This window comes from Marmota monax, unplaced genomic scaffold (assembly GCF_021218885.2).
Source record: "Marmota monax isolate L192 unplaced genomic scaffold, Marmota_monax_Labrador192_F-V1.1 WCK01_AAM20220418_F8-fsc00012, whole genome shotgun sequence".
Classification (NCBI taxonomy): Eukaryota; Metazoa; Chordata; class Mammalia; order Rodentia; family Sciuridae; genus Marmota; species Marmota monax.
Window position 1 is genome coordinate 2,880,689 of NW_026695227.1, and position 121,896 is coordinate 3,002,584.

Consider the following 121,896-nt stretch of genomic DNA (forward strand, 5'->3'; position numbering starts at 1 on the left):
CTTACAGGTGTGTGCCACCACACCTGGTACTAATGGGCTTTTTAAAAATTGTAAAGCATTCCGGATCTATTAGCTGTATGATTTTGGCCTGAAGCAAGCTTACGTTTCCTCATTTATTAAAATAATCATCATAATAAAATTATACACATACACATTCATATACCTTGCTGGGTTTTTGCATATTAAATCATGCAAAATTTACTGACTGCCCACTATGGTCCTGTCATAAGGACTTTAATAAACAAGATTTCTGGCCCAGTGCTGTGGTATATGCCTGTAATTTTACTACTTAGGAGGTTGAGAGAGGAAGATCTCAAGTTTGAGACCAATCTGGGAAACTTACTGAGACAGTGTTTCAAAACAAAATTTTAAAAAGGATTGGAATGTAGCTCAGTGATAGAGCATTTGCCTAACATGCACAAGGCTTGGATTTAATCCTCTTTCAAGAAACTTAATCTTATGGGAAAGACAAAATAATTAGTTGATCACGGTGGTGATGATTAATTACAAATTTACATAAGTGCCCTAAAGTAAAAGTCATATGAGATTATAAAACACTGATTTAAATTGTAGGGAGGGGAGTACTGTTGAGAGCCACAGCAATTGCAATGGTAACAACCTAAGACAGGAGGCTGACGCCTTGAGGTCAGATCATCCGATGATGGGTAAGGACCATATGTAGTATTGGACAACCTAAGACAGGCACGGTCCCTAAGCCACATGCTTGTTGTTTAATTAAACAGAAGGGGGGAGATGTTGACAGCCTCAGCCGAGTCAAAATGGCACCTCACATTTTGCCAGAAGGAATGGTTGAGAGGTGACCCAAGCGAGCCATTAAGATGATGATAATTAAGTTAAGCTGTGTATAATTGCTGTGACTGGATGATGCTGGATTGAAACAGGCTGTGTATTCAGTAGTAGATAGACCCCTGCTGTCCCGCAATAGGGCGGCTCCTGCTGCCTCGGCGCCCGCTACTTTTGAGTTCTCCCGGAGTTCCCCGTTGAGTTCCGGTTGAGCTCTCGTGGGAATTCCTGGAAAGTTCGTGTTGGTTGGTGAAGTTCTGGTGGAGGGAGTTCTTGTTGGTGTGTGGTGTTCCTGGAAGGGCCGTGTGGGTGGCGTTCCCGGGAGTTCACACAATAAAGGAGTTCCTGTTTGAATCTACAAGTGCCTCGTGGCGGCTTAGTCATTTTGTGCCCAGCCAGACTGCGGCAGAGTACCAAGTCAGAGAAGGTTTTACTGGGCTGAGATCTGAAATGTGAGAAGCAGCTAACTAACCAAGGGGAAGGGGCAGGGAGAAGGGAAGCATTTCAGACAGAAGGAACTGCAGTATTATAGGGCCTAGTAGTTTAATGAAGCTACCTATGAAAGCAGCCTATGAAAGGTGAGTGGAGTGACAGCCATATCATTCAGGTTGTTAGAGACCAAGATACGAAGTTTGATCTTTATCTTAAGAACAAGGGTAAGGGGGTTGAGGTTGTGACTCAGCAGTAGAGCACTCACCTAGCATGTGTGAGGTGCTGGGTTTGATCCTCAGCACCACATATAAATAAATAAAATAAAGGTATAAAAAAATCACATCAATCATAAAAAAAAAGAAAAGAACAAGAGTAAGTCTTGGTATTTTAAGCAGAGACCTGAGTAATCAGATTGTCATTTTAAAACATCATTTGGGCTGTAGTCTGAAATTATTGTTCGGAGAGAGGGACAGATGTTGGAAGAATGGATGCAAGAAAATGAGATAATATCCTGAAGATACCAACAAAGTTCCTAAAATATAATAAAGAACAGAAAATTAAGCTAATATTAAGTAAATATTTGCTATATGCAAGCTATTTCATATGCTGGAATGTTAAGTTGATAATATGTTCTTTCTATCATGCACCCTCAGCAAGTATTATATGAATCCAATTTTTAAATAAGGATCAAATGGCCAGCATACTCATCAATTAACTATTATAATATACTAAATTTTAATTTTTAAAAATTACTTATTTATTTTAGCACTGGGGATTAAACCTGGGGAACTTTATCACTGAGTTAGGTCTTCAGCTCCCCCTCTTTGTTTTTTACTTTGAGTAGGGGTCTTGCCAAGGTCTTGCCCAGGCTGGCCTTGAACTTGAAATCCTCCTGAGCCTCCAGAATTGCTGGGATTGCAGGTGTGTGCCTCCATGACTGGCTATTATAATATACTAAATATTGACATAACATAGGGAAGAGACAGGAGAAAAAGTTTTCTAGTTGGGGTTTTCTAAAGAAAATAATTATTAACTCACTTTATTTGAATGAGGTAATGGTTCAAAAATACTTTGTGAAATAGTGATATACTCATAATTTGTTAAACATGCTTTTAATTTAAGACAGAATAATTAAATAGAAAATTATAACTCAGGGCTCTGGAAGATGGTGGCGAATAGAGTGCATCACCCCCATGTACCGCGTCACTGTGCAGGTGAATAATGAGTTAGAACAACCAAAAGCTTTCTTGATAGGAATTTCCAGCAAAATTGGGGTGCACCGAAACCTAGAGGAAGGATTTCCATCACCGAGGACCGGTTACTGGGTCTCAACCGTGAGTGAACTGTGCGCCCGGAGATCCAAGCTGATTGATCCGCGGCCTGCCCCGTGGCTAGAGACGGAGGGGAGCCAAGAAGCGGCCAGCAATGCAGAGAAATTGCGCTGCGGATTCTGAGGAGTCCTGCCGGCTGTGCCCTCACTGAGCTCTGGGCTGAGTTTGGGGTTTGAGACGGGAAAGAAAGTGGTCCAGTTCTGTGCCCCACACAGGACAGTCCACCAAGAAGCCAGCGACCACCATCTTGGAGAGCTGACATCACCATCGACAGTTTCCGATAGATCGCCGCAATAGAACAGGTGTGTGTTATTCAGCCCATCTCCCATACAGCGGGGAATTCGCATAAAATCTCTCCCCGGCTTTCCGGGGGAGGGATTATCAGAGTGAGCGTGGATAGAGGCATGGGGAAAGGTAAAGGCACCTGACCTCCAACTCCCCCTCCCATCAGTGGCGAAAACGAAACCTGTCTTGCCAGCTCTGGGGGAGTGGCAAGTGGAAGGAATCAAACAATAAGGTGCCGGATCCCAATAGCTATGCTCCACACCCAGCAAACTGCAGGCCCACAGTATAGTTTGAACTGCCAAGAGGCATCACACTGGGGAAGGCCTGGCTAGCAGGAGAAGCCAGGGGAATAGAGGCCAGGAATAAACCTAAGCTAACAGGTTTTTGAGACACGGGGGGGGGGGGGGGGGGGGGGGGGGGAGCGGCCTCACACGGATTGTATCCTACAGCCAGAGGGCAAAATCTTGGCCCAGAAGGCACAGCACCACCTACTGGAAGCGAAGAAAATAGAAGCCTAACAGTGCCTTTTTTTTTCTTGTTTCAGTTTTTTTAATTCTTTAATTTTTTAATTTTAAATTTTTTATCTTTTAATTATCTTTTTTCAATTGTAATTTTTTTCAATTGTAATTTTTATTTTACTTCATTTTATTATTTTTTTTATCATTTCTTTTCATTTCGATTCTTTTCTCTTTCTTTCTTCTCTCCCTCTCTCTTTCTTGGTTTGTGTCCTTACCTTTTCCCCATCTTTCCTCTTAAGCATGAACACCCAGATTACATATAACTTACTAAATGCAAATAGATGAATACTACGAATAGGTCTATAGTCTTCCTAAGCCCTTAACTACCCCCACGTACTCCTGTCTATTCTCTTGTTAATATCTGCCTGCATTTGAGCAACCCCCCAAAGAAGCTAACATATACTAACCTCCATACCATCAAATCACCCGACCTTAACATAAAATCCTAAGTCCAAACCTCAATTTTCTACATGCCATAAAAATCTGAAGGCCTTTAATGAAACTAATGAATTTACCTTAAATCACAATTAAATCCAACGTCTCTAAACATTGTCTCCTAACACAAAGGAGAGATAGTGGAACTATAAAAACCAAAACAAATTTAAAGGAGAAAAAAGAAACACAGCAGTCAAACAGAGTTGGAAAGTAACTTGAGCACCATGAAAAAACAAGGGAAAAAAAGATTACAAACAATGCAGGACAACTTAAATACACAGGAGAACCTAGAGGCATCAGAAAAATGGACAGAGAAAGAACTCAAGGCATACCTAACTCAGATGGAACGGAATATTAGAGAAGACATTAGACAGCAAGTCCAAGCAATTAAAGTATATTTTGAAAATGAATTAAATAAACAAATTCAAATGGCAAAGAACGAGCTCTACCAGGAGATAGAGATTTAAAAAAAAATCAAACAGTAATCCTAGAAATGCAGGAAACCATAAACCAAATTAAAATCTCAAACAAAAATACTACAAATAGACTAGATCAAGTAGAAGTCAGAACATCAGATAATGAAGACAAAGTTTATCAACTTGAAAAGAATATAGTCAACACAGAAAGGATGCTTAAAACTCACGAGAAATCTATCCAAGAGATATGGGATGTCGTAAAAAAACCAAACTTGAGAGTCATTGGGATAGAAGAAGGTATAGAGGTTCAAACCAAAGGAATGGACAACCTATTGAATGAAACAATCCTAGAAAACTTCCCAGATATGAAAGATGGAATGGATTGCCAAATCCTGGAAGCCTACAGGACCCCAAACATTCAAAACCGTAATAGACCAACTCCAAGACACATAATTATGAAGATATCCAACATACAGAACAAGGAGAGAATATTAAAAGCTACGAGAGAAAGGAGGCAGATTACATTCAGGGGTAAACCAATTAGGTTAACAGCTGATTTTTCATCACAGACGTTGAAAGCGAGAAGATCCTGGAACAACGTATTTCAAACACTAAAAAATAATGGATTCCAACCAAGAATACTGTATCCAGAAAAATTAAGCTTCAGATTTGACAATGAAATTAAATTATTTCATGATAAACAAAAGTTAAAAGAATTCGCAGCCAGAAAACCAGCACTGCAAGGCATTTTGAGCAAAACACTATAAGAAGAGGAATTGAAAAACAACACCCAAAACTAACAGTGGGAGGTAACTCAGTAAGGGGAAGAAAAAAAAAAATAACCAAAAAGGAAAAACTAGCCATATTAAAATAAATAAATAAACAAGCAAGACGAGGAGTACAAACCATATATCACTAGTAACCTTAAACATTAATGGCTTAAATTCACCAGTCAAGAGACATAGGCTAGTAACCTGGATTAAAAAAAACAAATCCAACAATATGCTGCCTTCAGGAGACTCATATGATAGGAAAAGACATACATAGGCTGAAGGTGCAAGGTTGGGAAAGATCATACCACTCACATGGTTCTCGGAAGCAAGCAGGAGTGGCCATACTCATATCGAATAAAATCAACTTCAAACCTAAGTTAATCAAAAGGGATAAAGAAGGACACTATATACTGTTAAAAGGAACCATCCACCAACAAGACATAACAATTATCAATATGTATGCACCAAACAATGGTGCTGCAAAGTTCATAAAACAAACTCTCCTCAAGTTCAAGAGTCAAATAGACTACAACACAATAATTATCGGTGACTTCAACACACCGCTCTCTCCACTGGACAGATCCTCCAGACAAAAGCTGAATAAAGAAACTATAGAACTCAATAACACAATCAATAACCTAGACTTAACTGACATATATAGAATATATTAACCATCATCAAGTGGATACACATTCTTCTCAGCAGCACATGGATCCTTCTCAAAGATAGACCATATATTATGCCATAGGGCAACTCTTAGTAAATATAAAGGTGTGGAGATGTAGTAGAAGGCAAGAAATAATTAAAATCAGAGCAGAAATCAACGAAATTGAAACAAAAAAAACCATTGAAAAAATGGATAAAACTAAAAGTTGGTTCTTTGAAAAAAATAAATAAGATCGACAGACCCTTAGCCATGCTAACGAAGAGAAAAAGAGAGAGAGCTCAAATTACTAACATACGGGATGAAAAAGCCAATATCACAACGGACACTACAGAAATACAGAAGACAATTAGAAATTACTTTGAAACCCTATATTCCAATAAAATAGAAGATATCGAAGATATCGATAAATTTCTTAAGTCATAAGATTTGCCCAGATTGAGTCAGGAAGATACACACAATTTAAACAGACCAATAACAAAGGAGGAAATAGAAGAAGCAATCAAAAGACTACCAACCAAGAAAAGCCCTGGACCAGATGGATATACAACAGAGTTTTACAAAACCTTCAAAGAAGAATTAATACCAATATTTTTCAAATTATTTCAAGAAATAGAAAAAGAAGGAGCTCTTCCAAATTCATTCTATGAGGCCAACATCACCCTGATCCCGAAACCAGACAAAGATACTTCAAAGAAAGAAAACTACAGACCAATATCTCTAATGAACTTAGATGCAAAAATCCTCAATAAAATCCTGGCGAATCAAATACAAAAACATATCAAAAAAATTGTGCACCATGATCAAGTAGGATTCATCCCTGGGATACAAGGCTGGTTCAATATACGGAAATCAATAAATGTTATTCACCACATTAATAGACTTAACCATAAGAACCACATGATCATCTCGATAGATGCAGAAAAAGCATTCAACAAAGTTCAGCATCCCTTTATGTTCAAAACACTAGAAAAACTAGGGATAACAGGAACTTACCTCAACATTGTAAAAGCTATATATGCTAAGCCTCAGGCTAGCATCATTCTGAACGGAGAAAAACTGAAGGTATTCCCTCTAAAATCTGGAACAAGACAGGGATGCCCTCTCTCACCACTTCTATTCAATTTAGTCCTCGAAATACTAGCCAGAGCAATTAGACAGACAAAAGAAATTAAAGGCATAAAAATAGGAAAAGAAGAACTTAAATTATCACTATTTGCGGATGATATGATACTATATCTAACAGACCCAAAAGGGTCTACAAAGAAACTACTAGAGCTAATAAGTGAATTCAGCAAAGTGGCAGGATATAAAACCAACATGCATAAATCAAAGGCATTCCTGTATATCAGCTACAAATCTTTTGAAATGGAAATGAGGACAACCACCCCATTCACAATATCTTCAAAAAAAATAAAATACTTGGGAATCAACCTAACAAAAGAGGTGAAAGACTTATACAATGAAAACTACAGAATCCTAAAGAGAGAAATAGAAGAAGACCTTAGAAGATGGAAAAATATACCCTGTTCATGGATAGGAAGAACTAACATCATCAAAATGGCGATATTACCCAAAGTTCTCTATAGGTTTAATGCAATGCCAATCAAAATCCCAACAGCATTTCTTGTAGAAATAGATAAAGCAATCATGAAATTCATATGGAAAAACAAAAGACCCAGAAGGCAAAAGCAATTCTAAGCAGGAAGTGTGAATCAGGAGGTATAGCGATACCAGATTTCAAACTGTACCACAGAGCAATAGTAACAAAAACAGCATGGTACTGGTACCAAAACAGGCGGGTGGACCAATGGTACAGAATAGAGGACACAGAGACCAATCCACAAAATTACAACTTTCTTATATTTGATAAAGGGGCTAAAAGCATGCAATGGAGGAAAGATAGCATCTTCAACAAATGGTGCTTGGAAAACTGGAAATCCATATGCAACAAAATGAAACTGAATCCCTTTCTTTCACCATGCACAAAAGTTAACTCAAAATGGATCAAAGAGCTTGATATCAAATCAGATACTCTGCGCCTGATAGAAGAAAAAGTTGGCTCCAATCTACATATTGTGGTGTCAGGCTCCAAATTCCTTAATAGGACACCCATAGCACAAGAGTTAATAACTAGAATCAACAAATGGGACTTACTCAGACTAAAAAGTTTTTTTCTCAGCAAGAGAAACAATAAGAGAGGTAAATAGGGAGCCTACATCCTGGGAACAAATTTTTACTCCTCACACTTCAGATAGAGCCCTAATATCCAGAGTATACAAAGAACTAAAAAAATTAAACAATAAGATAACAAATAACCCAATCAACAAATGGGCCAAAGACCTGAACAGACATTTCTCAGAAGACGACATACAATCAATCAACAAATACATGAAAAAATGCTCACCATCTCTAGCAGTCAGAGAAATGCAAATCAAAACCACCCTAAGATACCATCTCACTCCAGTAAGATTAGCAGCCATTATGAAGTCAAACAACAACAAGTGCTGGCGAGGATGTGAGGGAAAGGGTACTCTTGTACATTGCTGGTGGGACTGCAAATTGGTGCAGCCAATTTGGAAAGCAGTATGGAGATTCCTGGGAAAGCTGGGAATGGAACCACCATTTGACCCAGCTATTGCCCTTCTCGGACTATTCCCTGAAGACCTGAAAAGAGCATACTACAGGGATACTGCCACATCGATGTTCATAGCAGCACAATTCACAATAGCAAGACTGTGGAACCAACCTAGATGCCCTTCAATAGATGAATGGATAAAAAAATGTGGCATTTATACACAATGGAGAATTATGCAGCACTAAAAAAAATGACAAAATCATGGAATTTGCACGAAATGGATGGCATTAGAGCAGATTATGCTTAGTGAAGCTAGCCAATCCCTAAAAAAACAAATGCCAAATGTCTTCTTTGATATAATGAGAGCAACTAAGAACAGAGCAGGGAGGAAGAGCAGGAGGAAAAGATTAACATTAAACAGAGACACGAGGTGGGAGGGCAAGGGAGAGAAAAGGGAAATTGCATGGAAATGGAAGGAGACCCTCATTGTTATACAAAATTACGTATAAGAGGTTGTGAGGGGGAAGGGGAAAAAAAAACAAGGGAAAGAATTAAATTACAACAGATGGGGTAGAGAGAGAAGATGGGAGGGGAGGGGAGGGAGGATAGTAGAGGATAGGAAAGGTAGCAGAATACAACAGTTACTAATATGGCATAATGTAAAAATGTGGATTTGTAATCGATGTGATTCTGCAATCTGTATTTGGGGTAAAAAAGGGAGTTCATAACCCACTTGAATCGAATGTATGAAATATGATATGTCAAGAGTTTTGTAATGTTTTGAATAACCAATTTAAAAAAAAGAAAATTATAACTCAGTTTTTTTAAAGGAAGTTAAATTGGCCAGCCAGAGTTGTCCCACATTGGACTAAAAAGCCAAGCCTTTATACTCCACCTTGATCAGAGGATAGGGGTTCCCCTCAGTGGAGTGTGACCCGGGTCACACATACAGCTGAAGTGGTTCTTGGAGACACTGCTGGCTGGGGACCTTTCGCTCAGAGCACTCCCAGGATTTGGAGCAATAAGTCCTTCAACAAAGAAGAGTCACTATGCTCCCTGTATTTCCACAAAATATGATATCCTTTTAGATTTCTTTGCTGTTGGCTCTTTCTGTTTGGAGAAAGCCATTAATAAAGAAATTAAAAGACAGGCACAGTGGGGCAACTCTGTAGTCCCCAAAACTCCAGAGGCTGAGGTGGGAGGATCCTAAATTTGAGATCAGCCTTAGCAACTTAGCAAGGCCCAGTCTCAAAGAACAAAAAATAAAATGAGATAGGGATGTAGCTCAGTGGTAAAATACCTCTGGGTTCAATTCTCAATACCAAAAATAAAATTAAATAAGTTTAAAGAAGAATGGGATGAGGATGTAACTCAGTGGTAGAGCATTTGCCTAGCATTTATTAAGCCTAGGTACAATTCCTGGCATCACAATAAATATAATAAAAAATACATATGTGTGTGTGTAATAATAAATTAAAGAAGACTTAAGGACAAATTCAAAAGAAAAAGATGACAGACTCAACAAGCTGAACGTCTACAGTGTTAGAAAAGATACAAATGTGTAAAATATACAGAGTCAAGGCAGATATATAAACATTGATAACAAAAAGTAGTATAATGATGTAAAGTGAATGGTACTGAGCACTATAAAAATGGAAAGAATTAGGGGAGGAATCATAAGGAGGGAGCAGAGAAACCAAAATAATGCTTTTCTGAAGCACTGGGAAAAGGTGAAAAAAAAAAAAGAACTTAGTGGTAAAATGCACGAAGTGTATTCTCTCTTATATCTAAATCCCTGGCATCAATCCCCTCTCTGAGGCTGTTCAAATAAATACTAGAAATAGGGACTCCTCGAAAATAACCTTTACATATACAGGATCTCAAAAAAGGCTTTCTCCAGTCAAAACACTTTTAGGTTCTATTTTCCTAAATCCACAGCAATAACATTATTCTATAGAGGCCATGCCACCAATTATTACTGCTGAAAGTGTATTAGAAAGAAAAGAATGAGGGTTATGAAGTTACAGAAACTTGGGATTAATCTTCATAGTTGGTCACTTGCTGAATAAATTATACACTCTATGTGCTATAAAATTGCAATCATTTTACCTATCTTGTATCCTAAATGTATTATAAAATACATAAAAATATTCAATATCTAAACATAGGAACTCAATAGAAATGTGTTCCCTTTCTTCCCCCCCTTTTTTTTTTTTTACAAATTATACCCACGATTCAGGAAGATATAGCCTATGACTAACTACAGTCTCCAAAGACCACAGTTTCCACAAATTAACCATTTGTATAGATTCTATTTTCACATACCCTGCTCATGCCAAGTACTGGATGCTGGAAATACAAAGTTAAATAACACACAATCCTGACCCAGAGAAGCTTACAGTTTGGTGGGACACAGGTTGGAAGGGACGGGGCTTAGGCACCAACCAGAACATCATTAGTTTAAACAGAGCATGGCTGGTGTTAGAAGTAAGCCCAGAGAGGGGTTCAGAAGAGGGAAGGCAGAGACTAGAGGCGCTGAAAAGCACTAGAGTGTCACTAGCTGGCCAGGCTGGAACTAGAAGAAAACACACAAATACAGAAATACCTTTGGGGGGGGGGGGGTCAGGGATGGCTCTGAGACCTCAGGTGTCAGCTCCCATGCGGAAGGCAAGGGGAGCAAGGGAGGCAAGAGGCAAGAGAGAGAGCACACCTGAACCCCCCCCCCCCCCCGTTTATTGGGGGAAAGCCATTCATAGAATATTCCACTCAAATAAGGCAAGGGATTGGGTTTCCAAGCGTGGAGTCTTGCTTGGTGATGCCTTGTGTTCAGCAGGTTGATTGACATCTTGGAAAGCCACACCCATCTCAGGTGCTGTGTTGGATCACAGGCAGAGCTAGAAAAAAGTCACACATATGTGGCACACCCAATCAGGCACCAATGTCAGGCCAGTCCCTTCTTACAGCTGAAATGCGCATATCTCACACACAGCCCATGGATGGCTCAAGACCCTAGAGAGCATTTAATTCATCACATCTTTTGGGTTTTATTTACTTATTATAATTATTAATATATTAATTGTTTAAATTAATAGGATTTACTGTGATATTTTCATTCATGCATGTATCATACATAAAAAAATACATCCATCCACACTTCTTCTACCCTCTTCCTATCTCTCCTATCTTCTCTCTCCCCTGATTCTGCGAATAGTCCTTCTTCTTCTTTTAGGCCATCTTTTTTTCTTTCTTTTTAGACTCCATATATATGAGGAAACATGAGGGCTGGGGATACAGCTCAGTTGGTAGAGTGCCTGCCTTGTGTGCACAAGGCCCTGGGTTCAATCCCCAGCACCACAAAAAAAAAAAAAAAGAAAAAGAAAAGAAATTTCACCTATAAGAGAAAAACATGTGATACTTGTCTTTCTGCATTTGACTTACTTTGTTTAACATGATGTCTTTCAGTTCCATCCATTTCTCTGCAAATGACAGGATTTCATTCTTCTTTATGGCTGAATAATACTCCATTGTGTATGTGTATGTGTGTGTGTTTGTGTGTGTGTGTGTGTGTGTGTATAAAACACTTTCTGTATTCAGTGGGAGAGTTTAATCATATGGTAATTCTATGTTTAAGGTTTTTGAAGACCATCTATGCCATTCTCCATAGTTACTGTACTAATTTACATTTCCACCAACAATGTGTAAGCGTTCCTTTTTTTCCTCACCAACATTTTTTTGTTTGTTTGGTCATAACCATTCTAACTGGGGTGAGGTGGAATCTCATTAAAGCTTTGATTTACATTTTCCTGTTGGATAAAGGTGTTGAGCATTTTTTCATATATTTTTGGCCATTTGTGTTTCTTTTCTTTTCTTTTTTTTTTTTTTTGAGAAGTGTTTGTTCAGATCATTTACCCATTTTTAAATTGGATTACTTATTTTTTGTCAAGTTCTTTCAGTTCTTTATATATTCTGGATATTAATGCTCTGTCAGATGAATATCTGGCAAAGATTTTCTCTCACTCTGTAGGTTGTATCTTCACTCTGTGGATTGCTTTCTTGGCTGTGAAGAAGCTTTTTAGTTTGATATAATCCCTTTGGTTAATTCCTGTTTATGTTTCCTGTGCTTTTGGAATCCTATCCAGGAACTTGTGGCAAAAGTGTTTCTCCTACATTTTCCTCTAGTAGTTTCTAAGTTTCAGGTCTTATATTAAGGCCTTTTATCCATTTTGTTTTGTACAGGATGAGAAATAGGAATCTAATTTCAATCTTCTGCATGTGGATAACCAGTATTCCCAGCGTCATTTATTGAAGAGGCTATAAATTTTTGGTGTGTTTGTCAAAAATCAGTTGGCTCAAGATGTGTGGATTTATTTCTGGATCCTCTACTCTGTGCCATTGTAATAATACAACTCTGTATTATGTCTTGAAATTGGGTATTGTTTGCTTGTTTGGTACTGGGAATTGAACCCATGGGCACTTAACCACAAAGCCACATTCTCAGCTCTTTTTTGTTTTTTATTTTGAGACAGGTTCTCATTAAGTTGCTTAGGGCCTCGCTAACTTTCTTGGACTGTCCTCAAACTTTCAATTCTCCTGCCTCAGCCTCCTGACTCACTGGGATAACAGGCCTGTGCCACTCTGCCCAGCCCAAATTAGGTATCATTATGCCTCCAACTATGCTTTCTTTACTCAGGATTGCTTTGGCTATTGGGATCTTTCGGCTTTCCATATGGATTTTAAGATTTTTTCCCCCTAGTTCTATGAAGAATGTCATTGGTATTTTGATGAGGATTGCATTGAATCTGTAGATTGCTTTGAGTAGTGTGGCCATTGTTAAGAATATTAATCGTCCCAATCCATGAACATTGGAAATCATTCCACATTTTATTGTCTTCACTTTCTTTCTTCAGTGTTTCATAATTTACATTGTAGTTAGGTTTATATATGATTGTGTGTGTATGTGTGTGTGTATCTTTTTCAGCAAATTTATTATTGGTGAATAGAAAAGCTACTGATTTTGTGTGTTGATTTTGTATCCTGATACATACTGAATTTAATAGTTCTAATAGTCTTTTGGTAGAGTCTTTAGGATATTCTATGTATACAATCATATCTACAAGCAGGGAAAATTTGACTTCCTCCTTTTCTATTTATATGCCCTCTATTTCTTTTCCTTGCCTAATTCTGGCTAAAATTCCTAGTACTACACTGAATCAAAGTGTGAGAGTTTGCTCCATGTTTTGACATAGAAAAGCTGATGAAAAATAAAGTTAAGTGATAATGCAAAGTAACACATTTATTTATTAGTAGAGTCTAATTGAAACCAAGGACACATAAGCCCCAACGAGTGCTCCCTTTTCTGTTTATACACACTTTCTCAAGAATTATGGGAGAAATTTTGACTTTTCTAAGTCAGATAATTTGTGTCTAAGGCCCTGTCATTGCAGGTGGTCAAAGTCTTTCCCTGAATTTAACCTCCTCAACACACTTGCTTTCATTCCCACTGTGGACAGCAGTCAATATACCAAAGTAAGAAAAGTCTTCCAACATTTGCACTAGAAAGAAAATACATATTGGAAGCCTTTATGCTTTTGGCATTGAATTCTCTATGCTGAAAAGAAATAAAATTATCAGGACTATAAGAATGAACTATAATTTTTCAAGCCTAAATTTTAAGGCTTCAGAAGACAGAGGCTTAAGGAAACTTTAAAGAAGACAAACAAGCATTCATGATCTTTTCCCTCTGCCTCCAATAAACTCTAAGTTATGGTAGTGATAAAATAGGTGTCTAGGTCATCAGCGGCAGTCACTATTAATGAGTATTTATATAAACCATGCCTCACCTCAACAAGACAGTGGCAAACCGTCTTCCTTTATAACAGTAGTTCAATATAGCATTCATGAATTGTCTAGTTAGCTTAGTGTTATATATTTCATATTTATTAAGACTAGTTTAGGAAGCACTGACAAATAGGTTCTGTATTAGCTTTCTATTATTATAGTAAAATACCTATGACAATTAACTTACAAAGAGGAAAAGTTTATTTTAGCTCATAGTTTGAAGGTTCTGGTCCATTGCTTTGAGCAGAACAAACCACATACCTCATGAGCCAGGAAGCAGAAAAAGAGGGAGGAAATGGGTAACACAATCCTTTTTGAGAGGATGCCCACAATGATCTAAGGATCTCTCTTTAGGCCCCACCTCTTAAGGTCCTGCCATCTTCAAATAGCACACTCCTGGAACCAACCGTTTAATATATTAACCTTTGAAGGACATCATCCAAACCATAGTATTCCACCCCTTGTCCCCAAAGATTCATGTCCATTTCACAAGGACAGATGTGTTAAGTCCATCTTCAAGAGTCCCAAAGTCTTAACTGTTCCAGTATTTCTCAAAAATTAAGTCCAAATTCTCCCCTGAGACTCAAGGCAAAATCACCTGTGAGCCTCTGTAAGATTTTAAAACAAATAGCAGGTGTGGTGACACATGCCTGTTATTCCAGCGACTTGGGAGGTTGAGGTAGGCGGGACACAAGTTGGAGGCGAGTCTTGGCAATTTAATGAAGCCCTAAGCAACTTAGCAAAACAATGTCTCCAAATAAAAAAGGGCTGGAGATGTTGTCCCGTGGTCAAGCACTCTTGGGTTGAATCCCTAGTATCAAAAAATTAAAATTAAAAAAATGATTGGCTCAAGGCAAGACCTATACACAGCAGGGCAAGCATTATATTCCAAAACTCCATGTCTGCATCTCGAATCCAGGGCACACTTTGGCAGAGTTTGGGCTCCCAAGGGTTTGGGCAGCCCTCTCCTAAGGCTTTGCTAATAGCAGCCCACATGGCCTCTCTTTGGGGCAGGTTTTGCACATGGCCTACAGCTTCCCTAGGAAGGTGTTGTACGCTACTGGCACTTCCATCTTCCTGGCATTTCCATTGTCACTTTAGTTTCACTCCCATGGCTGCACTACACATCACCCTGTCAAGGACAGCCTGAAGGATGCTCACCCCATAGCACTGTCTGGCTTTCTAGACTTTCCTTTGAAACCAACATGGAAACTGCCATGACCCCATAACACTTATTATTATTATTATTATTATTATTATTATTATTATTATTATTATTTGTTTGGTACTGGGGATTGAACCCCAGTAAGAATGGCTAGTAATAAAAAAGAAAGATAGCTGGTCACGGTGGTACACACCTATAATCCCAGTGACTCAGGAGGCTGAAAGAGGAGGATCAAAAGTTCAAAGCCAGCCACAGCAACTTAGTGAGACCCTGTCCCAAAATAAAAAAATAAAAGGGCTGGGATGTGGCTCAGTGGTTGAGGGCCCCTGGGTTCAATTCCTGGTACCCCTCTCCTTCAAAAGACTGAAGATAACAAGTGTGGAGGATATAGAGAAAGGGAAATCCTTGTACAATGTTGAGCAGGTTTTGCACAAGGCCTACATGTGCAAATATTATGTAAAGCTATTATGCAAAACAGTATGAAAGTTCCTTAAAAAATTAAAAATAGAGCTACCATATAATCCAGCAATCCCACTGCTAGGTATATATCCTGAGCAAATGAAATCAGTCTGTCCATCAAAGAGACATTGACACTCCCTTGTTTATTACAGAACTATTCACAACAATCAAGATATGGAAACAACCTAAGTACTAATCAACTGTCTCATGGATGAGGTGTACAGATACACCATGGAATCCTAGTCAGCCATAAAAAGAATGAAATCCCATCATTTGTGACAACATGGATGGATCTGGAGATCAGTGTTAAGTGAAGTAAGCCAGGCACAGAAAGACAAGTACCATGTGATCTCACATGTGGAATCTAAAAAAGTTGATCTCATAGAAGTTGAAAGTAGAATGGTGATGACTGAGGCTGGGAAGGGGAGAGAGGAGGAGCTTATTAATGGTACTAAGTTCTGGGGTACTTTTGCACAGTAATATGATTATAGATAATAATAATAATGTACTCTGTTTAAAAACTTTAGAAGAAAGAAATTTGAATAAATCACAATAAATAAATGATAAATATTGAGGAGATACACATGTTTAACTCAACTTAAACATCATACAATGTACACATGTATCAAAAAAACACATGGTACTCCACAATATGTACAGATTTAATGTTTTACATATTAATTATAAAATAAAATTTTAAATTTTTAAAATAATAAGTAATAAATTTTTAAATGTTCACTTCAGACAATATTTCTAGAAAAAAAGTATATTTCAATATAAATATTCCATGTTGGAGGACTTGTAAACCCTAAAGGAATAGCAATTATCCCAGTACTGGATTGTCTTTGTCCTCCATCACTCATTTTTTTCCCACTATTTTTATCTCTATCTCTTTTGTAAGTCATTGTTTAAGCAATAGTCAATTTTTACTCTATTTATGACAAGGCTATGTGTCAGGAGCTGCTCTGGACAGAAGCTATATACACACTGGTAAGTCCTGAGTAAAGGGGTGCTGAACAGTTATTGCACCCCGCAATACACTGGGCTTCACCTCCTCTTGGAGAAGGAAGGTGTGGCTCCAGGAGTGGGAGTCACCCGGTGGGGTTGAATTACACCCACCTGTTCCTTTGTAATCCTACCCCTTTGCCCTTTTTGGGATAGAATGTTCCATGAAAACTCCCCTTGTGAGTCCCCTGTACAAGAATAGAGAATTCCAGTGGCTCTCTCTTTTTCCACAAACCCCTAAGTTCACAGAGCTGTCCCTAGATTTTGAAAAGGTACTTCTGTGTTTGCGTGCTTTCCTCATTGTTTTCTCAAGTTATTGTAATAGTCAGATTTTGTGAACCCCGCATTAGGTCGCCAGCTCGGATAGATGACAATAGCTATGTGTTTGTTAGACCAGGATGCAAGAAAAGACCACTGACTCCAATTAAAATCAAATTAAAGCAAGCTTATTATTTCGACCAGCCGGGCTGCCTCTCCCTCCCAAAACGGCAGGAACAAGACAGCACCCCAGCTTTCCTGAAGCCCAGCTTTATAGCCCAGAAAGTTACACAAAGGGGGGGTTACAGATAACAGAACTCTGACAATCATCACACTAATGGTAGTTTACATTTTTTGCTGGCCCCAACATCAGAATTTACGAGGACCATTAGAGCCTCAGAGAGGTTCGTTGTCTGGCCAGGGAAGGCCAATATTTATGAGGTGTCACTAAGTTTCAGAGAGGGCTGCTATCTGGTCAGAGAGCCAGGCATGGGTGAGTTCAAGGCACGGGCAGGCATTCCAAGCAGGTTCAGAATTTGCAGTAATTTATAGTAAAGCCGAAATTATCTTTTCATGGTTTTGTGGGGAGATGCCCAATTTTAAGAAAAGATCAGGTTGGGTCTATCATGTTGTTAGGTCACTTTCTGTCCCTGTAATAAAATACCTAAGTCAATCAACTTAAAAAGGGAAAGGTTTATGTTGGCTTATGATTTCAGAAGTTTCAACTCATGGTCACTTGACTGTGTTGCCTTTGGGCCTCTGGTGAGGCAGAAGATCATGGCATAAGCATATGGTGGAGCAAAACTCTTCAATTCATGGAAGCTAGGAAGCAGAAGGAGGGAGGAAAAGGGCCAGGGACCTAGGATCCCCTTTAAAGACACACCCTACAATGACCTAACTTCCTTACACTAGGCCTCACTTCTTAAGGGTTCCACCACTTTCCAATAGCACCAGCATGAACTAGGGAACAGAGAGACGTGATTGATGGGAATATGAGGTTAAGAAAATAATTCCATAAAATGGGCCCACTTTGCTGACCCTCACATGATTTCTAAAAGCAATTTACCTGAAGCCCTGCCTGCCTTATATCCACAGGATATTTTACATTTCACAGAAAACTACCTGTTGCCTATAGGGGAAATGCAGGCCCAAAATGTCAATGATAACAAGAACACAAATTACCCTGAAGGGGAGACATTTTTGATCCTTACACAGACAATAACCTGAAACTCAGAGAGATAAGGATAACTCCCCCTATCCATAAAATCTGCAAGAACAGGTCCTAATTAGAACCAATTGGCATTGGCCAAAGTGATCTAGAGTTGTCATGTCAGTAGGGACTTGAAAGTCTGATATCATCCTGCTGTCAGTCAAAAGTCAAGAGGTGGACCCAGGAAGAACTCTCTGGAAACTTCCCTAAGATCCCCAATAACACTAGAGGGCAGGAGGCCTGTTGTCTCTCTCCTCTCTAAAAGGATACTCTCTGTCCTTTGAGAGTGTCAAAGGACACTTTCCAAAAAAAAAGAAGTTTCTTTTGGAAAGGGAGTTTTGCTCCCCATTCCCCTTCCCTATTCCTTTTTATAATAAACTCATGTCTGAGCAACATGTCTGAAATCTTTCTGGCCTGATCCCAAGAATCAGGGTGGAGGAGGTATTCATACTGACTCAGTATGGAGCACAAGCCCCATAACAACAAGAAGGATTTGGAAGAATGTTATCTTGAGTTGGGGGAGGGAGACTAACCACTTTCATCATCTAAAATCTTTAGGTGGGAATCAAAGCAGAACAACCTTGATTGTGAAGTAAAGGAAAGTATTCATAAAACATCTGCAGGAATCCATCAGTGCACTAGGCACACAACCCATCCTGTATACATTCTGCCTCCTTGTAGACTCAGTGCACACTCCATATTATCCTGGTCTGCTGCTGCTGAGGAACACGTGGGTAATGAAATGTCCAAACCCCCTTCCCTGAGTCCTCCAAGTTCTTTCTTTGGGATTGGTAAACTATATGCTAGAAATTGAACAGAGGGAGACCTATAGTAAATATACTCAAGCTGGTTGATTTAAGAAGTATTTAATAAAATAAAAGGCTCATTTACACATGTATGAGCAGAATGTAGGATAATCCCAGGGGACAGTGAAGTGCTCTAGGTTTCTTAACAATTTGGTACTGTACCACCCATAGCCCTTAAAGATATAGGGGGGAAGTGATTGCTACTTTTCTGAGATAGTGAGTTATTTTGGTAACGACCTTGATTGGAAGATCAGACTTTAAGTTGAGGAATGGTGTCCTGTGATCAAATAGGAAGGGAACTAGGGGAATAAGTACTCTAGCTCTACTCTTTTCTCCCTTTGATTTTCTTTGAATGCTTCTTATTGTCCTGATCCAATTTGAAGTGAATTGCCAATGCACTCCATGTGGGCTGACTTCTGTCTCCTAAAGCATAAAATAGAGTAGAAAAGAGTGGCTGTAGATTTAAAGGGGCAAAATGGAGATATTTAAATCTACCCATTTCACACTCTTAGTGGTTCTGTACCATTCCTTATTCAGCTGTAGGTGGGTAGAAAGGCACGCGCATAGTCAAGCGCTTTACCAAAATAGAAAAAAATATAGCCAGGCCTTTTTCAAGCTAAACAAACAAAAAAGAATAGAAAAGAAAACAAAAGTTTTTCATAGACATATATCACATTACTTTTGGAAACCACTATATAAAGACTTGTAAGCTTCTCTGATTGTTACAGTGCTTAATAGCATCCAGGAGATGGCAGCATTGCTAAGAAATCAAATGTTCAAAATATTTTTCACAATAATCACTGATAGATAATAAACTTCCTAAATGGAAATAACTTGGTCTTAAGTAACTAAATGAAATACAGAATTATTAAATTGTTTTCAAATAATAGTAGGGTCTATGAAGTGGTTACTCGAGAGTACATATATCCTAATATTTGCCTGATAATGTACTTAAATCAGAGACTTAACACCTATAAATATGTATAGTTATACAGCGTCTATGAAATTTGAATAAATCATAAAGTTTTAATATATTTTGTTATAGTTACATAACTATAAGATATAATCTATGAATTGTATTCAAAAGTAAGTTGAGTAGAGGCAACTATTCACAAACAAATACAAAAAAAAACATGTCTCAGATGCAGTTACTAATTAAAACCTGGATATCAGCTATGAGAAAAAAATCTATTTTTAAACTTATAAACTATCTAATTTCTAATTTCTAAACTAAACTTCTTAACTGTCTTTTTTTTTTCTTTTTTGGCAGTTCTGGAATTGAACCCAGTGCACCCTACCACTGAGCCACATCCCCAGCCCTTTTCATTTTGAGACAGGTCTTGATAAATTGCTGAGGCTGACCTTGAGCTTCCCATTCTCTTGCTTTAACCTTGGCCTGACGTTACAGGTGTGCACCACCATGCCCAACTTCTAAACTACTTTAATCATATCCAACATTAAAACTTATAAAAATTTTAAAGATGCACATAGATATTGTCAGTATTCTGCACCCAAATGTTAGCTAGGTACAGAGGGTAAAATGTTAACCAACAAAATAGCTGCCCCTCTAAGCTTTCAGGGAGTCAGACAAATCCAATGCATTAGAATACAATTGAATCTTATACTAATAAGGCAAGGTGTGGTGTAACTGGAAGAACCAGCTTGCCTAATGGCACCTTAGGAGTCACAGAAGGCTTCACCCAGGAAGATGGATTTAGTAGAGACTTTGAGAGATGAGCAGGTGTTTGCCAGGATAACCTCAGGAAAAAGGTCACTCAGTGAAAAAAGAAAAGAAGAGCAGGCAGAAAGTGAGGGCAGGCATGAAATAGCATACTCCATCCCAGTGGGTAACCACAGGCAGTTTTGACCCTCTGGGAGATTTTTGCAATGTCTGAAAACAGTTTTTGGTTGTCACAACGGGAGGAGTGATAATGGCAACTAGTGGGTGGAGGTCAGAGAAGCAGCTAACATTCTACAATGCAGACATCCTCCCACGACAAATAAATTATCTGACCCAAAATAGTGTCACTGTGAGAAAATGCTCTAACCACAAAGTGCATGTCTTAGAATGACAAGGCTACAGAGACAAACAGGAAAGAGACAAGAAATGAAGCAACAAAGAAAAAGAGGGACAAAAATTAGGGAAGCTTCACTGACTCCCCTTGCCCCACCCCACCCCCCCAAAAAAGAGGCGGGAATTTAGATTTTATTCTAAATATGAAAGAAAGCCTGAACATGGTCAGATTTTTCATAGTAGAAAAGTCTCTGTGGCTGCAGGAGAAGATGAATTGGAGATAGCCAGATTGAGAAATGACAAAGAAAATGGTGTTTTAACAATTTCATTTCTGTTTTTTTTTTATCAAGGGAAATATCTTCAGAATGAAAAAATAGAAGAAAAACTCGGTAAAAGGAAATTGAAACCCAAGATCAATGACAAGATTGTAAGAGTGCAAGTAGCTGATGTAGTGATTTAAATATTTGTGACAAAGATAAATTAGGATGCCATTTCTATAGTTCATTTCCTGAATCCCTCCCTCCCACTGGCCTGTGCTGTATCCCCTCCTTCTTGCTTGGACTGGTGCCTCATTTGGCTCCATACCGTGGTTCCCATTCTGTACTTATCCTATTAGACTGGCAACCCAGATTCAACTTGTTCTTCCAGTTTTGTGTTGAAAAACAACCACTAGCCCTTTGTGCCAATGAGGAGGTTTAGAGATGCCCCACCCCTTAGCCTCAAGCATAGTCATGCTAACCCCTTCAGGGTGGTGGGTAGAGGACTGGGGAGAGCTTGACAAATTACCTTCTAGGTCTTTTTGTAGAGGGAAGTTATATTTTTTCTTCTTAGTTTGGCTCTCCTTTCTTCTTTCTTTCCTACCTCTATCAGCTCCTCCACCATACACCCTTGTCAACAATCTAATATGACCTGTCAAATTTTCTCCATGCTTGCCAAGTGCAGGGGTGCTGTAATCCCAGCAGCTTGGGAGGCTGAGGCCAGAGGATGGCAAGTTCAAAGCCAGCCTCAGCAATTTAGCAAGGCCCTAAGCAGCTCAGCGAGACCCTGTCACTAAATAAAAATATAAAAAAGGGCTGGGGATGTGGCTCAGTGGTTAAACACCTGTAGGTTCAATCAATTTAATTTTTTAATTAATTAATTAATTTATTTATTTATCTTGCTTATTGTTATGATTTAGATATCAGATGTCTCCCAAAAACTTATGTGGTAGACAATGCAGGATACTTCAGAGGTGAAGTTATTGGATGATGAGAGCCTTAACCTATCAGTGCATCATTCCCTTGATAGGGACTTAATCACAGAGTAACTACAGGCAACTAGGGTATGCCTGGATAAGGTGGGTCTCTGGGGGCATGTCTTTGGAGTATATATTTGTCCTTGCTGAGCAGAGCTCTCTCTCTCTCTGCTTCCTGGTGCCATATCCACAGTTGCTTTCCTCTACCACACTCTACAGCCATGATGTTCTGCCACATCTTGGGCCCAGAGCAATGGAGCTGGCTATCTGTGGAATGAGACATCTGAAACTGTGAGTCTCAAAATAAAACTTTCCTTCTCTAAAATTGTTCTTGTCCAGTCTTTTGGTCACAGCAGCAAAAAAGCTGACTGAAACACTTATGTAGACTCTTTAAGTAAATAAGAGAACACTAAGCAATAAATAGGATGTGGCTCAGTGGTAGAGCACTTGCCTAGCATGTGTGAGACCCTGGGTTAGATCCCAAGCATCCAAAACAAAAACAAATAAACAAATAAAAACTAAGCAAAGTAAAAATGTAAGGATGATACAGTTTTATTCTTCATATTTTCATCATTTATATGTTTTTTATTCTTTATGCTTTATTCTTCTCCTCCCCTGCCCCATCTCCTTTGGCTACTCCCCACTAGCTAGACCTATTTGGAAACCTAGACAGCAAGGAACTTAGGGATGGAGTTCATATAGATGAGCCTCTGACTCTTAGGAAGCAAGAGGAGAGGACTTTGAATCTAGGGAGAAAAAAAAAATGAGCAAAACCTTTTTTCTAACCACTGTATCTGTGTTCCACCATAAAACTTAATAAAAAAAAAAATTACTGATATAATTGAAGCTCCCAACAGAATCTTCTCAGATCTCCTTTCACTCTCTCTAAAAACAAATATCTTGAAGTATGTGCTCTCTTTCTCAAGAGTATTTTCTATTTCTACTACCCACACATATCTAGAAATTTACAAGATGTATGTTTATAAACTTTATATAAATGGTTGTAAACAATATGAATTATTCCTCTACTTCCAGTTTTGCTTCTTTATATGAGATTTATCATGTTATTCCTATAGCTACAGACCCCTCATTTTCAATAGGGTATATTATCTCTATTATCTCTTTGTAAATATCACCACAGTAAGATCTAATTTGCCGCAGTCTGGCTGGGCAAATAATGGGGAAGGGGGGGGGGGTGACAAGCAACTTGTGAAGACTGATACAGCAGGAGTGGGAGCCGCTTTATTGCAGGACAGCAGAGGTATATATACTTACTAATTACACACAGCTTATCTTAATTAACATAAACTAGATATAGCAGTCAACCAATAAGGAATCATCATCTTAATGATTACACACAGTTTAACTTAATTGACATAATCTAGACACAGCAGTCAGTCATTAAGGAATCTCTATCATCTTAATGGCTCGCTGGCATTACTCCTCAAACCACTGCTCTTGGCAAAGTGCCAGGCACCATCTTGACTTGTTTACGGATCTTAACACTAATTGTTCACAAATTTTCACTATTATAAATGAGACTATAATGAACATTCTTACAAATATCTCCTTATGTATATGTTAAGAGTCCATCTATGGCTTAGGAGTAGAGTAGTAAGTAAGGACTCTTAGCCTGAGTCCTCTAGGGGAAAAAATACCCTGAGGCAAGGTTTATATGCTGACACATTAAGTTCAGGACAGCAAGCATAAGGAAAAAGGGAACTAAGGCAAGAAAATCTACAAAGAAATATAATGCACCACATTACCGTGATGGCCACTGAATCACAGCAAGCCACAAAATGATAGTGGGTCACTTGGAGACAGGTTCACACAATGTGTAAATAATTTACAAGAATGTTTTTAAAAGAAAGCACACTACAGCACAATCTACAGAATGCAAAAGGGAGAGTGTATTTCTGCCATTTCTCTACCTCTCTCTCTCTCTTTGCATATATCAGACTTCACCCCACAGAAGCTGAATACCTTTCCTACCCTTACATTTCAGAGTTGCATCAGTTGGCTTCTTAGTAACCATTCAGGGAAGCCAAATCTCATACACTCTGTACAGGATATGAGGGTGATCTGGCTGTGACATCTGTCACTCCACTGATAGCCAGGGTTGATTCAGCTAACCTGGCTGTCTTGGTGGGTGTCCAGTTCCTCCCTCACTGCTCCATGTGTGTCCTTCCTGAAGCTGGAAGCTGAGAGCTCAGTCAAAGAGGATGACCTTCCCCAAAAGAGGAGGACCCTACTTTGGTCAAGGGTATACGAGTAGCTGCATTCCCCTGGTAGAACCTCCAAACAAGTTCTCAAGGTCCATAAACGGTGATGACATGATTTCCAAGTCTGAGAGTGGAAAGAACATTTCATAAGAACAGGGCTTGACCTAGACAGTATGAGAGCTTTCAAAGTACTGCTTTCAATTCAGATTCCAGCCAGCTCAGGGAGCTTGGCAAAGTCACCAGCAAAGAGAGCAATATCAGTGCAAAGTAGGAAGTAGGCAGTGCCTTCAGGAAGGAGGTCACAAGAATCTGAGGAACTGGTTTGTACCCAATACAGTTTGCATATTTTCAGATTTACTGGGTGCTGCAAAACTGTTCTCCAAAATAATTATATTCTCACCAAAAAGCTAGAATTCCAGTTGTTCCATATTTTTTTCAAAACTAAATATTATTGTGCTAATGTAAATAATCTGATGGCTATGTAATGATATTTCATATTATCTTAATTTGCATTTAATTTATTATCAATGAGACTGAATTTTTTTTAAGAGAGAGAGAGAGAGAGAGAGAATCTTTTTTGTAGATGGACACAACACAATGCCTTTATTTTTATGTGGTGCTGAGAATCGGACCCAGGTCCCGCTCGTGCTAGGCAAGCACTCTACCGCTGAGCCACAATCCCAGACACCAGACTGAATATTTTTCATTGGGTGAATTATCTACTCAAATATTTTCCAGTCTTCTTTTAAATTATTTTTTTTTGCATACTGATTGGTAGATATTCTTTAAGTATCTAAATATAAAAATCCTCTAAATATAAAAATAATATAAATATTTTTCATTCTACAAACTTTTTCTTAGTATGTAGATTATATTTTACTTTGTATATAGTATCTTGATGAAGAGAAGTTAATTTAACACAACAAATGTATCCATTATTCCCTTTTATTTCATAGTCTTATTAGGAATAACAAATGAAATTTATCAATCACCTCTTCAAAATCTACTGATATTTTTTAAAACTTGTTAATATGTTATATTGATAGTTTTCCTGATATTGAACTATCCTTGAATTCTTACATTAAATCCTAATTATTTTCTATTTTTGATACCTAATTATTAACTACTGGATTCTATTTATTAATGTTTTATATAATTTCCACCTAAATTAATAAGTAATCATATTTCCTGGTTTGTTTTATATATGTCTTTATCTGGTGTTGGTATTAAAATCATCTGGATTCATAAAAATAGAGATTTCCAAATTTTACCTGTCTGAAACTTAACTGAATTTAACTGTATACAAACTACCTTCCTAGAATTATGTCCCTTTTCTGTAAATTTCCTTCCTCTCCCTTCATATTCCTCAGCTCTAAAAAATGCTCTGTCCAGGACATACTTTGGAGACATCTCTTCTTTGTGGCCCTAGTATAAAACATATCTACTAAGACCACATCCCTTCAACAGTAGCCTATGCAATTATACATGGCTGTTTGGCTTTCAAAAACAAACAAACAAACAAAAAAAGGCAGGATTTGTGGCATTTACTAGAAAGCCATCATAGCAAATTTTCAAGCTACCAATGTTATATCACTAAACATAGAATGGAGGAAAAACTCCCCCAGTTGACTCCAGCATACTACTGAATCAAGATTCTTCTTTCATATTTGTTAGAAATCTATGCCAGATTGGGAGGAATTCTTTTTTCTTTTTCTTTTCTTTCTTTCTTTTCTTTGCTTTTCTTTCTTAAGGAATTAAAGTGTTTAAGAAGATTGACTTGACCCTGAAGGTAATAGGAAAACCAGTACTGCTCTTAGACTATAGCAAATAGGGTTCCTCTCTGGAGCCCTGAGCCTCAGGGCCTTCCCTTTCCACACCCCATCTCAGTAATCCTTTCTCAAATTTCTCCAAGTTCCCATCCAGTTCTCAGGATCAGTCAATTGACAGGTCCATTTATTTTCTTCAGAGTACTTTTCAACATATTACCTATTATTTCTTTCCTCTGCTGCCCTCCTCCAACTGAGGTTGATCAGAGGTTGTGATATATATATTTTTTAAAAAATTTCATCTGTGGTTCATGGCTCTTAATTCCCTCTCCAAGGCAGGATATGAAACTAAAATTTCTCTTCCACAAAACATGTCATAGAAACTCTAATCTTTCCCTGCTTTTCTCTCTTGAGGCTGGCCACAATGAAATTCTTTGACTAACCCTTATCTGACAGTAGGTCAGACCCTCCTCATTCCTGAGGCTTCTTGCCTCATACCACAGAGGGAGGAATGCTACATAAACAGGCCAAGAATCCTGAAGCAGACGGCCTTGCTGTTTTCCCTGTTCAGTCTATTACCACTAGATCAGACCATTTTTGCCCAATAACATTTTGACAGTTTCCCATACTTAAATCATGCTTATGAAATGAAGCCTCCATAAACTCCAAAGGGCAGGGTCCAAAGAGATTCTAGACAGCTGAACACATGGAGGTTCCTGGAGGTTGACACACCCAGAAAGAGCATGGACACTCCATGCTCCTTCCCACATAGTTTGCCCTATACAACTCTTTTTCTGTGTCCTTTCTAACAATATTCTTTAGGGCTGAGAATGTAACCAATAGTAGAATGTTTGCCTAGCATGTGCGAGGCCTAGGGTTTTATCCCCAGTATGACAAAAAAGAAAAAAAAAAACAAAGTAACCATGTTTAAAAACAACAAGAAGATCCCTTATAACAAACCAATAAACAAAAGTTTGCCTGAGTTATGTAAGCCACTTAATTGAACCTGAGGAAGGAGTTGTGGGAATCCCAATTTATAGTCAGTGAGTCAAAAAGCAAAGGTAAAACAAGCTGTTTGCAATTGGCTTGCAATTGGGGGTAGTCTTGAAAACAAAGCCCTCAACCTGTGGGTTATGATACTGGCACATAGTGTCAGAACTGAATTGGATTAAAGGACACTGGGGTGACATCTGCCACAGAACTGATTGCTTGCTCAATGTGGAGGAAAGAGGACCCCCACACATATGATTTCAGTGTTGACTATTGTATGAGAGTATAGGAATACAGGCACTTTGTTTTTCCTGACCCATAAAGACATCCAGAGGAGTTCCTATACTCAGATTTATAGAATTATTCAGGGGTCTCATGACAATGGCCATGGTCAGCCCACTTCTGGTAAGGTGCCCAGTATTATTTTGTGGGATACAAGACTGAGCTGCCAGAATAAGGTATACATGATGATTTTGAATCAAATTATTTATATGGATAGGAGACTTTGCATTTTTAAAATGTGCCTTTTGCAATTAAACTAGGTATAAAGTCATAGTGTAGGAGCTAGCCTAGTAGTATAAAAGAAAGGAAAGAGAATGACTGAAATAAAATGTAGAGTTTAAAGATTGACAACAAATGAGTTTGAAAGCTGGAGTGTGGAGGGACCCTGACTAGTCATCTATGTAGAAGCAACATGAGACAGCTACACAGCAATAAGGAGCTTGTGGAGACAGGTTAAGGCTTAGCCTTACAGTACAAGCATACTTGAGAAGTGGGAAAAAGAGGAATTCAGAAAGGTTATGAAGAGTGGATAGTCAAAGATTAAGACTTGTTAAGGATATTGTTATGGTCTAGATCTTATATGTCCCCCCAAAAGCTCATGTAGCATTGAAGGAATGTTCAACAGTGAAATGATCAGATTATGAGAGCTGTAACCTAATCAATAGATTAATGCATTTGATGAATTAACAATTTGAATAGACTACTGGATGGTAACCGTAGTCAGACGGAGAAATAGGTCACTGGGGGTATGTACTGGACTATATTTATTCCTGGTCCCTTCTTTTCTCTCTCTGTTCCCTGCCTGCCATGAGCTGAGCTGCTTTCCTCCAAGCCCTTCCACCATGATGTTCTGCCTCACCTCAGGCCCAGAGCAATGGAGGGCGCTATGCTGTTGGCTGACCATGAACTGAACCTCTGAAACCATGAACTCAAAATAAACTTTTCATCTTCTAAGTTATTCTTGTCGATTATTTTGGTCTTATTGACTAAAACCTAACCAACACAGATATAGAGCAACCCTCATCAATGTCTATTTTATCTTGCTTTGTTTTAACCAAATTTTCTTCATGGTTTAAATAAAATTATACAGCATATAAATGGTAAATAATGATAAACTGTTTCTAGGAGCATTGTTTGCAAAATCTAAAATCTGGAAACAAAAAATAAAATAACATTTAAAAAATAAGAAAAAAATAAAAAGTAAAACCTGGAAACAGTGAAAAATATGAATTGTGGTTATAACGCAAAACCATATAGCAATTAATATAAAAGTATATATAATAAGATAATTCTCAGAACTATAATGCTTAGTAAAAAAAGTCAGACACAAGGAATAAAAATCACATAAAGTTCCAAAATAGGCCAAATTGATCTATAATGTTAATATACAAGCTAGTTGTTTACTATTGGTAAAGAAGTAGCAGTGACTAGGAGGGGTGCAAGAGAAACTGGATGTTAATGTCCTATTTCCTAACTTAGGGTAGTTAGAGGAGTGTGTTCCCTTGTGAAAATTCGTAAAATCATGTTTCTATATACTTAAAATGCATGGATTTAGGGGAGTATAAAAATTATACTTTAAAGTTTAATCCTAAATTTTATTTTATTTTTGGTGCTGGGAATAGAACTAAAGGCTTCTTATATGCTACACATGTACTATACCACTACACCTCTAGCCCTAAAATTGTGTTTTTAAATTTTATATATTTATTTACTTTGTTTGTTTTCCAGATTTGGAGATTGAATAGTAGAGAAAACCCTATTACTGAGTTGCATCCCCACCCCATTTTTATTTTTATTTTGAGATAGGATCTTGCCAAGTTGCCCAGACTGATCAACATATGCAGATAAAGTTTATTTTTTAATGTAAATGATACCACCAATTGTTGGGTATGGAGATGCATGACTGTAATTCCAGTGGCTCAGGAGGCCGAGGCAGGGGGATCACAAGTTTAAGGCCAGCCTCAACAACTTAGTGAGATCCTGTCTCAAAATGTAATAAAATTAAAAATGGTTGAGGATGTAGGTCAGTGTTAAATTACTTCTGGGTTCAATCCCAGTACCAAAAAAAACCAAAAAAACACCACCCCCACCAATTTTCTAGATGACAGGAAGTCCTATATTCTATAAGGTTTTTTCAAAGATGTGTAACCCCCCCCCATATAATTTATGGTCCTCAAAACCATTTAACTTCTCATGGTTTACCCTGGTGAAAAGAATACTATATCATATATATATATATATATATATATATATATATATATATATATCCTAAATCCTGGATTTTAATAAACATTTCCCTACTGCCATAAACTGTTTTAAAAAAAAAAAGTAAGCATCATGCAATAGGGAACATTTTTTGCAGAACAAAAAAATATATAGTAGCAAATATCCATAGAACCTAAAACCAGAAGCTGGAGCTGGGGAAAAAAAAAAAAAAAGTATATGTGCACACGTGCACACACACACACACACACACATTGACATTTACCTACAGAAATGAACACAGAGATTTTTCAGAAAAATAGAGAAATCATTTTAATAGACCATCTATGAATATAGGAGATAGCATTCTATTCAGGTGGCTATTTCTTTGTTTATAGAATTATATTTTTATGGCTGAAAACAGAGAACCATTTTAGAAAACAATCCTCTTTAAGTGGGGATCCTTTACAGTTAAGTCCAACTTTGTACTTCTTAGGTGGCAGCTGATGCATGATACCTCTAAGAGTCTAATTTATCTTTTTTAGTAGAGGAAGTTACTTCAATATACTTCTGTAGTTTAAAATTCACTACATGTTTTCTTTACTATCGCAAAGATTATAGAAAGAATCCTGAATTTTATAAACAATAGCAGCACCGTCATATAAAACAATGGATTAGTACGGTTCAAAATACTCAGCAACTCAGGATTCAATCACAGCATATTGAAATTCAAAGAAAATTCAGATATTATGGAGTGTTTTTGCTAGATTTTACCTGCCATCACCTGTTCCTCATTCTCTCCATAACAATTTGGAAAAATATCTTCTTCCCTACTCTCCCTTCCTGTGATATAAGTAGGGGCACTTCATCCCTGTCCTGGATCCAGGAGTGGGCACATGACCCTGGAATGGATACTCAACATATCCCATTGTTCCAAAATCGTACACATTTTCCACCCTACGCCATAGGAAGCAACTGCAGAGTTTTTTGCTAGAAGTGTTGAGAAAAATATGTTATCTTTCCCCTGGAGTTATTAAATAATAAAAATGTAATCTAGAGTTGTGAAGGGCCAGCACATGAAGGTCTGCTTGAGCATGGAACCAATTTGTTTGTTTGTTTTAGTACTAGGGATTGTACCAGTACTATAATACTGGGACACTACCACTGAGCTACATCCCCAGTCTTTTATTTTTAATTTTTATTTCTATTTTAAGATGGTCTCATTAAATTGCTGAGAGTCTTGATAAATTTGCTGAGCCTGGCCTTGAACTTGTGATCCTCCTGCCTCAGCCTCCCGAGTCTCTGGGTTTACAGGTGTCTGGCCTGAATCTAGCTGGACAGAGTCATTTTGGCTCTTAATTCAAGTGCACCTGAAGATAATGCTGTTACAGACTAAATTGTTCCTCTCACAAATTCATATGTTGAAGCCCTAGTCCCCATTGTGAGTGTATTTAGAGAAAGAGCCTTTAAAAAGATAGTTAAGGTTAAACCAGGCACCATGGGTCATGCCTATATTCTCAGCACTTCCAGAGATTGAGGCAGGAGGATTGCAAGTTCAAGCCCAAACTCAGCAATTTAGCAAGGTTAATGGTTAAGAGGCCCTGGGTTCAATCCCTTGTATCAAAAACAGAAAAGGGACTGGGGATATAGCTCAATTGGTAAAGTACTTGCTTCACATGCAAAAGGCCCTGGATTCAATCCCCAGCACAACAAAAAAAAAAAAAAAAGAAAGAAAGGAAGAAAGAAAGAAAGAAAGAAAGAAAAAAGAGAAAGTTAAATGAGGTCATAAGGATGGGGCCCTAATCCCATGTGACTGTTTTCATAAGAAAGTACACTAGGGATGCACATGCACAAAGAATATGTGAAGGTACAGAGAGAAGATGATCCTCTGTGAGCCAAGGAGAGAAGCCTCAGAGGAAACAAAAGTTGCTGACACCTTGATCTGCAGAATTGTAAGAAATAAATTTCTTTTATGTTACCAAGTCTGTGGTATTCTGTTATGTCAGCACTAGCAAGGTAAGACAAATGCCATCCCTGGACATCTTGGTTACAAGAGTCAATTTTTTTTCTTTTGGTAATGGGGATTGAACCCACTGAGCTACCCACTTGTTTTTATTTTTTATTTTGAAAGAGGATCTTTCTAAGTTGTGGCAGGTCTGGTTAACTTGCTGAGGCTGGCTTTGATCTTATGATTGTCCTGCCTCAACTTCCCAAGTGGGATTATAGGCATATGTCACCATACCCAGACGATTTATTACTTTTTGTTGTTGTTGTTGTTGTAGATGGACAAAATATCTTTATTTATTTATTTATTTTTATGTGGTGCTGAGGATTGAACCCAGGGTCTCACACCTACAAGGCAAATGCTCTACCACTGAGCTACAGCCCCAGCCCAATTTATTACTTTTGTATACCATAATTTGAGTTGGAATATTGACTCTCCTAAAACTGATATAAATGTCAGACTTGGTATCAGAACATAGTATTAAAAATAATGCATCCCAAATGTGGAAATGACTATGAGGTAAAAAAATTCCTCACAGTTAAGAAATAGTGAAAAATTCCCTTATTCCCTAAATAGAAATGATTATCAATTCCTCTTTTTCAGTAGAAAATACCTGGTTAAATTGTTGCCCATTTTATCCTAGGACTTTCCATATATCAAACATATAAGCCCCCCCCCCCCCAGGGTATAGCTCAGTAGTGGTAGAGCAATGCTTAGCCTACACAAGACCCTGGGTTTAATCTTCAACACCAAAAAATCAAAAACAAAAATGAAACAAACACACCAAGTCTAGATGTTTAGAGACTTAACACAAAATTCTTTATGTTGGAATGTCTACCTTTGGTTGGGCAGGGGGCAAGTTCCAACAAGAAAGAGGAAAACTTTGTTTGAAGCTGTTTGTCTAAAAACAGAAAGATAAAATATAACTTTGCCTGTGGTTATAATCTAAGATGGCTGAAAGTCAGTTTTGGCTTTCCAGAGTGTTCAAATTCTGCACCCTCCGCTAAAGGGAATGATAACAAAGTCAGAATACTGATACCACAGATCACTCCCAGTCACTTCCTGTTATTCATTCCTGGCTGACAAAGAGGGTAATTGTTCTAACTGCAAAGAGCCAGTCATTGGAATAGAGCCCAAAAAAATTCACACTAGCTCCCTACCTCTGATAAAGCCAGGGTAGAAGTCAATGAGCTACCAGGTGGTAGTTGGTCCTAGCAGTCAGCAAGGTTTGTTGTTGTTGTTTCTTCTTCTTCTACTTTTTTGTAGTGGGGATTGAACCCAAGGGTGCTTTACCACTTAGCTACATTTACCTCAGCCGTTTTTATTTTTTATTTTAAGACACAGTGTTGCTAAGTTGCTTAGTGTCTCACTAAATTGCCCAGGCTGGCCTTGAACTTGCCATCCTTGGATTACACACGTGTGCCACTGCACCCAGCTAAGGTCTGTTTCAAAGAGAAGGAGGGAAAATGAAAAAGAAAAAAAGAATTCTGATTTTGGTCACAACCTCAGGGGAAAAAATGCTAATATTACAGGTGAGCTGTATTACCATAGAAACCCTTAAGCCTAGCAAAGCCCTGTGATTATTCAACATCTTAGGCAATAAATACTCAATCCCCCAAATCTTCCAAAAGGAATTTGACTGCTAAAGCACAAAAAAAAAAAAAAAAGTAAAGAAAAAAGAAAAAGAAAAAGAAAGAAAGAAGAAAATTTACTCTTCCATAATATAGCAGGGAAGATTTTTTTTTTCAGATAGTAGAGCCCATGGAAATAAAACTAGCTGACCAAGGAACTCTTGCCAGGGTAAGGATTTCTGCTATTCTTTTCCTTCAGGGTGTTATACCATGGACCAATGAGCATTATATATGATCTCCTTTCCATTTCCTCATTTCCTCTCATAATTATGTGAGTGATGTGTCAGGATGATCAAATGTATTATTTAGCTTTAGGATCCAAAAATCACAAAGGGATGGATACCTCCAAGTCCAAATAAGAGGAATTTTTGTTGTTGTTGTTGTTGTTGTTACTAGTGATTGAACTCAAGGGCACTCAACCACTAAGCCACATCCCATTTTTGTATTTTATTTATTTTTTTAAATTTTTAGATGTTGATGGACCTTTACTTTATTCATTTATTTATATGTAGTGCTGAGAATTGAACCCAATGCCTCACACGTTCTAGGCAATCACTCTACCACTGAGCCAAAACCCCTGCCCCTTGTATTTTGAGACAGGGTCTCACTAAGTTGCTTAGTGCCTCTCTGCTGCTGAGGTTAGCTGTGAACTCATGATCATCCTGGCTCAGCCTCCCCAGTGGCAAGAGGAATTTATGGTACCTAGATACCATGAACTTTGAGTAACTGGAATGGCAATTATTCCTTGGAGATAATTTGCTTTTTATTTGCATGAATTTCGTATTAAATGTGGAAACTGCAATATGCATGATGGTGAGCACCCGAGGAGTTGATTGTTGTGTGTTTTTTTGCTTTTGTGCCTGTCAGGAAAGCATACCTCCACTCTGCCTTCAGGCAGAACCAAGAGTTCCATGATCTTGATTCCTAATAAAGTCACTGCAGTTGAAAACTCTAGCTGTACTTGAGGCAACTTTTACTCCTATATTTTTCAGTTATATTAATCAACATATGTTTTTTTCTTCTTTAAGTCACCTTGGGCAGTTTCTTTCTTTTCTTTCTTTTTTTTTTTTTGTCCGGCAGCACAGTGAGTGGCCTTCATTTTTTACCATTTGTAAAAAAAACTGACATTTAGACTTCAAAATTTATAATACAAAATTATGGGCAGCAGTTTAAAACATTTCAACAATGGTGAGATTCCACTTTGCTGACACAAGGCAATTATCCCATGTTCAAAAAGTAAGATTTGTCCCAAGACTGCCTATTAGTAGACATCTACTACCTTGCTCAGGGCCTGTTTGTGACTGTGTCTTCTTCCATCTCTTCTTCACCATCATCAGTGGGCCCTGATCTGCGCTCTCTTCCAGGTATCTGACCAGGCTGCAGCAACCCCTTCAGCCTCTCCACTTCAGCCAGAGTTGATGCATTTGTTATGGCATTCTTGATTGCTTCTACATCCCCTGGAGATGGCCCACCTTTCTTTTTGTCAGTTGGCAAACCAGTATCTGGATTAAAAATTTAGTTTTACTTTCTGAAAATCCAGCACTCTTGATTTGTGGGACTTTATAAATCACATACAGTCTATAATGCTTCTTATTTGTTACAGGATTTCTTAGAATGCTTAGATAAGTCAGTGATTTAAGAGATGTGAAAGGGTCCAGATCACCCAGTTCCACAAGACTATTGTTGGTGAGAATGAATTCTGACAGGGCAGAGCCTGATTAAGTCCTGTAATGCCAGATTCATGGGACCCCAATAGACCTCCAAGAGCCAAATCTGAAGCAATCACACAAGAGTCTTTATTGCAAGCTTGAGCCTGGACTCACAACTATTTCCAATGCAGAGGTCCCAGGGAGTGAGCCCCGGTCCTTTGTTCAGTGAGATTTTATAGGTTTTGGGGGGATACTCTATGCATCACAACAACACACAGCAAATCATTCCATACCACGGGAAAATCAAACAACAACTCTTAACATTGATTAGCACATTCACTGGTGGGAACAAGTTGGGTAGGGGTGATTGATTAGCACAAGAGGAGGATTCCTTTAAACTGATTGGTTTAGGCCATGAGGGGTGTACGTGCGGAACTACATGGTTTCCCAAAAACATGTTATCAACCACCATAAACTACTGGGGGGTCATCTGGCATCTCAGGTATTTTCCATGTCTCATGCTGATTGGTGGTTGCTAGGGGATTGCTATGGGTCTCCACCTAGCCTAACTGAGTCAGGGACACCTGGCGAGGTAGATCTCTCCTGTTATTTGCAGACAAACAACTCAGCAGGGTGGGTATGTGCTTAGGAGTGCTCTGTGGGTTTTTCCAAGGACAAGGGTCACACCCCCTTCCTTGGACAGGCTTTGAGGTAGAAACTGGTTTCTCAAAAACGGAATCACATCAGTTTCTCAGTCCCTCAACTATACGGCATATTCTGTTGTTCACTAATAATATCATCAGTCTTCTTAGCAAAGGAAAACCATACAACTTCCTGATCTCATTGTCAGAAGAATCAACAGCATCAAACTGGTCTAAGTTAGCACCTAGATTTTCAATGATTAGAATTTTATATCCCCAGAGGTCCAGCTCACGGTCCGTACAGCATTGATGGACTGCTCGATCAGCTCTGCCGTCAGCTTAGTTTGGGCAGTTTCTGATACTTGTAACTAAAAAAGGTGTTTCTTAGCACAGACAAAGCTTTCACCCAATGCTGTTGAGCCTGTTAGTATTTAGACTCAAGGTCTGTATGCCCGAGTTAAGATGGAACTCAGAGCTGACAGTTGAGGGACTAGCAGAGCATTGCTAAGAAAAACTATGAGGGAATAATCTAGATACGTGCATTATGACTTGCCATTATGTCTGGCATTGTTTATTGGTCTGTGAAGTTCCCAAGAATCAAGTACACCAAGAGTCTACTGAGCTCCTATGGAAGTTGTAAAGCCATTTATGTTTCAAGTTTGGAAATCCCTAAGATAATTCTCTAATCTTGATAATTTTGCTAACAGCAAGTAAGTTTCAAAATAGTACAATCCTTGAAGAAGAATCCTTCTTACTATCTTTCTCAGATGCAGGCAAAGAGAACACAGGAGGCAGAACATGAAACAGCAAGATTTGAAGAGCAAGAAAAACTAAAGAAGTTCTTACTATTCTTACCACGCATCTCCAGCAGTATTTGTTACATGCTATTATGTGCCCCCTGCCATCTTCCTACTTCTGGTAGGAAGTTTTTATTGTTGTGATTATATTTCCCCCTCTTCAGTGTATATTTGGTACCTTAAGGAGTTTAAGCTTATAATTAGCTAAAGGTTGTCAGACTAGATGAACTGGCCCTGAGGAATGCATATCAGTCAGAAATCCTACCCTAGAGCTGTTGACAATAACCAGTTATGGAGAAAAACTGTGCTCGAGTTGATCGTGATAGTCACATGATGATTGAAAAGGTTTTTTGAATTATAGAATAATACAGTTCAAGGAAGATGTATATATGTGTAGGCATGCATACACACATAAACATTTACTTCCCATTCACAGATTTTCTGGTCAGCTGCAGATTGGCAGGGTTGGGCTAGACTCTAAGCTTTAGGTTATCATTTGCTCCTTGCAGGACCCATGCTAAAGAAGTCATGGATCTCTGAAATAAGCCATTCTCATGACAAACTACAGAAGCTCAAGGGGTAAGCAGAAAAAAAAAAAAAAAGCAACAACTCTTAAAAGCCTCCACCTGTCCACCTATAACTGGCACAAAATCATTTGCACCCACATTCCATTGATCAACCATCCATGTCTAAAATCATTGGGTGAGAAAGAATACTGTGTCTGCAGAGAAGCCACACCATGGATGGAGAAGACAAAAAGATTGTAAACAAATGATACTTCCTAACATAATTTTAAGGTAACAAGAGTCATTTTTTTTTCTGCAGCAATTTTAAATAGTTTCTAACACTAAGTATTAGATAACCTCCATGCTATAGTGATTGAACCAGATAAGCCAAAAGAAGCAAAATCGTCAATGACTCATTTAATAAGATTCACAAAGTCATGAAGCTATGATTTCTGGCTTCATTCTTATCCAAAACCTAATTATAGATATTGTTATAAACATGCTGAAAGAGTAGAGATAACAATAACAAAAACAAAAAGTTTAGGTAGGTGCAAACACCTATAATCCCAGCGACTTGGGAGGCTGAGACAGGTGGATCATAAGTTCAAGGCCAACCTGAGAAACCTAATGAGACCATGTCTCCAGGAAAAAAGCCTCTAGGTTTAATCCCCAGTATCAAAAAAAAAAAGGAAGAGTTTTGATGATTTTATTTTTTGCTGTGCTGGGGATTGAACCTAGGAAGGAAGGGAGGGAAGGAAGGAAGGGTTTTATGATATTTATTTATTTATTGCAGTACTGGGATGGAACCCAGGGCCTCACACATGCCAGGGAGCCACATTCCCATCCCTTGATGGTTTATGATCCTTCATTCTATTGTACGTTAGGACAACTTCCTCTCCTGTACTTCTTGAAGTTTGGTTATGTAAACTAATAAAAATCCATTTTCTCTTAAGTTACTGTGACTTAAATTTGTGTTCCTTGCAGCTAGAGAATCTTAACTATCTAAAATGGCATGCTATTATTCCCATCGTAAGTTCAGAATCCTTGGCTGGCCACAAAACTTTCTTTTCAAAACTTATTCCAAGCTACTTTCTTTCTTTCTTACTAGCCTCCAGCCACACAGTCCTCTGCAGCTCCTTACTACCCAGCACCCTTCCTTGGTCCTGTACATGCTCATTCCTTCTCCTAAAATGGTGTCCTCAACTCCTGATAAGCCTTCAGATTTCAGCTTAAACATCACATTGTGGAAAAAGCTTCCCTGATCTCTCAATCCAAATACTATATTTCTCTTTTTATTTGTTTGATCGTTTTGCAGTGCTGGGAATCAAACCCAGGGCTTTCTACTATCTTACTATCTTTGTTTGTTTTTAGAGCACTCATATTATTTATAATATATATTTTATTACTTATCTTTTTTTAATACGTTTTTAGTTGTAGATGAGCACAATACCTTTATTTAATTTTATTTGGTGCTGAGGATTGAACCCAGTGTCTCACACATGCTAGGCAAATGCTCTACCACTGAGCAACAACCCCAGCCCCTATTACTTATCTTTTAATCAGCTTCCTCCCTTTCCAAACTGTCAACTCCATATTAATTTCGTTCATCACTATATACCCTGAATCAAGCACAGGCACATAATAGGGATGCAATTAACATTTCTTGTATAACTACCACACTTTTCTAGAGAGTAATTAACACTTGCTGCCCCCCTTTTCACAACTCTGACTGTATCAGGGAGAGTTCAAACAGGTAAGTAGAACCACTATGACATAGACATGTAGAAAGATCAAAGAATCACAGACAATAGATGAGGAGTAATGTGTGCATACACACAAAATATGGGATTTCTTGCAGGAATTTGATCTTGTGTAATTGTGAGATCTAGGTAAACAGTCTTTGTAGGCTGCTGTCTTCATCTGAAACTGATGCTTGACAACTGCAGGCCAGGCAACTGGAAAGAGAAGATGAATATAAAGTTGAGAAAACAAGTCCACACTGGCCTGTCCATTCTTGCTGCCTCTAATCTCAGAGATGTCCATGCAGGAAAAATGGCCTTCTTTATTACAAAGCTAAACACACAGCTGACCCAGGAGGGTCTGGTAGAAGGTGGAGCAGTTGCAGGCCTGGCTGATGCCACATGCTGTTAAAGTTTGCTTGCAGATATATCAGAGTCAACCTGCATAGCTACAAGAAGTACCTGCCCCCACCTTTTTTATTAGGGGGGATCCAGGGATTGAACTCAATGGGATCCAACCATTGAGTCACCCTATTTTGTATTTTATTTAGAGACAGGGTCTCACTGAATTGCTTAGCACCTCACTTTTGCTAAGGCTGGCTTTGAACTCATGATCCTTTTACCTCAGCCTCTGGGATTACAGGCATGAGCCATGCCCAGCCCCCACCTTCTAAGCATTAAAGGAGGAGGAGGAGGAGGAGGAGGAGGAGGAGGAGGAGGAGGAGGAGGAGGAGGAGGAGGAGAAAAATTGACTGCTATTTCATTTTGGCCCTCAGAATTTTCCATGATGTTATCTCACGACCCAGCTTTAATGAAAACATAGGGAAGGATGTTCTGAGAAATACGGTTCAGCCTAGGCAAAGCCACCAAACCCCTTCAGTCCAAAGTCACTTTGGCATGAAACAATTCACTGACAATCTTCTAACACTAGTTTCAGTGATCTTTTCAAGGTCCTCTTTGTCGTCAGCTTCTACCAGGCCGGACACTTGGGACCATCTTTCCCATTTTATTTGATTAAATCACCTTTCCCATTTTATTTGATTAAACCACACTTTCCTGACTTTGCCCTCTTTCACCCCATCCCACCCATCTTTTTGTGTCATTTGGGATATGGCTTTTTTTCCTTCCGATCCCTAAATGTAGATATTCACCAATGTTCTGTATTTTTCCCTTCTTCCTCTAAATTTGCATTCACCCTTTCATTTTTACACTGCTTTAAGCACAGTGTCTCTTGGTCTCTGGATACCTGCCTTGAGATCTTGGATAATACAGGCCTAGATCCATACCCCGGATGGCCACTTACTGCTTCATGACCTTCAACTCTCTGAGTTTCAGTTTCTCTGTTAGTAAAATAAGATAAACAATTCCTAGCTACAACACCAGGAAGGCATGGAGCACTCCTCTGGATCACAGCATCATTCATTAATGGTCCCTTGTGTTTCTTCCCTTTGCTTCCGCATTCTATTCTCCAAACATCTACTATAGTCGTCATCAGGCTAGATGTCACATTCCTGCCTAAAACTAGAGCGGCCAACTTATTCGTCTTTTAAAGCTTAAAGTTCCATCCCAGTGGTTCAGGAGGGTGAAGCAGGAGGTCTGCAAGTTTGAGGTCAGTATGGTCAATTTAGTGAACTCTATCTCAAAATAAAACATAAAAAAGGCTGAGGATGTGGTTCAATGGTAAAGTAACCTTGGGTTCAATCCCCAGTACTAAATAAACAAATGTAAAACCCTTCAAAGGGTTTGTCCTACCATAAATTTTACAGTGTTCATTAAGCCTCAAGGATGCACTGTAAGAGTGTGAAAGTGGCTTCTTTAAATAACATTTAATTCTACAAAATATGTAACTTTTTTTAATTAGTAAAATCCCAGGGATAGTGGGGCACAGTGGTGCAAGCCTGTACTCCCAGAAACTCAGGAGGCTGAGGTAGGAGGATCACAATTTCAACACCAGCTTCAGCAATTTAGAAAGGCCCTGAGCAATTTAGCAAGACCCTTTCTTAAAGTAAAAAAATAAAAAGGGCTGGAGATGTGGCTCAGTGGTTGAGCACCCTGGGATTCAAATCCCTGGTACCAAAGAAATTTAAAAATTAAATTAATAAATTCCAGGCTTAGGGCTGGTGTGGTGGCTAACTGGTAGTGTGATTGTTAGCATGCATGAGGCACTGGGTTTGATCCTCATCACCACATAGAAATAAAATAAAAATAGTGTGTCCACCTAAAACTAAAAAAATAAATATTAAAATAAGTAAATAAATAATTAAATTCCAGGCTTAGAATTTAATTCAAATTTAATTCAAATGCCACGGCACTGCCCCAAGAGGGTTCATGATCTAGTCCCCATGTCTCTCTGGCCTCATTTCCTCCCTCTTCCCTCTTTCTACTCTATACTCCATTCAGAGGGCTTCTAATATTTCCTAGCTACAACATTCTATTTCAAAATTCTGTGCCTTTAATACTGCATTCCGACCACCCATGTCCTTCTCCACTTCACTCATCATTAGCACAAACTCCAACTCCTCCTCCAATGCCCAATTCCACCAACACTTCAGCTAAATCTTCCTTAACTGTCTTTTGTCTTCTGCCTGTTTGGCTCTTTATCTGAGGTAATTACTACTTACATTGTGACATAATATAATTTGTACTTATCTCTGTTACAACCCTTAAAACAATGAGTTACACATTTGGGTCTCTTTCTGCCTCTCTTGGTAGCTTATAAATTCCTAAAAAGAAAATGTTTCTCCTCTGTACGGGCTCTCACAAGTGGCCTAAGCCTTAGTTTACCTATCTGTCAAGCTGTGTGTAATGATTATATTATACAGAAGATGCAAAAAAGAACAAACCCTGGCACACTGCACGTTGTACAAACTCAGTAAGTGATTCTTGTTTGTGGTACCAGGCTTTAAACCCAGGGGTGCTTAGCCACTGAGCCACATCCCCAGCCCTTTTTATTTTTTATTTGGGATACAGTCTCACTAAGTTGCTCAGGACCTTGCTAAGTTGCTGAGGTCTTGAACTTGAAATCCTCCTACCTCAGTCTCCTGAGTCACTGGGATTTCAGGCTTGCAACACTGCGCCCCACTAGACCCCACAAGGCTTAAGGCCTCGCTAAATTGCTGAGGCTGGCTTTGAACCTGCGATCCTCCTGCCTCAGCCTCTTGGGAAACTGGGATTACACACATGTTCCACCTCATCCAGCTGATTTTTTTTTTTTTTAAGTATTGTTAAAGCTGGGCACTTTGGTGCATGCCTGTAATCCAGCAACTTGGAAGGCTGAGGCAGGTGGATCACAAGTTTGAGGTCAGTCTGGGCATTTAGGAAGAACTGTCTCAAAAATGCAAATGGCTAGGGGTGTAATTCAGTGGTAGAGTGTCCCTGGGTTCAATCCCAGTACAGCAAAAGGAAGGAAGGAAGGAAGGAAGGAAAAAAAAAGGAAGGTTAAAATCAGGAACTTGAATTATAATGCATCAATCAGTCCAACCAGTAACCCCCTTTAATTCTTCAACGTCCACATCAAATCAAACTGCCAAGAGGAAGAATTTTTTTTAAAAAAGACTTAATGTACTCTTCTGTGATTAAACATACATACACACACACACACACACACACACACATTTCGAAGCTTATATTCTCTGTGTTTACACATAACATGCACACTGTGACCTTTTAGAACACTGCTGTTCCAAGACTGTAAAACCATGTAAAACTTCTGCAACTATAGACATTATTATGTAATGCTTCTCAGAATTTTTATTTTAAGCCAAACAAAATAAAGCAAACACCAGGATCTCTTGAGCTTTGTCATAGTACTTTTTCATGGCCCAGTCAAAATTCTTGGAGAAAAGATAACAGGAAAGGTAGTATTTTATTTAAAGCTAAAAAACTAGTCTAGAATGAGTTAACTAAATTATGAAAAGGCATATATTGAGTAATGGCACAATAAAGGCAGGAATTCAGGGTTTTCCTGTTTTCATTCATCTGGGAAAAGACCATGCAGCTAATGACAACCTAGCTCACCGCTCCCATCTCTGTATGTGCTTGGATTTTGACTAGGGTGACTACTGCAATAGTCCTACACTCCTAGTAAGGCAAGGGAAGAAAGAGCTAGAGCCAGAAACAAGGAAGGAGTCCAGAGGAAGACAGAAGGCTGGGGGGTGTGGCTCAGTGGTAGAGCACTTGCCTAACACGTAACGTTTTTAAAACACTGTTTTTAAAAGACAGAGAGAGAAATGTGTGCTAATTTCCCCCATGCTCACCTTGGCAGCAGCTAACACTTGTTCTCTTTCTCGTGTGATATGGCAGAATTGGGAAGAAAAATACTCACTGGGTGCAGTGGTGCATGCCTGTCATCCTACAGACTTGAGAGGCTAATGCAGGAGGATCACAAGTTCAAGGCCAGACTCAGCAATTTAATGACATCCTGTCTCAAAATTTAAAAATGAATAAATACAATGGGCTAGGGATGTAGCTCTCTGGTAAAGCGCTACTGGGTTCAATCCCTGGTATCGAACAAACAAACAAACAAACAAACAAAAAAGCACCTCTAGGAAATAGATGAAACACATTAATAAGGAAAACCATTATTCCCTCCTAGGTTACTTAAAAGAGCTAGAGTCTAATCTTATGCAGCTACACCGCACAAATGGCTCAAGTTCTTTGGACTTCTATTTCTTCATCTGAAAAAGCAGGAAGTTGGGTTGGTTTTAAATTTCTATGGATTTGTATTAAGATCTTTTGAAGAAATAATGACATTTTCATGGACATAAGGGAGGAAATAAAAAGAATGTTTTAAAACATTCATCATGCTGGTGGCGCAGTGGTGCATGCCTGTAATCCCAAGGGCTCAGGAGGCTAAGGCAGGAGGATCAGGTATTCAAAGCCAGCCTCAGCAACAGTGAGGCGCTTAGCAGTGATACCCTGTCTCTAAATTAAAAAACAAAACAAAACAAATAGGGCTGGGGATGTGGCTCAGTGGTCGAGTGCCCCTGAGTCCAATTCCCAGTACCCTCCCCCCCAAAAGAAACATTCATCATGTGCAAGACAAATAGCACAAGGGTTTTAAAAGGACAGACTCAAATGGCCTGTTTTTGTGTGTGTGTGTTCTGTCACCTACTAAGCTATGTGATCTTTGGCAAGTAACCTAACCTCTCTGTGTCCCCAGAAGTAAAATGGGAACAATGGTACCTTCCCTAAAGGGAAGCTGTGAGGATTAAATGAATTTATGTGTGTGTGTGTGTGTGTGCGCGTGCACGCACATACAAGGTTCTTTATACCTGCATGTATATCAAAATAGTAACTGGCACAAAGCACTGTTCTATAAATGCTACTACAAAGATTATCACAACTTGGTAAGATAGATCTCTCATTTAAAAAAAAAAAAAAAACTTTTTAAAAAATGGACCAGAAAAGCCAAGCTTCAAAGCTTTTAAGTTTTTCTAAACTCCATATTCAATATCTTAACAATTATCCTTTTCCAGTTAAAAAAGTGAAAGACACAGCATTTTGTAGGCAATTAAGAAAAATTTACCAGTTATACAACCATCAGTCAACCTGTATTCAGTAAATACAGAATAAAACCACAGCTGGGGTGGGAGTTGTGGCTCAATGGTAGAGAGCTTGCCTAGCATGTATGAAGCCCTGGGTTTGATCCCCTGCACCACATAAATAAATAAACAAACAAACAAACAAACAAATAAATAAATAAATGGAATTGTGTTCATCTGTAACAAAAGAAAAAAAAAATCTGGAAAGTTCTCCAACCCTGTACAGTTTTGGAAAGTGTAACAGTATCTAATCTGCCCACGTGAAGGAACGCCCAATGCCCAAAGCGATTACTCTCCTGTTAGGAAGTCCAGTGAATGCGTGAATGACATCTCTTATGAAAGTTCTCAAGAGATGCAAATCGCCTACTTGAAATTCTGGGGCATTTAAATCTTCCTGGAGAAATCTGTCTCTGGCCAGCAGGAGGAGACTTCTTTTAGGAGGAGGAATCCCTAAACCCTCTCTCCCAGTGGATAGGGAATGTTTTTAAAAAGGGTGTGAATGGGGAGAGCACCACATGGACAACTCCAGATTCAGGTATCAAAACCCTAGCCAAATCCCATCTCAGAGTCAAATCAAGTATTACAGAGGAGAAAATACAGACGGTAGGAATTATGGAATCATTTACTTTTTAAAGAACAACGTGAAAATCCATTCAGCAGCTTTCACATTACAGGAAGAGGAACCCTGAAATAAATTCAGTAGTTGCTGAGAGTTCACAAGAGAAAAAGAAAGCAGGCTGAGTCTTAAAAGAGCCACATGGAATAAAAGGAGAATCCAGAAAAGTAGTGAACTGGAGCCAGAAAAATGGTATTTGAATTCAACTCATCTCCTCAACGAATATTTATTTCTTGCTTTTTGTCAGGTAGTGTGTCAAGAGCTGGTTCTACAGTTTTGATCAAACAGACAAGACCTGAGGGGATTTAGAAAGCTAGCCGAAGGAGTCAGAAACTATACATTTATTTTTGGTGTTTTTGGTGTACAGTGTATATAATCGCATAGTGGTGCTATAACAGTTAAAGAAGGGTCTTTCAAGAAAGAGGATGTCAGGGTAGAAGGTGTCTGCTCTAACCTAAATTTGCAGGAAGGCTTCTCTAAGCAGGTAACACAAAAGGCAAATCTTGAGGGTGAGTAGGAGGAGCTGGGGGGAGGGGCACTTCAACCCGGGAAACAGAAAGTGTAAAGGTCCTGAAAGTAAGAGCCGATTTAACATTAGAAAGGCCAGCCTCAGCAACTTAGTGAGACCCGACTCTGTGATAGGGCCCCCGGGTTCAATTCCCAGCATGGGGTTGGGGGGAGGGGGCAGTGATGGGGCACCAGTCCCGGTTTCTTGACCTCCAACCCTCTTGGATTTCCTTTGATATTCAATATTTTGGAAATCTCTATTTTGCATATACTAAGTGCTTTCCCACGATAATTATTAATGAATCTAAACCTCATGAAAACAAATTCGCCTGATGGATTCACCTCTTTCTTACGTACATTTCGAATATCACCTTAGCCCAAACTGGACCAGTCTTTCTCAGAGTACTGACTCAATAGACAAAGTCGATCCCTCCCCTCCTGCATATAAAAATAGCTTTTCCGAATCTACTGCTGTAATTGGCCTTTTTCCAGGGCTTTATGCTCCGCTGAAACAAAACACTTAAATGAGCAATTTATCTCTAGTTTTTAACATAGGAGAAATGACGTTTTTGTCTGTTTTGAGAAGTGAATTTTAAATTGTTGACTTATAACTAATCCCATGTAACACCACAGAAGCAAAAACCACTTCTGATCCCCTTTCGGTGCCATGCATATGAGTAAGACAAATAAAATGCACATCGAACCAGGTGGGGAGAGTGACTTTGCAAACCAGCCTGGTTTTTGTGCTTCAACAGATAATGGAGACTGCTCAGAAGGCCTTCCGGCACCTTGACACGTTGCCTAATTTGGCCAGCAGAGGGAGACGGGTGAGTCCTCAAGCACCACATGGAGCCACACCCAGATTATGGTTGCTTATTATCCAAGTGTCTCTCCTCTCAATGTTCAAGAAACCCCACATGAGATCGTCTTCTCAAGAAGGGCAATTTTTTTTTTTTACTAAAGTAAAATTCACATAGATGAAAAATTACCATTTTAAAGTGAACAATTTAGTGGCATTTACCACTTTCATGTTATGCAACTGTCCATCTAGTTCCAGTCTAATAAATGCTTACATTTTATATAACGACGACTGACAAAATCGCATCCCTGTTCTACCCTCCTTATTTCCTCACATTCCCAGTTTCGTCTCCACCTGCATTATGTTGGGAATGGTCCCCACACATTCCCCAGCCAGCCCTCTTCACTATAAGATTCGATTCACAGAAACTGACTCAGTGTTAAAATGACATGTTCGAAAACCAAAAAATCTCAATTCTTTACTTCTTCCTCTAGGAACTGCACAGTCGCAATCGACAGACAGTATGGGTGACTGTTTTTAAAATTCTATACCTTATTACGTTGTCATTTCCCAGCAGTTAATAAATTATTTTAATTTAAATATAGTTACAAAGCGGAAATGAATAATGAACTGCACAATACCCCTTCAGTCTTTGATGGGAAATTTGAAGTTATTTCTAGGTTAGCATGAAAACCAAGATTTTAAGGCACCATGTCAACTGGTGAGATAACAACTAGGAGAAAAACAGAACCAAAGGGCTAATATAACAAAAGCAGAAAGTTTACAACCTAGATTTACTTTTTTAAAAAAATAAAGAATTTAATCTAATTCATGGGGTCTTGGCCCAGGAAAGGGTAAAAAATGCCAAACTGGAGAGGCAGGGGGAGGGGAGTAGCTGTTGGTGACTAGGAGAGCGGGAGGGAGGGAAACGAGCGGGAATGAGGCCGGTTCCGCCCTAACAAAGAGGCAGAAACTGTGTCTCAACAGCCACCAGATCCAGTTCAGGGCGGTTTGAGCCAGTTTCTGAGCTGGATTGAGAACAACAGCCTCGGCAGAGACTTCACTAGGGTGAAACATAAAATGCAAAATGGACTTAGTCGAAAGAACCGGATTTGGCCTGGACTCGCTGGAGCCTAAAGCTGTTTCCTGGAGTAGCAAAGTCAGATAAAATATGAGGCCTGGACCCGGAACAGTGACCTGTTAACGGAAGGAAAAATTACAGAGCACGGTCCCTGTGCCATAATCCAGTCCGCATTTTCCCCCTCACTGCTCTTCATTGTGGCTGGTAAGGGAAAAAGGGCCTCAGGGTATCAGTTTTCAGAGAAAGCTGGCTGCGGTGTTGGGGGAGGGGAGGATAATGTGTCCTGGGTAGTTTAATGTGTGTGCCTGGTAGGTGTGTGGGGGAATGTATCAGAGGGTCTGAAAGAGAGGGAAGAACACTTCACACCCTGTTCACACCACCTTTCCACACTTTTGCTGCATTGTTGCACCACAGCAAAATATGCTGCACTTACCGTGTGGTGGGAGCGCCCTACATACAATTAACACTTGTATAGCCAATGATAAGACCTCTTCCGCCCTGTGCACTAAATGACAATACATGTGCTGTAAACATGTTCATTTCCTCTGGGTCCAAAAATATATAGATTGTACATACCTTCTCAGAGAGGCAAGCAGCTAGGTAATTTGGGAATAATTCTGTCCTCGCATCCCCTCCCCCAGGTGCCAGAACCTCCAGATGTCAGATTTAGTCCCACCCTGAATGGCTTCTCTAATTGAATGGCTCCTAGTCTTAGCTGTGGTCCGCAGCTGTCTAGGGTGTCCACATCCTGCGGCCAAGTTCAGCTCAGCCTACCGACTAGTTACAACCCTTTTCTCTTTTGCACCCCGGAAAAAAACTGCAAAGGCTAGGTCTGCTGGGAGTAGGGGTGGGGTGAATTCCCTCTTAGTGTCCAAATGTGTTTAGAATCTTCCAGTCAGTCACCAGGTAAGTGCCTCCTAATTCCAGCTTTCTCAGATTTGGAAGCTAGCCCTGGTGCAGGGAGTGGGAAAGGGGGGCGGTGGAGCTTATAGATCTTACAAACAGTTCCTGTTACCAGCCCAGATTGTGTAGGTTTAAGAATACCCTGAGAGATTGGTAGAGGGGGAAGGGAGGCAGTCAAGCTGAAAGATGTCAAAAAACTCTATTTTACTCCTTAACCATAGATACATTGATGGACAATTGGAACCAACCCACTTTGCATTATTGCATTCGACATTCTAACATATAGGAAACTTGTTACTACTGGTGTGTTCTAATTAGGAAGCACTTCTACATTCATTTCATTAACTATTAGACCTGGGCTGCTATGGATTCTGCTACAAGATTTTTTTGTTGTGGTTGTTTTTTGTTTTACTTAGGGAGGACCTGTCTCCCCACATGAAGATGCAGTAAGCTACCGAGGAGATAATAACAACAGTCATAATATTGACAGCGCCTAAGCCAGACATTATATGAAATATTCACATCATAAATGATCTTAATTTAGTACTCCTCCTAAATCTGAGTTATTACTGGCCCCATTTTAGAGATGAGGAAAATGAAGCTTAGAAAAACAAGGTATTTTATTTACATTACACATCTGTAATGTGGCAGGCAAAGTTCATGGCTCCAGAATCTCTGCATTTAACTTGTTACTATGCCACCACCATCTCAGTGGCAAATGATTTACATACTCCTTTTCAGACCCTACTGTGTGTCAGCCTACTTTGGACTAAGGGGCATAACGTCATAGAAACAGGGGAGGAATTGATTCAGTGATGAAAAGATGATTCCTGCCTTCAACAAGCTTTCAATCTAATAGCTTTTTTTTCCAAGGACAAGCACTGTCTGACAAAGCCCCCCCCCCACACACACACACACACCCTGCCTCTGGGTTTTTGAGGCCATCTGGAAAACACAGTTTGGGATTCTCTTGCTGTGTGGGGAGGAACATATGAAATAGGGACTGATCTGGTACTAGCAGGCAGCACAGGCAGGCGAGTAAAAAGGGGCAGGGCGAGGCCTCTGGGGACACGTAGCCATGGCAACCTAGCCTGCTTTCCAGAACAATGTCTCTAACCAAGAAAACACTAGAGAGAGCTTTCCCTTTATAATCCCCAAGGCCTGTCGGCCAGAGATTGCACAAAGGGGATTCTTTCTCTATAGAGAAATGACACTTACAAGGCCCAGAAACAAAGGGAAACAATTGTTGTATAGGATCTGCCTTTGTATTTGACTGGAGGAAAATCAACAAAGCAACTTAGTTCCTTTTCCACTCTTCACAGGAAATGAACACTGCTTTGTTCTGAGAGCTTCCTTTTTTTTCTTTTTATATAATATTTGTTGTAATTTTTCTTTTATCCCATTTTACAGATGAGAAAGATTAATAAGCATGACTGGATCTGATGACTGTAAAACTATGATTTTTCAAAGCCCAGTGTCCCTTTTAGATTTTGTGCTTTTAGGTGGCCCTGCCTCTGCCGATTTTGTGATAATCCTACCAGATGATGTGAAGAACGTGTGTGTCCACGTGCTCGGGCGCAAGGAGCCACTGGCACTGCTGCTCGGGTCCACCAGTGCTCGGCTTGATGCCACTCGCCCCTCCCCCGCACCCCGCTGCAGCCAGGAGGAGGAGGAGGAAGAGGAATGCGGAAGGCATTCCAGCTCCGCCCCTGCAAGCCACCACTCCTGCCTCGGGTTTAGGAAACTCCTAAGTGGGCTGAAAGAAGACAGCCAGCTGGTGACTGTACTTCTCCAGATTTCCAAATGATGTGGTCTACAGCCGCACTACACCCTGCGCATTGATGGATGTTGGTAGCTGGGCTGAGCCGGGTTGTGACCTGGTTAAAGATGAGCACCGGGTCTGTCGAAACTCGCAAGGCCAGGAACAATAGCATAATAATAAACGATTTTCCGTAAACGCCTACCTATATAAATAATGTAATTTTTTAAACAGTTATATGGACCAGAAGGAGTGAAATAGCTCCTGATAGTAGAAGTCTTGCTCTACGGGTGCAGTGGCGCACGCTTTTAATTCCAGCCACTCAGGCTGAGGCTGAGCCACTGCAAATTCAAGGCCAGACAAGACAACTTAGACCCTATCTTAAAATTTTCAAAGGGGCTGGAGATGTAGTGCAGTGGTAGAATACTTAACGAGCACGTGGGAGGCCCTGAGTTCAAACCTAGGGCCTCAAATTTCTGCTGCTGGAGTACCCAGTCCATCATAAAATTGGCAATATCGAAATAATGATCGAGTCCTCATTCTTCAGTCCTTTTGTGCAGTAATGAATAAGGGAGGTAAATAGGTCACATTCTCCTATATGTGGATATAAAGAAATGCCTGAGGAGATTTAAACTACACTTTCCACTTCAATCCTAGAGATTTTGTTGCCACTTAGTGATAGTGTCTGGCCCAACAAAGATGAGAACCACTTCCAGAGTGCCCTTACTAGGAGTCATTTGGGGGCTGAGGGTGTAACTGGATGGTAGAGTGCTTGCCTAGTATTCACAAAGCCCTGGATTCTCTCTCCAGTATCTCTCATATCTCTTCATTCAATATTCATTTAAATGCTTCCTAACAATTAGGCACCATGGTACTATTTACTGTGCTAGCCCTGTGAATCTAAAAAATTACAAACAGCATGGAACTTCTTTTCAAAGAGCTTACAGACTCAGCCGAAAATCAGCGACTGAAAGTGTGATGTGACATATGCTTTATAAAGATAGAGGCAAAACTGAGCATGGTGGTGCATGCCTGTTATCTCAACCACCTGGGAGGCTGAGGCAGGATAATCGCAAATTCCGGGTCAGCTTCAGCAATTTAAGGAGACCCTAAGCAACCTTGTAAGACCCTGTCTCAAAATCAAAAGAAAAATGGCTAGGGATGTGGCTCAATGGTTAAGTGCTCCTGGTTCAATTCCTTGTACCAAAATGAAAAGAAAGGAAAGACAGGGGCAAGATGATGTGCTAGAAGAAGAGCGAAAGAATATGAAAACGGTAGACAGACTCCTCCAAAAGAACTGCAAAAAGAGATGGAGTTAGCTAGAATTATATCAGACCCAGGGATCATAAAAACTAGGTTTTCATCCCAGATTCAGCTTTCAGGCAGAAATAAAAGCATCCAAATGATAACAGAAAGCTAAGAGTTGAGGTCCCAAGGCTGGGTCTTTTCAGGACATGAAACAGGAGGATGACCATAGTCAGGAGAATTCATCTGTTTCTTTACCAGGAAGCTTCCAAGTGTCCTCATAGGATAATAACTAGTGCACAAACATGAAGAATCCTGAAAAAAATGTAAGCATTTGTCATGCAGATTTCTACACCCAAAGTACTTTAAAATTTCAATGTAATATTTGTAAATTTAGAATTATTAGCGTATTATTGGACCTAATATAAGAGTTGCAATTAGAAAAATGACATTGAGTCAATACTAATGTTTTCACTGAAGATTCCAAGTGTCCGTTATTGAGACCTGTTCACACATTTTAGGGTGTGGCCTAACAACAGCATTTAAAGTAGGGCCTATGCCCATGCTGTGGACCCTAACATCCTAACCATTTCAGGTTTTAAAGGACAAAGTCAAGGGCAGGCCGGGGGCGGGGAATATTCTTTAAGAGATCTGGGGAAATGTGAAAGGTGGATTGCAGAAAGTCTGTTATCACACTACCACGCCAAAAAATTTGCAGACAAATCTTTTCTTCTTGTATTGGTCTGTTTTGTGACACCTTGAAAAAACAAACTACAGCAGCCAAAAAAACAAAAAACAAACAAAAAAAAAAAACTGAGGCTGGGTGACATAAAGTAAAGAGGATTATTTGGTTCACGACACTGGGTGAATATAGGGTCTAAACAGCATAATATTAGTGACCTGGTAAGGGACCTCTGACTGTGTTACAACATGGCAGAAACCTGAAAGGGAATTTACTGTGTGACGTGTAGAAGGAAGAAAGTATGTGGGGTGGTCTCATTTTAATAAACCTCTTGCTCAACTAATTCATTCATGCAAGTCACAACCCACTCTTTGCGATCAACATTAACCATTCATGAAGGTGGAGTCCCTCTGACCTAATTAACTTCTACTAGGCCCATTCGAAGTTTCTACACATTGGAGACCAATTTCTAGCACATGAATATTTGGAGAACAAACTATATCCAAATAGGATAGGTCTTCAGTTTGGAGTCACGATGTACTATTGTATTGTCTAATCTCTGAAATTACACATTTGCTTTGGTCAATAAGAGAGGAGGTGATATGTACCACTTTCAGGAAAAACTGGGATCTAATAAACATATACTGCTCTCTTATACTATCATTGGAGAGCTCAAAGAAGCATGTTGAGTTGAGGTGTCTTTCACCCAGAGTCGTCTTGCCAAGGCACATTAGACATGTAGTATGAGAAAGAAACAAATTTTTCATGTGTTAAGTCATTGAAAATTGGTGGATATTTGTTCTCTGGTACAAACTAAGTTATCTTGATTAAGTCATCTTTTAATAACCATTCCCTACCCTAATTCCTTCCTATCAGAATTCCTTCCTATACACAGTCTTCTGCTTAAGAAACAACTCACAACAGCTGGGCATGGTGACACAGGCCCGTAATCCCAGTAATTCAGGACACCGAGGCAGGAGGATGGAAAGTTCCAGGCCAGTCTTGGCAGTTTAGTGAGACCTTATCTCAAAATTTAAAAAAGAAAGAAAGAAAATTAAGGACTGGAGTTGGAGCTCAGTGTCAGAGACCTCTGAATTCAATCACTAGTACCACCAAACCAAACAAAACTGACTCCAGCTCCAGTCCCTGGGTTTGGATCTTGTTAAGCATAAATCAACTGTGTTGATATTACTCTCTTAATGATATTTGTTTAGTAATTGGAATATGACCCAAATCTGCCCAGTGAAAAGTGAAAAAGGAAAAAAAATTTTCAACAGGAAGACTCAGAAAAGTTTCTCAAATGAAGAAGAAAAAGAGAAAAGATGAGAATATTTATTCTACTTTATGGAATAAAGTGTTGCCCAATTCTGTAATGAAAAATAAAACCAATTAAAATCTTTGAACTAAAAAAAAAAAAAAAAAGCTGGACACCAAGGCAGAACCCCAGCAGCACAGGAAGCTAGCCTCTGGGTTCAAATCCCTAGTACAAAAAAAAAGAAAAGAAAAGAAAGAAAGAAGAAGAGATTCACTTTTTTATTGTTGTTCAGAATGTGGTAAGGGCCCTTCCAGAACAATAGGCTCTCCTAGAGCAAACAAAGAGAAGGAGAGGTGGCATACTCAGTACCTATGTGTGCATGCACAACTTTGTTGCTACTCTATAATACAGAATACCCGATCAGAATGTACATACATATACCATATATACCATATAGGGGAAACAAAGGGGCTAACAAGTGGAAACTAACAGAGGATATATAAAGCAACCCCCTGCTGTGCTTAGGGTTCAGCCTTTGGAGGAAATCACCCAGCTGGGTCAGTGCTGGCATTAATTAACAGTGCTTCCTGGCTGAAAGCCTGAGTGTTTTATCTCTCTGTGCAAGAAGGCTGCAATATTTCTTGGGGACTTGTGTCCAGGATTTGGAGACCATGCAAGCGCCAGGATGCCAGGAGAGGTGATCTTCCCTAGAATGAGCAGACCAATTGATCTGCAGAGGATTAGCCCTCCTGGAGTGCTGGGGTCCGGAGCACAAAGGAACCCAGTGGAGCCATGGAATTAGCATAGGGACAGGTAGGAACTGCCCTCAGTGACAGAAGGGAAGCCTGATCACCTTCCAGATTTGTCTTAGTCTCAGTTGCATAAGACTAATCGGCAACTCAAGGAAACTGGGATGAGGGCTAGAGATGTTGTGTGAGAGTGAGTGAATGAGATGGACAAAGAAAGTTCTAACTCAACCAAGAACTAAAGTGAGTGTGGAGTCCTGCTCCATGGGTCCGTAGTGATCCTCATACAGCTTAGGGTAGCCCTCCTTGGAGGGGTCCTGACTCTGGGGTTTATACCATCCCATGAGTGCTAACAGACACCCAAAATATCTCTGTGAGGAGAGTGGCCAGAAGAAGCAATTGCTCACCACTTTCCCCTCTCTCTTTTTGTGTGTGTGTGATTGTCATCTTTTAGGCGGAGGAAATGGTTGGGAAACAGAACAAACCTAGCCCCCCCTCCCAAAGTGTATGACAAAAATTTTCAAAAAAAGAGATTCCAGAGACTATGGAGTCAAATTGACTCCCAGAAAACTCTGAACCTTCTGTGAAATAGATTGGCCTTCATTTGGAGTAGGTTGGCACTCTGAGGGGCTCACTAGAAAAGGAACTAGTAGTTATCAAGGTGTTTAGGGTCATCGTGGGGCCCAGGCCACCCTGACCAATTCCCCTACATTGACTGTTGGCAAGATATGGTCTTCTCTTGGCCACTTTGGCTGAAGGCTTGTCTGGAAGAGAACTGTAAAATTATAATGGCCTAAGTGACAAGTCCCTCAAAATGCTCACCAGAACCCAAGAAACCCATTCAATCTGGAGAGTCAGAGGAGATTCCTCTGCTTTGTGCACCACCGAATCCTCCACTGCCTCCTTACACTCCTCATAGCTACTGCAGCCAGAACCCCATCAGAGGCTTCTCACACCCTTGAAGCCACCCTCTGGTGAGGGCACCCAAAACACTCCTGAGCATACCCACCTATCTTAACCCTATATATTCTGGCTGAGAAGCGCCAGGAGGATCCTGCTGGCAGCCATCCTCCTAATGCTTGCTACAGTGCCCTACAGATGCCACTGAGAGAAACCTGGCAGGGGGGCATCTACTACAATCAAGATGGTCATGTGCAAGGGGGACAATGCACCTTCATATATCAACTTTTTACCACCACTGATCTCCCAAATGGAAAAACCACACCCCTCCTACACTGAGAAAATTCAGGCTATGATTGATTTAATGCAATCCATCATTCAGACCCACAAGCCCACTTGGACTGATTGCTGCCAGCTGCTCCTGACTCTATTAACACTGAAAAGTTACCCAGGCCATGAAGTGGTTGGAGCAATACACCCCAGCAGGAATCGTGAATGCCCAGGCCTACACTCAGAAAAAATTCCCTGAGGAAGATCCCTGATGGGACCCTAATGATGACTGGGGATTTCAGATGCTTGAACACTATCAAGAGACTCTTTTAGGTGGCAACAAGGAAGGAGGAAAGAAGGCCATGAACATGAACAAGATCTCAGAGATGCTCCAGGGATCTGAAGAGAGATCAAGTCAATTCTATGAGAAGCTATGCAAAACATTCTGTCATTGCACTCCCTTTGACCCAGAAGTAGCCAAGAATCATTGAATGGTTAACATAGCCTTTGTAGGTCAGGCCCAGAGAGATGTCCAGTGTAAACTACAGAAGTTAGAGGGCTTCACTGGAATGAATGCTAGCCAACTATTGGCGGTTGTGATGAAAGTATTTGTCAACCAAGACCAAGAGGACTGGCTGGCATGAGCAGAACAGAAAATAAAAAAGAAGATAGATATGGTTACTGCCCCCCTAGTGGAACTGTTGCGGTACTCAATGGAGGATTGAATTGGGCCAAAGCTGAGGCAAAAGAAAGAACTGCCAAGAAGGGCCACCTCACCCAGAGGTGAGATTAGGAAGTAACCAGTATGCTCATAGCTCTCAAGAATGTCACTGGAAAAACAAGTGCCCCCAACAGTCAGAGGATTATCACCCAGTGCCCAGATGAAGGGGAAGAGGCCAAGTGATTCATGGACGGTACTAACCAATGTGGCAATCACATGAAGCCCTGAGGATAATTTTGTTGGATTGGCTACCATGGGAAACTATCAGGAAGAGTAGCACAGACTGGGCTCCATTTTGTTAGGCCTCCATGAGCCTATGTGGTCTGAATGACCATGGCGGGCGGATCCATGGACTTCATGATTGTTACCAGGGCCGAACATTCCATGGTGCTCAACATGTGGGCCCTTTCTCACAGACACAAGCCATTATTGTGGGAGACACAAGTAGCTGAGTTCGTTGCCCCTTCTCACTGCCTCTATGATACATTTTAGGTGGCTATGAAATTATTCGTGAATTCCTATATGTGCCCGACTGCCCTGTGGTTTTAATAGGTAGGACCTATTGAGAAAACTTAAGGCTCAGATAACTGTCAACTCTTATGACTAGGCCATCCTGATCCAAGGAAAGTCAGATGTGAAAATCCTGACTCTCATGGTCCCCCAAGGAGAAGAGTAGCAGCTCTACAGTCTCACAGAAAGGCCACAACAGGGGATTGAGATGCCTGGGGTGTGGATTGATGACAGTTCTCCTGGGCTGGCCTGAAACATATCTCCAATAGTAGTAGGACTAAAGCCAGAGGCTGAGACTTCCCACCAAAAAACAATATTTCATTCCTCACAAGGCACAAATTGGGATCCAGAGGCACCTGGGAGAGATTTCTAAAGTACAGAATCCTCCAACCCTGCCAGTTGTCCTGGAACACATCTCTCCTGCCAGTCCAGAAGCCAGGATGAATAACTATCAGTCAGTCTAGGACCTATGAGCAGTAAACCAGGCAACCATTGCCCTACATCCAGTTGTCCCTAACCACTGTATTCTCCTGGGTCTCATCCCTGCTGAATCTGCCTTCTTCATATATCTGGACCTCAAGAATGACTTCTGTATCCACCCAGCCCCCCAACCAATCTTTGCCTTCCAGGGGAAAAATCCTTAGAATACAGACAAAGGCCAGCTGACAAGGACTAGACTGCCTCAAGAGTTTAAAAAATTTCCAACCACTTTTTGCACCATGTTAGCCTCTGATTTAAAGCCTTCTCAGTGGACAAACATAGCTATATGCTGCTCCAGTATGTGGATGATCTACTGCTGGCCAGATAGACACAGGAGGATTGTATGGGAGGGACACAACAGCTCCTCACTATTCTATGGAAAGCTAGCTACAAGGTTTCAAGGAAAAAGGACCAAATCTGTCAAGAGAAAGTCAAATACCTCAGTTTTTACCTATCTTAAGGACAATGTTATCTCAGTCTAAAAAGAAAACAGGCTATTTACTCAACCCTAGTTCCATCAATTAGGATTGACCCCAGGTTCAAGAGTTCCTTGGGTTGCAGGTTTCTGTAGAATCTAGATACCTAACTTCTCTATCTTGGCAAAACCCCTCTATGAGGCCATAAAGGGGGGAGTGTGAGAATATTTTTTTTATGGGAACAAGCACAACAAAAGGCATTTGAAGAGATTAAACAGGCCCTCACTGACGCACTCGTGTTGGGACTCCCAGACGTGTCCAGTCCTTTCTTCTTGTATGTACAGGAGCATATACTGGTGTTGCACTGGAGTTCCTGACCCAAATGCTGGGGTCATGGCATTGTGCAGTGGCATACCCCTCTAAACAATTTGGCCCTGTCATCTGAGGCTGGACCCCTGCCTTTGAGCACTCGCAGCCACAGCCCTCTTAGTGTCAAAGGCTGACACTCTAACCTAGGGACAAGAAATAATGGTCAGAGCATCACACTCAGTACTGACAGAAATGGAGTACAAGGGGCAGTATTGGCTGAGCAATGCACTGATGGTCAGATATCAGGGTATGCTGTACGAAACCCATATATCCACCTGGAAGTAGTGCAGACTTTAAATCCCACAGTGTAGATCATGACTACATTGAAGTCATGGACAACGTATTTTCCAGCTGACCAGACTTAACAGACCAGCTTCTCAAAGATTCTGATGCTGAGTATTCACCATTGGTAGCATTTGTAGAAGAGGAAGAACACCTTGCTGGGTACTTCTAAATCCAAAATTGAGGTGAAACCTCTGCCAAAAGTAACCTCAGCACAAAACACAGAACTCATCACGCTGCCCCAAGCCTTTCAACTGGCAGCAGGGATATGTGTCAATATATACATGGATCCTAAGTATGCTTTCACTACCCTCCAAGTACACTGAGCTTTGTAAAATGAAAAAGGCCTAATCAACTCAGGAGGAAAATACAGCAAAGAAATCCTTGAACTGTTGATGCTATATGGGCTCCTAAAAAGGTGGCAGTCATGCATTGTTGGAGACATCAAAGGGGGAATACCACAGTCACTGGGGAAACCGTAAAGCAGATTGAGAAGCAAAGCTTGCAGCTTCCAAGGGGACAACAGAACCAACGGCTCTGACTGCCGCCCTACTCCCCAGTTCACTGGCAGAATGGGACCCTAATTGCTCACAACATAAGAATACCTGATTTAAAACTGAAAATGGGAGCTACCTTCCAGGGGAAGGTGGAGATTTGAAGACGGTGGAATAGCAATTTCTGAGGCCCTAGCTCCAGCATTGGTCAAGCAATTCCACCAGAAGACCCACATTGACTGGACAGCTCTTGAAGCCAACTGGGCTGACATTTCTACATTCCCTGGCTCTCCTGCATAGCTTGAGCAGTGCAAAATGTTGAAGGAGTCACATTTGAAAATAAAGTTGTGGTATTCACTGAGCTTCTCTGGGTCTTGGGCTATAAATATTTGCTAGTCTTTGTGTGTACTTTCTCAGGCTGGGTAGAGGCCTTCCCTACTCACATAGAGAAGGCACATGAAGTGGCCCAATCTCTCCCAAAGGAAATCATTCCTTGATTTTGAATCCCAATCACCATGGGATCAAATAATGGGCTGGTGTTTATGGCTGAAATGGTGCAATTAGCGGCAAAGGGGTTGAAGATTACCTGGAAGTTACACACTGAATACCATTCTCAGAGTTCTAGGAAGGTGGAGGGAGTGAACTGAAAGCTACAGTTAATACTAAGGAAAGTATTTCAGGAAACTCAACTGCACTAGGACCAGGTGTTGCCAATTGCTTTGTTGAGGATTCTATCTAGCCCTACTAGACAGGGTTCTCCCCTTCTGAGATTCTTTGTGGACACCCTCCTCCCATTATAAGGGGTATACAAGGAGATCTAAAAGGCAACATTATTCTGAGGCAGCAGATGCAGGCTGTTGGCTCAACTCTGACCACTGTAAACCATTGGATTAGGGAACGACCACCTGTGATCCTGACCATAGATGTCCACCAGGGATTAAACTTAGGGGTACTCTACCACTGAACCACATCCCCAGCCCTTTTTGGTATTTTATTTAGAGAAAGGGTCTCACTGAGTTTCTTAGTGCCTTGCCGTTGCTGAGGCTGACTTTGAACTCGTGATTCTCCTGTCTCACCCTCATGAGCCGCTAGGATTACGGGCATGTGCCCAGCAGATGTCCACCCTTTAAGCCAGGAGATGCTCTATGGATAAAAGCAGGGAATGTCCAACCCCTAAAACTTCTTTGGAGGGGCCAATCACTGTCATTTTATCTACCCCTACCTCAGTGAAGGTGTCCAAGGTGGTCCCCTGGGTTCACCAGAGCAGAATAAAACTCTCATGACTTGGGAGTGCATTCTGATGTAGTGGCACCATACAAATTGAGAGAGACCCTTGAGGATGGCAGCCCTGCTTTACAGACCCTGGAAGCTGATTAAGCTACACATGGAAGAAGCTTGAGGAATTGACCACCTGTCAGGATAAATGGACTATTTTTATTTCCAATATTGGCCTCTTTACTGAAATGTTTTGGCAATGCCACCCCTTACCCATCTCTGTTGTGTGGCCTTAGCTTCAATTTTTGCAGTAGGATTAGTAGAGACTGCTTTGGCCAACTAGCGCAGGGTTGAAAAAGCTTTGATTAGTAGTCTTTTACATCCTATTGATAGGGTGTTTCATTGCTATTGGCTGTGTCTGATCTGATTCCCATTTGCAGACTTCAGTTCCTCATCCTGTAACCCATGCCTTCCTGTGATTCAATCATGCTGAGGCATGACCACAACCCTACTTTATCATACCCATTTCAAGGAACAATTTCAGGGATCTGTAAACATAATAAGACTACCTATTCTATCTGCCAGCAAGGGAACCAACACACATGTTTCAACCCACAGTACTCCCCAACAGATCCTAAGCAGTGATAATATAGGTCAAATAATTATTGACTCCAAGCAGCCAGTGTCAGTTCTCTTTGATATGTGTGAAGCCATAAATAAGTATTGGTCATGGTGACCTGCCCAAGGCTAGTGGAGGGCTATCTTGGGGATAGGAATACAGACTTTATGATAAATATATGAATGAGCAACTCTTACCTCAACCCAGATGCACCAATAACAATGGTAACTGCCCCTACTGGAGCTGTGTATAATGGTCCATCTGGCAAGGGAAGGATAAAACAACTCTTCTCCAAAAGGTTGTTGCCATCTCAAGCTATATGTCAGGGGCCCATAACCCTGATAATTTCACTATCCTTAACCTAGAAGACTTGAGATGGAAAAATGGTCACAAAATTGACATGGCTATATATGAATAGGGCACAGATCCCAGGCCCGATACACATTAAAAGGGTTAGAACTCCACTTGAGTCTTCCTACCACCAAGTTGTTCATTCCTTTTTTAAAGAGATAAAGACTGGTTTACCCATCTCCACCACACTCAGAAACCTGTTCCTAACCTTAGCAGAAACAATGCAATCTCTGAATGTCTCTTCTTCTTATGTGTGTGAAGGAACTAATACGGGGGATCAATGACCATGGAAAGCTAAAGAGCTAATGAGCCCTCTCTCTGTTCAACTACTGGTGTTTGGTTCCTCAAAAACTCAATTATTGAAAGATATTATTTTGCTCAAGAGGGAAAACATTTTAACATCTCAGTTGGGAATTTAACATGTCTGGGCCCAAAATTCTATAACTACCCAGAAAAATAGTGGTGGGGTCCTCAAATTACACAGAATTGTCCCTTGTCAAACTTCTTTAACCTAAAAAGGCCTGGAACATGCTGCCACAGAAATTGAATGTCAAGCCCCTGGTGGACTATACTGGATATGCAGAAGGGCCACCAATGCCAAACTCTGTACCTCTCTGAACAGATAATCCACTATTGTGGCCCTGCCACTCTGGCAGGTCCTATGGGTACCATACTGCCATTTATGTATTAAACTGTATTATAAGGCTACAGGCTGATGTTGAAATTATAATTAATGAAACTGCAAGAGCCTTCAATTTATTGACCAAACAAAGAACTGATTCTGGTCTAGATCTTGTGTACTGGGGATGATTCACCCCTCTCTTTTCCTCCTTCTATTAGCCACAAGGGAACAATTGGGAGTACCAGTGTATGAAGACTGATGAGCCCAAAGGAGTGGTGAGCACTGGCAATTGGTAACTAGAAAGATGACAAATGCCCCTCTGAACAGATAATTCACAATTATGGCCCTGCCACCAAGGCAAGTCCTATGGGAACTGTGTTCCCATCTATATATTAAACTGTTTTATCAGGTTACAGGCTGTTGTTGAAATTATAACTAATGAAACTGAAAGAGCCCTCAATTTACTGGCCAAACAAAGCATTAAAATTCACAATATTATCTATGAAAACTGTTTAGCCTTAGACTGTTGCTTGCTTCTGAAGGTGGAGTACGTGGGAAACTTAACCCAAGCAACTGTTGCTTGCAAACTTATGAAGGCAAGGTCATAGAGGAAATCATATATCTTGTGAGAAAGATTGCCTATGTACCAGTCCAGACCTGGAAAGTTTGGAACCCGAGGGAACTATATGGGAGGTGGGTTTTCAACTTTTGAGCGATTCAAAACTTTTAATGCTAGAGGTCTGCCTATTTCTACCATTCCTGCTACCTCTGGTTATAAGAGCTGTCTCCAGTCTCATGGAGGCTATGGCTGAAAGGAAAATGGCACATGTTATGATATTATGGAAATATGAGCCATTAAATCAAGATGATGCTCTTTGACCCTGAAAGGAGCTGTGCCTCAAAGGGGGGAAATGTGGTAAGTGCATTCCCAGATCAAAGGGCTCTCCCAGAACAAAGAGAAGACAACATGGCCCACGCAGTACCTATGTGTACATGCACAACTCTGTTGCAACCCTATAATATAGAATACCCAGTCAGATTGTATGTTACCAAATAGGGAGACAAAGGGCTAACATGTAAAGGGGAAACCAACAAAGGATATATATGTAAGACAAAGCTCTGCTGAGTCCCAGAGTTCAGCCTTTTGGTGTGAATCCCCTGGGAAGGTCAGTGCTGGCACAAATAAACACTGCTTCTTGGCTGAAAGCCTCAGTGTCCTGTCTCTCTGTGAGAGAATCCTGCAACATGTTGTCATACATAGGTATTGCATTAGTTATATATTGCTGTGTAGCAATTTACAACACGTATTTTATTATCTGACTGTTTCTGTGAGTTAGGAACTTAGGAGCAGTTTAGCCAGACAATTTGAGTCCAGAAACTCTTATTAAGTTCCTGTTAAGACATTGGCTATGCTACAGATATCTGAAGACAGATCTCCTTCCAAGGTGATGCACTTAAATGGCTATTGACAGAAGTGCTCAGTTCATTGCTGACTCCTGGCAGGAAAGCTCAGTTACTTGCCATAAGGACTTCTCCATAGGGTTACTTGAATGTTCTCGTAATAGGATAGCTGGCTTTACCTTAGAGTGAGTCATCTAAGAGAAAAAACAAGGAGGAAGCCATATGTATTTATTATTCTAATTTTAGGAGCAAGACACTATAATTTCTATTGCATTCTAGTCATCAAAAAGGAATTGCTAAGAATAGCCCACATTTAAGAGGAGGAAAATTAGGCTCTATGTTTGCAGGAAGAATATTAAAGAATTTGTGCACATAACTTAAATCACCACAAATGTGACTTGAGGAAATACTGTGGCCGTATTGAGATAATAAAATCTCAATATGAGATCCAGCCTCAGGGTAAACCCTCATACTGAGGAAAGAGGAATGGATACAGAAAGAACCTTGATAGCCAGTGGTGGTGGCTGTCACATGCCTACAATCCCAGTGGCTTAGGAGGCTGAGGCAGGAGGATCACAAGTTCAAAGCCAGCCTCAGCAAATTACTGAGGCACTAAGCCACTTAGTGAGCCCCTGTCTTAAAATTAAAAAAATAAAAATAAGGGCCTGGGGTTGTGGCTCAGTGGTAGAGTGTTTGCCTAGCATGCACAAGGCACTGGGTTCGATCCTCAGCACCACATAAATATAAAATAAAGATATCGTGTCCACCTAAAACTTAAGAATAAATATTATTAAAAAACAATAAAAATAAATATAAAAAGGGCTGACTGGGGATGGGATATTTCTCAGTGGTTAAATGCCCCTGTTTAATCTCTGGGAAGGAAGGAAGGAAGGAGAAAGAGAGAGAGAGAGAGAGAGAGAGAGAGAAAGGAAGGAAGGAAGGAAATGAAAGAAAGAACTTTGATGACATTATTGAACCTCTGATCTGACCATGTCTGGAACCTACTCTTTGCTACTAGTTATATGGGAGAAAATATTTTTTCTTTCCTTACCATTTCAATTGATTAGAAACATGGAATTTGTCAATAGTTACGGCAAAGGGTGATAGTCAACATATTTAATCACCTATATACCATAATTTAACCTGTGTATTGGTATATAACTTAAAAATTATTTAAATATAGTCTCCATTTCTAAATTATAAAATTTATATATTTATAAAATTATTTATTCAATTACATATGCACATATGTGTATATGTATATAAAACTACTTATTTTAATTTTTCTTCAAATTATTCTAATAATTTCCAAATAATTTGATTTTTTTAAGCCATGGTTTTACAGAAACAACTGCAGTAAACTCTTATGACAACACTTCAATTGACTTGATAATCATTAGATGGTTTATACTAAAGTTTTCAATTTGTCTTAATGATAGCACTGTTATTCATGGTGATGACTTCTCAACTTCCAATGAACTAAAAACAAAAACAGTTTCATTGAAAATTTTTCTGTTAGCTATTACAAAATTAGATTTTTATAGATGTAATTAATAATTAAATTAAGACAAAGGGAGCTGGGTGATGTGGTGCACAATCCCAGCAATTCAGGAGGCTGAGGCAGGAGGATCACAAGTTTGAGGCCAGCTTCAATAATTTAATGAGGAACTTAGTGACACCCTGTCTCAAAATAAAAATTTAAAAAAGGGCTGGGGATGTAGCTCAGTAGTAGAGCATCTGTGGATTAAACTTCCAATACCTCAAGAAAACAAAAACGTTTAGGGGCTGGGGATGTGGCTCAAGTGGTAGCGCGCTCGCCTGGCATGCGTGCGGCCCGGGTTCGATCCTCAGCACCACGTACAAACAAAGATGTTGTGTCAGCCGAGAACTAAAAAATAAATATTAAAAAATTCTCTCTCTCTCTCTCTCTCCCCCCACTCTCTCTTTAAAAAAAAAAAAAAAAAACGTTTAATTTTAATTTCAGGCAATCATGTAAGGATCACTCAGTAAGATCATAAGCAGAGAGTGGATGACCCTAGTTCCAAAGTCCTGGTGAACCCTAGATGTATGACATTGGAGTACATCACAGGCCTTCTCTTCCCCAATGGGGTTTGGATCCACTCTTAGGCAAGCAGGGGATAATGGAATAGATATTGAGAGTCAGAGCCCCACACCATGGACATCAACTAATCAAAAAGGACATTGGTCACAGTACTGGAACAGAGTCATTAACTCCTTAGTTGTTTGGATTTAGGAAGGTTTAGGAAGGTCTAGGAATGTGAATGGGTCAGAATAGTCAGGGCTACAAGGACAGTATAGGAGAGGGACTCATTGGCCTAGGGTGGTGCTTTTTTTTTTAAACAACAACAACAAAAAAATTTGGTACTGGGAATTGAACCCAAGAACACTCAACACTGAAACACATCTCCAGCCCTGTTTTATGTTTTATTTAAAGACAGGGTCTCGTTGAATTACTTAAGGCCTTGCTCAGTCTCTGAGGCTGGCTTTGAACTCACAATCCTCCTGCCTCAACCACCTGAGCGGCTGGGATTACAGGTGTGTGCCACCATGCCTGGCAGGGTGGTGCATTTTATTGATAAAAAAAAAATATTTAAAAATCAAAACCAGTGCTTCCACACCAGTGCACAAAAGAGTTTGATATAAAGAAAATTTGTTTTGTCTTCCTGGATAGATCTTTCTTTCTTTCTTTCTTTCTTTCTTTCTTTCTTTCTTTCTTTCTTTCTTTCTTTCTTTCTTTCTTTCTTTCTCTCTCCCTCTCTCTCTCTCTCTCTCTTTCTTTCTATCAGGGATTGAACCCAGGGGTGCTTAACCACTGAGTCACATCTCCAGTCTTTTTTTTATTTTTTATTTTGAGACAGGGTCTCACTAAGATGCTTAAGGCCTTGCTAATTTGCTGATTCTGGCTTTGAGCTTGAAATCCTCCTGCCTGAGCTTCTAGAGCCACTGGGATTACAGGAATGCATTACCACTCCAGCATTGATATAGATTTTAATTTTCTTTCCCCAACCCTTCACCTTATCTCAGGCTACTGATTGGGAAAAGCTGTATTAGGTGAGATATTCTGGATGATGTCCACATGGCCTTGTCTATGTTATTTTTCATTTCTTATTTTGTTTATTTATATATTAAAAATTTATAAACAAGAAGTACTAAAATATGAGGACAGTTATTCTTAAGTAGTTCAAAGTTATAGAGCCCTTTCTTGGAATATGGTTGCATATCTGCACTAAGGGAGAATAATCATCTATGCAAACTCATGCTATTTATCTAAAGCAAATATCTTTCCAGAAAAAGAAGACAGAAATGTGTTCCTTTATCTGCTAAGTAGAACAAAAGAAAGATGCCCTGAGATTTCACTATGGGTGGAATATTAATTGGATTCCACCATGAGAATATACAGTTAGGAAAAAAATTTTTTTTTCAACCAGAAGAGATTAAATAAAGAAATCAGTTAAGGTTATTGGAAGACTGGAGAAAAAGGGAAGGTTACTCAATAAATAATATCTACTGCCATTCCTAGATTAAAGAAGGGAAATCATTATATAGAGGCCAAGGGTATGTGGTCTAAGGCTTATGTTATTGGAATCCAGAAGCCTGCAAGTGCAGGCTGCTGCCAGAGTCACTGTAGCTTCCCAGGCCACAGATTTACTACTACTGTTGCCTCTGTTACCAACATTATTGGCATTTCCACTTTTTATCAGTGGTGCAGTCTTTGTTTAAAGTGATGGAAACAGCTACTGTTTCAAGTGCTCAAAACTGGAAAAAGAAAGTCATATCTTCACTCCCTCTTGCCTGTTTTTCTTCCTTTTGGGCTTTTGAGGCTAGCCTCAAATTTTTGATCCTCCTGCCTCAGCTTCCAGAGTTGATGAGATTATAGACTTGTGCCACCAGGCCAGCCAAACTCCTCCTGCTTTTAAATCTGCACCCATTGCAACATATCACCCAAATCAGCCAGGAAATGTAAGATATAGAATCCAAGCACCTTACAACATATAGCAAAGAACAGAGAATGAAAGTTGAAAACAACAACAAAAAAAGAAAGTTATATCTCATAACCCTGGGACAGTAGAGAAACTCCTTCACCTTTCTGAGGAAAGATCATTGTGGAGTCTCAATGGTAAACCTATAGACAGTCACTCAAGAGTCTCAGGCACTGAGGGATCAGAACTATGTGTGGGGGACAAGGAAACTTCAGACAAGTGAAGAGTTCCTCCTTCAGGCAAGGGATAAGGGACAAATCCTTAATCCTTTTTAAAGGATACAGGAAATATCTAATTTTTTTTTTGTGTGTGTGTTTGTGTGCAATTATCTATGATAGCAGGCAAAGGATATATGAAATCCTCTGCCCTGTTTCTCTTGATGCACTCACTAAAAATTCCATATCACCAAGATTAAAATAATCAAAGTGCAATCTTGTCTAGGAATGAAAAGCATCCAAATGTAATTTGGAACTCTAAAATAAGGTGTCATTTGTATAAGGACAATGTGGATGAAGAGAATAAGGTACTATCCCAAAATAGAAAGTTATGGGGATGGACAATCTGTGGAAATAAAGTAAGACAATCAAATGAAAACCAGCAAAGTGTATTTATTTAGAGTTTGCTATAGCAAGGGCGTCAACCACTGTTACTTGTCTTTGGACACAGCCTCAAAGTTGGGCAGAGAAGCAGGAAAGTTTTGTAGTAGAAAACAGGGAAGCCTTCAGATATGCCCTAATTAGAGGCTAGTGGTATGGGGCCGATATAGGCTGGTAAACTAGAAGCAAGATGTCCCATATTATTGGTTAGGGGCATAAACTTAGCTTTCTCTGGTTGATCCCAAGCTGGAAGCAAGGACAAAAATTGGGGAAGCTCTCAGTTATTAATCAAGTCCTGACCACTTGGGGCTTTATCACAGGGGACAACTGTTATTGTTTGGCTTCCTGGACTATCTCTAAAGATAGTCTGACTTCCCACAAATTTAACTTATAACAGACTGTCTTTCTGAGATGGTTATAAATAAATTTTATAAATAAATTAATGGTTGCTGCATATTGTCAGTGTAAGGGAGGAATAAAGAAATTTCTTTATCCCCTTATGCCATGTACTTGGGGCTTGCAAATTTTAAGCTGCCAGATGGTAGCCTGACATGGTGTTACATTCCTGTAATTGGTTGAGGCAGGAGGATCACAAGTTCAAGGTCAGCCTCAGCAACTTAGTGAGACCCTATCTCACAAAAAAAAAAAAAAAAAAAAAAAGGATTACGGATGTACCTCAGTGGGTAGAATGCCCATGGGTTCTATCTCCAGTACCATAGAAAAACACTTGGTAAATTATACATCATATGAGAAAACATACAATTTTATTTGATATTAATAATTTTACATAGCAGAAGGACTTCATAGAGAAGTAGAAATCTCAAAAATGAAGATAAAGTTAGGTATGGTTGCCGCAGTCTGGCTGGGCACAATCAGGAGCCACTTGTCAAAAGAAACTAACTTTATTTTTAGAACCACACACGACAAACAAAATAGTCTCTCAGGAAAAACCCTCAGAGCCTCAACTGCCACCACCGGCTTTCCACAAGCCTCTCTCTCCCACACAAGCTTCTCCCCACCTCCCACAATCCTCCTGCTCTTGAGGCCGATTGGCTGGGTCACGTGGGCGGAGCCAAAAAAGTCCCCCAATGAGCAGCTCCGTGGTCTGAAAGGGCAGGGAAACAGTCCAATGAGCATCACCGCAGAGGAGCCAATCAGCTAGATGTTGCTGGGGCCGAGGAGCCAATCAGCTAGATGTTGCTGGGGCCGCTGTGAGCCAATCATCAGCCAGCAGCTGGAAGTTTGCTGGCAGCTGGAAGTTTGCTGGGGCCCCTTTGGCTGTGGCTCTCAACATCTCCCCCTCTCTGTTTAAACAACAAGCATGTGGCTTAGGGACCGTGCCTGTTAGGCAGTCCAATTCAACATATGGTCCTTACCCGTCATCGGATGAACTGACCTCTAGGCGTCAGCCTCCTGTCTTAGGTTGGTACCACTGCAATTGGATCATACCCGTCACTGACTACCGGTCCAGCATACAGCCATACTTGTGGATAGGCCTTTGCACCTGTGGGGGGGTGAGGTTCTTTGCCTCACCTCTGTTGGCCCCCAAATTTTAGACCATCACTAGTAGAGGAGGATGCAAAATGCCATGACATTAAGCCAATTGAGGGCTCCTTTGAAAAATTGTACCACCGGTGACATCATCAGCAAAAATACCCCAACACTACCACAAGTCGCTGCACCAACAGACAGTTCACAATGCATACAGGTGAGCTCACAATGTGTCCAGGCAAGTTCTGCAAGCAGTTCAGTGATGGCTATTGTAGAAGCTGTAGATTGGTTTTATCTTTGACTTCACCAGCACTGGGATGAAGATAGGAATTCTGGCAATAATGGCTAAAGAAAAAATTATGTAACATTCCAGAAGGCACTAAAAGAAAACAATTTTCTTAACAATTTACATTGTCTTCACCGGCACTGGGATGAAGATAGGAATTCTGGCAATAATGGCCAAAGGGGCCCCAGCATATGGTGGCGCCTGTAATCTCTGGAAATTGAATCAGGAATATGGAAAGTTTGAGGCTAGTTTGGGCAATTTAGTGAGACCTTAAATAAAAAGGGCTAGGAACGCAGAGTTCTTGCCTGGCATGCATGAGACCCTGGGTTAGTTTCCAAGCACTGGGGTGGGGGGTTTGGGGAAAGGCAGTCAGACTCAGGGGCTTATACCATTTTAGCAAAGGGTGATAAATCATGAATAAATGACTAGACAAAAGAAAGGGGCTTGGCTTTTAAGGATTGTTTATTATGAAAAAATTACTAGGAAATATTGGAGAAACTAATGGAATATGAGGATATAAAAGTTATATTATAATGTTTGTTTGTGCAGACTCAACTTGGTATCAACTTCCTATTTCCAGTGGTAAGAATATTCTCTTTTCTGATACTAGGAAGGCACCTTTCTCATGGAAAATGTATTACGCAGAAAGAGGGAGGAGAGAGAACATTTGCTATTTCTCCATTGCCTTCAGTTCAAAATAATCAGTATGTTAAAACAGTATATTTGGGGGCAGCATGTTCTGATCCCTCTCATGGGTTCTATTTTTATTTACAATCTGGCCATTGTCCATTTGTATATTCAGTGTTTCAATTCTAAATTGCAGATGTAGACTTGAGATCATACTCCTCTTGCCTGCTACAGAATGAGGCAGTGGGAATTCACTTACTTCATGATATCAATGATTTATTTGAGCAATACTGAGGCCAGGTTGACTAATTAGAAGAGCAAAGCAATGTAAACAACTAATTTTCCCTGGAAAAATTAAGATAAATTTTATAATCCTGTAAGGGTATTTGAACTTCCTGAGTTCAAATACCCTTAGAATTTTATTACATTATTTATGTATTTTTTAATTTATTGGTAATGGGAATTGAATCCAAGAGCACTTTGCCATTGAACTAAGTCCCCAGACCTTTTTATTTTGTATTTTGAGACAGGTTCTCATTAAGTTGCTTAGGGCCTCACTAAGTTGCTGTGGCTGGCCTCAAACTTTGCAATCCTCCTACCTCAGCCTTCCAAGTAGCTGGGATTACAGACATGTGCCGCCATGCCCAACTCTAATGGACCGAATTTTAAACTTAATAATATGGAGAAATTTAGCCAATTATTTTGGGTCAGGACTGCTTTCCCAGTAACTGGGCTGTCTTAGGACAAATCCCAATCCTTGTACATGTTAGGCAAGTGCTGTACTACTGAGCCGCAACACAGTCCTTTTGTTGTTTTATTTTGAGACAGGATCTCCTTAAATTGCCCAGGCTGACTTCAGATTTATGATGCTTCTTGAGTAGCAGGGATTATAGTTGTGCACCACTATGCCTGGCTCAGGCCACATTTTTTCAGAAACACATTTTAGGCAAAAGATGTGACTGCACATAGTGTGATGAGATGATTCTCAGAAGCACTGATAAGGAAAGGGAAAGTAAATCAGGGTTACTTCCCTGACTTACTTCCCTTACTTGGGAAGCCTAGCCTAGTCACATTAATTAGCAAGTTACCACTGGGGCTACCTATCGAGGCTCAATCATATGCTGGGAATCATTTGAGTGTTGTCCTACTCAAGTAGGGAGAGGAAGCTGGAGTATTTATCCTCTAATTCCTATCAGTTATTAGTTTACTATTGCTCCCAGGAGTGTTACTCTTCAGTACTTTGGATTTGCTCTGTACCTAGGCTTAGAGAAAGCCCTCAGGCAGAGTCATGAGCTAGCAATAAGCATGCTGTCTGCATGAATGGAAAAAATGTTGCAGGGGTCAGAGCATGGTACTGATATCTTCCACACTGGCCAAGAAAATGAAAACTAGGACTCCCTATAAAGCACTAAGATCTAAGAGAATTCAAAAGTACATTACAACATCTATACATTATGCCTAAGTTTTTGTGTATCCTGTGGGTATGTTTTTGGTAAATCCCAAAAATGTTCCACAGGTCTGACTTCATTTTCATTTGCACTTCAATATCAGGCTCTGTCCTGTCCTTTTGTTCTTTTAGAATTGATTGTTGGCAACTTAGCTTGAAGCCTCTGCTTTCAGTAGGCAATATGCCGAGGGTGTGGCATTAATCTTTCCTCAGCTTTGAAATATTAAATAAAAGCAAAAAATGGACCTTAGTCCTTGCCTGGGAGTGGAGCTCTGCTTGACCAGTGGTGAAATGGAAAGAGATGAATACATAGTGAGTAAAACTGATCCTTTCCAAAGGTATTAAGTAAACCCTGATGATACATTAGCCATTAGCAGTCTTTTTTTTTTCTCTCCTCACAACATCATACATGTATTTTGTATACTGATGAGGGTCTCCTTCCATCTTCCGTGCAATTCCACTTCTCCCTCCTTTTCCCTCCCACCTCTCTTCCCTATTTAGTGGTAATCTTCTTCTCATGCTCTTCCTCCCTGATACATTAGCAGTCTTTTGTGTGTGTCGCTCTTGTTTTATTGCTGTCTGACCAATTAGCATGACTGGTTTTAAACAAACACACACACACACACACACACACACACAAACACACACACACTGAAGCAAGAGGGGATAGGGATCAGAGTAGAACTCCAGGACATAGGTGCTTGTATGTAAAGGTGCAGTGGTTAAGCTTTGGGGCATTGGCAGGAGGTAGATGATTATAATCTGACTTTACTGTACACTTGCTGCACAACAGTGAGAATATTGCTTCTCTAAACTCATTTCCACATTTGTAAAATGAACAAGATAACAGTGACACCTTCTCATGGTTCTTTGGATGATTTAACAGGATGATGTATTTGACTCTGTTGGCATAAAGTAATGGGCATATGTCATAAAATAAATCAGTCAGGGTTCAATGAGAGAATAAAGCCACTACAAGTGTTATTAACAAAGGGTTTTTATGGTGTAGGAGTACAGGGGACCTTGCTTCCATCCTCTGAGGGTTCAATAATTGAGTTTGCTGATATAAACTGACAAAAGACAGATTAACAAGAAGAAAGGCATATAAATTTGTTGTGTGTTCAGGGGCATCACAAGAACAAAAAGTAAGTACTCACACCCCAGTAAGATTAAAAATCTTATATATTTTTCATCATATGGGAGAAGGAAGTGAGGGCTGTAGGCACTTTTAGAGAAAGAGTAAATGATTTTTAGTGGAGAAGAATGAACTCAAAGAACAAATAATAGCTTAGGACAAAATTAACTGGGCTATGGGTGTGGGGTCAACTCTTGCCTTTTCTGAGAGTTAATCTCTTTGATGAGATTATAGGGAGGAGGTTTGAGATAATTACACTCCTCCAGGAGGAATTTCCTTTTTTCAGATAAGGGAACTTCAGAGAGAGCCTCCCCCTGTCCTTTTGGGGGAGAAAAATAGGTGAGACAAGAGGAGGGTAGTGGTGGGGAGAAGTCAGAGAGAAGTTGTTTTCAGACTGCTTTTCTTAGTTGGAAGTACTCAGCATCTCAAAGCACTTTATTTTGAGATACCATTTTCTGAGCCCAAACAATGGGAACAGAGCTTATGACTGAGGGAGGAGATCAGGAAGTAAAGATCCAAGAAGAAGTTGGAGAAATGACCATGAAGAAATTCTCTTGATGCCCTGGGGTGAGTGAACAAGTTGAAGCTTATAAAGAAATCTGAGAAGCCAAGAACATCCATCATCTAAAGTGAGACTGTGCATTGGGAGCTTGTGAAGCACTTGATGGGAAGTGATGCCTCTCCTATGGACATATCTGTGTCAATTGTTGTGTGTCTGGTATTGGGCCTGCAGCTGCTTTTGATCATCAGGGCTGGCAGTTAAGAACAACCTAGTGCAGAACAGAGGAGAACAGACAAATTGGACCTGCTTGGTATCTCATCATCTGACTTACCCCACATGACACAATGAAGACCTCTAGAGAGGCATGTTTCACTTCTGCTTGGCAAATTATAAACAAGCTCCTCTTGTGGTCAACTCGAACCTGGAGCCAAATGGGAAAGGGAATTCTGGAAAACACACTGCTTAGTTTAACATGTTGACAACGGAAAATCCAGTATACCCCAAATGATTCTGGCTTTAATTTCTGTCTCATGTAATAAAATCCTAGGAACCTAGCTCTTTAGATTTTTCTGCAGTGCTATCTTCAGTAGGCAGCTTTACTCTGTGACAGTGGTCCACTTCATGCTTTGAATATAGCCTTTGCTGCTCTGCCACTGCAACTTATTTTTAAAATGGACATGTTTCTGTCTCTTCCTCTTTCTCTGCTCCTCCCTAATCTCTTCCCCTCCCTAATCTCAGAGGTGAACAGGATTACCTTTCTTCCCTATCCTAGGCTGAGTTATCTGTCCCGGAGTACACACCCACATAGGAACAAAGTAATCTAGATTTTGGGGCTGGTACCAGAAAATCTCAGCAATGATTATCGCCCAAATTAGGAAGAAAATTACAACTCCGAACAGAGAACACATGGAATGTAGCCATTGAATCATCTCTTTAAAAACCCCCTCTTCCTGCTGATGGGCAGAATCACAGACATTGGGACAGGTGTCCCCTATGTTTCTCCTTCTCTTGCAAAGCAATAAACCTTCTTTTTTCTTTTTCTCAAAACTGTTTCCTTGTTATTAGATTGGCACCAGGACCAAGGGCCAAGGTTTCAACACCAACTCCAGAGTTTTAGATGTCTAATGAAGTTCCAAAAATGTTGTCCTCATTCCAGCCAGTGGGAAGGAAAAAGAGTTTGTCCATTCTTTTAAAATTTTTGCTGTGGTACTAGGGATGGAACCCAGGGCCTCACACACACTACTCAGTCATTTCTTATTTGTGCAGACTTGGAGATTGCTTTAAATGTTGAACAGGCACAGACTTTGTGAGCAATGTAATTCTGTCAAATAGGAATTCTTTTTTATTAATTTTCAGTTAAGTTCCTTTCTTTGTAATCACAGCCAAAGATCTTGTCTAGAAATAGTTTTGTTTTAAGGACTGAAAACTAGTCTTTGTTGGTTACAGTATTCATATCCATCCATTTCTTTTTCAATTTAATGGCAGCTATGCTGAAGTCATTTAAAACAGATTGAGTGGGAAAAAGTACACTTAATCTACTCCTTGCCATCAGATAAATGCTTTCTATGATGAGACACTAGTTTCATCTACCTAAAGGTGCAGGTTTTTTTTGTTTGTTTGTTTTTGTTTTTGGTGGTAGTGAAATTGAACCTAGGGCCTCACACATACTAGGCAAGCACTGTACCCCTGAGTTATACCCCAGTTCTTTTTATTTCATTTTTGATACAGGGTCTTGCTAAGTTTCCCAGACTGACCTCTATAAGGTTCTTGCTTAGCATCCAGACAGCCATCTTAAGTGACAGCCACCATTTTATGGAAATAGTTTCATTTTCCGGCCCAAGGGCCTTTCTGATAAAGGCTCACCACTCCCCCACACCAACCCAACCCTTAATCACCTGCATTAGGATCCGCCCAGATCTGATTCCTGAGCTTGTCGTATAAAAATCCCAGAATCCAATCTGTTTTGCCTTTCTCTCCTATAGAGAGATGGCCTTTATTTGTCAGCCCTGACACATAAACTCTCATGTGTATCTCTGCCTGGTCTCTGTTTTTTATTTCTCTGTGTTCTGGGGGCCCAATACTCCTTCTATGACCTCTGTTGTGGGGGTAGAGGGTAAACCTTACTAACACAGACACCTAGCCTTATTTGCACTTTTGGCTCTCTAATTTCTACCCACTCCTTTTTGGTCATTCCACAGGCCCTGTACCCCTTATGGGAAGGGACATTCTCACAAAGTTCGGGGCTAACGCTTTCCTTCTCTCTTCACATATGCTTCCATCCAGACTTGCCTGCTGCTCCCCTGATCCTCACCCTTACCTTAGGACCATCCCCTATTCTGTCTGCCAGTGCCTTCCCATTACCTCCTTCAGAGGTAGATCCTAGTCTGGGAAGTTTCAAGTCCTATGGCCTCACCATGAGCCCATTCACATCCGTCTCAAAAACCTCCTCCATTTTCTGGCCCAATCGCAATACCTGCTTTCCCTCCTTGCTGCTGCTGTCCCTCTCTTTTTGAAGAGCAGCTTTGATCATGTTCCCCCACCAGCTTTGCTGTCCCCTCTGGGGATTTGAGCTGCTTTGGGATCCTGGCCTGAGGGCCCAGGACAATTACCACATATCTTCCTGAGGGCCCAGGACAATTACCACATACATTCTTCCTTTCAACTAGCGCTCTTCTTCTTCATCCACACACCGGCCTCATTTGGGTAAGAGATTTTGCCCTTCCCTTCCCCTCTTCCCCACAAGTCTACTCCCTAGAGACTGGCAGTGACAAGTCTCCTCTCTAGAGATAAAAGTTAATTTAGATCTTGGCCCAGCGCCAAGATTCTTGACCTTCTCATCCCTTCCCCTTGGTGAGTTCACTCTCGAGTCTTGGTTCTCAGCTCCTCAGCAGAGCTTACAAAAGCCCGGGCCAGGTAACCAAGACTCTCTACAGGCAAAGCCCAGAACTAGGGAAGTAATGGGTGATGACTCCCTTTTCTCAGTCCCAGAAAGGCTTCAGCCCTGGGACCAGTGAATTGTGTGGTGATGACCCCTTTTCCCTCCTGTCCCCTCTCTGACTCTGGTTTAGCCTAGAACTGGGGACACCTGCCTTTAGCCACTCCATCACTCCAACTCGCCATGGGGAACTCCCAATCCAGAATCCCATCTGACTCACCTCTCGGCTGCCTCCTGGCCCACTTAGCCCCACTCCATTTGGCTCCTAATTAATTCAACTTTCCACTCAGTCATGGCCCTTCTCTGACTTGGACAATGGCCACCTAATGGCACTTTTGATCTCAATATTTAGATTCTCAATGGAATCTTCATAACTTTTGCAAGTGCTCAGGAAAATGGAAGGAAATCCCTTACATGCAGGTTTTTTTTCTTTTTCCACTCTAAGCCTTCCCTTTGCCCCTCTTGCTCCCCCAACCAACTTGTACTTGTCACCAAAGCTCTGGATTCCTCCAAAGACCTTACTTCTAGACAAACAAGGGACCCAGAACCCTCCTCCCTTCTTCTATTGGCATAGTACATTGTAAAGCCCTAGGCAGCAATCTCCCTGGCCAAGACCACACTGAAGCTAACATTGAAATACAAAGGACAGACTCAGCAGGGTTGATAAGAGGCCTAAGACTAAAAAAAGAGTGTCAATTTAACTTTTCCCTTGGCTGAAACACAGAAGAATGGCTTCAAAATTTTTTCTCTCATCTCCCTGATCTCATACACCCATTTCATCTTTATGTGGCTGAAAAGCAGGGATTTGCTCTAGGGGTCCTTGGACACATGCTGGGGCCAACCTTTGCCCCTGTGTGGCTTATCTATCGAAGGGTCTTGATCCTACTATTCTGGGATGGGCCCCTTGCTTACCAAAGTTGACCGCAGCCTCTCTACTCATTAACGAGTCAAAGAAACTCACCTTTGGGGCCCCACTAACCATCCTGGATTCCCATCACCTAAAGGAACTTCTCACCTATAAGGGCTTACATTCCTTATGCCTGGGTCACCTTTCATCTCTACAGGTTTCCCTGGTGGAAGATCTCAGTCTTACTTTCCACATGAGCTCACCTTTAAACCCTGCTACTCTCCTCCCCACTCCTCAGGACTCTTCCACCTCTTCTCTTACCCATTCATGCATCGAAATTCTAGAGGAGCTTCTTCTACATCCCTCCCACATACAGGAAGGCCCCTTGCTCCAGGCAACATACACATGGTTCACAGATGGCTCTCCTTTCTTCAGGCAGGGTATGTTATAGTCTCTCCAACCTTGGTTGTGGAAGTGGCTCCCTTCCCCAATAATACATCCAATCACAGGCTGACCTTGTTGCCCTCATCAGAGCCTTCACTTTGGCAAAGGGAGCCTCCCTTAATATCTACTATCCCTTGAATTACATTTAGATTGAACTAAACTCCTTCCTTTGGCTCTTTTTAGGTTATAGGCCCTTCCAAAGAAGCCACTCAACATCTCCCCTTTTGAGCTTCTGAATGGACGGCCTATCTCCCTGCTCAGCTCACCACCTTCTGATTCTCCACTACCCCTTGCTCCTCATCTTTTCTGGTCCCTTCTTGCATATATCAGAAACCTTCTTTAGCAATACAGTGATACTGGCAAAACCTAGTTCTGCCTCTTCCCCTTCTCCCACTCTGTCTCCTGGCAACCTGGTACTTTTTAACCCTCCCAACAGACCCCCTGCTCCTCTCAACTCTCCATAAAATGGACTCTATTGGGTCATTCTTACAACTCCTTTGGCAGCCCGCCTTGAGGGCATCCTATTGGGTTCATAACTCTCTGCCCTATTATACAGTGAGACCCACAGGCCCTCTCTAGCTGCATTTCTCCAAGGCCAGAGCCTCCAATCTTCCTTAGGTCTCTGAGGAGCACAAGGACACTGCAGAACCATGAGAACCATCCTTCCCTTTTTCATTTTTGCCCTCCTCCCTCATTCTGCACTCACCTCCCAGGGGTACTACTGCCAGGGATTATCATTCTGATTTCAAGGAAATTTATAGCAACTTGCTCAAGCCATATTAATTATGCAATCCCAGCTTGATTCCTTAGCTGCTGTGGCAGAATTGAAGGGGCCTTGATCTTCTTATGGAGAAAAAAGGCAGACTTTGTACCTATAGGAGGAATGCTATTTTTATGTCAATCAATCTGGTATAGTGAAGAACAAGGTAAAACAACTCCAACAGGACCTTGAATGTTGGAAACAACAGTTCTCCTCTGCTGAAGGAATACCAATCCCTCACCAAAACTGGGCCGCCAGGTACAACATTCCACCACCACTCAACCTCTGTTGTCAATGATTCAAACCCACCCCTTCCCAGCAGGAAGCAGTTATAGAAGATTGACCTATGTCCCTGTTCCCTAAGGGGCCCAATAAAAAACAAAAAAAAGGGGGGAATATAAGGTCCTTGTTTAGCATCTGAATGGCCATCTTAAGTGACAGTGTTTGGTGTGTGGGAGAACTTGCCTTTTGGTTTTATTTCCCCCATCAGGTTTCTCCCAGCTGAAGTTACATTTTCATCTCTCAGGAATAACGTCATGTAATCCCTTACCCATTCCCCTCCTCTCCAAAGGGTGCCAAAGTCAAAAGTTTTCTTGACCAATCCCGGGAGACACAGTGTCTGCTCGCCTGTTCCTGAGTCACCCTGCCAATGAGCACCCGCCACATCGCCAAAGCAACCCTTCTTCTTTTTTTTTTTTTAAGAGAGAGAATTTTTTAATATTTATTTTTTAGTTTTCAGTGGACACAACATCTTTCTTTGTATGTGGTGCTGAGGATCTAACCCAGCGCCACTCGCATGCCAGGCGAGCGCGCTACCGCTTCAGCCACATCCCCAGCCCAAAGCAACCCTTCTTAAGCCAAAGCTTGCAGGCTAACACTGCTGCCCTCTCTTCCTCTCCTTTTCTTCCCCCTTGGGCAGCCCCCCAATAAAATCTCTTGGTTGAATTTCTGTCTCGGGTGAGTCACTGGCCTTTCAACAGCCACCATTATAAGGAAAAAGTTTCCCTTTCCCGCCCAAGGGCCTTTCTGAGAAAGGCTCAGCACTCCCTCATACCAACCCAACCCTTAATCACCTGCATTAGGATCCGCCCAGATCTGATTCCTGAGCTTGCCCTATAAAAATCCCAGAACCCAAGCCTGTTTTGCCTCTCTCTCCTATAGAGAGATGGCCTTTATTTGTCAGCTCTGATACATAAACTCTCATGTGTATCTCTGCCTGGTCTCCATCTCTTGTTCTTCACTTTCCCGTCAATCTCAGACTTCGATCCACCTGCCTTAGACTCCTGAGAAGTTGGGATTATAGGCAGGCATTTACCAGGCCTGTTAAAGTTTGCAGATTTTTAGTTACTATTAACAACTGCTTGAGATTCGGTTAAAAAAGCAGTTGTCCTTTCATCTTGGCAAAGGTGCAAATTATCAATTTCAAGTGTAGGCCTTAAGTAGCTCTTTTAGCAAAGCTGCAATACCTTCCTCTCTGCTTCTGTGTTGCCTTTTTCTAGCTTGGAAGACCTTCTGAGAGTATTAATAAGAAGCCAATACATAATAAAAAAAAATCATTAATCTTTTCTATCATTTCCCCTAAAGCTACAACATCAATCAGCATGTGGTCTCCTTTTTAAGCTAAAGCAGAAAAATATTTGTCACCAAAGTTATAGTATTGTGATATTGAGCCTATACCACCTGCTGTCCAACTTCTAAGTCTAGTACCATATTTTAGTTTTTCATGAGGTATAGTCTCCTACTTCCGGGTACTTAATCCATAATTATTAGGACTTCATTTTATTTATTTATTTATTTTTTTTGTGACAGGGCCTGGAGTGTAGCTCAGCAGTAGAGTGTGTAGTAAGTACATTTGAGGCCCTGGCTTCAATTCCTAGCAAAACACACACATACACACACACACACAAAAAAAAAACACACAAGAAAGAAAAAAAGTAAAATAAAAAAAATAAGAAAAAAAATCAGTACAAAACACAGAAACCTAAAAACAAAAGCCCAGATATTAAAACAATATGGAAGGTTTTTGTTTTGTTTTTGTACCAGGGATTGAATCCAGGGGTGCTTATCCACTGTGCAACATCCCCAGCCCTTTTTATTTTATTTTTTATTTTGCAACAGGATGTCACTAAGTTACTTAGGGCCTCACTAAATTGCTCAAGCTATCTTTGAACTTTCAATCCTCCTGCTTCATCTGCCTGAGCCACTGGGATTATAAGCATATGCCACCATACCCTGCTGGAAGGGGTTGTTTTTGTTTTGTTTTGCTTTGTTATGTTTTGTATTTTCCCCTGGGATTGAACCCACAGGCACTTTGCCTCGCAGTTTTAGCCTCAACCTTTTTTGTTTTTTATTTTGAGACAGGATCTCAGATCCTCCTGCCTTAGCTTTCTAAGTAGCTGGGGTTACAGACTTGTGCCTCCACCCATACCAAGAATAATCTTTCACTTATGTTAACTTTGAAGTAGATAAAGCATGACCTGAAAATAGTTCTGCAGTCCTACTTTTCCTCTTGCTATTGGTTAGAAATTAGTTCCATGGCCACATGTTGCTGAAGGGGCTGCTTTTATGGGAATATAGTTTCATTGCCAAGCTAGTAAGAAGAAAGTGTAAATAAAAGACACCTCTCTTGGGCTGGGGATGTGGCTCAAGCGATGGCATACTCACCTGGCATGCAGGGGGGCGCTGGATTCGATCCTCAGCACCACATAAAAAAATAAAATAAAGACATTGTGTCCACCGAAAAATTTTTAAAAAAATTTAAAAATTCTCTCTCTCACACAAAAAAAAAAAAAAGAAAAAGAAAAAGATACCTCTCTCCCCACACTTTCCAGAAAAAAAAATAACAGTTTCAGTTGTGCCCCTATTTCTGTTTCAGAAATTTAGTCATGTGGCACACCTATCTATAAGTGTTAAAAATTAAGGGTTCATACTAGGAAGCCAAATGCCCAACTAAAAAGTGAGAGTTTTATTACTATTTTGTATGTAATGAGGATTGAATCCAGGAGTGCTTTAGCACTGAACTATATCCCAGCACTTTTTATTTTTTATTTTGAGACGGGGTTACTAAATTACTAAGGGCCCTCTCTATGTTGCTGAGGCTAGCCTCAAACTTGCAATCCTCCTGCCTCAGGCTCCTGAGCCATTGGGTTTACAGGCAGGCCTGTCCAGAAGGACTTGCAACTAATCGGGAGACAAGAACAGATATTTGTTAACACAAATTAGTCTTGGGTCTAGCAGGTGAAATCACATAGCAAAGAATCTATCATATTGTTAACAACTCAATAAATGTTAAATGTTGGGCTAAGGATGTAGCTCAGTGGCAGAGTGCTCTCCTGGCATGTGTGAGGCCCTTGATTCACTCTACAGTATTACAAAAATAAATAAATAAATAAATAAAGCTTCCTGTACTCAAACAACAATTTTGCTGAGAAAAAAATCAGGAAAACCATCCAAAAAAAAAAATACTGAAAGAAAGAAAGAAAGAATTGGAAGTTAATCTACCCAAGGAGGTGAAAGATCTCTACAGTAAAAATTATACAACACCGAGGAAAGAAACTGAAGACCTTAGAGGACAGAAAGACCTCCCGTGTTCTTGGATAGGCAGAATTAAGCTAAAATGGCCTTACTATGAAAATCAATATATAGATTCAATGCAATTCCCATCAAAATACTAATGATATTCTTCACAGAAGTAGAAGAATCAGAAACCCAGAAGAGCCAAAGCAATCCTGAGCAAGGAGAGCAATGCAGGAGGCATCAGAATACCTAAACTCAGATTTATACTACAAACCTACTGCAACAAAATCAGAATGATATTCACATCAAAACAGACATGAAGAGCAATGGGATAGAAGACACAGAGACAAACCTACATACTTATAGTCATATGGTATTTGACAAAGAGGCCAAAAATATATATTGAAGAAAAGATAGCTTTTTTAACCTATAGTGCTGGGAAAACTGATACCCATATATAGAAGAATGAAATTAGATCCCTATATCTAACCTTGCATAATAGTCAAGTCAAAGTGGATCATATGTTGGGCATGGTGGTACAATGCCTGTAATCCCGGTGACTCAGGAGGCTAAGGCAGGAGGATTGAAATTTTGAGGTCAGCCTCAACAATTTAGTAAGACCTTTCTCAAATAAAAAGGGATAAGAATACGGCTCAGTGGAAAAGCACCTCTGGGGCCTGGGACTGTGGCTCAGAGGTAGTGCACTCGCTTGGCATGTATGGGGCACTGGGTTTGATTCTCAGCACCATGTATAAATAAATAAAATAAAGATCTATCAACAACTAAGAAAAAAATTAAAAATAAAAAGGACTGGGAATGTAGCTCAGAGGTAAAGTGCTCCTGGGTTGAAACCCCAGTACCAAGAAAAAAAAAAAAAAAAAGCTGTACCAAACACTTAGGAATTAGACCATAAAATAGGGTCAATACTTTATCATGTTGGTGCAGGTACTGAGTTCCTTTACCAGATCCCTAAAGCTCAAGAAATAAAACCAAAAATTAATAAATGGGGTGCCATCAAATTAAAAAGTTGTATAGCAAAGGAAATAATTAAGAGTATGATGAGAGAGCTTATAGAATGGGAGAAAATATTTGCCAGCTACTCCTCTGACAGGGGATTAATATCCAGAATATATAAAGAACTCAAAAAACTTAATACCAAAAAACAAAATAACCCAATCAATAAATAGTCAAAAGAACTAAACAGACATTTCTCAAAAGAAGAAACACAAATGACCAACAAATAAATGAAAAAATGTTCAATATCTCTAGCAACCAAGGAAATGAAAGCCAAAACTACACTAAGATTTCATCTCACTCCAGTCAGTATGGAAATTATCAAGAATACAAATGATAATAAATGTTGATAGTGGCACATACTTGTAATCCTAGTGACTTGGGAGGCTGAGGTAGGAGGATCACAAGTTCAAAGCCAGCCTCAGCAATTATCATGTCCCTTAGTGAGACCCTATCTCAAAACATAAAAAAGACCTGGTGATGTGGCTCACTGTTTAAGTGCCCCTGGGTTCAATCCCTGGTACCATAAATAAATAATAATAAATGTTGATAAGGATGTGGGGGCAAAGGTACACTCATACATTGTTGGTGGGACTAGAAATTAGTACAACCACTCTGGAAAGCAGTTGGAGATTCTTCAAAAAACTAGAAATGTAACCCCATATAGCCAGCTATCCCACTTCTGGGTGTTTATACAAAAGAACAAAAATAGGCATAATATAATGACACATCATATCAATGTTTACAGCAGTACAATTCACAGTAGTCAAATTATGAAATGATCCTAGATGTCTGTCAATAGATAAATGGATTAAGAAAATGTGGCGTAAATACACACTGGAGTATTATTACTTGAGTCATAAGCAAGAATGAAATGGTTGTATGAACTATGATTGTAGCTCTGTTCGATCCTCAACACCATTTAAAAATAAATAATAAAAAAATAAAGGTATTGCATCCATCTAAAACTAAAATTTTGTTTAACAAAAATGAAATAATGGCATTTGTTGGTAACTGGATGGAAATGGAGAACATCGTGGTAAGTGAAATAAGTCAGACTCAGAAAGTGAAGTGTTGAATGTTTCTCTCATATGTGGAACCTATAGGAAAAAAGGCAGGGGAGGGTGACATCAGATATCATAAAGATATAGGGAATATCAGTAGAGTAGAAGAAAGAGATTGAAAGGGAGGGAGGAGGGATGGGAAAAGGGAAGAAATGCAGAATGAATTTAACAGTTTATAATTAAAATATATTAAAATATATTTACATATGTTATGCACATTATAAAAATACTACAGAGAATTTCATCTTTTTGCATATGTAGAAAGCACCAATCATAAATAAATGAGTGAAAAGGAAGATTAGTAGAGGAGAAGGAGAATAGCGGGAGGGAAGGGGAGGGAAATTGAAAATGGGGAGAAATGGGAACTGAATTGGAATAAATTCAATTCTGTGCATATGTGACTTTAGCAAAATGAACCCAACTGCTATATTTATAATGCTCTAACAACAAAAAATAAATAAAAAGATTATAAGAGCGGGGGAAAAAGTTAACTATTATTTATGTCAAAATGTGGCCCAGAGAAGACCCTACATAGTCATTTTCCTGTTGATTCACTCTAACTCAAATAAGTTTTCTTAAAAAGACTCTTATTTTAAAAACAGTTTGGGGTTCACAGCAAAATTGAGTGAAAAATACAAAGAGTTCCCACGTATCACTCGCCCTCGTGAACACATAGTCTCTCCACCTTTGGTGGATAACTTTTTATACTCACCACACAGAAGTGAAACCTAAACTCCTACTTCTTAATACTGCTTCACTGACTTCACTAGCACATACTCTGCTGATATTTTGAGTATGAAGCTACTTCATCATGACTTAAAGAAATCATAGGGTATAAACTATATTATTAAGAAAAAAACAGAGTGAATTTTTTTTTTTTTTTGCCGCTGGGATTACAGGTGTGCACCACTGCGCCCGGCGACCCTCCTGTTTTTTTTTTTTTAATGGGCTTATTGCTTATTTATTTATTTATTTATTTATTTATTTATTTATTTTATTTTTAATTTTTTTATTGTTGGTTGTTCAAAACATTACATAGTTCTTGATATATCATCTTTCACACTTTGCTTCAAGTGGGTTATGAACTCCCATTTTTAGCCCATACACAGATTGCAGAATCACATCAATTACACATCCATTGATTTACATATTGCCATACTAGTGACTGTCGTGTTCTGCTACCTTTCCTATCCTCTACTATCTCCCCTCCCCTCCCCTCTTCTCTCTCTACCCCCTCTACTGTCATTCATTTCTCCCCCTTGTATTATTTTTCACTTTCCCCTCATTTCCTCTTGTATCTTCTTTTGTATAACCCTGAGGGTCTCCTTCCATTTCCATGCAATTTCCCTTTTCTCTCCCTTTCCCTCCCACCTCTCATCTCTGTTTAATGTTAATCTTCTTCTCATGCTCTTCGTCCCTACTCTGTTCCTAGTTACTCTCCTTATAGCAAAGAAGACATTTGGCATTTGTTTTTTAGGGATTGGCTAGCTTCACTTAGCATAATCTGCTCTAATGCCATCCATTTCCCTGCAAATTCTATGATTTTGTCATTTTTTAATGCAGAGTAATACTCCATTGTGTATAAATGCCACATTTTTTTAATCCATTCGTCTCTTGAAGGGCATCTGGGTTGGTTCCACAGTCTTGCTATTGTGAATTGAGCTGCTATGAACATCGATGTAGCAGTGTCCCTGTAGCATGCTCTTTTTAGGTCTTTAGGGAATAGACCGAGAAGGGGAATAGCTGGGTCAAATGGTGGCTCCATTCCCAGCTTTCCAAGAAATCTCCATACTGCTTTCCAAATTGGCTGCACCAATTTGCAGTCCCACCAGCAATGTACAAGTGTACCCTTTTCCCCACATCCTCGCCAGCACTTGTTGTTGTTTGACTTCATAATGGCTGCCAATCTAACTGGAGTGAGATGGTATCTTAGGGTGGTTTTGATTTGCATTTCTCTGACTGCTAGAGATGGTGGGCATTTTTTCATGTACTTGTTGATTGATTGTATGTCCTCCTCTGAGAAGTGTCTGTTCAGGTCCTTGGCCCATTTGTTGATTGGGTTGTTTGTTATCTTATTGTCTAATTTTTGGAGTTCTTTGTATACTCTGGATATTAGGGCTCTATCTGAAGTGTGAGGAGTAAAGATTTGTTCCCAGGATGTAGGCTCTCTATTTACCTCTCTTATTGTTTCTTTAGCTGAGAAAAAACTTTTTAGTCTGAGTAAGTCCCATTTGTTGATTCTAGTTATTAACTTTTGTGCTATGGGTGTCCTATTGAGGAATTTGGAGCCTGACCCCACAGTATGTAGATCGTAGCCAACTTTTTCTTCTATCAGACGGCGTGTCTCTGATTTGATATCAAGCTCCTTGATCCATTTTGAATTAACTTTTGTGCATGGCGAGAGAAAGGGATTCAGTTTCATTTTGTTGCATATGGATTTCCAGTTTTCCCAGCACCATTTGTTGAAGATGCTATCCTTCCTCCATTGCATGCTTTTAGCCCCTTTATCAAATATAAGACAGTTGTAGTTTTGTGGATTGGTTTCTGTGTCCTCTATTCTGTACCATTGGTCCTCGTGCCTGTTTTGGTACCAGTACCATGCTGTTTTTGTTACTATTGCTCTGTAGTATAGTTTGAAGTCTAGTATCGCTATACCGCCTGATTCACACTTCCTGCTTAGCATTGTTTTTGCTATTCTGGGTCTTTTATTTTTCCATATGAATTTCATGATTGCTATCTCTATTTCTACAAGAAATGCCGTTGGGATTTTGATTGGCATTGCATTAAACCTATAGAGAACTTTTGGTAATATCGCCATTTTGATGATGTTAGTTCTGCCTATCTATGAACAGGGTATATTTTTCCATCTTCTAAGATCTTCTTCTATTTCTCTCTTTAGGGTTCTGTAGTTTTCATTGTATAAGTCTTTCACCTCTTTTGTTAGGTTGATTCCCAAGTATTTTATTTTTTTTGAGGATATTGTGAATGGAGTGGTTGTCCTCATTTCCATTTCAGAGGATTTGTCGCTGATATACAGGAATGCCTTTGATTTATGCGTGTTGATTTTATATCCTGCCACTTTGCTGAATTCATTTATTAGCTCTAATAGTTTCTTTGTAGACCCTTTTGGGTCTGCTAGGTATAGAATCATGTCAGCTGCAAATAGTGATAATTTAAGTTCTTCTTTTCCTATTTTTATGCCTTTAATTTCTTTCGTCTGTCTAATTGCTCTGGCCAGTGTTTCGAGAACTATGTTGAACAGAAGTGGTGAAAGAGGGCATCCCTGTCTTCTTCCAGATTTTAGAGGGAATGCCTTCAATTTTTCTCCATTCAGAATGATGCTAGCCTGAGGCTTAGCATAGATTGCTTTTACAGTATTGAGGTATGTTCCTGTTATCCCTAGTTTTTCTAGAGTTTTGAATATAAAGGGATGCTGTACTTTGTCGAATGCTTTTTCCGCATCTATCGAGATGATCATATGGTTCTTATTTTTAAGTCTATTGATGTGGTGAATAACATTTATTGATTTCCGTATATTGAACCAGCCTTGCACCCCAGGGATGAATCCTACTTGATCATGGTGCACAATTTTTTTGATATGTTTTTGTATCCGATTCGCCAGAATTTTATTGAGGATTTTTGCATCTAGGTTCATTAGAGATATTGGTCTGAAGTTTTCTTTCTTTGAAGTGTCTTTGTCTGGTTTAGGTATCAGGGTGATGTTGGCCTCGTAGAATGAATTTGGAAGTTCTCCCTCTTTTTCTATTTCCCGAAGTAGCTTGAAAAGTATTGGTATTAGTTCCTCTTTAAAGGTTTTGTAAAACTCTGCTGTATACCCATCTGGTCCTGGGCTTTTCTTAGTTGGTAGTCTTTTGATGGTTTCTTCTATTTCCTCGATTGATATTGGTCTGTTTAGGTTGTCTATATCCTCCTGACTCAATCTGGGCAGATCATATGCCTTAAGAAATTTATCTATGCCTTCACTATCTTCTAATTTATTGGAGTATAAGGATTCAAAATAATTTTTGATTATCTTCTGTATTTCTGAAGTGTCTGTTGTGATATTGCCTTTTTCATCCCGTATGCTAGTAATTTGAGTTCTCTCTCTTCTTCTCTTCGCTAGCATGGCTAAGGGTCTGTTGATTTTGTTTATTTTTTCAAAGAACCAACTTTTAGTTTTGTCAATTTTTTCAATTGTTTCTTTTGTTTCGATTTCATTAATTTCAGCTCTGATTTTGATTATTTCTTGCCTTCTACTTCTTTTGGTGTTGTTTTGCTCTTCTTTTTCAAGGATTTTGAGATGAAGTATGAGATCATTTATTTGTTGGTTTTTTCTTTTTTTAAGGAATGAACTCCAAGCAATGAATTTTCCTCTTAGAACTGCTTTCAATGTGTCCCATAGATTCCGATATGATGTGTCTGTGTTTTCATTAATCTCTAAGAATTTTTTAATTTCCTCCTTGATGTCTTCTATAACCCATTGATCATTCAGTAACCTATTGTTCATTCTCCACGTGATGTATGCTTTCTCCTTTCTTCTTTTATCATTGATTTTCAGTTTCATTCCATTATGATCAGATAAGATGCATGGTATTATCTCTACTCCTTTATATTGTCTAAGAGTTGCCCTGTGACATAATATATGATCTAATTTGAGAAGGATCCATGTGCTGCTGAGAAAAAAGTATAACTGCTTGATGTTGGGTGGTATATTCTATATATGTCAATTAAGTCTAGGTTATTAATTGTGTTATTGAGTTCTATAGTTTCCTTATTCAACTTTTGTTTGGAAGATCTGTCCAGTGGCGAGAGAGGTGTGTTGAAGTCTCCCATGTTTATTGTATGGTGGTCTATTAGAGTCTTGAACTTGAGAAGAGTTTGTTTGACGAACATAGCTGCACCATTGTTTGGGGCATATATATTTATGATTGTTATGTCTTGTTGGTGTATGGTTCCCTTAAGCAGTATGTAGTGTCCCTCTTTATCCCTTTTGATTAACTTTGGCTTGAAATCTATTTTATTTGATATGAGTATGGACACTCCTGCTTGTTTCCGAAGTCCATATGAGTGATATGATTTTTCCCAACCTTTCACCTTCAGCCTATGTATGTCTTTTCCTATCATATGCGTCTCCTGTAGGCAGCATATTGTTGGGTCTTGTTTTGTGATCCATTCTACTAGCCTGTGTCTCTTAATTGGTGAGTTTAAGCCATTAACATTTAGGGTTATTATTGAGATATGGGTTGTTGTTCCAGCCATATTTGTTTATTTATGTTACTAAACATGGTTTGTTTTCCTCTTTGATTATTCCCCCCCCCCTTTACTGTCCTACCTCCCACTGTTGGTTTTCATTGTTATTTTCCATTTCCTCTTCCTGTAATGTTTTGCCGAGGATGTTTTGAAGAAATGGTTTTCTAGCTGCATATTCTTTTAACTTTTGTTTGTCGTGGAAGGTTTTAATTTCATCTTCCATCCTGAAGCTTAATTTCGCTGGATACACAATTCTTGGTTGGAACCCATTTTCTTTCAGTGTTTGAAATATGTTATTCCAGGATCTTCTAGCTTTCAGAGTCTGTGTTGAAAGATCAGCTGTTATCCTGATTGGCTTACCCCTAAATGTAATCTGCTTCCTTTCTCTTGTAGCTTTTAAAATTCTCTCCTTATTCTGTATGTTGGACATCTTCATTATAATGTGTCTAGGTGTGGATCTCTTATAATTTTGCACATTCGGCGTCCTGTAGGCTTCTAGAATTTGGGATTCTGTCTCATTCTTCAAATCGGGGAAGTTTTCTCGTATTATTTCATTGAATAAATTGCTCATTCCTTTGGTATGGAGTTCTATACCTTCCTGTATCCCAATGACTCTTAAGTTTGGTCTCTTTATGTTATCCCATATTTCTTGGATGTTCTGCTCATGGTTTCTTAACAGTCTTGCTGAGCTGTCTATGTTCTTTTCCAGTTGAAATACTTTGTCTTCATTGTCTGATGTTCTATCTTCTAAGTGTTCTACTCTGCTGGTAGTATTCTCAATTGAATTTTTAAGTTGGTTTATTGCTTCCTGCATTTCTAGGATTTCTGTTTGTTTGTTTTTTATAACCTCTATCTCCCTGTATAGTTGATCTTTTGCTTCCTGGATTTGTTTGTGTAATTCCTTGTCGAAGTGATCTTTCATTGTCTGATTTTGCTGTCTAATGTCTTCCTTGATACTCCAGATCATCTGAAGCATATATATCCTGAATTCTTTATCTGACATTCCATCTGCTGCAGCTGTTACCTCTTCTAAAGTTGAGTTTACCTGCATTGCTTGTGGTCCTTTCTTTCCTTGTCTTTTCATACTGCTTGCGTTTCTTTCTTCTTGGTGAAACTGTTGTGTTTTTGAAAATTTTCCCCCCCTATATATTTATATTGCTCTTGTATAGTTGAAAAGTCTCCCTTGCAGGCGCGGGCAGGGGCTCTGCTCTGCCCCTCCTCCAATTGGTGTGAGGTGTCTACCACACCCGCAGACCCCTGCGCCTGATCCGCGGTTCTGTCGCAGGTCTGCCTACCTTGCAGGCGGGGGCGACGGCTCTGCCCTGCCCCTCCTACCACGCCCGCGGACCGCTGGGCCTGATCTGCAGGTTAGTCGCCGGTCTGCCCACCTTGTGGGCACAGGTGGCAGTTCCGCTCCGCCCCCACTCCAATTGGGGTCACGTGACCAGCACACAGGCGGGCCGCTGGGCCTGATCTGGGCACGGGCGAAGGCTCTGCTCTGCCCCTACTCCAGTTGGGGTGAAGTGTGTACCACGCTGGCAGGCCGCTGGGCCTGATCCGCCGGTCTGTCGCAGGTCTGCTTACCTTGCCAGCGCGGGCGGCGGCTCTGCCCTGCCCCTCCTACCACGCCCGCAGTCCGCTGGGCCTGATCTGCAGGTTGGTCGCAGGTCTGCCTACCTTGCGGGCGCAGGCGGCGGCCCCGCTCCACCCCTCTGGCTCCATGACAAAGCAAGAGAGACTCAGGTATCTGTGACTCACCCTCCCTACCAGTTGACCAACTGTTTCCGTCGCCGCTGGCACCGATGAAGTTCTCTCCTCGGCCGCTCTCAGATGACATCAGATCTCTGCCATGCTGGCATCCCCTGTTCTATGGCTGAATCCCATTTTTTTCTCTTCCAATAGGCGGAGCTGTGCCCTCCGAGCCGAGCTTCTGCCCTCTATGTGCTGACAGAAATCCCTGTAAGGTGGCTCCTGGGAGTCTCTCAATCCTGTTAGTCCAGAGCCCTTTCACTTATCCGGCCCCTCCCCCTGTTCCTCCTGCCAGCCAGCCAGCCAGGTCCTGTTCACCGGAGGCGGTTCCCCAAGGATCTGATTACACTTGCAGCCCCACCGCGTGTCCTATATCCTGAACGATGAACACCCTCTCTGTCATTCATCTAAGCCCCAGTGCTGTGGTGGGGTGATCTGGGAACCAACAGTTTAATTTTTCCGGACCCCTTTGGTGGGCACGCCCCCAGAAACTGGCGGCTAAGATCTTGGGTGTCGCCACTGGTGTTAAGGGGAGGTGGGGATCTGGAATCCCCTCTGCTTCCCTACAGACACGCCCCCGGAGAGATTCCCGAGGTTTCCTGGCTGCTTGTATCTGGAGGGTGTGGGAGTCACACACCTGCTAACGTGGATTCCGCTGGGAAGGAATTCCGTCGGCGGAACTCTGGTGATGTCACCTGTCTGCTATGGCGGGCCCCAGGCTCCTTGCCGGAGTGTCCGAAGGGAGGGGTGGGACTGGTCTGTCTCTGGTTGGTTTCAGCTCCCGGTTCGCTATTTCATGAAGGCTTGGCGAGAGACCTCTTCCTAGAGTCCCTGCACCGCTCCTGTTGCGCTGCGCCTCGGAGGCTATCCGCCCAGATGCGGGGGCTGCGTGCAGGCAGCCGACAGTCGCCGAGTCGCGCGGGCAGCGGCTGGCAGGTCTGGACCTCTGCGCTGCGTGGCGGAGATTCACTCGTCTAGGGCAAACTGTCACCTCCAAAGATCCTACCAATTCCCGGCCGGTCTCTCTTTAGTGGAATTTTGCTAGGAGTTTCTCAGCAGGTCGAATCTAAGCGTATCCATGCGTCTCTCTGACCCCGTTGTTGCGGAGGTACTGAAAGCGCTGCCTCCCCACTCTCCGCCATGTTGGATCCCAGAGTGAATTTTTAAGGAAGAAAAATCAATGTTCTCTGTGCTTTCTTAAGTTTGTATTGTTACCATATTTCATCAAAGTTAAATGATAAAAGCCAAGGTCAACAGTATATTTGTTAGACTTCCGAGGGTGTGTAGAGTGTGAATGAGTATGAATGTTGGTCCTCCATATCTGCAGGTTCCATATCTGAGACTTCAACCAACTCCAGATCAAACATATTTAAAATGTCAGAACATGTACACATATTTTTCTTGTCATTATCCCCTAAACAATTCAGAATAACAACTATTTACACAGCATCTACATTGTATTAAGTATTACGAACAATCTGGAGATTATTAAAGTATATGAGAATATACCTAGGTTATATCAAATACAAGGCCATGTTATATAAGGGACTTGAGCATCCTCAGATTTTGGTGTCCTTGTGGGGAGGGTGGCTGGAAACAATCCCCTGAGTATACCATGGAACAACTGTATGAGAGCTCTTTATCTATATTCTATATCATGATTATTTGGAAACCAAATAAAAGTTGACTTTGCTTTAACAACACAAAGAATGGCATTGGAGTCGGTCAATTATTTGCTAATGGTAAAACAAGATTTAATGACTCTTCACTGGGTTTAACCTCAGAGGTCAGACAAGTAGTATTTCAGGGGCCATGGAATGGTTATCCTACTCACTACTCCACCTGACATTTCTTTGAAAAGAAATAAACACTTCATTTCACAAAGATGTTAAAGAAAAACAGAAGCCCGGTGCAGTTGCGTACACTTGTGATCCCAGCTACTTGAAAAGCTGAGACAAGAGAATGCAAGTTCAAGGACAGCCTCAGCAATTTAGTATAAACTTGTCTCAAAATATAAAATGTGTCGCGACCCCTCGCCGGCAAGGGAAAACACGACACAGGATTCTTCTTTCAGCAGTTTATTCAGGCCTTGATTCAAGTATCATCTTCTAGTGACCCCCCGCCAAGCGCCCAAGCACAGCCTAATAAAGCCTCCCGCATACCAATCCCAAGCTGCCACGTGGATCTCTCTCATAGGGTGGGAAGGGATTGCGTGCCAATTCTCCATATAAGGAGTTGTTTATCACAGGCCACAGTGGAAGCTGGCGCCATCTTCTAATGGCGGCCACGGTCTATAAGAATGGCTTACCACAGTTCCCCCTTCTATTTTATAAAACAATGCAGGCGAAAGTAGAGGTCCTATCCCACTGTGCAGAAGTGGCTGCAGTGTATGGTTCAGTCCTAAGGAGGGCCCTTCCCTAGACCTGGTCCCATATCAGCCGATGCCTTTTTTCGTAGGGCGGGGCGTGGACGTCAAACCAGCATGCAATAGGACATGCTTTCCTTGAGGTCCATTGAGGGATCACTCAAGTGCAGTGCCTTGCCTCGCATCCTGCATCGTGACGACGGTGAGAAGTAGGATAACACAAGTAGCCTGGTAATGATGACAAAATTTAAGTTGGCAACACAATCCCTAAGCCCCAGAGGAAGGTAAAGAGTCTGTAGCCGAGAAGACCAATCCTGAAAACCATCTGCGTGCAATGGTAACAAGACCTGCAGAGTGCAAGGGCTATTCAGCACTGGGAGAGAATAAGGAAGAGGACATGCCAATCCCAGTGCAATGTGAAACTAACTTGGGGTGCAATGGCCATGCCCAGAAATCACTGTTTAAGATGTGTAAGCCAGATTTGTGGAGAAATGCCATTTTCTAAGGCCGCAAGAGCCTGTACGATCATAGTCTTCTCTTGCGCATGGCGAGTTTTAAGGAGACAGAGAAGCCACAAACAAAGTACAACACCGAAGCAACACATTGCCCCCAAAATGCCCACTCCCACCCATTCCTTAAAAAAGGAAAAGGCAGAGGATAGCCAACTGGTGAATTGACCCAAAGTCACTGGTTCAACACGGGTACTATTTAAAACAGCAATCTGAGTTAGTTGAGACTGGATCAAGTTTTCTGCTTCCATGGACCAGGTTCCGGATAGATACTCTCCGATGATGCGGGAGGCATTTCTGGAATCATTAAATCTGACAGAGGTTATACATAAATGTGCACGTTGATCAATACAACCCAAATGTACTAGGTCAGACAATTCCTCAACTTGAGCTTGAAGCAGATCTATCCTTTGATTAGCAGCCAGAATCCCAGATAAAATGTGTTGATTAATTCTACTTTGAGATTCAAGTATGGTGGATGTTTGTTGAATAACTTGATTAATAGTGGCAGCAGTTTGTACCTGGCTGGCCATGGCTACTCCAGCTGTAACTGCTGCAGCAGCAGACACCGCCACAGCTGTCACTATAGCTGCCGTAATTCCAAAATCTCTATGGGCTCTAATCAGTTCAACAATAGGAAAAGACTCTGGATCTGCAGTAACCGGGATCGGGACAAAGGTTGGAATTTTCATAATCACTGTCTTAGTCCAGGAGCCATTCCAACACTCAGACAAATAACAGGTAATATTAGAACAATTAAGCATCCCCTGTAATGTAACATTAGCCAAAAGAAACAGGAACGGAGATTGGAGACAGACTGCTGCGGAGGGTAATGTAGCATTAAACAATTGTGAATTGTGTGAAGTAATTTTAAGTCTCCTACCTCGCTCCGAGTCTTGGGTACTGCCAGAAACATTAAACAGCCAACTTTGGACTCCTAATATTTCCCTGGGGAAACACAAGCGCGGACTAGACTAGCCCAATCTGAGGGAGTCATGCAAAATCTAGTAAGTCCCTCCACCTGAGTGAGAGTGAAAGTGGCATCTATGCCATAAGTGCGGACAGATTCTGCCAAGGTTTTAATTATCTTAAAGTCTAAAGGCTCATGATATCTTCCCCTGTTATTGTCCTGAAATACAGGGTATGCAAGTCCCATATCTGTATTAACTGTCCTCCAAACTTGTGTATGAAAAGATCTCCCGGAACCTTGGCTCCCCCCCACATACGGAGGTGGGGCAATCGGCACCATATCTTCTTCTAGATATTCTACCTCCTCCTCCTCAGAGTTTTGTTGACCGATGTTAACTCCCTTCCCCTTCTTACAGTAGGCCTGTGTGCCCTGTGTCTCCTTTTTCTTCTTTTTCATTTTTATCTTATGTAGTTGTTGTAACAATATATCAAGGTCCTCAGAACTCTCTGAGTCGCTTGTGTTCTCAGGCGTTTTTAATTCGGTCAAGTCTGGGTAGAGCCTTCTCCTATTTTTATCTTCAGGCTCTTTTGCCTTCTCACTACTGTTACTTTTAATACTCTCTGCCACTTCACTACATGATCCTTCAGATTTTTCCTCATGCAGTTGCTCAAGAATAGCTTGACCCTCACTCACAGCTTCCTGGCATTTACCATCTGTTATACATCCTCTAACTAACTTTCAAAGTGGTATAACGCCACCCTCTAAGGTGCCTTGCTCACGAGAGAAATCTAGATCTTTCCCTAATTTGTCCCAGCTAGGAATCGTAAGACTCCCTGAAAAAGCAAACCAAGGAGCCGCTATATCAGCTTCTCTTAAAAACATCTGCAAAGTACTCTGCTTTATCTTAAGTCCTTTTGAATGTAACAACCCATCTAGGGCCAACAAAATTGGGCTTGAAGAAGCAACACCCATAATGTTTTTAGAGCTATAAAGAAAGTGAAAGTACAAAAGTCCCCGCTCTCTTCCTTTTACAGGGGAGCGTTCTGTTCTATGAATTCCCCGCTCTCTTCCTTTTATAGGGGAGCGTTCCGTTCTATGAATTCCCCGCTCTCTTCCTTTTACAGGGGAGCGTCCCTTTTTCCCGCTCTCTCTCTATTTACAGAGAGAGCACCCCGCTATTTGTTTGCGGATTCCCACTTTACCTGGGAACTTACCGGTGCACCACCCTGACTGCTGAAAGTTCTGGATCCTGGGTTCGAGGAATATAATTCCCCGTCCGGACCACCAATTGTCGCGACCCCTCACCGGCAAGGGAAAACACGACACAGGATTCTTCTTTCAGCAGTTTATTCAGGCCTTGATTCAAGTATCATCTTCTAGTGACCCCCCGCAGAGCGCCCAAGCACAGCCTAATAAAGCCTCCCGCATACCAATCCCAAGCTGCCACGTGGATCTCTCTCATAGGGTGGGAAGGGATTACGTGCCAATTCTCCATATAAGGAGTTGTTTATCACAGGCCACAGTGGAAGCCGGCGCCATCTTCTAATGGCGGCCACGGTCTATAAGAATGGCTTACCACAAAAATGGTTGGGATGTAGAGCACTGGTGAAGTACTCTGGGTTTAGTCCCCAGTACCAAAAAAAGAAAAAAAATATGAAAATAATAAGGAATATCAAGATATTAAGACATTTTCTTTTTCAGGTCTCCATCTCTCTCTCTTGAAGTAATCTTTTGCTACCTGTATTTGCTCTCATTGTTGGAGTGATCAATTTTTGCCTGTATTTGCTCATTTAGGTCATTCTTTAATTCACAGATCATTTTAATTATGAACCTTCTGAACTCCTTCTCTGACATTTCATCAACGTCCCTGTCCATAGGTTCTGTAATTATAGTGTCCTGGTTTGTTTGGGGCACTTTCCTCCCTTGTTCTTTCATGTTGTCTGTGTGTCTTCCTTTCTTACAGTGTGAATCGGAGATACTACAGTTTCTTCCCTGTATTCTTGTAGTACCCATGCAGATTGTCTGTACCTCACCTTGATGTTGGGCTTCCAGACCCTGCTGGTGTCCCTCAATGAATGCTACTGCATCCTGGGTCTCGGTCCTGCATAAGTTGGAGTGGGTGGATCTGGGCTGCTGGGCTTGACCTCCCCTGGTAGTCTGCTGGTCGGTCGGAAGGGGCGGTCCTGTACCAGAGGCTAGGCTCTGGCAGTGTCTGCCCTGCCAGGGGAGGGGGGTGAACCAAGCCTGCTGAGAGCCTGGATCCTGCTCGGGGCCAGTGTGGGTAGATCTGGGCCGCTGGGCTTGACCTCCTACGGTAGTCTGCTGGTCTCAAGCATTAAAACATTTTCTTGAGCTGGGCATAGTGGTGCACGCTGGGAGGCTAAGGCAGGAAGATTGCAAGATTGAGGCCAGCCTCAGCAACTTAGCAAGGCCCTAAGCAACTTAGTGAGACTCTGTCTCAAAGTAAAAACTAAAAAGGGGTGGGGATGTGGTTTGGTGGTAAAGCACCTCTGGGTTCACCTAAAAATAAATACATACATACATACATACATACATACATAGACCATTACAGACCAAACATTTAGAGCTTAGTGGAAAAGTTACTGCCAAACAGGGAGTTCATTTAAGCACTCCAAGTGGGCTCTTGGGAATGAGATTTTGGGGAGATAAAATTGGAGTCTTTAAATCAAAATATGATAAACTATGTTTTGTATTAAAGAAGCAAACTCTCTGAATGATGTCATTGGTTACTGATTGCTGGGTTTATCAACTGTGTAAGCATTAAGTTTATAAGAAGTGATCCACATGTGCATTTGGTGCTCAGCACAAGATGATGGCATCCAACTGTCTCTGCTGAGTATGTGAGGACTCTTTTAGAATTAGACTATCCAGATTTCATCTGACGTAAATCAGTATTATTTTGTTCAGTCTAGTCTGAATGAACAGCAGAAATATAGGTGATCAAGTTTGTTGAGACAAATGCAGTTAACTTTGGGTGTGGTAGAATAATATGAATAAGTTTCAGTCAATATGCAGGTTCTACCTCTGATAATAGATCCTGGTGTGTGTGTGTGTGTGTGTGTGTGTGTATTTTTTTTTTTTTTTGCACCGGGGATTTAACCCAGGGGTTCTTAATCACTGACCCACATTCCCAGCCATTTACACTTTTTATTTTGAGACTGGGTCTCAATAAGTTGCTTAGGGCCTTGCTGAAGCTGATTTGAACTTGTGATCCTCCTACTTCAGCCTCCTGAGTCTTTGAGATTACAGGTGTATGCCACCACACCTGTAAAAAGAGGAAAGAAAGACAAAAGAGAAAAAAGGAAAGAAAAGACAACACAATTTCTATACTTTAAAGTGAACCAATAACAATTGTAATTAAGTTTTGGCCTTGAATTACTAAATTTATGTCACTACAGAATCACACAAAACATGGTTTTTATGCTATTCAAATATCACATATTATCCCTAACAATACCAGAATAATGTCATTAAGTCATAGAAGAATAAGGACTTCTCTGACTCCAACCCAAAGAGTCTTCTTTGTCCTAATTGGAAATGATCTGATTAGGTACTTGAAACCCCAACTTCACCTCAATTTAGAAAGAATTTTTTTCTTCTTTTCTGCCCTTCCCTCCTTTCTTCTTTTCTTCCTGACTTTTAAATAAAATTTATAATTTCAAATTTCATCAGCACCGAGATTCTTCCTTTCTTTCCAAAAGGAGGTAACTAATTAACTTGATATTATGTTGGTCTTCATTTTGCAGAACAGATTTTGCAGGGTCATGGAAAAGTTCTAGTGGGTTCCAAAACATGTAAATTGCTTATTGTTGAAACAGGGGGATGATTCCACCTACCACCTTGGTGGAGAAATAAAATTAGAAGGAAAAAATTCTAAAATTATTTTATACTTGTAACTAATTTGGAAAGTAGCTTGCTGTGAAAATCCTATAGTTCCCACCACCACTTTTTTCTTTCTTTTCTTTCTTTTTTTTGGTCATGGTTTTTCACAGTGGTTTAGTTCCTGGTGATGATTAACATCAACAACAACAAAACAAAACAAAAAAAAAACCCCTCTTATTTTTTATTTTATTTATTTATTTTTTTGGTCCTAGGGATTGAGCCCAGGGGCGCTCAACCACTGCCATCCCCAGCCGTTTTTTATATTTTATTTTGAGACAGGGCCTCGATAAATTGCTAAGGCTGGCCTGGAACTTGCTATCCTCCTACTCAGTCTCCAGAGCCACTGGGATTATAGGCATGTGCCACCACACCTGGCACAAAAAAACTCTTAAAGAGGAACAAATAAAAATGCCTGTCATCATTGGTTTGTCTGTAAAGCCTGAAAGAAATGTGAGGGATGGAGCTGAAAGGGAGGAAAAAATTTTTTATCTCATCTCTTATTAGGCTTAGCTGTAACAACTCCTTGTAACAATAAAAAGATTAACGAAAGATAAACAGTTTATTAATATATGCAGGACACATCATGAGGGAGAAATTTCAATAGAATTAACTCAAAATGGTAGCTTAAAACTCAACTTACGTAGCATTTTCTACAAAGAACAATACATTTATAGAGAAATAACTGGATATGGGGAAGCAGGGTTTGCTTTCCAAGGGCAAGAAAGAATGAGAAGAATCTAATAGAATAAGTTTCATTTGTAGATTCCTCTGGGGCTGTCTCTAGACTAACAGAAATCTAAAGTTGTATCCAATCAAGGAGAATTTATATCCTGTCTTTGGCAGCAAAGTAGAAGGATAGAAAGAGCTTTTTCTCCATTTGCCTTTTCTTTTCTTTTTTTCTCTTTCTCCTTGTTCTTTTAAATGATACCACATGCATCTTACAGCTTCTGTGGGTAGTGTCTAGGCATCAGTTGGGTCTTCTACTTAAGATCCCATCAGGGAAAACAAGGTATGGGCTAGGTTATGAATGAATTCATCTGAGGCTCAAGTCTCCCTCCTGGCTTCCTGGTTGTTGGCGGGATTCAGTTCCTTATTACATTAGTCCATTTTCAGCTGCTATGACAAAATATCTGAGGAGTTCTGGAGTTACAAGAGCTCACATCTGGGGGTGGCCTTCTTGCTGGCAGTCTTGAGGGGACACAGGGAATTATATAGCAAGAGACAGGAAACATGTACATCCATTTGCTGCTGCTTAATTGCCTTCAGCTCAAAAATAGCTTGAATGTCAGAGAAGCATATTTGGGAGTGATATGTTCTGAATTCCTTCAGGGAGACTGTTTTTAGATCAGGAGAGAAAACCACTGGGAGTTACATATGCGGTGGCAATGCCTACACACGAGAAAGAAGGCTATCAGAGCAAGGAAGGAAGAACATGGTCTGGCCCTGAGGTGGGGCCCTTGACTGAGCAGTCCTAAGGCACACGTGGGGCTTCTAACTAGCTGTTATAACATTCTGAATTGATCTTGTACAGTCCTCAGTCTTGACTTTTATCTCCTCAAGTGTGCCTGTACATTCATGAAGCTCAAGGTGGGATAACCATGGTCAGTGACTGGCCTCTTCTCTCAAACTGTCACCTAATCTTGTGGAGACACACTTTTCTGACCTCAATGGTCAGCTGCCCAGAAGAACTCCTCCTTCATTTTTCAAGGTCTCATTATTAGTGGTATAAATAAACCTTGAAAAATGATACTATCAGGGGCTGGGATTGTGGCTCAGCGGTAGAGCGCTCGCCTAGCGAGGTCCTGGGTTCGATCCTCAGCACCATATAAATGAGTAAAAAATAAAGATATTAAAAAAATGATACTATCAGTTCTCTTTTATCCTTTTATTTAGCAGTAGATTTCCGGGGATGTTGGAGGAGGAATTAGAAAATGAACAGAAATGATAGAATCAGCCCATTTTCCCCTAGCATTGTGTACATGAAAATTTCTACTTTTTACAGGCATCTTATTTTTACAGATATAAAAAAATATATAACAGATGTTTATTGTATAGTCGGTTATGTTTTATAGAGATTTTAAATGTTCCTAAATATGATTATGAAATATTTTACAATGAGATGATCAACTTATTTGATAATGATTTCATTTGATAATGAGTTCATTGGCACTACTTTATTAAATCACAGGAATCTGCACTTTCTATTTCTCACTATAGACTAGGAAGAGTACTTGTTTTTTAATTTGTGTTGTTATTTAGTCAATGTTTTTAATCTTCAAACAGGGTCACAAATTTCTTGTTTCAATTTGCTAACTTCAACAGCCAATTAGGAAATATTTTTTGAACCTCACTTTTTACAATATACTTTATGAAGATAAGTTAGGCATAAGGCAACTTTCCTGTGTTTGAATGGCTTAGAATCTGGCTAGGAAGATTGGATTCAAGGAGTTCCATTATTCTTTGGTTGCCAGGGTTGATTCAATCTTTATAGTAGCAGTGATTTTTAAAATTAATTACTTATTTATTTTTAAATTTCTCTTTGTACCTATGTAGATTTTTCATGAAGGGAATTATTTTCTCACACAAAGTACTATGGTTTGGATAAATTCTCCCCCTCCTCCCCAAGGCCCATATGTTGAAGATTTGTTCTCTAAACTAAGGCACTATTGAGAGGTGGTAGAATCTTTAAAAGATGGGGCATAGTGGAAGGAAGTTATGTTGCTAGATGTATTCTCTAGAAGGACATACTGGAGCTCTTGCCCCTCCTCTTCTTTCTTTGCTTTCCGGCTGCCATGAAGCAAGCATCTTCCTCTGCCATGCACTCCCACCCTGATTTTCACTTTGCACCGTCTTTGTCTTGGAACTACTATAACAAAATGCCTTTGTTTAGATAATTTTTTTTCTTCAATAAAAAAAAATTTTTTCTGGTTCTAGGGGTTGAATCCAGGGGCACTTTACCATTTTGCCACCTCCCCAGTCCTTTTATTTTAACTTTTGATTTTGAACCAGGTTCTTATTAAATTGTCAAGGCTGGCCTCCAATTTGTGATCCTATTGGCTCAACCTCTTGAGTAGCTGGAATTACTGGTATGCACTACCATATTTAGCTAAGGATGAGTAATTTATGTGCAATAGAAATGTATTGATCACAGTTTTGGAGGCTGGGAAGTCTAAGATAAGCCACTAGCAGAGTCAGTGTCTAGTGAAGGCTTTCTGACTCATATGTGTGGCAACTATGTGTCCTCATGTGGCAGAAAGGATTAAACAAACTCCCTTAAGCCTCATTTATAAGGACACTAGTACACTGATCATCTCCTAAAGGTCCCATCTCTCAATACTATTGCATTGTTGATTAAGTTTCAACATGTAATTTGAGGGGAGGGGCTCAGACATTAAGACCATAGCATACTTCATTCTCTCTTTCAGAATACTGATTTTTTTTCTGCTTTTCCAATACGTATGGGAGAATGACCATCACAGCCTTAAAATTACAGAAACTTTTTTTCACTTATTCATTCAACAACAACAAAATCTATTTTGTACTTACCATGCCAGATTTCTCTTGCTCTAGCATCCAGACAATAGATTAACATTTCAGTGTTTCCATATACATCATTGGAAGGCAGACTTTTTTTTTATTGGTGCTTCCTAATTGTATATAACAATGGGATTTGTTATTATATATTCGAATATGCATACAATATAAAAATATAACTTGGTCAACATTACTTCCCAGCACTTTCCCCCTCCCTTCCCCTGTCTTATCCACTGGGCTCTTTCCTCTAATGATCTCCTTCTGATTTTCATGAGATCCTGTCCCCCACCTACAACTACTTTTCCTTTTTCCTCTCTAGCTTCCACATATAAGAGATTATATGACCGTTGACCTGAGTTTGGCTTATTTTGCTTAACATAATGATCCCTAGTTCCATCCATTTTCCTACAAATGACATAATTTAATTTTTCTTTATGGTTGAATAAAAGTGCTACATATGTATTTGTGTGTTGTTGGCAACAGGTCCACCTTGGCCCCTGGAGCCCTACCTCCACTAGTTTGTTCTGCATGCCAGTGTGGCCAGCTCACAAGGCCATGGCGAACTTGCGGTTTTTCTGTTCCTGCTTATCCGTCTGAGACATATGTATCCCACGGGAATGCCTTGACCTTTTCTGGTCTGATGGACTTATTGTTAAGGGAGGTTTCGGTACCTGACAATAATAGATGTTAAAACTAAATTTCTCCCCCCTCCCTCCTGCTTTTGGGTAGTTTTCCACTTCTGCTGCTTGGGGTATAAAAAAAAGGTGTGTTAGCAATAAAGATTATTGACTCCTGGATGAAGAACCTTGGTGTCCTGTGTGTCTTTTAACCTCGCCGTCCCTCGCCGGACTCGGCTCCCTTGGCCGGACGCGGCAGTGTGTGTGTGTGTGTGTGTGTGTGTGTGTGTGTGTGTGTGACCTTTTCTTTATCCATTCATCCATTAATGGACACCTAGGCTGGTCCATAGTTTGGCTATTGTGAATTGTGCTCCTAAAACATGGGTATATATGTATAGTGATGCATGTTTACTATAATAATAATGACTAACTATTTAGGATAAATGCTGAAGAGTGATATAGCTGGGTTATATGGTGATTCCATGCCTAGTCTTTTGAGGAAACTCCATACTGATTTCCATAGTGGTTGTACTAATTTGCAATCCCACCAACTGTTCAATGTTCCTTTTTCTGCACATCCTCTCTAGCATTTATTGTTATTTGAATTTTTTAAGGGGAGTACCAGGGATTGAACTGAGGGACACTCAACCACTGAGCCACATCCTCGACCCTTTTTTATATTTTATTTAGAGAGAGGATCTTACTGAGTTGCTTAGTACCTTGCTAAGTTGCTGAGGCTGGCTTTGAACTTGGGATCCTCCTGCCTCAGCCTCCCAAGCTGCTGGAATACAGGTGTGTGCACTGCACTGGGCTTTTTGAGTTCTTTATATTCTAGACATTAATCCTCTGTCAGAAGAGTAGCTAGCAAACATATTTTTCCAATCTGTAGGTTTTCTCTTTACATTTGTAATTATTTATTTGCTGTGCAGAAGTTTTTGTTTGTTTGTTTGTTTTTTGTTTTTAATTTGATGCCATCCAATTATTAACTCTTTTCTCAGCTTTAGGGGTCCTATTGAAAAAGTCATTGCCTGTGTTTATATACTAGAGTGTTGATCCTATGTTTTCTTCTAGGAGTTGCATAGTTTTTGGTCTAATTCCTAGAAGTTTGATCCATTGTGAGTTGATTTTTGTGCAGGATGAGAGATAAGAGGCTAATTTCATTCTGCCACATATGGATAACCAGTTTTCCCAGGATCCATTTGTTTAAAAGGCTATCTTTTCTCCAATGTATGCTTTTGGCCACCTTTGTCAAGGATCAGAAGACTGTAGTTGGTCTTCTATCATTTACCATTGGTCTATGTATCTGTTTTTATGCCAGTACCATGCAATTTTTGTTACTATAGCTCTGTAGTATAATTTGACGTCAGGTATTGTGATCCCTTTAGCATTGCTTTTTTGGCTTAGAATTGCTTTGGTTATTCTGGGTCTTTTATTCTTCCAAATGAATTTTAGGACCATTTTTTCTAGTATTGTGAAGATTGTCATTGGTATTTTGATGGGTATTGCATTGAATCTGTACATTGCTTTTGGTAATATGGCCATTTTAACAATATTAATCTGCCTATGTATCAACAGGAGAAGTCTTTCCATCTCCTGAGATCTTCTTCAATTTCTTTCTTCAAAATTCTATAGTTTTCACTGTAGAGGTGTTTTATCTCTTTGGTTAGATTTATTCTAGGTATTTTATATTATTTTATTTTGAAGATACTGGGAATGGAATAGTTTTCTTGATTTCTTGCTCAGCACATTTATTGTTGATATATAAAAAAGCTATTGATTTTCACATGTTACTTTTCTAACCTACTACTTTGCTGAATTTGTTCATTAGCTCTAGCAGTCTTTTGGTAGAGGGTTTTTGGATCTTCTAAGTGTAGGATCATATCATCTGCAGTGATAATTTGATTTCTTCCTTTCCTATTTTTATCTCTTTTTTTTCCCTTCTCTTGCCTAATTGCTCTGGCTAGGATTTCTAACACTATATTAGCACAATAGGGGTGGTGAGACTATACATTCTTGTCTTGTTCCAGATATTAAAGGGAAGGCTTTCAGTTTTTCCCCATTTACTATGTGGGTTTTTTTTTTGAGTTTCTTATATATAGCCTTTATGATATAGAAGTATGTTCCTTCTACCCCTAGTTTTTCTTAGTGTTTTTATCATAAATGGGTGCTGAATTTTGTTGAAGGCCTTATCTGCATCTATTGAGATGATTAGATGATTTTTTTCCTTAGTTCTATTTATATGATGAATTAAATTTATTGATTTTGTGTACAGTAAGCCATCTTTGTATCTTTGTAACAAAATCAACTTTGTTGGGATGTACAATTTCCCTAATATGTTGTTGAACCTGATTTGCTAATATTTTAATAAGTATTTTTGCATCTAAGTTCATTGGGATACTGGTCTATAGTTTTCTTTCCTCAACATGTCTTAATCTGGTTTTGGTGTGAGTGTGATGCTGGCGTCACAGAATGAATTTGGAAATGTTCCATCCCTTTCTATTTCATGGAATAATTTGAGGAGTATTGGCATTAGTTGTTTAAAGGTCTGGTAGAATTCAGCTAAGAATCCATCTGGTCCTGGGCTTTTCTCTGTTGAAAGGATTTTTATTGCTGTTATTGCATTATAAGTTATTGGTCTGTTTAGGTTTTCTATGCCTTCTTGATTTAATTTTGGCAGATTGTATGTGTCTAGAACCATACACATTTCTTCTAGATTTTCCAATTTATTTGAGAATGGTTTTCAAAATAGTCCCTAATGATCTGCTGGATTTCTGTGATGTCTGTGGTGATTTCTCTTTTTTCATCTCTTATTTTTTTAATTTGGGTCTTTTTCTTTTGGTTGGTTTGGCTAAGGGCTTATCGATCTTGTTTATCTTTTCAAAGAACTAACACTTTGTTTCATTGATCCTTTGTATTATCTTAGTCTCAAGTTCATTAATTTTAGCTCTGATCTTAGTTATTTTCTTCCTTTTACTAGTTTTAGAATTGGTTTGTTCTTTTAATAAGAGCCTTGAGATATATTTAGGGATCTTTCTGATTTTCCTCTATAGGTACTCATAGCTACAAGCTTTCCTCTTAGAATTAACTTCATAGTGTCCCAGAGGTTCTGGTGTGTCATATCACTATTCTCATTTCAGTCTAAGAATTATTTAATTTCTCCCTTGATTTCTTCTATCACCCATTCATCATTTAAAAGTGTATTGTTCAATCTCCATGTGTTTATATAGTAGGGCTTTGTTGTGTTAACTTCAAATTTCTTTCCATTATGATTTGATAAGATGCAAGGAATTATATCAATTTTTTGTTTGTATTTTCTAAGAATTGCTTTGTAGACTCTTAATGGCTCACCTGGGTTACATATCCATTCTGATCACCCATGCCCAGGAAATAAAAATCACATAGTTGAGTGCTGTGGGAGAAAATTCCTAAGAAGAAGGCTGAATAAAGCAAACAAATAGAGTAACATGTTTTTTCCATGAAATGTAAGCTATTAACATAATATACTGTTAGATATATACTCTGTTTCAACCGAAACAATACACTAACCACCCAGAGTTAGTGCAGATACCACAAGTTAAAGATTCAGAACTCCACAAGACTTCCCTTCAGATGCTATCCGCAAATTCCAGAGGTTTCTTAGGTCACTCATATATCTGACCAACTTGGCTACACATTTGGTGTTCTCATAACCTACTCAGATTTGATAATTAGCTACAACACTAAAGAAAACTATATTCATGGTTACTTTTATCATAAAGCATACATAGGAAGTCATTTGAAGGCATATGTAGGGCAACGTCTGGGAGGGAATATAGAGCTTCTGTGCCCTCTCTTCGTGGAATACAGATTAGTTGTCTTCTTGGCACATCAATGTATTCACCAACCAGGAATCTCCATTGAGCTTTGGAATCCAGACTTTTTACCTGGTGTTCAGTACATAGTCATAATTGTTTGAATATATCATTGGCCACATCTTCAGCCTTGCTCACCTCCCTAAAGGTTAGACTGGCTCAAAGTCCCAACCATGTAATCCTCTAATCACATGGTTGATCTTTCTCATGATCAGACCTATCTGTAAGTTATCTAAGTCACCCCAGTATCATAAAAAGAAACTCCTCTCACTATGGAAGTTCAAAAGCTTTTGAAGCTCTGTGGTAGAAACTGAAAACAAAGACCAGATAATTCTTTATTATACTATATTATATCTTTTTAAAAAAAATATTTTTAAGTACTTAATAGACCTTTATTTTATTCATTTATTTATATGTGGTGCTGAGAACTGAACCTAGTGCCTCACACATGCTAGGCAAATGCTCTACCACTGAGCCACAACCCCAGCCCCACTATAATACATCTTCATGTTGTATTAAATGCTGTAAGAATTCAGACACTAATTTGCCATGGGGGACTACTGGCTAAGATAAAATGACCCAGCTTAAGGGAAAAGAAATTCTAAAAGAGGGAAAAAAATTGAGGAAGAAATTCTGAGTGTTTTGTTTGTTTTAATATGACAAACTGTTCAAAATAAAACAAATACAGTATTTTGTTTGGCTAAAATGAGAGTTTATGTGAAAGATAAGGTGCTAAGGCCACTTGGAGCTCAACAGTGAAGGATTGCAAATGCCAGAATAATAATTTTTGAAAATTTATCTTATTGATAACATCTTTTAGCAAGAAAGAGATTAAGTGACACAAGCCATATTTTAGGCAGGCCAGACTGACAGCAATATGTAGGTTAGATTCGAATAGGGAAATCAGAGAAGCTATTAGAGAAAGTCTCAGTTTTATTTTAAAACATAGAATGAATATATGTAAAGAAGAATTGAAGAAATAAGGACATATGATAGTTCATTTTCCAGGTTTGAGTAAAATTTTGGAGGTACTTTTTCTATAGGAAAGAAATCTTTCGCATCTCTCCCTGAAAAAAAAATATGACTTAATTTGAATATATAATATATAGGCCCAAATCAATAGTAAATATGAAGTTACACAAAAATACCTTTCCTAGAAAATAAAACAATCCTTGGATGGATTTGTTAGACAATAGAAGAACATGCAATGATTTTTTTCTTAGTCTTGTTTCTGACTTTGGATAATTTTCTCAACAGTCCCCCTTTTAATCTTAAAAAAAAATTCTGGATATTAGCCTTACGTACATGTATTTCTAGAAGCTAGGCTGGTGGTATTTTAAACTGATTCATTTATGTGTATTGGCTCCACAGACTAAGAAACATTTTTATTCCTCCATGTTAGGTTTATCATACTGCACTGATATCTCTCATACTATGAGCTAAAATAAACTTTCCCTCCTCTAAATTGTTCTTGTTTGGTATTTTAGTCACAGTGATACAAAAGCTGACTAAAACATTGTCTTTCATTAAAGACCCAATTTTTACTTATAGCATGTGTCAGAATCCTTAGGCAAGCATGAAAGGAAAGCAAAAACCACATGTTAGTGACAAGACATAAAGTCTTTCATTAATTAGTATCTGTAGCCAATAAAATCAGAATGGAGAATAAAATTTTTTATAGTGTAAAATATATTAAATTAAATGCTGATTAATGTCTTCCTAAAACTAAGATTGATTAGGGGCAAGAAGAGCATTAACAATTCTCCTTTCGTATAAAATGTAACACAGCATCTGAAACATTGCAATGTTAATGATACTTTACTTGTTCAACATCAACTAACGCAGTTATATTTTGATTTAACAGTTATTGGTATGTGCCTCTTAAAATAGTGCTAAAAATTACAAAATATGGAGTATATCAAACTTTGATTTTAGTTTTCTAATCTTTTAGCAAGGTAAAATAATAAGTCTTTCCTGATCTTGGATTTTTGAGCCTTTATATTTGTGAGAAATAAATTACTGATTGTTATAAAAATAAAACAAAATAAAAGAGCAAATCTTTGTGATTGCCATGGGAGTCTCTACTAAACCCCAAAGATAATGGATGTATAAAAATCATCTTGATTTTTTTCTCTGAATTTAAATTCTAATCTTGAGAAGAAAAAATAAAAAATTATCCTAGGAAATTTGGCCACTTCATTAAGACAAGATAATGTATGTCTTAGAACCTGAATGTGGTTTAGTGGCTCCAGCAAGCATGATGGTACAACTTCCATAACTTTTATAGTATAATTTTATTTCTAAAAAGCTAAAAATGACCCAAATATACATAGAATGAAACTTCAATTGTTTATTTATTTCATTAGTGGAAGAAATAAGATTGTAAAGCTGATTTAGAGAACTACAGAAATTAAGGATTATCCAGCAAACCATCAGAAAAGACATACTGAAATAAATTTGTTAAAATCTATTTATATGGGCTGGGGTTGTGGCTTTGTGATAGAGAGTGCTTGCCTAGCATGTGTGAGGCACTGGGTTCAATTCTGAGAATATAAATAAAATAATATGAATACAAATAAACAAATAAAATAAGAGCCATCGACAACTAATAAAAATTTTATTTTTTAAATTTAAAAAATCTATTTAGGTTTTATTACTTGTGTGTGTGTGTGTGTGTGTGTGTGTGTGTGTGTGTGTGGTTCTGGGGATTGAACCCAGGGTGCTCTACTACTACCAAGCTATATCCCCAGCATCCTTTTTTACTATTATTATTTTTTATTTTGAAATAGGATTTTACTAAATTGCCTAGGCTGGCCTCAAACTTATCTTGCCTAAGCCTCCCAAATGGCTGGGATTAAAGGTTGTACCACCACACTCAGCTAAATTAGTTAAGTTTTAGACAAAATATTGTTAATACTCTACTGATTAATACTGCTATAACTTTTGATATTATCTTTTCTACTGAATATTAATTATTTGCAACTCTCCCAGAAAAAAAATCAACCAGGTGATACATATCATTACTGTACTAAACATAGTAATTAAATAATCCTAGAACTAAAGAGATACAATTAAGAGGCTGAAAGGACATGCAATCATCTTCTTGCCTTAGTTCCAAGTTTTTAATAATTTTTCTCAATAGGAGAGAGAGCCAGGGTAAATTCTTTCTTCCCTAGACTTTCATTTACTTCTTAGTTACTTTTGCCACAGTTTTGCAGATTGCTGGGATCTCACATCAGATAAAACTTGCAGGCCAATTAAAATTGCTTTTACTGAGAATTCACCTTTAGTTTGTTTGCAAAGGCAAGAACTCTAATTCCTCTGATTTCTTTTTAGGCAGATGTCAGTGTTTCCTCCTATGGAAACACTTTTAGCTGAGTTTCTAAAAATAGAAAAATGAAGTTTCAAGTAGATTAGGGTCTCAGACAACTCCTGTGTTTTCACTCTTTCCCACAATAAATATGAATAATTCTTTTATATTTGTTTATATCTGATCATAAGCAAAATTTATCTTTGGCTGTTCTCAATTACATGTTTAGAAGTATTTATTCTCTAGTGTATGCCATGACCCTATGTATTTAAGCATAGAACCGTGGTTGAGGAAGCAGTGGTACCACATCTCAGGTCAAATCTTCTAGTTCTGTGATTTTTTAATTTTTTAAGATAGGTCTTGTTATGTAACCTAGATTAATCTTGTCTAGGTGAAACTCCTGTCTCAGCCTCCTGAGTATACTTGGTTCTAGCTCTATGATCTTGGATATATTAACCTTTTTTGTCTCACTGTCTTTACTTGATTTTATGTGGAAACGTGTCTTTTGGGGTGCTATAACAAAGCACAATTAATTGGATATAAATAACAGAAATATATTTCTCACAGTCCTGAAGTTGAAATCCTCAGAGCAGAGTATAAATATGGTTGGATTCATAAAGGCCCAACTCCTGGTTGTTATCACATGGTGGAAAAAGAGCAAGCTTAGCTCAAACTTTTCTTACAAGGGCACTAATCCTGTTCATCAGCGTTCCATACTCATGACCTAATTTCCTTCCAAAGTTTCCCCTCCAAATACAATCACTTTGAGATTTAGATACCAACATATGAATATCAGAAGACACATATATTTAGCCTATGATGAAAAGGAAAAAACTTTCTCCATGAAGGAATACTCTACTTGTTCTTTCACTGTCCTACCAAATTCATTGATCAGGGTTCAATATTTCATTCATCCCTCTAGCTATGATGAGTCAATTAATAAGCTATCCAGATAGATAGTGGTTCTTGTGTTTATGTAATAAACTTGTTAAAATGAAGACTCTTGGCTTTGTATTCAGATATTTGATTCTATTCAACTGAAGTTAGCTCAGGAGTTGGCATTTTTACCCAGATCTCTCAGGGAATTTTTATTCATGGGATCCTTAGAACATATTTTTGAGACTAGAGATTGAAATCAAGTTTTTCATATTAGTTCATATAGAGGCAGAAACCAAAATGGGGTTATTGATAGCAAATGCTGTCATTAAAAAGAAAGATTTGGGATTGGTTTGGATCAAGTGGTAGCTATTAAGTAGATAAAATGAATGTGGTGATTCAAGCACAGCAGTTGTAGAGGTTAAAGGAAAAGCAGCAGCTAATCAGGCACAATAATCTAAATATTGCCAAAGATGCCCCACTCTAGATATTAATGGTTTTAGTTTCCAAACAGTGAAATTTGCAAGAAAAAAATGACAACAAGCTTACTAAGCTGTTGTTTGAGGTTTATTTTAGGAAACACACCTAACAAAGAATAGCTTAAACTATCAAAATAAAATGAAAAGCTCCTACTCAGTTCTCTGACATAAATGAGTTTATAAATGTGCAATATTTAAGTGAATGGGAGATGTGGAACCCCACAGAGAAAATGATACAATATCACACAATGGGTATAACAAAACTTTTTTTCCCCCAGTACTAGGATTCAAACCCAGGACCTTGCACATTCTAGGCAAATGCTGTACCACAAAACTTTTTATGAACTATTTGATACTGACAATAATCTAACATCCCTAATGCTCATATCCCAGGATACTACTAATTCTGCTAGTTAGAACAGGGGCTTAGGGCTGGGATTGTGGCTCAGCGGTAGAGCGCTCACCTAGCACGGGCAGGACCCGGGTTCAATCCTCAACACCACTAAAAATAAAGGCATTGTGTTGTGTCCATCCACACCTAAAATAATAATAATAATAATAATAATAATAATAATAATAAATATTAAAAGAACAGGGGCTTAGAAATATCATAAAATATTTGGTACTCTAATATAAACTTGTTGCACAGTTGGCCCAATCTAATTCTGACCTCAATCTTAGATTTCATATTGACCTTGCTTAAATATGATGGCTGAATATTTGGATGGTATGACTTACATTGTTTATCATTCTTGACCTAGTTCTTGCTCAAGAGACCAAAGAGCAAAGCAGCCAGGAGGCAGTGAAGGAAGTTATTACAATTTTATTACCCAGACTTTACTTCACCCAGGTTAACTTTACATTTCTTAAAGTTTTAATTGGTAAGACACTGGGTCCAGCAAACAGAAAGCCCATTCATACTTTAAAGAAAAACCAAATAAATGAGTCTGAAGCCCGTAGTATTTATTATCATATGCTCTTTGCATACAAGTCAGCCACATGAGAAAGAGAAACATTTTATTGAAAATTCAACCGAAGTTTCAGATTTGAAACTTCATTTTGTAGTGTTATAGTCCCGACTTGTAGAATATGATACATATTCTGAACCAGTCACCAGCAATGACACTTCTCTTCTATAGTAAGGAATAAGATTCTAGGAAACTAGCAGTATATTTGGGAGTGGCAATGCTCATGATCAAATTTAATAACCTGCTTTTAGAATTTTATCCCCAGAACTAGTAACCACAGATTTGAAGCTCTAAACTCTCAGGGAGAGTTTTAAGAAATGGAATGTGGTAATAGTGGAAATAGACTTGAGGTAGAAATTTCCACCTATTTCAGACTCTATACCATCAAAACAAAAGGCATAAAAAGATGTGATGACTTTAGTTGTACTATGAATGCTATTATATAGATGAAATGACGGGTATAGCAAGAATCCTAGGAAACTCCTGGGGTTATCTCTTTCTACTATCATCTAGTGTTGTCAGAGTACCAGAAAAACTGTGTAGAAAATATAAAAAATGATACATCAATCATAGTATTGAAAGTTTAAGTCACTCTGCTGAGGATGGGATGAATAGGAAAGTGAGGAAAGGAAAGGGAGAAGAGTAAAATCATAAGCTAAAGTGCCACCAGAACACAAGGAACAATCTAGGAAAAGGGAAAGGTTAGTTATAAATCATATTGCCTCATTACCAGCTACAGAAATGATGGTGTTAGCCCAGTATCTACTTAAAATTATTATCATTGCTATTTTTGGCTTTTTAACTAATTACATCTCTTTCTCCCCTTCTTCCTTTGTAACAGAATATACAATTTTTATCTAGGAACATGACCACCCAAATAAAGACTGCTTTTCATTATCTCTTTTTAAATTAGGAATGGCCATGCAACTAAGTTCTGACCACTATATATAAAAAATATAAAAAATCTTGTTTGTGAAAGTCCTTTAAGAGTATGGGAAGCAGAGGTGGAACATACCATTTTCACTTTCTCCCTTCTTTGCTGACTGAAACATTGTAATGTTTGTTTGCTGTATTATTTGATAATATTAATTTCTTCCAAATAAATGAAATATTTCAAACTTATAAAAAGTATCAAGCCTATATACCAGTTATGCACACAGCTTATATTTTCTATTTTATGGGTGAAACTCATTGAATGTGTTAAGTGAAGATAACATGTAAACAAGTTGCTTGTGAGTCATAGGCAGAATTCATAAAAAATGTGCTAAATACCAATTGTGAGTTAGTAACTTGTAAGACATGTTGAAATTAGATATAATAACCAGAGTATCTGATGGGACAGTTTGTTTTAGTCAACTTCCTACTGCTGTGACAAAAATATCTGAGACAAATTATTTATAAGGAGTCCAGTCCTTTTAAATTATTTTTTGTTTTGTTTTGGTACTGGAGATTGAACAAAGGGACACTCAAACACTGAGCCACATCCCTAGCCCTATTTTGTATTTTATTTAGAGACAGGGTCTCACTGAGTTGTTTAGCATCTCACTATTGCTGGGGCTGGCTTTGAACTTGTGATCCTCCTGCCTCAGCCTCCCAGGCTGCTGGGATTAGAGGCCTCCACCACCACACCCAGTAGTGTTTTATTTTTGGGACAGAGTTTCACTAGGTCCTTAGGTCCTCCCTAAGTTGCTGATGTTGGTCTTGAATTTACAATCCTTTTGTCTCAGCTTCCAGAGTTGCTGGGATTATAGGCATGTGCCACTGCACCCAGCTGGCTCAAAGTTTTAAAGGTTTCAGCCCATGGTTCCTTGGTCCTGTTGTTTCGGACCTGTGAGGATGTAATATGTCTTGTGGGGGAGTGCATGGCAGAAGAGCTGCTCACCTTATAGAAGCCAGGAAGCAAAGAAAGTGGAAGACAGGAAAGGACCAATGCCTCCAGTGACATAATTTCCTTCCACTGGGCCCAACCTGCAAAAGGTTTTATCACCTCTCAACAGCAGCAAGGCAGTTGAACAAGCCTTTATTTAATATGTGGGACTTTAGGAGATAATTCAGACCCAAACTATTAATAGACAAAAAAATTCTATTTAGATGTAAAAGGAGGGGGGAGATCAAATCACAAAGTATAGGTCACCTCTACCCTGACAGCTGTCATCCCTAAATTAACTAGGATAGGCAGAATCATAAAACCCCCACCCCAATATTTGGGCCCCTTTCTCAGTTATTTAGTCAAACACTTATTTACATATTGCAAATGTATTTAAGATCCCAATTTTTTTTTTTTTAACCACATTTTGTGGGATGGAACCTAGGGCCTCATGCATGCTAGATAAGTACTCTACCACTGAGCTACATCCCCAATCCCCAAGTCACTGGTTTTAAGTTATGGACATTGTTCAGGTAAGCCTAAAATACCCAGAAAAGCCCTTATATCAAGTCCAGAGATCAGAGACAGACAGACATTTAAAGCATGAAAGGACTTGAAGACAGAGGAGGGCATATGGCAAGGAATGTGAGCAGCCTCTAGAAGCTGAAGGCAGCCATGAGCTGAGAGATACCACAGAAACAGGACGTCAGTCTTACAGCTTCAAGAAATTAAACTCTGCCAAGAAGAATGAGCTTGGAAGTAGATTTTTTTCCTCAGACAAGAACTCAACCCACCTGAACCTTGATTTCAGCCTTGTGATGAGAGGAGAATCCAGTCATGCAATGCCAGGTTTCTAACCTACAGAACTATGAATTATGAATGGGTACTGCGTTAAGCTGCTAAGATTGTGCTAATTAGTTGTAGAGTAATAGGAAACGAATAATGCTCCTCACTAGGAATATTCATTGTGGTCCTGTTGTAGCCTTATATGTATTCATGGATAGCACCCACAGCTCTTCAGAAGAAAAATTAGGGATCTATAAGTGTACCAGGCATACTTGCCCTTGCTTCTTGCTGATGGAGCAAATTGTGTTGGCTCCAGATACTTTCTGTCTGCCAAGCTTCCTTGTCCAAATTCCAGTTCTGCTCTTCATAATCATGCCACGAAAGGGGAAGGAGTGATGTGGCAGAAAGATAGGACACATAAACATTTGAACCCAGGATTCAAGTGGTATAATCTTTCTATCCTACTTGCATCATAAGTATCTTTATTTGTAATCCAATTTCTTTGCTCCTTTTTCTTTTAATAATTAAAATATCACCTTTATTAATGTTTGGTATATATTATTTCATTATGATTTTAAACAAATGATTGGTGCACAATTTTTTTATTAGTTCTAATCAGTTATGTATGACAGCAGAAAGCTCTTTAATTCATTGTACACAAATGGAGCAGAATTTTTCACTTCTGTGGTTGCACATGAAGTAGAGTCACACCATTCATGCAATCATACACGTACCTAAGGTAATGATGTGTGTCTCATTCCACCATCTTTCCTACCCTCATGTCCCTCCCCACCTGCCATTTGCCCCATCCACAGTTGCTCCACTCATCCCATGCCCCCAACCTCCATTATGAATTAGCATCCACTTATCAGAGAAAACATTCAGTCCCTGTTTTTTTGGATTGGTTTATTTCACTTAGCATGATATTCTCCAACTCCATCCATTTACGTGCAAATGCCATAATTTTATTCTCTTTTAATGCTCAGTAATATTCCACTGTGTGTGTATACCACAGTTTCTTTATCCATTCATTTATTGAAGGGCCTCTAGGTTGGTTCCACAATTTAGCTATTGTGAATTGTGCTGCTATAAACATTGAAGTGGCTGTGTCACTGTAGTATGCTGTTTTTAAGTCCTTTGGGTATAGACTGAGGAGAGGGTCAAATAGTGGTTCCATTCCAAGTTTTCTAAGGAATCTCCACACTGCTTTTCAGGTTGGTTGCACCAATTTGCAGTAACATCAGCAATGTATGAGTGTGCCTTTTCCCCTATATCCTTGCCAACACTTATCATTGCTTTTATTCTTGATAATTACCATTCTGCCTAGAGATGAAATCTTAGAGTAGTTTTGATTTGCATTTCTCTAATTACTAGAGATGTTGGACATTTTTTCATACATTTGTGATCTGTTGTATATCTTCTTCTGAGAAGTGTCTGTTCAGCTCCTTAGCTCATTTATTGTTTGGGTTTTTTTTTTTAATGTTAAATTTTTTGAGTTCTTTATATATCCTGCTTTATCTGAAGTGTGTGGCAAAATTTGCTCCCCAAATGTAGGCTTTCTCTTCACATCATTGATTGTTTCTTTTGCTGATAAAAAGCTTTTTAGTTTGAATCCATCCCATTTATTGATTCTTGCACTTTATTTATTTCTTGCACTTTAAGAGTCTTGCTAAAGAAGTTGGGGCCTAATCTGACATGATGAAGATTAGGGTCTACTTTTTCTTATATTAGGTGTAGGGTCTCTGGTCTAATTCATAGGTCCTTGATCTATTTTGAGTTTTGTGCATGGTGAGAAATAGGGGTTTAGTTTCATTTTGCTGCATATGAATTTCCAGTTTTCCTAGCACCATTTGTTGAAGAGGCTATCCTTTCTCCAATGTGTGTGGCATTTTTTTTTTTTTTTAGTATGAGATAACTGTATTTATGCGAGTTTGTCTCTGTGTCTTCTATTCTGTACCATTAGTCTACATGTCTATTTTGGTGCCAATTCCATGCCATTTTTGTTACTATTGCTTTGTAGTACAGTTTAAGATCTGGTATTGCGATGCCTCCTATTTCACTTTTCTTGCTAAGGATTGCTTTGGCTATTCTGGGTCTCCAATTATTTTCCAAATGAATTTTATGATTGCTTTTTCTATTTCTATAAGGAATGACATTGGGATTTTAATTGGAGTCACATTGAATTGGTATAGCGCTTTTGGTAGTATGGCCATTTTGACAATATTAAATCTGCCTATCCAAGAGGATGGGAAATCTTTCCATCTTCTAAGATCTTCTTCAATTTCTTTCTGTAGTTTTCATTGTAGAGGTCTTTCACCTCTTTTGTCAAATTGATACCCAAGGTTGTTTTTTTGTTTGTTTTTTGTTTTTTTGAGGCTACTATCAATGGAGTAGTTTTCTAATTTTTCTTTCCGATGATTCATCTCTAATGTATAGAAATGCATTTGATTTATGGGTATTGATTTTATATCCTGCTACTTTGCTGAGTTTATTTATTAGTTCTATAAGTTTTCTGGTGGAATTTTTTGGATCCTCTAAGTATAGAATCATGTTGTCAGCAAATAATGATAGTTTTGAGTTCTTCTTTTCCTATTCGTATCCCTTTGATTTCTTTCATCTAATTGGTCTGGCTAGAGTTTCAAGGACTATGTTGAATAGAAGTGATGAAAGAGGTCATTCCTGTTTTGTTCCAGTTTTTAGAGGGAATGCTTCCAATTTTTCTCCATTTAGAATGATGTTGGCCTTGAGTTTAGAATAGATAGCTTTACAATGTTGAGATATGTTCCTACTAATTTTAGTTTTTCTAGTGTTTTGAACATGAAAGGGTGCTGTGTTTTGTCAAATGCTCTCTCTGCATCAATTAATATAATCATATGATTCTTATCTTTAAGTCTATTGATGTGATGAATTACATTTATTGATTCCCATATGTTTAACCATATGGAATGAACCCCACTTGATCATAGTGTTTTTGTATACAATTTGCCAAAATTTTATTGAGAATTTTGATTCTATGTTCATCAGGGTTATTGGTCTGAAATTTTCTTTCCTTGATGTGTGTCTGTCTGGTTTTGGTACCAGGATGATACTAGCCTCATAGAATGAGTTTGGAAGGGTTCCCTCCTTTTCTATTTCATGGAATAATTTGAGGAGTATTGGTATTGATTCTTCTTTGTAGGTCTCATAGAACTCAGCTGAGATTCCGTCTGGTCCCGAGCTTTTCTTGGTTAGTAGGCTTCTGATGGCATCTTCTATTTCCTTGCTTGAAATTGATCTGTTTAAATTGTGTATGTCCTTCTGATTCAGTTTGGGTAGATCATATGCCTCTAGAAATTTGTCAGTGTCTTAGAGGTTTTCTATTTTTGCTGGAGTATAAGTTTTCAAAATAGTTTTTAATTGTCATCTGTATTTAAATTGTGTCTGTCATGATATTTCATCACAAATTTTAGTAATTTGAGTTTTCTCTCTCCTTTTCATTAGGTGGCTAAGGGTTTGTCAATTTTATTTATTTATTCAATGAACAAGCTTTTGTTTTTGTCAATTTTTTCAATTATTTATTTTGTTTCAATTTCATTGATTTCAACCCTGATTTTAATTACTTCTCATCTTCTAGTACTTTTGATGTTGGTTTATTCTTCTCTTTCTAGGGCTTTGAGATGTAATGTCAGGTCATTTATTTGTTGACTTTTTATTCTTTTAATGAATGAGCTCAATGCAATGAATTTTCCTCTTAGCACTGCCTTCATAGTGTCCCAGAGATTTTTATATGTTGTATTGGTGTTCTCATTTACCTCTAAGAATTTTTTATCTTCTCCTTGATGTCTTCTGTTATCCATGCATCATTCAATAGCATATTATTTAGGTTCCAGGTGTTGGAGTAGCTTCTATTTTTCATTTTATCATTGATTTGTAATTTCATTCCATTATGGTCAGACAGAATGCAAGATAGTATCTCTATTTTTTTGTATTTGCTAAGGCTTGCTTTGTGACATAACATATGGTCTATTTTGGAGAACAATCCATGTGTTGCTGAGAAAAAAGTCTATCCACTCATTGATGGATAGAATATTGCATAAATGTCTGTTAAGTCTAAAATATTGTTTTATTGAGTTCTATAGTTTCTTTGTTTAGTTTTGTTTGGAAGGTCTATCCAGTGGTGAGTGAGGTATATTAAAGTCATTCAGTATTATTGTATTGTGGTCTATTTCATTCTTGTACTTGAGAAGGGTTTGTTTGATATACATATACGCCCCATTGTTTGGGGCATAAATATTTACGATTGTTATGTCTTATTGATGTATGATTTCCTTAAGCAGTATGAAATGTCCTTCTTTATCCCTTCTGACTGACCTTGAAGTCCATTTTATGTGATATGAGAATGGAAACCCTTGATTATTTACATGGTCCATATGAGAGACATGTTTTTCCCCATCCTTTCACCTTCAGTCTTTTCCTATGAGATGAGTCTCTTGAAGGCAGCATATTATTGGGTCTTTTATATATAATCCAACCTTCCTTTCTATGTCTTTTAATTGATTAGTTTAGGACACTCACATTCTGGGTTATTATTGAAATATGTTTTGTATTCCTGGTCCTTTTGGTTTATTTTTGGTTTTTAATCTGACTTGATTTCTCCTTTGGTTGACCTTTCCTTTAATGCAGTTCCTCCCTTTGCTGATTTTCATTTTTGTTTTTCATTTCCTACTCATGGACTATTTTGCTGAGAATGTTCTGTAGTGCAGGCTTTCTCACTATAAATTCTTTTAACTTTTCTCATGGAAGGTTTTAATTTCATCATCAACTCTGAAGCTTAATTTTGCTGGATATAAGTTATTGGTTGGCATCCATTTTCTTTCAGAGCTTGGTATATGTTGTTCCAGGATCTCCTAGCTTTGAGGTTCTGGTTTGACAAATCTTCTGAGATCCAAATTGGTCTCCTCCTATATGGAATATAATTCCTCTCTCTTGCCACCTTTAAAATTCTATCCTTATTCTGTATGCTAGGCATTTTCATTATACTGTGCCTTGGTGTTGCACTCTTGTAATTTTGTACATTTGGTGCCCTGTATTTGATTTTCCAATTCATTCTTCTTCTTTGGGAAATTTTTTTGATTTTATTTCATTGAAGAGATTGTGCATTGCTTTGGTTTGAATCTGTACCTTCCTCTACCCTGATAAATCTTAGATTTGATCTTTCGATGTTATCCCATAATTCTTGGATGTTCTGTTCATGGTTTCTTACCATCTTTACTGTGTGGTCAACTTTATTTTCAAGATTGTATTTTGTCTTCATTGTCTGAGGTTCTGTCTTCCAAGTAATCTAGTCTGTTGGTGATGCTTTCTATTGAGTTTTTTAATTTGGTTTATTGTTTCCTTCCTTTCAAGGGTTTTTGTGTTTTTGTTTTTCAGAATCTCTCTTTTTTGAAGTAATCTTTTGGTACCTGTATTTGTTCTCTTATCTTTTTGCTGGAGTGATCAATTTTCGCCTATATTTGCTTTCTTACTGCTTTGTTGGAAGATGAATTTTTGCCTTTTGCTCTCTTATGTCATTCTTTAATTCACAGATCATTTTAATTATGTACATTCTGATCTCCTCTGATATTTCATATACTGCACTGTCAATGGATTCTATTTGGGGCACTTTCTTGCCTTGTTTTTTCATGTTGTCTATGTGTCTTCCTCTCTTGCAGTGTGGAGCTGAAATATTGCAGTTTCTACCCTACAATCTTGTAGTGTCCCTGCAGTTTACTTATACCTCACCTTTAAGGGAGAGATCAATGTTTGTAGCACCCAATGCAACCAATGTACAGCCATAAATCGATTATCTCCTATTTGAACATTTACAGTTTTGTCATGATAAACAGAATGATGAGTTTGGTTATCATCTACCATATAGCTAGTAGGTTTATCTAAGGGTTTACAATTATTTCTAATGGTGAACAAAGAAAGAATGGGGGTGGGGGCTAGGATGTGATGTTTATGAGATAGGATGTGAGAATATAAAGGTATTAGATTTTAGGATGAGTGAACAGGGACTCAAAAGAAGTTGGCTGTTAGCAGGAGATAAAAGAGAAAGATGTGACCCCATGCAGGATTCTCTTTGCCTCTGCCACAGGATGGTGACTGCTAGCACACCTATTAGGGATAACTCTGGTGCAACTGGGCCCTAGGGACCTTGGTAATGGTCTTCCAGTTCCTGGTTGTTGTTCCCTGGATGAAACCATCCATGTCCCTATGGTGTAGGCAGTAGCATCAAGCCTGTACCTTGATGTTGGGCTTCAAGGCCTTAGTCAGTGTCCTAAGATGGAAGCTATCCCAATTAAAGATGGCAGAGGTGGCAGCAAAGTTAACCCAAGATGGTAGTGGAGGTGTCCCAATATGGAGGCAACTGCTGGAAGGATGGGCTGTGCAACAGCATTAGTTGGCCTGTTCAGTGATGCTGCACTGTGGCATGCAGTGCTGCAGCAGGCAGCTGCTTCATGGTCCTGTCTATTATTCCACAGTGGAAATTACCATGTGGGGAGAGTTATGGTGTGGCTGTAGTGTCCCAAGATGAAGGTGCTTTGGGTGGAGCCACATATTTGTTGATAGGGAATTGCAGCATGCTGTGGATATCTCTGTGCAAGTGTGGTGGTGGCCCTCTCCAGTTTCTGGCAAGGTGGGCACATGGTGGGGCAGGCCTTCTCAGGTCTCTAGTGATCTTCTTGTTTGTTCTTCTTAGATATACATGACAGTAGAGTTATTTTGATATATTACACATATATGGAGTAGAACTTATTCTAATTAGGATTCCATTCTTGTGATTCTACATAATATGGAGTTATACTGACTACGTATTCATATATGGACACAGGAAAGTTATGTTCAATTCATTCTTTTCTGTTCCTATTCCCTTCCCCTTCTCTTTATCCCTTTGTCTAATCCAATGAAATTCTATTGTGTATTCATATCCACATATCAAATAAAACATTAAGCCTTTGGTTTTTTGGGACTGGCTTATTTCACTTAGCCTTATTGTCTCTAGTTTCATCCATTTACTGGCAAATGCTTCAATAACATTCTTCTTTATGACTGAGTAATATTCCATTGTGTATATTTACTACATTTTCTTTATTTATTCATCTGTTGAAGGTCATCTAGGTTGGTTCCATAGCTTAGCTATTGTGAATTGTGCTGCTATAAACATTGATGTGGCTTGTGCTGGGGTGAGCTTTGAGTGTGAAGGAGGAGAGTTTGGAGCAGCACTTGGAGGATACAATGAAGAATCCATCCATTATTGGAGTCTAGTGCATAGATTCACAAGGACTTTATCTTGGCTGTTGCAGGACCCTGTCAGATGAAGATGCTAAGGTGATATCTGTTCTAGCCCAGCAAGCAGATAAACTAACCTCTGACCCCACTGATAATCCTGTGGTGTGCCTAGAATCAGATAATGGGAATGTTATGATACAAAAGCAGGATGGCATCATAATGGCAGTGCACAAAGTAGCCTCTTGATGTCTCTCATTAGTTCTCCAGCAGCCTTTCATAATTACCTATGTTAATTATCTTATAAAACTATTTATGTTGCAGTGATTAAACCATTCATTTAATGTGCACTGGGTAATTTTCTATTTATTTTAGAGTGAGTTGCTTTTTAACCAACCTCTCAGGATATTAATAAAAAAGGATCATGTTTTGAAGCAGCATGTCCAGGTCACTTTGTATATAAAATTTTGTTAGGTTAAATAAATCTGCTTGGAGGGAAAAAAAACAAAATAAAATAAAACATTGATGTGGCTATGCTGATTTTAGGTCCTTTGGGTATAAACTGAGG

General features: G+C 39.5%; 2 pseudogenes; one reads left to right on the plus strand and one right to left on the minus strand.

The window, feature by feature from the left end:
- Positions 1 to 34,574: 34,574 nt before the first annotated feature.
- On the minus strand, positions 34,575 to 40,147 carry LOC124087131 (U2 small nuclear ribonucleoprotein A'-like; annotated as a pseudogene).
- A 9,798-nt stretch (positions 40,148 to 49,945) lies between these two features.
- Positions 49,946 to 121,577, plus strand: LOC124087132 (ragulator complex protein LAMTOR5-like; annotated as a pseudogene).
- Positions 121,578 to 121,896: the final 319 nt, after the last annotated feature.